Here is a 133,348-nt window from a genome sequence, read left to right on the forward strand (position 1 = left end):
TTTGGAGTAACAAACAGTGATTATATGCTTGTGATTGTGAATTGTGATGTCGTGTTTAGATATCATATCCGCCAAAAAGCACACACCACCAAAGCCGGTTATGAGACTAAAAGAATCCCCAAAATAAATAAATAAATAAAAAGAAAACGGTGGAGAAAATAAAAGCAAGAAATACGAGTCAACTAGCCAACAACTAAATAAATATCAAATACTATATAAAGTCGAATGTTTGATGCATCCAATAATGCGAGTTATATAGACCATATAAATAATGAGTGAACGTCGATAATATATTCTTGTTCAAACCACTTTTTTTTGTACTTTGATTAACACGAACCGACCTAACTATTACAGTATTTTTGTTTTTTTTTTTTGTTTCTAAACTGATTAATAACATAGCTCATCTGTTAGCTAAAATTAAACTGATATTTTATATAAAAACTTAAGAACATACTTATAATACAAGTGGTTGACAAAAAAAAAGAAGCAAGAAAAAAGCAGCAAATAGAACAAGTGAAGCAATAATAATAAAAATAAATCGGCACCACCGTCATGTGTATAATAGGACCTGACCGCACACGTGTGGATTTTGTACTTCTCTCAGTTTTTAGTTTTTTTTTGCTTTAAATAGTTTTTTTTTTTTTTTTTGGTTGGGTTAGAGAAATGAAGTCGAATCTGTAATTTTTAAGTGAAGTCAGGGGCAAATTTTTATAGTACATGGATCTTGCTAAGATCTTCTTGTCTTCTTGAATAATATACTAGTATAGTATTTTTTTAAATTTTTTCTTTCAGCATTTGTTTAATAAATTAAAGATAAAGGCAACTTGTGTGTTACTTACTGTTTTGTTAGAAACTGCACCCAAAGGAAAAAAATAGTTATTGTCGTGTAGCGACGACAATCAACATAATACGGACGAGAGAACCTCTCTGGCGGATTCGGCCCATCTTTCTATTGAAAGATCAGTTTCATTTACATCAGAGAGATAGATATTCGTTTGTAACATTTTTTTTCTTACGACAAATCATTTTTTTAACTACAAAAGATTTTATATTCCTTTTATCTGTAACCCCTGCAAATGAAAGAGGGTCGATGATGCATTGTGTCACGGGAACCCCAAAGGGATATGTACATTTCAATTTACTTATGAAAACTTTGTTTCTTCCTATATATATATATATGTTCCTTCCTTATTCAATAAATCACTTGATTCACAACAAATAATACGTACGTAGACTTTTGCCTCTAATTATATAATACTGCCACTTTTAAATTAAGTTTTGGTGGACCAATGCGGAAGTAGGGAGGAACCTGACATCATATTCAAAGTCTGAACACATATGAGTTTCCTCTCATCACTCTTATTGGCACTTTACTTACTTCACCATTAACAAAATAATTACAAATTTACAATCCATGTTGAATATACGAGTTCCTAATATTACAATCAAATCATCTTAATTGGATCCCTTCATCAACAACAGAAAAAAAAAAAAAAAAAAAACAGAATTGGATCCATAAATTGGGCTTCTAGCTGCTCTAATACTAAAAAAAATCAGGGGTCCTCAACGTTACTTAATTATATCTGTCTTTGCAGATTCATATGGTCTCTCTACTAACCTCATTAATTACCTGCGACTATATTAGAAACGGCCCATATTAAGCCCGTCATTTTGGGGCCGGACTAATAATGGATGATAAAGCCTACTCGTCTAACATAGAGAAAATATATATACTCGTACACCGAATCAATATTGATCTTTCTATAAACTAAACCAAACTAGATTATTCACTATGAAGAAATACGTGTCACATGACCTGATGAAACAAGAGTTCAATTCGCTTCCTAGAAAGTAGTAACATTTATCGATAAAAAAATGAGTTTGAGGATTCAGAATGATGTTTACTTTCCCGTCCGGTTAATAAAATCAAAAATGAATGGGAAATGGCTCTATAGTAAGTAATTACACCGTTTCTAACTATATCTCCAATCCCACTTTATTTTAGAGTCAAAGCTTTATTATAGAGCAACATTTGCTTCAATTCTATTTCTATATTTTACTTTAAAATAGAGAAAATGATGAGATTGCTCTACATTTAAAATAACTCCATTTTTAACTCTATTTTTTTATATTACCTCTATTTTAGAGTCAAATAGAGTAACACGTTGGAGAAAAATCATATTCTATTTTAGAGTTACTCTATAATAGAGTAAAAAATAGAGATACACACTGGAGATGGTCTAACAAACGCATAGAACCACTTGCACATCTTCAAAAGGAGTACGGTCAGGAGTCTCTCCTCTCAGTCAATCCTTTGTGAGTTCGAGGGTTCAGAATGATGTTTACTTTCCGGTCCAGTTAATAAAATTGAAAATGAAGGGAAATGGCTCTATAGCAAATAACACTGTTTCTAACAGACGCATAGACCCACTTGCACATCTTCAAAAACGAGTAAGCTAAGGAGTCTCTTAATCAATCCTTTGTGATTATCTTCCATATCTTTTGTGGCTTGTGTGCCGGTTTTGTAAAGTTGAGTTGAGGCGCTATCAGTCAGCCTTTGTTGTCTCAAACATTGTAATCTTGAATGAATGTGAAGTTGAAAAAAAGAAAAAAAAAACGCAAAAAGCGAGTCATAGTAAATATTGATGTTTTCGAGTTTTGATTAAGATCTCAGTATTATGTAAATTTATGATATTATTCAGCTCTCCAAGTCACTCACAGAGACAAACAAAAAAAGAAGTTATTAACTCTCTCTCTATCTTTCACATATCTGCAGGCGAGAAAGGTTATGACTAGAAGAAAATACAAAAACACAAAAACACAAAAAATAAAAACAGAGAAAAGAAGAAGAGGATGATGCTGTGACAAAATCAAGAAAACATTAAAATAGAAGAGATGGAGAGAGGGTTGCTAGGTCTCCATTTGATCAAGAAGCATCTCCTGGTACCTGCACTCGCTGCTGCAAAACCCTTTCTCACCTCTGCACCCACAAACCATTGCAATTAAGTTTAGTTTTGCAACTCCATGATATGTCAGTCTGACCATATATATAGTGATATAGATAGATTGTGGACGGACCTGTATATATAGATGTCTTGTTTCTGGTCAAGATTCTTCTTGCAGGTGAAGCAATCGCTTAGAAAACTCCCCGTGTTCTTGGTGGTATCCATCGCCATGGGTACTAGTGGTGGTACAGAAACAGAGCAAGGAGTAGCCTCCACGAAAACAGAGTTGTCGAAGATATGAGTGATGGTTGGGTTTGGACCGTGAGATATGACGCGCGTGTAGTCCTCCGTCTGGTCAACCTCGCTCACGGCTAAGACCTTCTTCTTCTGGACACAACAAGGACTTAGTTGTCCCTGTCCATGACCATGACCATGACCAGGGTATCTCATTCCTGTTTTAGTTCCAAAATCAGCTGTTGGGATCTGGACTCTGAGTTTAGAGCCGAAAAGGACCATCTTGTTGGCAGGTTTACTCGAGTGGTCTCTGTTACTGTCTCCGTATTTGACGAGATCGGCGAGGCCAAAGGTGTCAGGTGGGTGAAACCTTTGGGGATTAGGGATCGTGGGCTCGAAATAAGGAGTTGGTTTAGTGTTTTTGGAGGAGAAGAATGATGGGTTAGCTTCGAGGATCGAGGTAGGGCTGACGAGAGAGAAATCAGAGTCAAAAGGAGGACTCATCTTTGAAGCAAAAAACCTAAACTTCGGGGAGCTAAAGAGGGAAGATGAAGAGTGGCAAGTGTTGTTGAGTTTTGAAGAAGAAGAAGAAGAAGAAGGTGGTGGGACTGGGGGTTGATCAGCCATTAGAGACGACGACGATGGTTGTTGTTTCTTCGTCACGGCTGCTCTAGGTTTGTTTCTCAGCATAGTTATAATAAGAGCTGTCAGATCCGGTAAGGGCAAGGATCATAACTCAGTAGCTTCCATGGAGGAGTAAGTAGAGAGAGAGAGAGAAGAAGATGATTAAAAGCAAATGAGGATTTCAGTGCTGCTTTGTAAGTTGTGTAAACTGTAAGAGTTAAAATATCTTTTTAAATGAAAGAAAAAAGAATAGAGAGAATTTTTGGTACATACAATTATTGAAAAATTCTGACTGCTTTCTTCTGCTCATATGGGGACTCTCTCTCTCTCGGAGTGATGAAATGATGATCCTCTCTTACAAAAAAATCAGATTAAAAGTTGCTTTCTCTTATCTCTTTTTTTCTTTTCTTTATTCCAAAGAGAGATAGACAGACAGAGAGAAGAAGAGAGTCTCATCTCGAGAGAAGGGACGTTGTGGATTTATTAACCCTTCAACATTTATTATTATTTACATTTACACAATTTCTAGCCATTCGTTCATTCTTCTATACATTATTTTTTAATATGGTTGAATGAATGTATATCGTACTTTTTACTGTCGTCGTGTTCGTGTAACAAACAATTATTTTTATTTTTTACTTTTTAAATGATTGAAAACATATGCAAAAAGATAAATCATTTTTGTATTTGTGTTGTACACACTACAATACACTTTACTTGGTTACTAGGTACACTTACATTATTCGTGCATTGATGTTTGGGCCTCTGTAAACGCAGGCTTTTAAAAAAAAAAAATCATAATTTCTTCTTTTTTTTTTTATTGTTTATTCTGAATTATATCTTACAATTTGTACCCATTGGCCATTATTATATTTATATATACGGCATTTTGGTCATTATTTCGTTTGTCTTTCTCTAATCATAATTCATTTTTCATTTGGATTAATTGTTTGATTAATCAAAGCATCAGTGACGACGTTTTTTTTATAAATGTTTATTCAACAATTATATTGGTGGAATCCTAATGAGTCTAATAGTAGTAATTATAATATTAAACCGTTGCATGGGATATATATAAAAAACACAATGTAATTAGAGAGAGGCCCACAACTGCACCTGCTTTGCCTAATCCAATAATTAAGATCTACTGAAGCGCCACGTGTGATTTGTCCACTAAACGTTGATTGAAGAAGGGTCTTGATTTGATAATACATGCGTTTACACCATTATTACTTACTTGAAGACAAATTTTATACTACTCCGTATAATAATAGTATATACTTCCACTAATCACACTTATTTGATTATAAAAAAACTCGTCCAGTCCATGTAAGGAAGATGCAACCACTTTTATTGTTGGTTGATCTTGTTTTTCTCGAATCCCATCTAACTATTGCATTTTGTCATTGTTTAAGCTCGTCAACTTTTTATTAATTAGTAATATTTTCTTTTTAATGTACACAATTTTTACAATAACATAACTACTTAATTCGTTTCTTCCTCATTTTTTTTTTTTTTTTGGGGATGATACCAAGATTCAAGTAGGGATAGTAAAAGTCCGTTAATTTGCAAGATTATAAGTATAATCAATCGGAAGTGTAATCTCATTTAACAAAATGCTTCTTAATGCTAAATCAACACAAAACAGTAAAGAAAAACGAAAAAAAAAAAAGAGTTAGAAACTTTTTTTTTTTACTTTCTTTTTGTTCAAAGAAATCGGATAACTATTCATTACGATAAAGGAGTACGTAAGTGATAGGGCGTGGGGCTGGGCTGGGCTACTAGAAAATAGGGTACCCACATGAAAAAGACAGGAGTGTGTGTGTGTGGCTTCTACGGTTTCATTCACGTATCAATAATCGCGTTTTCTCTATTATATACGTTCGTACGTAATTCATATTATTTGGGGTCGCAGTAATCATATTTTGGCCTTTTCTTCTCTACTAGTGTATTTGTAGGCCCCCTCGATGCAACATTTATTTGTATGTTTGTTTGTTTATTATGTATTTTACATAGGGATATAAATTAGTGTTGGTTGTTTTCATTGCTTCAAGGTCTTCTTTACTTGTTGCCTCAATGGGTCTGCCATTTTATTATATTTCTATTTCAAATGGATTTGCTTTTGTTCTCTTCCTATAGATAACGATCTGATTAAATTTCTTACAAAAAAAGAAGAAACAAAATAGCGACTACTCATCGATATAGATATTTATGCCATTGAATTTAGATTAAGTGTCCCTCGATTCCGTATTTGTTTAATTTTGTAACTCTTCAATAACGTTTTTGATGCTGCCCTTACTCACACGACGTACTAACCATAAACATATGTATGTAGCAAAGTTTGACGCCCAATCCAATACATAGACGTGACTCTTTAAAATTTATTTAATTCTAAATCACCTGACGTGGGGGTTAGAATTAATATAGATAGATATATTAGGGTGGGATCAGCACTAATCATACATCTGATTCGATAATGGATAAATTTTCAAATATTTCTTTCAACTTCATGATTTCTTTGAGGACTCACCATCTTTTTTTAATCATGGTTATTCATTAACTACGTGACCAAGTGGAATATGTGTTTATCAAGGATATCAAAGTCATATCACACTAAACACTAAATAAATATAAAAAAATAACTATTAGTCTATAAAAAAATTCTCTCTCTAAAACTCTCTCTCCCTGCTCTCTAAAAACACAAATCTTCGATCTGAGACGGTTGCCTCTCCGGTCTGTCCTTCCAGCACTGGAGAAAGTTCTTTTTTCTTCTTTCTTCTGTTCCCTTTGTCCCTTCCGGCATTGACTTCGCCGCTGTAAAGCCGTCCTTCGTCGTCGGTTGGATTTCTCTAGATGGTGGTTTCCGGTAGGCTTCTCGGCACGTGAAACGGGGTCTCTTCGGGTGGTGGTCGCTGGTGAAAGCTCGGTGAAGAGGCTTAAGGACAGCGTCGAATCTGTGGCTAGATCTGGCGGATCTGGGTTTGGGGACTTTGTGTGTCGATTTGTCTCTATGGTGGGTTCGTTGGCTTGGAGGAGAAGTGAGAGGCTGGGGGTTTATCCTTAGGGTCCCCCGGTGGTGGATTTGATGCTCTTGCTTCAGTTCTCTCTCCTCTCACTCCATCTGAGGCGGTGCTTTGCGGTTGGTTTTAGTCTTTTGTCAGGTAAGGCGGGCGGCGCTTCATATAGGTCTTGGAGTATTCAAGGAGGCAGGAGTGAGCAAAGATCCTTCCCCGGCAGCGGTGGTGAGAGATTCCTCCATCTGATGCGGCTGTGGCGGTGTGGATCCTTTTGGATGGTGAGAAGAACCGAGGTGGATGCTCTTGGTAGAAGACGCCAGAAGCCTCCCGAAGGTGTCTACTCACAGCTCAACATTCAATTGACCGCTACGGATTGCGGCGGAAGTCAGTGGAGGGATTGGTGGGTTCGCTGTTCGTCTTGGAGGTCAGTTTTAGATCCTTTGGATCTTAGTAGGCGGTTGCGGGTTCCGATCTATTAGTCTTTATGGATTGAGCATCCAGGGAGCTTTAGATCGCCGCGTTTTGGTTTTACTCCGGTTTGGTTGGATTGATCTTTGCTCTGAGATAACGAAGGTTCCCAGGTATGGAAACGAAGGTTAGCTCTGAGTGTGTTGTGTTGCTAGGCAAGGGACCATCACCGTAGAGCCTGCTGTCGGCGGTTGGAACAGGCCGGGAGATCTGTTCCGGGTCAGGTGAGTTGGTGATGCTTGAACCAGAGTCAGATTTCGAAAGCTTCTGGTAATGGTTCACCTTACCGTCTCTGCCGCAAAGGAGTGGGTCTTGCTTTCGCCGGGATTACTGTTCCAATCGGTTGCTTCAGGTCACGTTTAATTCAGCAGGAGAAGAATTCGTTTTTGTTAATGGACCGATTTTTCGTTTTCTCATTTTGTAACTGTTCTAACTTTGTATGCTTTCAAGGCCTTGCGCAATTGGGAAGGCCCATTCAAGTAAATAAAATTTGGTTTAAAAAAAAAAAAAAAAAAAAATACCAAGATAACCTTTGCTAATTTCCGGGCTTTGCGTTAAACTTGACTTAACTCCTTACTCTCCGTTAACCTATAATGTTAAAGGCTATATTTTTAAATCGTTGCATTTTAATTTGTATAAGCTATATAGTATAGAATATGTATAGCTATATGATTTTTTTAGCAAATTGTTTTTGCTTGACTGCGATAAAAGAAACTTCAATTAATAACGATTACTTCTTCTTGTTGTTGACTGTTGACACGAAGATGTTAAATTATTTCCGATCATAGTTTAAAAATTGGCTAGCTTGAGCTGATAGCGACTTCATTTCTAATCTTGCAAGAGAAACTATTGATAGGACCATTTCTTATATTATTGCTTCTTTGTCAACATGTCGTAATCCGAATCATTTACACTTACGATAATATACAAAAAAAATTCTACAAACATCAAATTTTCCGTTCTTTCTAAAAATCAATAACAGTTTAAACCCACATTGCTCTTTTTGATTGTTTAAGCTAAGCCCAACACCCAAATAAGGTGAGCAACATGTACATAGACAACCTGATAACACCCCCACATATAGCCCAATCAATGATTCATAACTTTACTATAACAGGCCAATTGCAAAATTTATAAAATCTATACTAGTATTTTTGTAGCAATTTTGTTCAAAAATACTTTTTGGAAAGTTTTTACATTTAATGCATTGACTTTAATATTAGTTACCAAAACTTCAAAATTAATTATAGGTAAGATTTAAAAAAATAAGGAAATCTTTCTACCTCATTCATACATAAGTATATGATTCCCTTTCATTTTTATTTGAATTTATATTTAAATTATTTTGAATTATTCTATACTACATTTAGTTAATAAAAACTGTGATTTTTTCATGCATATGATGTAATACAAAATTTAAAAAACAGACATATATTACTCAGATGAATAAAAAATATGGGTACAATATCCCACATCGTCTAAAAAAATTGGGCGATGATTTAGAGTCATATTATAAAAGAGACCAAAATGATTCTAAATACAAATGAGTAGAAACCTTGATTTATTAGGCATTCAAACTTAAAAACTTTTATTTGGTTTATTCCGGTTCTTTAATTTAAAGATTTTTAAAAGGTTAAATATGAGAAATATTTAAAACTTTTAAAAAGTTAAATATGATAAATATTATACAGTAGATACACAACAAATATTAAAAATTAAGATGATATAGTATGAGTTAAAATATCTCGGGACGGAGTTATATAGCGGGACAGGTTTTATCAATATTTATATAAATTAAAAAATATCATTAATTCGCTGTTACACGGGTAAAACATCATTTCTTTATTTTGTTAACACTGTCAGTATCAGAGAATAGACATATCTAATTAAATTGATTAAATAAATATTATGTAAAAAATAAATTATATGGCGGTATTATATGGTTATTTAACAATTATTATATAATTATAACATATTTAACCAACAAATATAATTTATAATTTAAATATTTTAGTTATAAATAATTTTGCCAATGCAGTGTACCGCAGATCCTAATCTAGTACGATATATTTTTAGAACAAAAGATTTTTTTTGATCATATCATCGTATGTAAGAGTAGGAATGTTTAGAGAGGATATTAACACAAAAATCAGGCTAACTGTATTATGTGTCATGGTAACATGTATTTAATAATATAACAAATGGTATGTTTGGATGATATTTTTTCTCAAAATCTACTTACTAGAGCTATTCGTTTCTTAACAAAAAAAAAAACAATAAAAAACAAAACAACATTTTTAACAAACAGGAAGAAAATCAAAAGACATACAAAACAGAAAGAGGTCATCTTGAAAGAACGATGATCACATCATATCATATTGTCAACTGTGTGCAGCCAAGGATCGTCCCACGACACCTTGTCATCGGCGCCACCTTCCGCCACGCTGGACGATCACTCCCAACCGTCAAAGCGTCTACGTCTGACAAGGGCTTGATGTCCCAGTTGAGCCTATCAGGTCCAATCACTCCTCCTACGATCAGTACCTCGTCACTCAAACTCGTCATGGCCATTCCAATCCTCCGCTTAAACTCTGAGGCAGACGCAATCATCTTCCAAGTGTCACCTTCTTGCTTGAACACCAGCCCGTGGCTCATCACGTAAAGCACGTCCTCAGCAACAGCCATAGGACCTTGCGGCCAGCCATAGTCTTTCACAGCCCATCCGAGTTTAAAGCTCTCAAGAACTTGCACGGTCGATAAGCCTTTGTGCAAAACGTGAACTTTCCCATTAACCACAAGACCCGAGCAGGCAGAGTTATGCGTCCGGTGGAGATCCGGGATCGAAGTCCAGAGGTCATGATCAGGATCATACATCTCAGCTCCAGATATAGATTTCCTGCAAGTGGTGAATCCGCCAGCAACAACAATCTTGCCGTCAAGAACACAACAAGCAAACATAGCACGGGGCACGAGCATTGAAGCGCGAGGAGTCCAGCGTCTCTGTACAAAGTCGTAAGACCAGACCTCATCTGTAGCGAAGGTACCGTCGTGATCACCGGTAAGGGGATCGACAGCGTCGCTGCCTCCGCCCAAGACAAAGAGCATACCGGCAGTGGTGACAGCACCGAAATGGGCAAGGTGGCGGATACTGGAAGGGAGGAGAGGGAGAGTGAGCCAGCGATCGCAGTTGGGGCTGTAGACTTGCCAAATGTTCTCAGGATCGAAGGCACAGACGCAGAGGAGATGCTCAGATGACCGGAGGTCTTTGCGGACGCTGAAGAGCTCATCACTGCGAATAGCAGCACGCCAGGAGCGAGAGACAAGTTCTAAATTGGGATGAAGGTCAAGTGGCACATAGGCAAGACATCTAAGAGCAACAGCGTCAGGGATTCCATCGAGCAGGCCAGACATTTGTGTACAGAATCTGAAAACAGATACATAGAATTCATTGATTTGGTCATCTCATCAGATTCAAGACATTTTGAAATATGAATGCCAACAACATTGATACATCAGAAGACAAAGTAAAAGCTGAAACGGTGATGTGAAGTAAAGCTTTTTTTTTTTTTCTCAAAGGGCGAATCTTTCACCGTCACTGCAACATCATAATCATAATCAATCACACACATTAAATAATTGGATTTCAAAATAAATAAAATTGGATTGAGAAGGAAGAAAACCCTAAAATTTGAGATCAAGATTGGACCAGAGAGCATTGAGAATTGAATCCAATGCAACAGAGAGTGAAAACATAGATGCAATTACGAGAGGGAAAAGATCAAAGAACAAAGACGCACAACGTAGTAACCCACCCAATATACGAAAACCCGATTGGGAGGATATATATTTACCTGAAGAAGAAGAAGCCCAACGAAGACGAGGGATGATGATGATGATGATGATGTCGGAGGAGATAGAGTCAGATAATTAAATATGCCAGAGAGGCGATTCCGAGGAGGAGAATACAAAATCCAATCCCAATTTTACAAAACGGAACGAGGAGGGAGGCTCATATGGAGGAACCAAACAACAACAAGCAAGCCAAGCAAAGGAAGAACAACTTGTTCTTTTCATTGATGAAGCTACGTCGTTTTTGCTTTTCTTTTTTCCTTTTTTTTTAATATAAACCTTTTGTGTTTTAGTAGTATTACTATTAAGATATTTATTTAATATTTTTGTTTTTTTTTTGGGGTTCCTTTCAACATTATTATTATCTTTTTTTGATACACACATTCATTCTTGAGGAGGTTAACACTTCTTTGACTTGAGAAAAGTTACAAAGAGATTGCGAAATACAAAGAAAACGAATGTTCGTTCAATTGGGATATTCCTGAGATCCGGTACATTTTGTCATTTGTATACGCTTTCTCCCAAATCAAAATATACAGTCATAAATCTCAATTACTGTCCATCTTATCAAACATTTCCTTTCTTGTACCATTTTACTTTTTTTTTTTAACCCCTACAGCAATATTGGGTTTTCTTTTATAACCTCCTACATTGACATAAACATTCCACTCAATGCAGTATGTTATTATTGGATGCAAATTTTTTTTTTTTTGATTAAATAATAAACTGTTATATTTTTTCATCTTTTTCATTTCAATTACTAAGTAATATTTGGAAGTCCAATTCTGGTTTAGTGATTAGTCAAACAAACCTATATAAAATAAAGTCAACATATACTACATATATGATCTTTTGAATATTATTAACTCAATCGATTCTTAAAAAATATATTATATTAACTTTATTGATAATAATTAAAAATAGCGCCCGTTATTAATTAGAATCTGAAAATTGACATAAACATTACAATTCATTACCACCACCAAATCTACTAACATAAAACAAAAACAAAAATATAGAAAGAAAAAAGAAAAAGAATAAAACTTGGAAAATGAATGCATATATGTAGATGAATATAATCATCATCAATAAAAATGATTTTTATCAGCTTGATTTGTTATATTGGAGACGTGGCATCATTTTTATCAGCTTGATTCATTCCCTCCTATACATACACAGGCCTGGCTCGCTCCAAGAAAAAGCCCATTAATAGAAAAGGGTAAGAAATCTTGACAAAAAATATACCACGTGGGTAGTCGTACACCTGGGCGCAGAGGATTGTACCCAATTGATTTGATGACGCGTCTATTCTTTGGATTCTGATTGGTTCACATCTACAGTGCCTTTATATACTACACACGGTTGGAGGAATTTTTGGCAGAAATCTCCCAAAAACCCTAATTTTGGTTGTTGCAGTCGAAATCTCTCCTCTCATCACACCCACCAACCAAACCAAGGAAGCTATGACGACAGATCTTATTGTTCCGAGCAAGAGACCGCGAGCCCCGAGCTTCTCCGATAAGCATCCTGATGATACTCACACCGCCGCCCTTTCGGATTGCAGGTTGCCTGATCAGAGAGATCATCATATGGCGGCTGCCGATCATCAGGTTCACCTCAGCAACTTTCTTGACCTATGCCGTTTCTGCAAGAAGACCCTACGTCCCGACCAGGACGTTTTCATGTACGGGTCAGTACTACTTCATTCTTTCCGCGATACACGATCGTGGAAATGCTATAGTCGAGGATCTTCACTTTCTAATTTATTAATATATTCACTCCGATTACAATCTTGATTTGATGCAGCTACTTGGGGGCATTCTGTTCCAAAGAATGCAGAGCGAAACAGATGGCATGCGACATCTTTATGGAATTTCCTCGACGTAAAGTAAACCCTAAGAAGGGAAGAAGAACGTCCAGTGATGAAGCCTTGGACAGGAACACTGCATCATCATCATCATCGTCATCTCGCTTTTATATATGATATGCAGTCATGATGATGCTATGTACGTGTACATGATCAGTTGTTCCATCAGTGTAGATGGAGATGAGTACTGCACCAAGCCCATTATATTGTCTCGATTTTTTTAGGGGGAATTTATTGGCTTACCACTCACTCTCCAAGTTGGCATCGGCATTACTATTACATCTGTGTCGGTCAACTTTCTCTTTTTTTTTTTTTTTTTCTAGGACTACTAGCTACGTGCTACTCTCTTTTCTTTAATTGTTTGAACAAACCAATTGATGGTGTACAAGGGTGTTTTCTTTAGTGTATTTGAGCCGTGACAGCCTCTGATTTTACCTTTTATTAATCATAAAGGCTTGTCTTGGGCGTTTGTTTAATTAGTCTTTTGGCCGTCTCGTGAATTCATTCACAGAGGCTTTTGAATGCTACTTTAATTTTTATGTGTCGCGTGCTTTGTTTATGATAATGTCTGTCTGACTAACTGAACATAAAGAGATTAAAAAACAGAAGAAGAACGCTTATGAATGGGCCGTGTATGTATTGGACCCCATAGATACAAATATGAGGCATCGTTGAGTTGGCCTAGCTATAATCTAAGATTGAGGCCTATCATTCCAACGCTTCTCCCACGAAATTCCTAATTAAGCACTAAGCAAAACTTGTAATTAACCTTTATATCAGAGCCCTAACTTGAAGTCCTTTGCGACCGTATGGGAACATTTGACCCGTCTTTATATACCAAAATTAATTTTCTTTGCGGTTATAAAACATTATACAGTTTTTGCAGTAAACAAATTAAAGCTGGTACCGCGTAATTAACATTTATTTCTTCGCCTCTAAATCTTTGGCTGTTAATGCGTGTTATTCGAATTTTAGAGAAAAATAGCCTTTGCTGGTATTGAATATGGTAACGATATTATTATATACTATGATGAAAGAATATTCTAGAAGCTTACATAAAAAAGGCAAATTGCCAGAATCATGGCGTTATTTCCCGTTATTTGGAGCTATGACGATAGCCAATATAATTTCCCTTTCTTTCTTTTATCAGCTTATTTAAGTTAGTGACCAAAACTCCAAGTATTTAATTAATTGGCTTCCAAAAAAAAATGAAAAAAGTGTTGGACCGTATCATTGTTAGATTCCCTTAACAATATAGGCAAATGACCTCATCTGACGTAATTTAATTACTAGGCACTGACATGAAACTTGGAACAGAAGCAAACGTCGAGGCAATTGAATAGAGAAGAAGGTGACGTCATAATGTTTGCTGTTTTTTGTATCTTACTTGTTATGGTAATCTCTTAATTATAACTGTAATAATGTTTGCTGTTGTATGTATCTTTTGACAAAAAAAGGTTGGATCAATTCTATGACGCATGCACGACTCTGACCTCTTCTCTGCCATTTTACTTCTATTTATCTTTCAAAAGTATAATTAGTTAGTTTGTTGGTCAATTTCAATACCCAAAGGCTGTATAAATATATATAGGGTGCTACGTTCTGTTTATTACTACTATACTGATAGCTCGCTAGTTTCTTAAAGAGGGACATACACGTTGCATCTCACTTGTTCTCAGACCACTCCCCAGTTCAAAGTCTGTTTATACTAGTGATACGGTATCATTTTGTACTGGCTCACAAATATGTAAAAAAGAGACATACACGTCGCATCTTACTTGTTCTCGACTACTCCCCATTCAGTTTACATGCAAGTTCTACATCCACTGACGTCAACGTCTCTTGCAGACGCTGACGTTGAGCTTCATCTCCACGTGGAACGGCACTTCAAAACTTCTCTTCGACTTCGACCAAGGCAATATTATACATATAATATATAAAACCACACTATTTTAAAAAATTATTTTTATATCTTAATTTCTCTAATTGTATATTTTGTTGCTTCACCTAACATAAAAGATTGTTTTTTTCTTTTCATTAAGTTTGCAAACTTTTTTGAAGCCAATCTTACAACTATGCATCTCTTTTGATAGGAACAGAAAACAGGTCTAATTTTTCTAGATAAAAGATCAACTTGAGAAAGTCATGAAACTCATATTTGATAAAGATCAATCTTCATTCAGAATTGTTCTAAATGTTTATCTATCTCTATTTATTAGATTAGAAAAGGGAAACCTGTCAAATCGTGTTTTGTGAAGGTTCATATGATCAACATCGTCCCCGCATTTTCCTACCATGAGATTTACGACTTGATCTTAAATCTTAACTAAAGTACTATACAAATACAATATATGATATAATAACATAGTGTGTGCTGCCAACAACTCAACTTGTAATTACATGAATTATTTTAAGTTTCCATTAATCAGCACTCACCCACCGGTATAAACACATTTCTTTATCGCCAATATAACCTACTGCCTATCAGTGTCACTGCAAGCGTCCACGAGTCAAAATCATATGCTATAAGTTGTGACCAACTTGACGAACAATCAATTTGAAGAGCCTTTACTCTGTGCGTTTTGTTTGTTTTTTCTACTTTGTGATTGATTTACTCGCAAATCCCAATCGGCAGGGATTCACATGGAGGTAGATGTATCATATATGAATCTGATTGTTATGAAAATAAAAAAGTATTGATAACAAAGCTAATATATATAGATAGTGTTGACAAAAAAAAAAAAAGAGCTTTTAAATAACAGAGAGCAATATAAATAATTTTCATTAACAATAACAACAGATCCAGTACTCTGACAAGAAAAACAAGAGATCAAACTAAAACAACATTAATCAAACACTGATTAGGTCGTATAGGAACACAATCAATCATTCGTTTCAATATAGTATAACTAAGTTATTAAAACAATCATTAGAAGCTTCGAGTGATAACATGGAAATATCGTTATCTAAATTGCTATGATGAAACTTACCTACAAGCCTAGAGTCCTATATATAATTATGTTGGGTGTATTAGTTAATGTGTCACAGTCTTTCTAATTACATGTTGTTATCGTAGGTATTGATCAGTGTATTATTAGTTGTAATCTAATGGATTGATGTATAATAAATATTTATATATATGATGGTTAAAAGAAAGTGAAAGTGAAAGAGACTAAGGGGGTGTTATTGGATTGTGGTTTTTAAAGGAGTTTGATGTATTTAAGAATCAGGTGTTATTCAATTGGGTATTTTTAAAAATCCATTAAAATCTAGTGTTATTCAATATCTACTGGATTTTGTGTGATTTTGGATTTCAACGTACTTTGCTTCTAAAATATGAACAAACACAATACCACACTTTTCTTAATCATTTCATTTTCTTCTCCTCTCTTAAGATGGATCTCTAGCCTTTGACATATTATTGTTTGATTTTTTTTCTTAATCCTTTTATATAATCACAGTTATTCATCAGATATGTATTATTTTTGAGAATTTTTTTTTGTGTTCTTTAACTTTTTTTTCTGGGTTCATGATCTATAACTTTTTTTTTTTGGTTTATGATATAATCACACTTTTTTTTTCTGGGTTCAATCTCTCTTTCTTCCTCCTCAAACCCTTTGTATATAATCACACTTATTCATCAGATCTGTGTTTTTTTGTATTCTTTAATTTTTTTTTTCTGGGTTCATGACATCTGGGTTCTTTAATTACACCAAAAATCTGGATTGAAAACAAATATAGTTTAATTCAAGTTTTCTATGACATGTGTAAAAGTCTGGGTGTTATTAATTTAATATAATTTTGGTGTATAACACAGTTTATGGATATATATATATTTTTTTCTAACAATAACTTTTTAAAAAATCCATAACAATCACCAAAAATACATTATCGATGACTTTCAAATCCACCTTATATGCATTATAAAGTCCACACAAATGCATTAGACTTTTAAATCCACTAATGTCCTGGGTTAATTAAAATCTATTAAAATCCTCAATCCAATAACACCCCTAAATAGAGAGATCAAAGTGGAAAAATGAATGATATGGTGCTTTTAGCAGAAAGGGTCGAGTAATGTTACGACATAGCATGTGGTTGTGATCTAGTTAATAGGATCTTCCTCATCATATCCATTTGGCGATTTATATATAGAGCTAGACCCATGAGATACGTGACGTAGTTCTGTATTCCACTATAGAAAAAGAAAATGTTAAATAATAATAAGACAAGAAAGGAAAATAAATAAGGGAAGAAGGAGGATGGGCAGTGAAAGTGAGTGGCATATGCGTTAGTCATAGCCTCTCTCTAATCTCCGCCGTTCCTCCCCGACCAAAATATCTATCCGTCGGATATATATGTCTCTTGTTAAGAAGATAATATACTAGTAGTAAGTAACCCATGGTATATTAATTAGTATTTCCTCTTCGTATTTTCAGTGTCTGAATCTATGAGCCGTACGTCGGTTATCATTTCATAAAGATAATACTATATAAAAGCCCAATGGAGCTCCGGCCAAAAGCATTTCATAGTAGAATAGATAAGATACTACTGAACCAAGGGGGTGTGCGTGTGTGGGGGAAGGAGACAATCTCTGAGTTCAAAGTTTCGTAAAATAAAGTTTTACCCACGTGGTGAGTAATCTTGTAAACTTTTAAAAGGCCCAACAAATCCAAGAGAGAGAGAGAGAGAGAGAGAGTAAAAGAGCTCCCAATCATATAATTGCGTTTACTTCACTCGCTTTTACCAGACGCGTTGTTGTTAGATACAACAAGACCTTTTTTTATTTTTCATTAAAGGGACATTGGAATGCACGGAAATATATACTACATTAGATATGATATATTATTGTTGACAGAAGAATATATATATTCATTTATTTGTCATTTTCTTGCCTAAATAATTTAGGAGAAATTCTTTATGTTTTGTTGGTGTTTTGTTTTAGAGAATCTGATGTTTAAATCATTTTTCTTAAGTTTTTTTTTTTTTTTTTTATATTTTACATAATCATTTTGTAAGTTTAGTATATACAGACAACTCTTGTGACAAGAAAATAACATTAGTTAACTTATCTTTCAAACTTGGGGAAAGAAAAAAAGCCACTTTGTAGAGTCCAACAAGTACAAACGAAAATTAGTACTTCTGAGTTTGACTTCTCTTTTTTTCGAATTCTCACTTTCAAGTTCCAATTTATAGGTGTGTGTATGTATGGGCAGGATGATAAAATCTTATTAGGACATGAAACTGATAATAAACTAATCTGCACTTTCCAATCATCTTAAACCCATTGGTCCTTACAAAGAATCCATTTTACAATTTACATCCCCAAGCATACACATATATAATTCATTCATTATGCACAAGTTTGACGAATCCTACACTAGTGTGTCCGTCTATCTAGAGAAGAAAGAAACTAGTGGTCTGAATAGAAGCTAATAACTGGTCAATTCTCTATAATCCTAAAGATATATATATATGTATTTGATCTGCTGAATATCTATAGACCTTATTACTACTCTTATTCCTTTGCACTCGAATCTTGTCCTGTTCTAACCCGAGAAACAGAGATCTTGACCAAGAAGATCTGCCTTTTTTTTCATGACTCTCTGCATGTCAAAGTCCACCACAAACCTCCGACTACTGAAAAATCCCACAAGACCAGATGATATTATTAGAAACACACAACTTAACATATTCCATAATCATCAAAGATTTATTTACCAACCATTTTTTGTTTTGGTTCAGGCTTTAGAAATATTGAGACCTCCTTCGGGGATTTGTCTTCAACCAGATTTAGGACCGATGATGATGAATCAGTACGGGTTATATCCATACGGCTGAGGAAGAAGTTCCTCAACTTCGATCCTAGAGCTGGTGTAACTGGAGCTTTTCTTTATATGGTTTCTACATACCGACTCAATCTCTACAGAGAACAAACTGTAGACTGGTCTGTGATCCGAGAATCTTGATTCCCCTCGAACATATGACAGCTGATGAAGACCACTCCCGTACCATAGTATGCGATCACACCTTCATTCAGTTTAAGATAAATCAAACTATCATCAGTATTTATATATGCCATCAAGTTTCCATGCTGCTGAGGACTAGAGAGAAACAAGTACTTACCATGCTGGAGTCCGTCTCTTGGCCTTGGGAAGCCGATCATCTCCCGCGTATATATCTGAATTGTTAGAGTATTTGTAAGTTGGTGGAAAATAGATAGTCCCTTCATTCCAGCCTTCAAATACACAACCTTTTCGTTGTTCTATCCGTAGCTGTAACAACAACGAAACTGACACTCTTAGATAAAAATAACAATAATTGGTCGAACTTCTTGGGATTTTTGAAAGGTTGCCTGAAATGTACAACTAACTAACTTACCTGGTCTTTCTCAAGCAAGGCTCTCCAATTTCTCATCTCGACAAGGGCTTTTGCAGACCGGTAAGAAAGAGCTATACGGTAGTTCAGGTCTCCAAGCCAGATTACCCGACTGTAAACACACACACACAAAACAAAGTAAGTTTTTTTTGTTGAGTTGATAGCAAGAATCAAACAAGTGAAGAGGAAGGAGCATTGATGATAACTCACTCGTGTTCTAAAATCGTCTGGGGTTCTTCAGACTTGTCGTCGCCTGCGTTGTTCACTCTAGGGAATCTGGTTTTCCTTAGAATCTCCAAAACATCAGAGTTTCTTCTCAGCTCGTCGCCTTCTTTCTGACCAGATGTCAAGTGGCTGCAGACAAAGCAGAAGCTCGTCTGGTGAACGGACATGCTTATCGAAATCGAGCCCTGCACATTGAAAAAGATCCAAACTTTTTATTTTAGAGAAGCTGAAGGATTCAAACTCAAGGAATCTGGAAAAGTACCTTGTTTCCAAGATAACCCATCAAGCCTCTGCCAACACAAGACACTTTGAGGTTCTTGACACTGTCCCTTAGATCACTCTTGACCCAAACGGTCAAGAAGATCCCAACCATCTGCTTACTGGCGACTAAACAATACTTAGACTTGTCTCTTCCCTTGTCTCTGTCGTCTGCCACAAAGGATCCAGTCCTCGAGACAGGGGAATAGTAGTGATAATGATGAGAAGGAGAATTTGGCTCGTAGTCGTCGTCGTCGTCAGAGGAGCAATACCTGAAGCTCTGGTCGTAGAAATCGTCATCAGGCATGAAACGGTCACAGACGCTGAACCTACGGCAGTCAAGGTGCAGGGATGAAGCAGAAGACGTGTCCATCCTAAGGCTCCTGGTGCGATGGTAGAGGGAGGAGGAGTTAGCAGCACCTTCGAAGTCAGAGTCGAGCTCGGCGACAGGGTGGGGAACAGGGGAAGGAGTAGGGCAGGTACCGAGGGGGAGAGTGTTTAAGGTGCGTCTGATGAGAGAGACCCATTTCTTGGCGGGGGCATTGTCCTCAGTGCCTAACACGTTGCCTGCGTTCAAAGGAACTATCTCTTGGAAGCTGTTTAAAAAAAAAAAAAAAAAAACTAAAATCAGAGAGATTGATGATGGAGTAGAGATATATATATATATATATATATATAGTAGAAGTTGATAAGACATAATTGGTACCCAAGAACGTAAATGTCGGAAGGAGGAGAAGTGTGAAGCCAATCCTCCAGATTTAAATTACTCGGCGGAGATTTTCCGGCGACATTCCATGTAGCAGTAAATACCCTTTTTTTAATATATAAAAATATGTTATAGATTTCCAAAAAAAATAGTAAAAAAAAATAACAAGTAACAAATAAACAAAGAAAGAAAGAAACCTAAGAAGATGATTATCAAGTGGAAGTGGTGGGTTTGGATCGAATTCGGGTTTGTTTCGTCGTCTGGCTCTTCCGCTATGCCTTTTGCTTGGAGGAGTCGTTTCTGCAAAACCAATTTCTTTAATAAACCATTTTTTTTATTTAAAAAAGGGGCATTGGTTTAGTTTGGTTTGTTATGAGTGGGAGGGGGGATAAATTCAGAATAGTGACAGACCAGGTTTGGTGCTTTTGTTGACAGAGCATGCTTCCTCTCTTTCAATGACATTGTTCCTCCTATCTCCACCTTCACCTGCAAAACATAAAAAAGGTATTCCTTTATATATATATAATAAAAAGATGAGTTATAAAGCTGTGTGTGTTCTCTGATTCTCACATTCCTAGACAAGAAAAAGACACACTAGTATTTACTTACTTACTGTTAACAAAAACTTTTTACTAGTATTAATTTTTTAAAAACATAAAGAGTAATAGTAAATATACTATTGTTGTTGTTGTTTACCTCCTCTGTCGAACAAGTCGTCAGCGTGAAAGTCTTCTAATTTGCTCTTGATGTTAAGCCATTTCTTGACTAATGTTTTCGGCCATGAAAGCTGCATAAATTAACAACATATAGTAGTCAATTTTAGAGAGAAGAAGAAGAAGAATTAACACATAGTCAACTGAGAGAGAAAAAAAAAAAAAGAAACCTTGGTTTTCTTGAGGCGACCATCACCCATTGTTCTTCAGCTTCATACAACAGAGAGAGATGGATAGATCTCTTCTGATTCAGAAACTAAAACTGAATATATATATGGGTGACGAATTATATGAGAATACAAAGAGGTCAATGTGAGAGACCACTTTGTTATATAAAAACAGAGGAGATAGATTAGGGAATCTAATCTCTAATCTAAGTGTTGCAAATCCTAGCAAGGGCAGAAACAAGGTAGCCTTGTTTCAGGGAAAGAAAGAGAGAGAGAGAGAGAGAGAGGTTGTTGGTTTGCTGTTTAGTTATCTCTCACTCTCTCTTTGATGCCAAATCCAAGAACAAGAAGAGAAGGGAAGAGGGGAGGCAAGAGAACGACAACAACTTTGGAATCCGGATGGAGAGAGAGATGGGTATTCGGGTACAACCCGGTTTTTCCTCTTCTTCTTCTTGTTTTCTGAAGAAATGTATTTTCTCTCTCTCTCTCTCTCTGTGTTTGTGTGTGTCTTTAATGAACAAAGGAACGGATCATGAAACTGCCATACGATAGACTCTCTCTCTCTCTCTCTCCAGACCTTCTTCTTCTTCTCTCTTTCTTTCTTTCTTTCTTTCTTTCTTCTGCATCTTTTAGTACTATAAAAATTGTGGGTCCGACCCGTTTTTAAAATAAAATAAATAATAAAATCCGATTTGTACCCGTTTTTTTAACCCACCCGCCCGGTCGTCACTTTCTCAATTAGTTTATTTATATGTTTTTACTAAAATAAATTTGCTTGTTTGCAGTCCATAGTTATTGCAGTTTCCCCCCTCAGAACTTTTTTTTTTTGTTTTCATTGATTTTGACGTATATTATTAATTTAATAATTCCCATAAATATATGTTTACTTTTATCTAATTATGGTAATACTAATTTTGGTATATAGTAGTATATATCCTCCTCCAAGCTCTGATTTTTTGGTTATTCACTAGTTTACTGACACTACTACTGCCTCCAATTCCAATTATTTACTACGTTTCCTTTTCTTTTCTAATGTTCAATATTTTACAACTTTTTTTACTAGTCTTTTATTTTTGTAATTCTTCCAGCATTTACTCTTTGTAGATTGTGAAATCATAATCAAGAATATATGTTTTACACGTTTATAGAAATTCACAAATCAAGTATACATCATATATGGTATCAAACAGTAACCATCATATAAAGCCATCCATGATATTAAAAGAAAATGGACACTTTTCATTTATTCCATTCTATATTTGCATATGGGCAAAATACAAATCCCCCGGATTTGGCAATTCGAACAAACGCAACAAACAAAAACGATATCTCTCAATTCTTGGGAATATGTCGCCAAGATCTATTTAGTTTATTAGTTATTTAGTAAAAGCAAATCGATTGGTGAGCTAAGGTTGCATGTTTAAAGGGTGAAGTTTTGAGGTTTCGGGAGACAACAACAACATCAGTACATATATATGTCACTTTATATACATAATAGTATACTATTTTTTTTTTTGGTTCATATACATTTTGTTTTCTTTTTGTGTTATCATTGAAAATAAGGAATTAAACACGTTTACCAAATTTTATTTGCAAGGCACTTTTTAGTAAAATGTGAGATTTTACTTTATAAATTTGAGTTTTGTTGTGTGGAAAAGAGGAGGGGTTTCTTTTGACGACCCAATAATCTAGACTGATGTCTAAGGGACCATCATCTCATTCAAACGTATAATACCCCGCTTAGCTATTGCAAGATTACAACAATAATGTCATGTTACATATATATAGCCTATGAGTGACATACAATACAATTATACGAACGAACATAATAAGATCGGTTAAAAAATTTACCGTGCCTTACAGTTTGTGTAGACTCTCGACTCATCGACAAATATTTGTTTAAACGCAAGACACAAAGTTATACTATTAAAATGCTATACATTAATCTATGAGCTAACTTTTTTTCTAAACATAAAAAGATAGGATCTTGTAGGGTTAACTTAGGGAGACCAACCAATGCTCTCGGCTTTTTTGCTTTATCTAAAATTTCTGTGATTATAAAATCGAGTTTTCACTTTTAAGACCTTGTTTGGTGAATTTTTTTGTAAGGTAAAGTTAAAATGACACATGCTGCATGTGGGAGACCGTGTCTGTTTGTTCAGAGACCAATACTTAGGTTTAGTAATTAGCATAATTTTTTTATCTTCACTTTTTAATTATTCTTTCAAAATGTAGCATATATATATACACACATTTGTACAGTTCAACATCCATTTCTTTTTCTTTTAAAAATTTAAAAATATACTACAAAAAAATTAAGGCTCAATAACTTTATCTGCCTCTACGAAACCCTGTGCCAGTTGTAACAAGTACTTAGTATATAATTACGCTTTCTTTTCTTAAATGCCTATGAGTCCTCTCTGATTAGAGAGAAACGTACTGATTAGTTAAAGAGTTAAAATACTTAATGGTAATACTATTGTTTATTCTGACACGTCAACTACACACAAGTACACCCAACAATAAAGAATTCGAACATTGCAATTAAAAGATACCGGAAATATACGAACTCGTATTTATTAAACTGAGAGAAAATTAACTTTCAAGGTTGTTGCTGTTTTGTTCGTCTCTCTCTCTTTCTCTCTGTTGTGAATTATATTTGTACTAATAAAACAATACAATAGTCTAATACTATTGAATAATACTAGTATTAATAATAAATTTTGTTAATGAAGGCGACTTTGTCTAATATTCGGCACATGTTGGGTATTATAAAAGATTCATGATAACACCTTAGCTAGCTAGAACAATACTATTAAGAATTATTTGGTAAGCCTGTTTTTGGATTATTATAATTTATCTCAAATGAGTAGACGAATTAATAGTTATTTATACTAGTATTAATTATTATCTACGATCTTTTTTGCTGGAAACTTTCTCTCTTTTTTTTTATTTATAAATTCATCATTATGCTAATTTATCTAAAGGTAGAAACAAATTCTCCAAGTACATATTATGTCACACATGCAAAAGAAACAAATGTTGATAGATGCGACGAAGTAACACGTTTTGAGGTTTTTTATCGAAGGGGAAAGTTGGAAGGAAGGATGGGGCGATGTGAAAGTTTTTAACTTTGAATTGAAAGAAAGAAATTTTGAAGTCCTTTGGGTGTGTGGGTAAAACATCACTTTCATGAACATGGAGATTATTAGCTAGGGTTTAGGGGTAAAAAGTTAAAAAAGGATATGATGTTACTGTTTTCATCTCTTTCTGCATTGTTTATCTGGTAGTCTAAATTCAGAAAAGCCGATCACACATCAAAAATAAATGTGTGGTCTTATTCATCAAATCTCATAATTCCCCAGCCGTACGAATACGATACAACTACAAGTCCAACGCTCCCTGAAACCCGAGAGCATTGACATCTCTCTCTCTCACATATGAACAAAATGATGAAACAGTATATAGTGCAGTGTATACATCTCTATCTTTTTAACATTTAAAAGCCTTAAATTGCTACCTCCTCTACTCTATTCGATCAAAGCCATTGAGAAGTCCCGAGAGTTGTGATTTGTGACCACACCAATAAGTCAATAACAACAACAATGGTGTGCGTAAACATAAAAATTCTTATGAAGGATTAAAGTCATCAACTTAGCGAAGATAAAAACTAGCTTTTTTTAAGAGTTTCTGCAAACAAAAGAGATAAATCTCAAAATCGGATACATAAAAAAAACAAAAGTTATTGAAGTTTCTAATGATTTATGAGAATTGGTCCCTTCATCAGGCCAGTAATTCTCATTAGGCTAAGTATTTTTGTTTTCTGCAAGCCAAAATGAGAGATTAGTAAGAGGAGCACGCACCAACAGGCTACAGTATTTTTTTGGTTTTTGTTTTATGTTTTTGCCTATAAGGGAAAACAACCGTTTGGTACAAAATTCCAGAGATTCATAAGTGAAGTTGATCGTGCTAATGAGATCTGCGGTTGACGAGTCTCTTGTGGATGGCTCTGATTGTGGTTGGTGTTGTGCGGCAGCAACCTCCCAGAAGAGACACTCCTGCATCCATCCATTTCTCCACGTATGATACAAAGTCTTCATCCCCAACTCCTGTGTTTTCCTGCAACAGTTTTTAAGCAACTCAGAACAGATCTGTGTGTGTGTGTTTGTTTGTTATCTGCATTTTGCTCGTTTCCTATCAAGACAAATAGAATAGATATATATGACTTACCACCCACTCCTTCTTTTCAGCATCATAGCTCTCTCCGCTGTTTGGGTACACTAGTATGGGCTTGCTTGTCACCTACACGTTTATGCAAACCTTTTAGTGTCTCTACAAATACAAATACAAACCTTTTAATGAGTGTGGATCCAAGGCCGCACCTTTCCAATCTCATTAACTAGGCCCTCGATGAATCTTGGAGGGGTGCAGTTGATTCCAACCGCCACTACTTTGTCACAAGATTCAGCTATGGCGATACACTCCTTGATGGAATCCCCGCTAACCACGTTCACGCCATCCTTTGAGTTGAATGAGAACCACCCAGGAATCTTCACATCTCCCTCCTCTAACAGCTCAGCAAATGCCTTGCAGCATATCACAATAAACAAAACCAAAACTTAAATAAAACACCCAGCAGAAGCTAAACAGCATCAATAATATATAATGGGATATGAAAAAGATCAAACATGTCATGATGCTGAGGAACCATCAGTATCAGTGTGTACCTGAGCCTCTATCTTGTTTGGAATGGTCTCAAATGCTATTAGATCAGCACCAGATTCCGCCAGAACTTGGACTCGTCTGCGGTGAAAGTCCTTGAGTTTTTCAAGCGTGATGGAATCACCATAGATTCCACTGATAACACAACCACCAACAGTTACAAAGGTAGTTTATAAATGGAACCCACAGAGAGCAAAAGTCAAATCTCAAGTATAACCTGTATTCAGAACCATCAGCCAAGTAAGCACCGTAGCTACCTACTGATGCTGCAACTAGTATAGGCCGCTTTATAAGAATGATATCATCGATGGAGGAGCTAGTTCCGCATTTGTCGTAGTAAGTGTTCCGAGCTTGACAAGCTATTTCTACACTCTTTCTAAGCAAAGATTCACTTTCCTCACTAGAAAAGCCCTTTGCTTGAAACCCCTGAATCGTGGCCTGTTACGATCAATCCAACAAAGTCTGTTTTAGTGTCGAGAAAGAAGAACAAAGAAAGATTTTCTTACGATCAATCCACAAAGTTTGTTTTACTGTCCAGGAAGGAGATGGATATAAACAAAGAAAGATGATGATGAGGAGAAAGAAGAACCTGATAAGAAGAGCTGGCGATGATATCAGCACCAGCTTCAAGGTAATCGAGATGCACCTGCTCACCATCAAGAAATACAAAAGCAGCTAAGGAAGCTATATAAACTATTCATATCTAATAAAACTGTAAACCAAAACCCAGACAATGGAGAACTATGAACTACCAAAAGGGTTTAAGGATTCACACAAGTTGACAGCTTTGAAACAACAGTGGGATTCTATATGTGCTTGATATTCACCGTTAATGGAAATGAGAATGCTTTACTTCATTCCTCAATCATCTAAATCTAAGGGATTTGATTATCCATTATTCACACACACAAAGCGAAAAGCACAAAGCTTTTGGTTCGATTTTAGATTTAACCGAGGGGGAAAGAGATTATACGGTGTGAATGAGGTGAGGAGAAGTGACAAGGCATTTGGCGCTCCAGAGAGGATCGTTGAGATCTGCTCCATGTCTCTCGAACTCCGTCGCAAGCCCGCCGTCTATTACCGCATACCCGCCCGTCTCCTTCAGAAACTCTTTCATCGAGCTAAAAGACGCCTTCGTGCTTCCGGTCATCATCTTCCCCTTGAGTTTTCGCCACCTACCACTGTTTGTGTGTGATACGAGAGAAACGGCAAAACTCTTTAGTAAACAAACAAACAAAAGTAAGTGAACAAATCTACACTTACCTACCAAAATATATATAGTTATGTTTGTTTGTTTGTTTCTTTCTTTCTACAACGTATTTGTTTTGTATGTAGTATTAGACCTTTTTCAATGTTAATCTTCTCCAGTGTTAAGTTTTAGTTGTTTCTCTTTATCAAATCGCTTTACCCAATTTACATAGTATGACATTCTAAATCAACGACCTGCAGAGAGGGAGAGATGACAACCCCATAAAACAGAAAAAAAAAAAAAATTCAATCTTTTTCGATTTACACGATGACTCTTGTGTAGTAGTATAGTATATAGTAAATAAATTACATGGAGAGCAGAACAAAAACAAAGAGAGATTCTTGTGACAACCAAAAAAGACCCACACTAGTTCCAACTTCCAAGTCTCAAAAGTTACAAAATCCAAAGAATCACGCAGCTGTCTCAAGAAGAATATTAGACAAAGGAAGGAATCAGGGGCCACGAGGTTTGAAGAAACAGAGGCACCCCTGAAACTGGTCTGGAGCTATCATTCCACCTCCTTTGCTTGTGTCTACGGCTTCCAGCAGTTTCACCACCTCCTCCATCTCCGGACGCCTGTCTGGATTCGGGTCCCAGCATCTCTTCATTATATTTGCCACCGAACTTGGGCAGCATTTCGGAATCTCTGGTCTCAGATTCTAAGAGCAACATACACCCAACCAAACAAAAACAAACAGTGAGTGAGGCGATTATATTTCCTGATCATAGCTTTTTTAACATATACAGTACATCAGCGTAGAGAGAGGAACTACTAACCCTATGAACGACGGCGTGAGAGATCTCAGCAAAACTACAGTCAGCGTAGGGCATGTCGCAGCAGTATATTTCCCAGAGGCATACACCGAAGCTATACACATCGCATTTCCTGTTGTAAGCCCTTCCTTCAAGAACCTATGCACCAGAAACCAGAAGAAGTTAACCTCTTAGTTTTTCCCCATGAGAAAACCACACAATAGGATTTTGGCTCTATATATAGGGCAAACATACAACATACCTCTGGTGCCATGTATCCAAGTGTTCCAGTCTCACCGGTCATGTCTTGAGGGTTCTGAGCTTCGACTCTAGCAACCCCAAAATCAGCAATCTTGAGCGTCTTGTTAGGTTGTAACAGCATGTTCTCTGTCTTCACGTCCCGATGTACAATCGCCTTGGAGTGGAGGTAACTCATCCTGAGACAACAACAACAACAAGGAAGCAAGAGTTTTGCTGATAAAAGGATGCATCTTTCTCGTGTGAATAGTTTCAGAAAGAATGCACAAATGAGGCGTTAAAACATTAAGAAAAAGCAAAAGAGGAGAGATTATACCCTCTAGCGAGATCCAAAGCGAGCTGAATGACATCCTTGATAGGTAGTTTAGACCGATATTTCTTGATGAGGAACTTCTTAAGGGTGCCTCCGGCAACATATTCAACGACAACACAACAGGCCCGCGCAGGATGAGCACCACCGTTACCACGTCCGCCAGAATCACCAGGAGGGGGGATCTTCAGATCAGAGGTTCCCATGGATGCTCCAATAAACTGTGTGTGTGAGAGAGAGAGAGAATTTGTTAAAAAAACCAAACATGTAGTCAAAGGGTTGGTTGTGGCTTTGTAAAGGTAATACCTTTGTGACGTTGGGATGATCGAGCTTCTGCCAGACGGCGACCTCTTGCTCAAAGGAAGCACGCAGAGTATTGGTTTCAGCTGCAGTTGCGTAACCATCTTCACCCCAATCCAACACTTTGACTGCAATCATCAAAGTCAATAAAAATCAGATTGGGAGGGAATCCTAAAGAAAGAATATAAGGAAGGAACAAGACCTGCGACATCTTGGCCGGCGTAGACACCGCGGTAGACAGTGCCATAGGTGCCGTGAGCGAGGACGTGCTTCATATCGAGTTTGGAGAGGTCAATCTCCCATTCCTGCATAGCCGCCGCCGGAGGAGTAGGATGAGGAGGAGGAGGAGTTCTGGTGTTGGTGGTGACGGCGGTGCTAGTAGAGCTTTGACCCATATGCAAATCCCATTTAGTGAAGTCAAGAGTATCCGCCCTGAAGTATCGTTCTTCCCCGGCGCTTCTGCTCCCAACGCCGCCTAATTTGGGATCCACAGATTTATCCGCCTCACCGCCCCCAGAGGCCATTGCTAGGGAGCTTGAAGAAGAAGAAGAAGAAGAAGAAGACCCACCAACCAATAAGAATAATTATACAAAAACAAACTCAAGGAGCGATCCAAAAAGAATCAGAATAAGGGAGGAGGAGGAAATTATATTAAAGCTGTTCGTTCAAATTCAATCAGTGAGTTGAAGACAAAAAAGCTAGGCTCTCTCTAGGGTTTGGGAGAAATTCCAAAAAAACATGTGGTGGAGAGACAGAGAGAGAGAGAAAGGGGACAACAACAACAGCAAGCAACAGGGAAAAAAGAAATCACCGAGAGACAAAAGAAGACAAAGAAAAGAATTAGAAGAAGAAAGAAAGAAGCCAACGCAAGTAAGTTATATTGATTGAAAGAGTTTGGTGCCTTGGTGGTCTCCTCCACAAACTAACTCATTAGGATCCGATCGGTGGAGTGTTTTGGGTGAGCGAGAGAGACCAAATCTTCTCCGTCCGTATACGTCTTTTTGACAGTTTCACCGGCCAAATTCTCCCAATCTTTTTATGCCCTTTTCCACTTTTATTTATTTATTATTAAAAACAATAAACTCTCTGAAAAGGCACAAACGAAACAACGTTACTACTGAGTAGTATAGTTTTGTTCCCGTCTGTCTTTCGCCGTTGAATCGCGTTTTCTTTCCCCGTCTTATTGGCGCAGCAGTGCAACTGGTCTGTTATCAGGATACTTCCTTTCCTTCCTTGTTACCAAATTATTAAGTTACGCTCTATATATTCATTTTCGATATATGTCTCTTTGTAAACATAAACATGACAAGTTACAAAATTTCATATTTCTTGTAAATTTACATTAGAACTTCCGATCATTTTTATACATTGAGAAATGAACAACTCTTTTTTTGGTTCGTGACGCAATCTATCGAAACCAAGAAAGGTCCACTTTCATTCATAACTTGACCGCATCCGCATCACGACTCTCTCCAAGATTACTGGTATTTATTTATATAGATATATGATTTTATTCGTATTAGATTACGTAATTGTTATAGATTATATAGTTTGTCATGTGAATATGTTGGGAATCTTCGTCCGTCGTTACTTGTGAGCACAAATAACCAAAACCCGAGACGCATCCACCAGCATATACCCTTTTCTTCTTTTCTTTTGTTGAATTTCTGAATCACAAAACTTTTTCAACGCAGTCAGACAAATATAGCTAATATAATTGATGGCACCCCAACAACTCAAAACACCAACTCATAATAAAACAACATTACAGTATTTACATTGGGAAATTAATTATCAACTCCTCTCAACAACAGAGACTAGTTTAATAAACCACACACTTGAGAGGATCAGTCGATTATACATGGAGGGTCTAATCTGGTATATATTGAAGGTTGGGATCCTCACCTCAGCAAATACTCAGTGAGATATCCTCTGAGCTCACTACCAAGCGGGTCAGTCTGCTTGCACTTGCATAAGCGGTCTGCATAACCTGCGTCGTGATGACCAGATAAAGGAATATCCTCTTGCAAATAATCCCCACAGTCGATAATGATGTTATGCAGCAAACAACACACCAGTATTATACTAGGCAGTTTCCTTCTGTCTGGCCTCCACATAACCTTGCTCAGAATCCTCCAGCTTCCTTTGAGGTGTGCAAATGCCGTAGCTGCGACTGACCTCACCTTCTCATGCCTGTCGTTGAAGGCCATCATGGGATCAGAGGAGGGATGATCGGAGTCGTCGTGAGGAGTTATAAGCCAAGGAAGCAGCGGGTAACTGATCCCTCCAACAACATATTCTCTGACTTGGGATCCTCCTTCACAAAGAGTTTTGGCATTCCCGTCTAGAATCTGACCGGATTCACAGAGTTTGAAGAAACCAGAGAACTTGAGAAGCTTGGAGACGGTCATGCCCCCTGGCCAGCCGGTAACCATGTTGAGAAATCGCATCTCGTGATCAAAGACACCTTGCAAGAACATGCTGTAGTTCTTCTCGAGGTCACACCAGTCATCCGAGGCTTGCACAGCAGGGAGAGTCATGATGATGTGAGTAGTGTCAATGGCTCCGCAGCAATTGGGGAGACCGTACATATCCTCGAACTTGGACTTGATCTCTTCGATCCTATCGGAATCAGGCCAACGGAGATGATGCTTGGCGCGTTCCTCAAGAGACTCGATGAATCTCCAAGTAACCTGGGAAACAGTGGACTGGCCAACACCAAAGGAAGCACCGACGGAGACCTGAGAATCACCAGAGGCTAAGCGTCTAAGAGCAATGGCGACTTGTTTCTCAACGCTAAGAAGCCTACCCTCGATGTTGATGAGTCCAGAGGGAGGTCTAGAGATGAGATCCTCCCTGACGAGCGAGCAAATGTAGCTAAAGGTGGTCTTGGAAGCCCTGAAGAAGTGCTTGAACGCATCATCTTCATCTATAGGGACTGGCAAAAAAGAATCTATAAGCTAAAATCATCTAATGTCCAAGCTGTTGACAGAGAGAGAATCTATCAAAATCTAACTGAACTAATGAAATCCTCAGAGAAGAGAAGAGAAGATCTGAAAAACCTGAGAGAGAAGAGTTACGGTGCCAGAAAGTATCCCACCAGTCGCAGTCGATAGCCTCCGGATCCACAGGAACTGCTTTCATTTTCTTATTCTTCTTCTTATCCAAAGAAGAAGGCTGCTGCTTCTTCTTCTTCTTCTTTTTCACCGCCGGAGGAGCCATCGGAGAGAAACAAACCCAGGAGGTGGGTGGCGCTGGCTCCAGTGGGTAAAATTGGGAATTAAACGTCGATAGCGCTTGCTTGCTTGCTGGACTTCTCTAAGTGGGCTTTCCAATATCATCGCTTAGGGCCCAGGTCGATTCTTTATTTACTCCCTCTGTATGATTGTATCATAAAATAAAAAGTTGATGTTCTAGGATTTGTTCTTTTATCACAAAGGATGATTTTTTAGTGTATTTAATGCAATTTTATTTTTGAAATCAAATATCTAACTAATGTTTTTACTTTTATAATAAACAATTAAAAATAGATATGCAGTTGAATGACAAAGGTAAAAAAAGTATGAGTAAATGAGTATTAAAAGAAATAGTATAAAACAAAAGTAATTAATAATAATATAACATTTATTATTTTTCTTAATTTTGGTGAAAATCCTAAAAAATTATCTATTATAATACAGAGGGAGTATTATTTTAAAACAACAACAATTAAATAGAAATTACTTTTAACAAATCATTCATTTATTTTGGTAGTGATGTGTTTGCTAATTGAGACTGCTTTTTTCCTTTCCTTTTTGGTAGTTGGAATGACTAATTTGCTTTTTAGCTCTATGATTTTTGTTCAGTTACAAATAATTAATAATCGCATACAAAAGAAAATGGTGGCACCTTACAACTTGAGCTTAGCTACTACTAGACCAAAATCCAAAATCGTTTTACTAGAAAAAAAAAAAAAACTGAAAAAGCAAAGTTTTGTTTTTTTACTTCATTTCTCTCTCTAAATAAAAATAAAAAGATTTCAGCAAATTCAAAGAAAAATTCATAATTTGTTTTTTAAAAAAGGAAGGCGAAACGTAGATGGGAAACTGTTAGTTTGCCGCTCTCCCACGGCCACGAATCGTCTCCTCTCTCTGGTCAGGTTAGGTTCTTTCTCACTTTCTCTCTCTGTCTCTCTCTCTCACACGCAACTTTTGGCCCCTAGAAAATGATTTTTATATATTTCATCTTTCTTTTTGATAAAGGTTCCATTTTACAAAATAGATTGATTCTCTCTGCTCATCGACCACGGTGTCGGTACGATTGAAGAAGCTCCAAAAAGAGGTATATAGTAATATTTTTGGACATTGTTACATCATTACGGCATCGGAGCTGTTTCCTACTCTCTTTTTTTTTTTTTTTTTTGGTTTTCGCCTTTTTTATGATTACTGTTTGCTGATAGCAATCATAAATCTCGCTGAAAGCTACGCTTTATTTGTTTTTCATGTTTATTTTGGTGCAATGACTTTGACACTGATTAGATTGCCTCCCCTCTTCTCTGTAGCTCTGATTGATGCCAACTTTCTTATCTCTCTACTCCGTGACTCTGTGTATTATAGCATAGTTCTCCTCATCTGAATAATAATATAATAGCCTTAAGAGTTTTTCTTTTCTTTTGTTGTACAAATATTTTGTTTGTTTGAAGAAAGACGTCTTGTGTTGTGTTGTGGTGAAATTATTTAGCAAGTATGGAGCGGTATGAAGTCTTGGAGCAGATCGGGAAAGGGTCCTTTGGCTCTGCTCTTCTTGTCAGACACAAACAAGAACGAAACAAGTACCATCTGCCTTTTGCGTCTTAATTTCTTTGGTCATTCTGTTTTGCTCTAATTCTTTGATTCTGTTTTTTGGTTTTACAGATACGTATTGAAAAAGATTCGTCTCGCCCGCCAGTCTGATAGGGCTCGCCGATCAGCTCATCAGGAGGTTTGTGTTTTTCTTCTATTCCACCCTTAATTTTGTTCTTCTTGGATTTTAAGATTATGAGTTTGAGTATGGACCCTTCCCCCACCTTATTCATGTTTCAGATGGAGCTCATTTCTACTGTCCGCAATCCATTTGTTGTAGAGTACAAAGATTCATGGGTTGAAAAGGTCTCTCCTCCTTCTCTCCTTTTGCTCATGAATTCTCTGGCTGCTTCTCTACTTAGTACTTATCATCATCTTTCTTGTTTCCAGGGTTGCTATGTGTGCATCGTTATTGGATATTGTGAAGGCGGAGACATGTACTTATAGTTTTCCCCCATTATATATATAAACCACACTCAAGTAAATGGGCTCTCATTTTTGGATTTGAATTTTGCAGGACAGAAACCATAAAAAGAGCATGTGGTGTTCATTTCCCTGAAGAGGTTTGTCTTTTCATTGCTTAACTCTTCCCCTTCTTACACTCTATGACTGGCATATTATATCTGAAGACAACCCACTAAACCATATCAGAAACTATGCCAATGGCTTGTCCAACTCTTAATGGCACTCGATTATCTGCACTCCAACCATATTCTTCACCGAGATGTCAAGGTAAAAGCTTAGATATGATTATAACTTCCAAAAAATTTGTGCTACTATCCTGTTCCAAACATCTAATAATTCTCAATCATATGTCTTTCCAGTGTTCTAACATATTCTTGACAAAAGAGCAAGACATACGGCTTGGTAAGTTTTTAGATTCACTTGCCTTGGCCTCTTTGTCAGCTATTAATTAACACATCCACATTCCGGTCTCAGGTGACTTTGGACTCGCTAAGATTCTGACTTCTGATGACCTTACATCCTCTGTAAGTTCTGAACAATGACACTAGCAAATCTTGTGCTGTTTTTGAGACACATATATGAAGAGCCACACTAGTACTGTATTTATTATAGGTTGTTGGAACTCCAAGTTACATGTGCCCTGAGCTTCTTACTGACATCCCTTACGGATCAAAGTCAGACATTTGGTCTTTGGGTATTAACAATACATTCTTCATTCATTTTTTTATTTTTTTTTATACTTATTATCCTACACTTCTTCACCTTTTTGACTAACGTTCAACACATCATCCTGGCAAACAGGATGCTGTATGTATGAAATGGCTGCTCATAAACCTCCATTCAAAGCTTCCGTAAGTATCCTTAAAGTTTGTTGATCAATTTTTTTGTAATTAAAAAACATGATGTAAAATGTGAAATCATGATTGTAGGATGTGCAGACATTGATCAACAAAATACACAAGTTGAAAATGGATCCTATTCCTGCCATGTATTCCGGTTCATTGTAAGTCTGAAATCTTATTCTCTGTTTTTATAAACCGGCCGGCTTGCTTTACCAACCTCTTTTCCCTCCCTTATCTGCAGCCGAGGCCTTATGAAAAGCATGTTGAGAAAAAATCCTCAACTCAGGCCTAGTGTATGTTTCCTCCTATAATGCTTATTTGCTTTTTGATGATTGAGTAGTCCTTCTGTAAAGTTCAATTTTGATTGAGTTAAGCATCGTTGTTATCTCGCTGCAGGCTAAGGAGCTGCTTAACCATCCTCATCTTCAGCCTTACATCAGTATGGTTTATCTGAAGCTGGAGAGTCCCAGGCGAAGCACTTTTCCACTCCAATTTCCTGAGAGGGGCGCTACTACAGTGAAGGAAAGAAGGAGTTCGTTTAGCAACGACAGGAGATTGAATCCGAGTGCCTCTGATACAGAAGCAGGTTCAGTGTCTTCTTCAGGAAAAGCATCTCATTCACCAATGTTTAATGGAAGAAAAGTGTCAGAAGTAACTGTTGGAGTCGTCAGAGAAGAGATTGTTTCTCAGAGGCAGGAGGGAGTCAAGAAACAATCAGGTGCAGCCGGAACACCAAGAGTGGCTGCAGGGACCTCAGCTAAAGTATCTGTCATGTCAAAGAGGCTTGAAACGGCGCCACGTACTGTCTCCAAACATGAACTGCAGGTAAGAAGAAAAATAAAAGCTTTCAGGTTCTTGAGATATATACAAACAGGGAGTGACCTCTGTACTTTGTCGTGTAGGTATCAAATCCTGAAGACAGGAGGAGGAGAGTATCTCTTCCGTTGGTCGTGGAAAATCCTAAGACGACTTATGAATCGGATATCACAGCACTTTGTGGCCTAAACTCGCCAGATGTTTCTGTGAACGCTCCAAGATTCGACAAGATAGCTGAATTCCCTGAGGATATCGAGATAGCCTCAGGAGCACTAGGTGGAAGGCGCTCTTTATCTTCTCATCCTCGGCCTGATCATGGTGAGGAAAATGCCAACCGTTCGATCACAAAGGACAAGTGCACTGTACAGAAAAGGTCAGTTTCGGAGATAAAACAGAGAAGGTTTGACACGTCTTCGTATCAGCAGCGTGCGGAGGCTCTAGAGGGACTGCTGGAGTTCAGTGCAAGGCTTTTGCAACAAGAACGGTACGACGAGCTTGGCGTTCTGCTAAAACCCTTCGGAGCCGAGAGGGTGTCTCCGAGGGAGACGGCCATCTGGTTAACTAAGAGCTTCAAAGAAGCTTCCGTGTAGATGAAGCAAGCAAGCTTTCCTACTCACTTGTCCTTTACTTGTCCGTGTGAGCTGTATATATATAAATAAATAAAAACGGCGATGCTTTCGATTGTTACTACCTAAAACGGCATGTTGTTATCCAGCTGTCAAAAGCTTGCTTGTGTTTTGGGCCGTGTTGGGCCACTGCGTGCGTTAGTGGATTTGTTTTGGACATTTTGTGAATTAGAAGGAAAATGCACGGGTCGTTTGGTAAATAGGGGAAAGAAGGAGGACCACACAAACACAAAGACAAAGAAAGTGAAATGGCAGAAACAGAGATTCTGGAACCCTATCAAGTGTCCTTCTTGGACCTTGTCCGTTTGTTATCTCGCTTTCAATCTCCGAGAGACCGTAAACGCTTCCAATGCATCTCGAGAAAAGTGATGTCAGCTCTTGGCCCCACCGGTCCAGGCCTGCTTTGTATCACCGGCGTTCTTGGCTCCGCCCTTCTCCGCCGTCAACTCCTCCCTATGGCTCGGAAGCTGGCTCTTCTCAATCCGGACAAACGGGTTCGCATTCTCAAGGTACGATTCTTGCTTTGCTCTCTCTCTCTCTCTAAAAAATTGGAACTTGACTTAGTGATACTGATGATTCTGTGTGTTCATCCTTACTGGCTAAAGGAGCACCATTTGGGTAGCGACGTATCTCTCAAGAATCCACTACGAGATGTCTCGTCTTTTGCAATGCAGCTCAACTATGAACGCACTTTTAAATCTTCACCGGGAAAGCTGTGGCTCCATGAGGCTGCCGCTACACTGGACTTGCAGAAGAAGGATGATGATGTTGAGTTCACAAATCTTGGTACTGCTTTTAAGAAATTAGGTTTTTGTATGAGGGAATTAGGTTTGTCCATTGCTCGTATATGCGACAGGGAGATTGGTGGAGGCTTCCTTGAGGATAGTTTAATGGATTCTTGCACAGCAAAGGCACGTCTTATACATTACCACTCTGCTGCTGATAAATGTGCTCTCAGAGAAACCGCCGAGAGGAGAAACCAATCTGGTAAACGAGTATCAAGCAAGAGCAGAAACGGGGATGGTTTGAATGGGAGTCACTTCAACCTGTGGCAACAGTGGCACTACGATTATGGCATCTTTACTGTTCTCACGGATCCTATGTTTCTATCCTCGTATTCCTCCTACCAGGAGTGCACTTTGATGGGGAGCCACTCTTATCTGCAGATCTATCATCCCAGCAAGAACAAGTTGTACATGGTCAAGACTCCACAAGACAGTTTTATTGTTCAAATTGGAGAGTCTGCTGATATTTTGTCCAAAGGGAAGCTACGGTCGACCCTTCACTGTGTGTGCAAACCAGAGAAGCTGGACGACGTAAGCCGTGAGACATTTGTGGTCTTCTTACAGCCAAATTGGAGCCAAACTTTCTCAGTCTCAGAATATACAATGGAACATCTAAGGTCATATTCTCTGCAGAGTCAGCTCTCTGATAAGGATGAGGTCCCTAATCCAGATATTGAGAAAATCGTTCCACCGCTATCGTCTCGGGTAAGGGATGGGATGACATTTGCTGAGTTTTCTCGAGAAACAACAAAGCAGTACTACGGAGGGAGTGGTCTGCAATCTAAGAGATAGGTGGCCCGTCCTAGCTAGTGAGGGCATGTGAAAATGGTGAAACCCCCCTCAGGTAAATAGCTTGTCACGTCTTTAGGTAGTCAAATTTCAGGTCAATTTGTTTAGGGTAATGAGTAGATGAAGCCAAGAAGAATGAGCCAAAGAGGGTTAGTTGTGAAAGAGATTAGATAGATTAAAGGTAAGAGTTTTGGGATTCGTCTTGTGTACTTCGATGTTGGAGCCAAAACAGTGAAAGCTGGTTACATCGTTTTCACAGTCAAAAGCAACTCTCTCTTTCAAACATGCTTTCTTTTGCTCTTCTCTAGTCTCTCTCTGTGACTCAGTTTATGTTCCTGTTGTGTCTCCCCCGATGCTGTTCCATTCTTACATCCCTTTGTTTCTTTGTTTGCTTTTTCAAGCGTCGCATTAAGACAAAGTGGTGTTATTAAAGTAAAAGCTGCATCCTCTCTTCACAGATTCCTTTAGGGAATCAATATTTTTCTCTTCCTTTTTTTGACATTTTATGATTTATCGTGTTTTTTCATGAATGGTTTTGTTTTTGTACGTGTAGATCAAATCGATAAAAAGGGGTTTCGCTCGCAAATCTTTTCTTTTGTGAATTCAAAACAAAGTTTCAAACTTTCTCCCTTCAAAGATGCTTGTTTTGACTTGTAGGTGCTTTTTTCATCAAAGTGACCTTGGTTTCAAGACCCTAACTCTAAAACCTTAGAAAAACGGATATGGTGTAGTGTAGGTAATATATATATTTGTAAGGAAATCAAAAGCAAAAGAAGATAGTAGCTGAAAAGTACTTTAAAGTAACAATAAAATGGAAAAGAGGATTCATCATTCATCCATTCAAAGTGCAGATACACATTCAATTTTTAAAAAAAATTTGGTATAAAATACAAAACGTCCAAACAAGAACAATGATTGCAGGCAAAGGAATAATCAGAGAGACAAAATGACATTTTTCTAAGGGATTATAAAAGAGAAAGAATGGAAAATTATATGGGTATCCCTAGAATTAGACAGAGCAAAAGGGAATAAAGGATGTATCTTTATTAAGTGGTCACCCACCTAGCTATAGTTTCTTTCAAAGTGCCTATCAGATATATATATATATATATATATATATACGCGTTTTAAGATTGATGCATTAAGAGAAACAAAAGAAATTTCATAAGTTTAAATGCCTAGAGGAGAACCTTGGATATATAATTTGATAGTATTGGGATGAATGAATAACATAAGGGGTTGCAAATGAGGTGAAGAAGAGAGAGAGAGAGAGAAAAAGAGAAGAGAGAAGGTGACGTAAGGGAAAGCACGCGAAGCAGAAGCAGCAGAATGCAGAAGCATATGTGAATGTACGCAAAGTTCGCAGCTTTGTGTTTCAAAACCAAAGGAAAAGGGAACAGAGTGAGTAAAGGCTGAGGGACCAAATTATAGGAGACTGAGATAAAAAAAAAAAACACGGTCGTTTCATTTCACTTCTTTAGTATTATGTTATGGGATCTTGTCCTGCTCCCCATATTCTCTCTCACCTAAGTTTAAAAGCCAAATCCATTAGTTTAACCAACATTTTGATCTATAATCGAGTACAATCCATAATGTAATATCATCTTTACTCTTTGCACACCTCCACGTAATATCTACATATAATACATAAATGTCTTATATATATAACATATGACTGACTAGTCTGCTATCTTAGTATTGTGATTATTTTGATTAATCTATATATAAAGGCAAATACAAGGATGACTTTTTTTTACAAGACTCGTTGATAGGTCTAAAGTAATTTTATGATATGTGTATTAAACAATTGGCCTCTATTATTATAATTTGAAAAGTGACGTCTTTATTTTTGGTATCCAATTATTTACGCAGCGACTATATATAATGTCAAGACTAGTCAGACAGTCCTACTCTCAACGAAATAAAATCACTTTTTTTTTTTTTTTTCTTTTGAAGAAAAAGAAAAAGAAAAGGTAAAACACCTAAACTAGTTTCTGTTTCCTTGTCAAGAAGAGTCAAGTTAAGAGAGAGAGGGAGGATGGAGAGAGAACTTAGACGACCGAACCCAATCAACAGCTCTCGCCGGCCGGAGATGTTTTCTTCAGGCGCCGGTAGTACTCATCTACCGGAAAGCCCACGAGGCCCAATGGAGTTCTTGTCTAGATCCTGGAGCGTCTCTGCTTTGGAAGTCTCTAGGGCTCTCCACACCGCCAAATCAGCTTCATCAGCCACCAACAGAGCTCCCTCCTCCATCAACACTCCAATACCGGAGGAAACGACAAACCCTGAAAAAGAAGAATGTCCGCCGCCTGAGAACAATACTAGTGTCAGTAGCCAGTTCTCGTTCGCTGCCTCCACCACTTCACAGCTTGTTCTTGAGCGCATTATGTCTCAATCGGTAAGGGTTACAAAGGTTTGGACAACACTCTTGTAGATTAATTTGTACCTATGCTGCGATCTTGATATGAGGAGTGTTTCTGTTTTTTTTTGGTTTTTGAAAATGAAGGAGGTGTCACCGTTAACATCGGGGAGGCTATCACACAGTAGCGGACCACTCAACGGTGGTGGTTCTTTCACGGAGACAGACAGTCCTCCCATCTCCCCCTCCGACGACTTCGACGACGTCGTCAAGGTACTTGTTCCATTATTCTACAGTATAGTGTCTCTAATCCTTAGATTTATCTTTTTACGAGTCCCGCTAATAAAGTATGTTTTACTTTGAACGTAAGTCGAGTCGCATGCTTTAGAGTTTGTTATCATCATTTATCAAAGCAAAGAAAAAAAAAAGAGTCAAAGAGAAAAAGTACAGTCAAGTGAAAGCAGAGTCGCAGAAGAAACCTTTTTTTTTTTTTTATTAGTAGTAATTCTTTTGTACAGACAAAATCAGATTTGACTTTGACTCTCCCAACTTTAATTTTTTTATTACAGTTTGTCTCACTCACTTCTTCACCCACACAAGTTAATATTACTACAGTAGTATATATATTCGTCTATAGATAGATGTTGTTTCCCTCCAATTTAATAATAGGGAATATACAGTACTTATTATATATTGGGGTGGGTGACCTAATCTTTAGTTGGTAGAGCGTCTCCTTAAATTGGGTCGTTGCCTTAATTTAAGCAAATGCTAGGGATTAGCCGTCTGGGTCTTGGGACTATAAGAACGCACTAAAAGCCTGTCGGCGATCGTTCAATTGATAGATATCCAATTTTTTTTTTAATGCTCTGTCTCCACTGCATTTACTTTGATGAATCATAAAAAAGATTTTAAAGACATATTTGGACACAAGAATAGGAATGTGACTGTAACGCCTAGAGCTCCTTCATGTTTCGCTCGTTTTAGGAAAGTTCTCGGGAACTGCTATCAAGCTTTTCTAGTCAAATGTAGTGCGATCAACTTTCGCATATTTTACTAACTCCGTTTATCTAAATCAAAATCCTAATGCAGTATTTTCGCACCCACAACACCATACAGCCTCTCTTCTCTGGCACAGGAGGCAGCCGTGGTGGTACCACTGGAAACGGGAGCAGTACCCCAATGGCTGGAACAGGCCCAAAGACTGTTGGCAGGTGGCTCAAAGACCGTAAGGAAAAGAAGAAAGAAGAGAGTAGAGCTCAGAATGCACAGGTCCATGCAGCTGTTTCAGTTGCAGCGGTTGCATCTGCTGTGGCAGCTGTAGCTGCAGCGACAGCAGCTTCTTCACCTGGTAAAAACGATCAGATGGCCAGAATTGATATGGCCATGGCTTCTGCCGCTGCTCTGGTGGCTGCTCAGTGTGTGGAGGCCGCAGAAATCATGGGCGCAGAAAGGGATCATTTGGCATCCGTTGTGAGCTCTGCAGTGAATGTTAAGTCCCATGACGATATTGTCACTCTTACTGCAGCTGCTGCAACAGGTATTGCATTAAACCGTACGTAGTCAAATTTCCTTCTGTCTAGATTCCATAAGTGAATTCGCCCACTTTCTGCAGCTCTGCGAGGCGCGGCTACACTCAAGGCACGAGCACTAAAAGAAGTGTGGAACATAGCTGCTGTGATACCAGCCGAGAAAGGAACAAGTACAGCATTGTGTGGGCAGGTTGACACAAAGCATAGCGATAGCAGCTTTAGTGGAGAATTACCTATGGCTGGGGAAGACTTCTTCGGAGGCTGCAATCAGGAACTACTAGCTAAAGGCACTGAGCTCCTCAAACGAACTCGTGGAGGTACTTACCCTCGTACAAAAGACTTAGTAAGCTGAGTTAAACAAAAAAGGTCGCTAACCTTGAAGTTTTGTAAGCAGGTGATCTACACTGGAAGATAGTTTCTGTCTACATCAACAAAGCAGGCCAAGTTGTGCTGAAAATGAAAAGTAAACACGTCGGAGGGACCTTCACAAAGAAGAAGAAACGTAAGTTCTTTACCTCACAACTCTCTTACACTATAGCTGGCTTTTGAACTAAAGCTGGGAAGCTATTTTACAACTCATAAACTGTTTGAATTGGACTTGTGTTGCAGATATGGTGCTTGAAGTGAAAAAGGATATACCTGCATGGGCTGGCAGGGATCTCTTCAACGGAGACAAGCATCAGCACTACTTCGGGTTAAAGACTGAAACAAAGAGGATCGTAGAATTTGAGTGCAGAAACCAAAGAGAATACGATATATGGACTCAAGGGGTATCCCGGCTTCTTGCCATTGCTACAGAGAAGAAGCAGAAAAGTTCCATGTCCAAATGGATGGCACCTTAATAACAAACAACATAGAGTCGAACTTCATATGATAAGAGTAGGTTTGAACATCAAGGAGTAGAGAAGACTTTCCCTTTTGTAATATCCTTTTATTCCATTGATTAAAGGAGAGATGACTTTTAAAAAGCTAACAAGTACAATATATTATTGGCTTCCTGTGTCAATGTTACAACGTTCAACCTTTTTTTTTACAAGCCAGACAAAAGAATTAGAACAGATGAAAGTAGAGCGCTTTTAACTATCAGCAGCTCTTAAGAGAGTGAGGAGAGAGAGGAAGAGATTAATGACATCCAAATAAAGAGAGATAGCAGCCCAGATGTACTCGTCATACGAGTGCCTCTTGATCAAGTTGTCGGTATCATAGACAATGTAGCCACAGAAGATGATGGATGCAATACAACCATAGATCATCACTGAGATCTTACCTAGAGGGAACAGAATCTGCAGCCCACAACAAGGCATAAGAATCCACTCCACCAAACAAACAGAGTGCAAAGCAAGCAATTTCAGGAAAAAGCAAAAAGAGATACCTGGATGAAAGAAAAGACCATGAGCACAATGACGGCACCGAACAAGAAAGGTCCGAGGAAGTTGAAGTCATGGCCTCTCTTGGCAGCCCAGAAAGTGTAGAGAGTAAGTGATATCACCACAACAGATGTCAAAATCACAGCCTCGAGAATGACCTTCCCTGTTCGTTCGTTCCACCACAAGTAAATATATCAATCAATCAATCAATCAATCAATCAATTCTAATTTAGGGTTCTATCATCGGTGGATACTCGAGAGTTGAGTGTGGATCATACCGCTAGTAAAGGCGCAGGTCAAGCCAACCGCAAAGGCAAGAGAGACGGTGAAGATCGCGAGTAATAGATAGTTGACAGGGTGCTTCTGGTGATAGTAATACAACGGACACATCACTACAACCCAAAACCGCATATTAGGAACACGAGAGAGAGATGCGTCGATTGATTGAGAAAATTAAACAATAAAAAGAAAGAAAAAAAAAAAAAGTACCAATCAACGGAGTGAAAATAAGAAGGATGTAGAGCGCTAAGCCGGCGTTGGTGGTGGTGAAGAAGACAGAAATCGAATGAACCTTAACGACGGTGGCGGCGACGGCGATCGTGACGAGCAACTGGATGGAGATGATGGAATAGACCTTGCGGATGAAAGACCAACGGAGCTCGGGGCTCTCCAACATCATCGGGTACAGAGGCGTCTGCGCCGACTCCAAATCATACTTGTTGTTCCACATCTTCCCGAATCTATCTCTCTCGTCGTTGTTTCGTGTGTGTGTATGTCAACTCCGGCGATAATTACTAATTTTCAGGCCCGACGATTTCTTCAACATGTAGAACAAAAGAGGCGGCGAGAAGAACCTTCCCGATACGTCCAGCAATGAACAAATTAATAATCTGACGGCTCAGATCTTGACACGTGTTATTAAATTTCTCAGAATATTCTTTACCCGGTGGGTTGGGCCTCTCTGACGAAGAGAGACTACGTCAACGATGATGTTTCTTCAGTTCAAATATGGGCCAGGCCCATCAAATAAAAACCATCAACTTAAATAATGATCCCGCGCGTCCACGTGGTGTTTTTTTCTTCATCGGAAACACCGCCAGAGCTCCACGGTTGAAGAAGATTCCGCGGCAACGTTGTTGTTTATCAGTTATCACAACGACATAGGAAAAATCTATCAAAACCGACGCATCTTCGTATTTATCTCTTAGCCTAGTTTTACAATCCATTCTATAGGATTCAGTTTCCCATTCTCAATAAATTAAATATGGACAACAATTTACAAAAAAGGGAAGTGAAATTTTCAGGTTTTTTCTTTTAATTATTTACAGGGAAAAGACATGCAGGCTACAACAGTACTATAAGTCTATAATGTTCCTCTTCTCTTTCTCCACAACCTTCAATGGCTGCGCCTGGCTTCAAATTTCGAAAGAAACGCACAACCTATACTTTTCCCTTTCTGTCAAAGCCACCACTCTCGATCTTCTAAGGAGGAGACTCATCTCACCTTTAGGTAAATGTAGCAACGAGTTTAGTTATTAGAAGAGAAGACGTCTTACTGTTTTCTACACTTAGTAGCCGGGAGGAGGTTGAAAATAAGGGTGCTGCAGAGCCTCGTCTATGTTTAATCTGTCCTCCTGCGCTTCCACAATATCAAATCCAAATGTGTCAAAACGGCAACCCCAATTTCACAACATTGCTATATGGACAAGCGGCAACGTATAACGCAGAGAAAACGACAGAGAAACTCACAGGGTACCACTGTAACAGACCCCTCACCAACCTTAAAGCCCAAACATTAGGAAACCTGCATTTTCCACCATATGCACATTCAAAAATGTAACAACGATCTTTTTAACACTTCAAATGGACCAATCATCAAACCCACCCAATCTTCAGAGGGTCTCTACTCTTTATCTGTTCTGCCAAAAATTCTTCAGAGCATTTCCATGACGCAAGTGAAATCCCACCCTATACATCACATGATATACTCAATAAAATATTTATGGATCACTAGAAACAAAAAGCTGAATGTGCTGAAAATCTCAGAAACATAATCTCATAAATTGACTTTTTGAGACGTGTCAAATAAACCACAAATATAAGATAGCGATAGTCAGTCAAATGAACAAACTGTCTTTTACCTGCTTTGAGCTGGCGCCACCATGTTTTAAAGAGCTACCTGGGATTAGGATGCACATCTCCATAAAGGATCGAAGCCTGTTACCGAAAAATACAAACAGATTAATAGTTGTCTAAAGAGCCTTGTGGTGTTTAAATCTCAAGCAAAATTATTTACTCCTGCATCAAACTTACTTGTATGCAAGCTCTTTAAAGTTTTCACTCCAACCTCTGATATGTTGATCCAAAAGGGCGCGTGTAACAGAACTAATCTCAAAAACATTTGGTGATCCTAAAATCATCTCTAACATCACAACCCCAACACTCCACATGTCGTACCTGCAAGAAAAAGGGTTGTTACATCTACATTTGGCGGGGCCAGTTGCAGCAACGCTTAAGTAAAAATAGCTGTATCTGCCATACTTTAATGTCAAGCTGGTTGGCCCACGGTGCCAGCTACTGTTTAGAATGGCTTCTGGTGGTGCATAATCATGAGTTTGTTCTGCTCTGAATTCAAGATGATCCAAAGTATTATGATGATCAGGACTCACAAACCGGAGGAGGTAAAATTTCACAAAGATATACAAAGAAAAGGATATACCTTGAAGGACCTGTTGACCCATACAAATGTTTCACCGTATATTCATCAAGTGCACTGCCAAAGTCGATTATGCGCCTAAATAGAAATAATACAACCATCAGTTACCAGGAAAACAAGAAATTGTAGAAGTGGAGGACCCAAAGACTTAAGTGCTGCAGCAAAGTAGAAATACTTGGAGTAAAACTAGTAAAATAAATTGTAACTAAGTACATTTTAGTTTTGAAGTTATGATCTCCATTTGGTACACCCTTTAAGCATCTGCCTGACTTGATGTCTTCAAGGCATACCACCATATTCTCTTGGGAACATTGTAAATTAATTTTCGTGAGAATAATAAACTGTCACAGATTGTATATTATATGAACTATCAAAAACATCAAAACGTTTCTTACCGGGTTTGATATCTCTGTGAGTAATATTGCGATCATGGCATGCCTTTAGACCTAGCAACTGAAAAAGAAGAATAAAGCATAAAGTAATATAGTAAGCACACATTTAATTAGATTCCCACGATGCACCTGTCAAACACAGGGAAGAAAATCAAAACAAACTCAAATTCCTATGCACATACCAATTGCCATATTATTCTCCGCATCTCTTCTTTTCCTGATTCTGTCGTCTTCAACCAGGTCCACCACTTCGACGGACGAAGTATCTGCCCGTGACTTGCCTCTTCAGCCTTTTCACCAGCAGAACCATTCTCTACTTCTTCCACAGTGTAAATCAGCTTTGATAAAGACACACCCTCGTGGTGAAACACAAGCCATATGTCATTATATCGAGATTCAAAATACTCTATGTATCTAGCAATATGTTTCAAACCCTCTTCAGAGAGACCCAGTTCTGATGACGCTGGTTTAGAGCTTGACGTTTGCGATGCAGAAGAACTCCTCTTTTTATTGTATGCATTTAGAAACAGTTCACCAAAATGCTTCTCCCTTAGACCACTTAGATAGACAGTTGGTCCTCTCTCTACCTGTTTAGGGAAAATAGTGGGAAAATGTAGAAATTAAGTTTCAGAAAGAATTTGCATTCCTCATATAGGTCGATAAATGACATGAAAAACAGAGAACAAACTCTCGTAATGAATAACCAATATCAGATCTTAATTACTCAATTTATGCAAGAACCACTCAATTGAAGCAATTTATGTAATAAGCAATGAACACTGGAGAACTTTTTCCACCCCCTAATGACCAAAGTGATGCCCACATCACAGATACACGTCTTCTCACCATCACTCTTAAGAAACCAAAGGCAGAGAAAAGTGAAGAGAATTGCAGGCACATCATTTTCGATGGAAAATTTTGAAAAAAAAAAATCCCAAAAAGAACACATACCATAATCCGTTTCAAAATGAAGGAGTTATCAGGACCAGCAGTATCATAATGAACACCATTTTTTGATGTATTCACATCTTCATTGTTCCAACTAGTACCGTTATTTCCTTGATTGCAATTCCAGTGAAATGCCAACCATACCTCACCAAATGCACCACGCCCAAATTTTTTCTTCAGCACATAGCTAAAAAATCACATGATATCACACAATTTACACAAATTTATCAGCCATTTTATTAGAATTTTATTTCTATTTTGAAACATAACTGTTTCCATAATATGGAGACACTAATATAAGACTATCATGTTTCTTTGTGAGGAAACCATCTAACCAAAAGGCAACAAGAAGACATGACATGCGTACAACGATGGCAAATTGCCCCTCCAAAATTTTGCAATGACTACATAGCCAAGTGCACTGAAGAAAAACCAAGAATTTGGGAGAACAAAGGGTTCGGTTCACAGGACTACTACGATCAAGTAAAAGGATCTCAGTCATCAACGATGATGTGAAAGAGGGAAATAAATTATCAATACCAAGTAAAAAGAAGAAGACACTTGAGTCCGGAAATAAAATAACTGACCAATTCCAAGGAAAAAGAAAAAAGCACCTTGAGTCCGGAAATGGAATCTCATCCGTCCCATTACTAGCACCAAAACCATGTAACGGTACAGATTCAAGTAACCCAAGGAAAGTAGCAAAGCTATCAGGATTGATACACTGATCTCGATTCTCGTTGGTAGCCGTTCCAGAAGGCAAACACCAGCCTTTTTCATCATAAAAAATGTCAGATGCACCAAAAAGGGTGAAAATCAGGGTTATGATTATGACTAAATGATAGTTGACTGGAACCAAAAAAACAATAACATTAAGATTTCTGGTATAAAAGAGGAATCCACTGAGAAATTTTCCATTTACCAGAGAATGGCTCGGCAGATGCAGGTAAAACCTGAGGTAAGTCACCCATGTAACCGTTCAAATGATCCAGTTTCCCTTGAGACGCCCCAATAAGGTTCTCTGACATATAAAAGCGGCAAAAACTTCCATTTTTAACTTCAACCTGGCATAAGAAGCATGGCCCATATCAGATAAGTTGTAACATTTTCCAGGTCAATAATGCAAATTTTTGTAAAGATTGATAGAAAAAAAGTAGAGCTGACCCGCCCACTCATTCTTGCAATCAAAATCAATTGTTATAAGAAGGCACACATTACAAAAGAAGTCGCTAGCTCAATCGGACATTTACACAATAATGAGATAATGCATATCACAATCATTTGTCAGAGAATGCCTTAGGAACAAATTGAATATAGGAATAGTGACAGTGTGTCAATTGGTCCTACCAATAACCTGTTAAACATCGTTGCAAGTGGCTGAGCCTGTTTCGATTGCAATGGACCCAAATTTATACCGTTAGGCACTGTTGAAAGAACAAAAACTTGATTAGCCAAACATGAGATCGTATGAACGATTATCATTGAGGTTCAAACTCTACATTTCATAACCAGGATGCTGATTGTAATCAAAGAAACTCACATGGCAGCGCACAGTTGTTACTGGGTAGTGCTGCAGCAATCTTTTCATTTTTGTCATTCATACTCTGCTCCTTCCTTTGGAGCTGGGTAACTAGATTCGATTTTAGAGGAACAACAACAGCAGCCATATTGTCCATGCTTCCCTTCTCAAAAGCAGTATTAACCAAGCAGTGTGCCAAAGAAATTGAGCAGTATGAAGGCACTCCTGCTCCAGAGCTAGTTTGATTGTTTACTTCCCACAGACGATCACAAACTTCTTGCACCTCCAACTTCTCAAAGATTCCATCAGATGACACTACCAAGTAGCTGTCGTTGGCCAGTAGAGGCTGCCAGTCCATCACCTCGGGTGCCGAAATGACACCGTAGCTGAAATAGATATCAAAACTCTCACTTTATCTCTCAAAGTAAGTATAATAAGAGAAACACGAGTTTCAGCAATCATCATGATCATCGGTACAGAGAGACACTAAGATACAACAAGCAATGCCTACCTTCTATAAGTAAGGTCACCAATTGAACGGGAGACAGTGAGCTGACCATTCACTCGTGGCACACCGGCCCACTCAGTGACGTAACCACCTGCAGCTTCAACACGAATCTTTTCATCCTCTCTATTTGGGTGATGGTCCTTTGTCAATTCTTTGGCAATAAAACGCAGTAGGCCATTGCGATGTTCCAGTTTAAAGTCAGAAAACCTTGATGGCGAGGAGCCTCGATTGCGCCTTCGCTCTCTGTACAACTTCATCAAAGTAGCTGCGATAAACAAACACCATTGCAACAAAATGTTTATAAATGAATACAAATACTGGATTTTTTTAATTAGGCAACTTGGTTTTAGAAATAGATGTTGGCAAACCTCTAGCTTTTTCCGGAGTCTCAAATATTTCAGAACACAGAAGTGCTTTTGAGTCACCGATACTAGCGACCATTAGTTGACCATCTGCGATAAGTGCAACTGTAGCCGTTGAACCTGAAATTAACTTTCGGGTAGATGCTTCCTGGAGGAAAAGAAATCAAAGTGTGGCAGGTTATATCCTCATCATGATACTGAAAAAGGAAACGTTTGAGGGAATGAGTAGAAGAAGATGTGCACTATATACCTTAGTAAATGTGGCATCAATGTCATGGATGGCTCGCAGCAATGCTTCCTTAATGATATCGAAGTGAAGAGAATCGTCAAGATCAAGTGGGAACGAGTCTGGAAACCTGCAAGGAAATGGGGACTTTACAAATGAGGGGAGGACATACCACAGATTACAAAACCACAAATCTCCTCCTCACACACACATGGAAAATGATTAGTTGATATAAGATAGAGAAAAAAGAACTCAACTGCAATTTAAAATCGTGAGTAAGGAGGCCATGCAAAATAAGACCGTGGTCTGGATGAGTAGGTAATCTTCCAATGGACTTGCTAGTCATAGCAGAAAAGGTAGCGTCCAAGAGAAAGTTGATATGCAAAGCAAAGTAATCGAACAAAAGGTTTGAAGCCATCTCACTGGCTTCTGCACCATTATGACCGTCAAAAACTGCTGCAATGCCAACGGAAACATCCTTGGTTCCAGACTTGCCTGCTCAAATTACCATCATCAACAACAACAATAGTTTTAGTTAGAAAAATAGATAATTCGAGAGCAGATCTTCTCGGGGGGGGGGGGGGGGGGGGGGTGGGGTACATACGGGGAAAGGGAATGCGAAGATCAAGGGCACAGAGAAGACGATCTTCTTGGTAATTTCTCCGACCCTGGATAGCTGCCGTATGGCAAAGACCAGTAGTAGGAGTTCTTCGGGGGCCCCAGTTGTGGAGAATCCAACGAGGGCATTTGGGTGACTGAAAAACCGCTGGAGCTCCACCTTGTTTGTAGATCGCCAAACACGTCGGTGATTCACCTCCACATTTAATCGCCAAGAAGAAGAAGACGATGACGAAAGATACAAGGAACCCTAGACTTAGCAGACTTGATTTGATTTTGGGCATCATCATCTGACTGACACACACACACACACCAAATCATCGGATATTAACAAAACCAACAAAAAGTTGCTAAACCAACAAATCTCAAGCTCTACTAATTTAATTGCTATGAGGATTTGAAGCGTAGAAGAAGATCATTGTCCCTTTTTTTTCCTAACTACGAACCGCTTATATAAACAAGAAGAATTCAAGCTATATTTGGAAGTTGTTGTCGTTGTTACCTGAAGAAAAAAACTCTCGGGGAGAGGAAGATATGCCGATTTAAACCCCGGCCCCGGAGGTAGGAGTTCATCTCTGGAAAGAATAACTAGGAGGACGAGTTTGAAATTGACCCCCTGGCACTGTTGGGCTTTATTATTTTTGGGTTTATTAATATGATCCACAGGTTCGTTGAAAGCCCACTCCACTTGCACTTAAATTCACTAGGACTACGTGGCAATAAAGTTGGTCTTCCCGCAAGTTTTGTCAAGAACAAAAAAATCAAAATAAAGAAACGAAGGAGAGAGAGTAGTGTGATGAGGAACTTTTGGAATGTTCTCTTGCGTTGAGTTTGTTTAACTTTAGGTAGTAGTAACTTAGTAACACAATACACAATCAACAATCGTCTATGCCACTATGTATGTTTTTCATATTATAAGTTCTAACGATTACTATAATAATTTATACAGCAAAATCCAAGTTGCATCGACTGGAGCGCGCGGCCACATGGTCACTATGTCCCTAAATCACACTCTACAAGACATCAAACACAACGTGGCAGTTTTCTCTTTCGCCACATTCCTATACTTGGGAGTTCGGGACTTTGGACTCTACTGCTTTTTGGAAAAATCCATATGTACCAATCAGTTTTTGTGTATATCGTGTTTTCTACTTCCCTAGGCTTAATTCGTACTACTACCTATCAACTTGTTTAAGTTATAATCACACGAACGATCCATCGGTGTGCAACTTAATCATAAAAAGAAATATACTACTAAATCATGGGATTCCTTCCTTACTCTCGTCAAAAGTATAAGTTCCGGAACGTTCTAAGGATGATATGTACCCATCCTCTTGTATTGTTTCTAGAAAGATCGAAGTCCACTACTATGTGATTAAAAAGAATTTGGGGTTCACAAGCTCCCTGCATATATATATGTATTTAAGTTACATACGTGGCCATTGTCTCCACCACATCTCCTTCTTCAACTGCCATTAAACTAACCACCACGAAAAGCAGAGTACTCTGTTTTTCAAAAAAAAAGACTGCACTTCCCGCTCTTTTCCTTGGACCTTTTTGTTTTTTTTTTCTTCCTTCTGTCTTCTCTAATTCAGGAACCCAAATGATTTGTTTCCTCTCTTCGATTACAAGTTACAGAAAATCCAATCATAGATCGTTTGAGATCTAGCATTGCTACGAGATGGACCCGTCGTCAAGCTCCAGACCGCGGTCAATGCCGCAAGTGCCTGTGCAGGAACCACCAGGGCCTTCACCGTTTATAACAAAGACGTACGAGATGGTGAATGATCCAAACATAAATCACATTGTGTCTTGGTGCAGGGGAGGCATCAGTTTTGTCGTCTGGGATCCACATTCCTTCTCGGCTACTATCCTCCCTCTATACTTCAAGCACAACAACTTCTCCAGCTTTGTCAGACAGCTCAACACTTATGTAAGTATCTCCGTTCCTCCACTAGACGACATTGCTACGTTTTCTTTTCTTTTCACTTTTACGTTCCCTCCTTCATCTTATATATAGTTTTGGAGGACCTCAATGATGCGTTCGGCCTCCAATTACTGCAGAATGGTAAATAATTTGTCTCTTGTTTAATTTGTGAATTTTGTTGTTTAAACCGACAACTCCGGCCGTATAAAGTTATGCTCAGTACATGGTTGGTTAAATAAGCTAGCTTTGAATGAGAATTATGTTCTGGAAACTTTCTTGAGAATTATGGATATAATAATAAAATAGAAAATTGAAGATAATGATTTTTGACTGTCATGTACAGTAAGAAAGAAGAGGTTACAAACTTACCCAATTAATTGATTATTTATTGACCCGCAGGGATTCAGAAAGATCGAGACAGAGAGATGGGAGTTTATGAATGAAGGATTCTTGATGGGTCAAAGAGACCTTCTCAAAAGCATTAAGCGACGAGCCTCCTCCTCTGCCCCTCCTTCACTCCACCACTCTCAATCCGAGGGTCATGACCCCAGCGTCGAGGCTCCTCAGCTCCGAGAAGATAGTCATGTCCTAATGATGGAGATATCGAGGCTCAGACAGGAGGAGCAGAGAGCGAGAGGCTACATCCAAGCCATGGAGCAGAGGATTAATGGTGCAGAGAGGAAACAGAGGCATATGATGACCTTCTTGAGGCGTGCGGTACAGAACCCTTCGCTTCTGCAACAGCTACTTGAGCAGATGACAGGGGTCGAGGAGGCTGCGATTATTGATCAGGCTAGCTTGGTCAAAACGGAAGCGGTGGAGCACGTATCGGAGCTGGAGGCTCTGGCGCTAGAGATGCAAGGATATGGACGGCAACGGATTGATGACGTGGAGAGGGAGCTCGACGACGGGTTTTGGGAAGAGCTACTGATGAGCAACGACAACTCCGGGGAAGAAGAGGCGAATGTGAAGCAAAGTTAGTTAGGTTTTTTTTGGGTTCATGTCCGGTTCTAATAATTATCAACAAACGAAACATATAGAAAGAATAAGAAGGAAAAAAAAGCACTAGATAGTATTGTGATCGTGGAGATCCAACAAAATGAATGATGCCTATGTTATATATACATAGGGTTACATTACACCACCGTATTTATTAAATATCACAATCCATATAGCACTCGATCACAATATATAGATATATGTATATGAAGAAAAGAGGGTAAATGAAAATCAGGAGCAGCCAGCCTTGCGACAGAGGCAGCGGTGGGGGTCAGAGGCACAAAAGCCACCGATGGCTCCTTCGTACTTGCACAAGTCGTGGCAAAGGCGTTCTCCTGCATCCTTTAACCAACAAGGGAAGTTTGGTAGATGCTTGCACTCCCACTCACATCCTTGAGCTTGCGCTTCTCCTCGCTCCATCAATCCTATATGTATATGGTGTGTGTGACATAAATAGAAACATGTAAAAAACGAGATCGAATCGAGTTGGAAAGTGATGAATTATGTTACGTACGTACCTGTGGAAACCAGTAAGATCAATACGAGGATATTAATGGCTGAGAAGTTGATCATCTTCCTCATTTTTTGTACGTTGACTTTTAATTAGGCTATACAAACACCAAAAAAACAAAAAGAGATGAATGAAAAACGAATCAACGCATGAATGATATATATGTATATCATAATTCTACGTTCGTCTCTCTCACTCTCGCGTCGTCAAAGCAGCAACTTGCGAATAAATGAATTCATCTGTGATGTGTATTTGCCAACCTTTATGATATCGATGTCTTTTTGGTTTCTTGATTCGATCGGCCACGCAAGCGTCCTTCTTATCGTAAATCTCAATTAACAGAAACGGGGCCGAGATTGTATTGCGTATTTTAATGGGCCTGGCCCATATCAGAACCTTTATCTGAGTGAATAAGAAGAGATGATGAATAAAAATTTAAATGGAGGAAAACACCCAGCAGAGTCGTAATGAAGGAGGATTTGAATTTGATTGAACCATGGCGGCTGTATCATCATCTACGGGCGGGCTGCGATTGAAGAAAGCAAAACAAAAGATATGCAGTTTAGATAACAACAATGAGGCTGTTGAGCAAAAATGTCCCCGTCTCTTCATCTAAAATCATCATGTACTCTGCTTCGGCGATTTCGAATCCCACGTTTCTTCCACATGCTAATCTTCCGACATGCCGTCCCCGATTTCGAACAAACCCAGCTCCCCTCAGTTACCCCGTAAAGCCCTTCCAACTCGTCTCTTCTCTGAACCTCTCTTGTTCCGATGGTGGCCTATACGAATCTTTTCGACGGCTGGACGATGACCCTTCCATGGAAGCCTATGCCTCCGTTCTTGAGCTCTGTGGCAAATTCGGAGCTCTCTCTCAAGGCCGGCAGCTGCATTCCCGCATTTTCAAGATTTTCCCCGCTTTTGAGTTAGACTTTTTGGCCGGTAAGCTTGTGTTTATGTACGGCAAGTGTCGCTCTGTTGATGACGCAGAGAAAGTGTTCGACGAAATGCCTCACAGAACTCTCTTTGCATGGAACGCGATGATTGGAGCCTATCTTTCCAATGATGAACCTGCTTCTGCTCTTTCTCTCTACCGCAATATGCGTCTCCAGGGCGTTCCTCTCCATCTTTACTCTTTCCCTCTCTTGCTTAAAGCCTGCGGCTATCTTAGAGATTCCCGGAGTGGCACTGAGCTTCATTCTCTGCTCGTTAAACTTGGATACAGTTCTACTGATTTTATTGTCAATGCGTTGCTTTCCATGTATGCTAAGAATGATGACCTAAGCGCTGCAAGGCGTCTTTTTGATGGATCCCAAGATAAAGGAGACGCTGTTCTGTGGAACTCTATCATGTCTTCGTTTTCCTCGTCTGGCCAATCTTCCGAGACTTTAGAGTTTTTCAGAGAAATGCAGTTAAATGGTCCTTCCCCCAACAGCTACACTTTTGTTTCGGCTCTCACAGCCTGTCAAGATGCATACACAGGCAAAGAGATTCACGCTGCTGTCCTGAAATCAAATCTTTCTTCTGAACTATATGTGTGCAACGCCTTGATTGCAATGTATACCAGGTGTGGTAAAATGCTCGAGGCTGGAAGGATTCTTCGTCACATGGACAACGCTGACGTTGTGACATTGAATTCCCTGATTAAGGGATATGTTCAGAATTTCATGTACAAGGAGGCATTAGGATTCTTTTGTGATTTGATCGCTGCTGGTCACAAGCCCGACGAGGTTTCGATGACCAGTGTCATTGCAGCGTCCGGAAGATTAAGCAATCTGTTGGCAGGAATGGAATTGCATGCTTACGTCATTAAACATGGCTGGGATTCTAATTTGCAGGTTGGAAACACGTTGATAGATATGTACTCAAAATGCAACCGCACATGTTATATGGGCCGAGCGTTTCTTAGGATGCATGAAAAAGATCTCATTTCATGGACTACAGTCATTGCTGGTTATGCCCAGAATGATTGTCATGTAGAAGCCTTACAACTCTTTCGGAATGTTGCTGAGCAAAGGATGGAAATTGATGAACTGATGCTGGGAAGCATCCTTCGAGCTTGTAGTTTGCTGAAATCCGAGCTCATTGTCAAAGAGATTCATTGTCACATCTTGAGAAAAGGTTTACTTGATACTGTGATACAAAATGAGTTGGTAGATGTTTACGGAAAATGCAGGAACATGGGCTATGCTACTCGAACATTTGAATCAATTAAAGGTAAAGATGTTGTCTCTTGGACTAGCATGATTTCGTCTAGTGCTCTAAATGGTAACGAAAACAAGGCTGTTGAGATCTTTCGACGCATGGTTGAAACTGGTTTGTCAGCTGATTCTGTAGCATTGTTGTGTATACTGTCTACTGCAGCAAGTTTATCTGCCCTCAAGAAAGGGAGAGAAATTCATGGCTACTTACTCCGCAAAGGGTTTTTCCTAGAGGAGTCCATTGCAGTTGCAGTTGTTGATATGTATGCATGCTGTGGAGATTTACAGAGTGCAAAGGTTGTATTTGATGCGATAGAAAGGAAAGGTTTACTGCAATTCACAAGTATGATCAATGCATATGGGATGCACGGATGTGGAAAAGCATCTGTTGAGTTGTTCAATAAAATGAGGCATGAAAACATCTCGCCCGATCACATTTCATTTCTGGCTCTTCTTTATGCGTGCAGCCATGCAGGTCTGCTTGACGAGGGTAGAGGGTTTCTCAAGATCATGGAACATGAATATAAGTTGGAACCATGGCCTGAACACTACGTGTGTCTGGTTGACATGCTGGGTCGTGCAAATTGTGTAGTGGAAGCCTTTGAATTCGTTAAAATGATGAAGACAGAACCGACCACAGAAGTGTGGTGTGCACTCCTTGCCGCATGCCGATGTCATTCAGAGAAAACAATTGGAGCGATAGCAGCTCAGAGGCTCCTTGAGCTAGAACCTAAGAATCCGGGAAATCTTGTGCTTATATCTAATGTCTTTGCTGAACAAGGAAGATGGGACGATGTAGAAAAAGTGAGGGCAAAAATGAAAGCAAGCGGATTGGAGAAACACCCTGGATGTAGTTGGATTGAGATAGACGGCAAGGTTCATAAATTTACAGCAAGAGATAAGTCTCACCCAGAGACCAAAGAGATATATGAGAAATTGTCCGAGGTTACTAGGAAGTTGGAGAAGGAAGCAGGTTATTTAGCCGATACAAAGTTTGTTCTGCATAATGTAGATGAAGGGGAGAAGGTTCAGATGCTGCATGGACACAGTGAGAGGCTAGCAATTGCTTATGGTCTGCTCAGAACACCTGACAGAGCCTGTCTTCGGATCACAAAAAATCTACGTGTCTGTAGAGATTGCCATATTTTTTGTAAGCTGGTCTCTGAGTTATTCAGACGAGACATTGTAATGAGAGATGCCAATAGATTTCATCACTTCGAAAGTGGGCTGTGTTCTTGCGGAGATTTTTGGTGACCAAAACTTGACAAAGCATATGTTCATCAATTCAGGCGAAGATTATTATGTAATTTAGCTCCACATAGCTCCATAAGGTTTGCATATGGTTATTTGCCTGTGTCCCACCAAGAACAACAAGAAGTCGTCATTTTAGGAGTGTAATGACCTCTTTTGTTTTGCACCATAGAAGGGAAAGAGAGAGATTGCAAAGTAACAGGGAAGATGGAGACCTGATTAAGAGGAAAAAAGTAAAGGCATATCAGTAATTAAAAGCAGGAAGCAGAGACCTAGACACGAAGCCAGGGATAGAGTCGTCTAACTAGGGCTGTTCAGCAGAGACCTAGTAAGTCTTTTGAGAGTAAATGTCTCCAAGATACTGACCTCTCTTTTCTCGTTATATATTATTTGCTTTAAACCCACACCTACCAAACCCGTGGATGAATATTTCATATATTCCACCTATATTCATCTGCATTTAAACACTCCACAAACCTCAACTGTTTACTGTTTACGTCTTTGTATTTGCATTGCTTAAGAGAATGATGGTTTATTAGCCTTATTTTGTGGCCTTGTGGGAATGCCTAATGTAGGAGGAAACATAGGAGGGTGGTTGATGCAAAACCTAAAGATGAGGTCTTTTAGATACGCGGAGTCAAACTAAGCATGGACCTTGGTGAAGCTTCTTGACGGTCTAGATTTAAAATCAGGTACGACACTGTGTGTACGTGAGAAAGAGGGAGAGAGAGATTTTAGAGAAAGAAAGAGATGTATCACAATAAAGGAGTATATTTAGGGTCACAGGTGGTGGAGATATAGGTATGCAGGGCCGAGGCGCTAATCTCTTCATAGCCCTATTGATTTTGTCTCTCTCTCTCTCTTTCTTCCTCTCTTAGCTGTATGCATTATGATGCTTCTTTTAATTCACTGTTTAAGGCTTCTTTAATATCGTGGTGTCTCTCTCCTTTTTACCCAACCATCTCTTTAAATTTTTAACATCTGTCCCTCAAATCCTCTCTCATCTCTTTCTATAAGTATCTATAACGCCTCAAACCACAAAGTCATCACATATGTTTCAATTTTCCAAGTTTACAACTTCCTCATCGAACGAAGCTTTTTAAAGTTTTTTTTTTTTGTCTAAGTATTTTGAAGACAAGTCCACAAGGGAACAAGTGAAGCTGCCAGCATGATCTATCTTTGGTTAATAGAGGAATGTGGAAACATATTTTGCTTAAACCCAAGCTAGGTCATGCTGTGACAGCCTCACTCCTTCCTGGTTTAGGAACAGTCACTGATAAAACACTCCACATGGCTCTTGAAAGAAAAACAAACTCCCAAACACACATTTCACTATATGAAACCGCTGTAGGGGTTATATCTGTTTTCTCCTGCTTTGTCACCTTCTCCACTTTCTAATCCCATGTTTTTGCGTTATTTATCTACCATAGATTCATCTAGTTTTAGTGTTTTAAAGAGAATTTAGATGCCAAACGTCTTAAGAAAAAGGAAAACTGTACAAAACCAAAATGGTCTCTCTCTCACATATTCACCCAAACATTACCAGACAAACTTGCACGATGTAAGTATGTAACCATCACCTCAAGACAAAACTTCCCTACTTGTTTAGCTTTAAAAGTACAAACGGTGTAATATACCCTTCCACTGTACAGCAGATAGTTCAAGGCTAGTCTTAGTACCCACCAATGGGTAGGCCAAAATTCAAACTCACACTATTGTTTTTCCTTCAGTTTTCCAAAGCCATCCAGATATCTTCTTAAACCAACCTAGTAATCTTGTTTAATGTTTCTATAAAAGTGAACTGGAAAGCCACCTTGTTGCAGCAGTTTGAAAGAACTTAGAAGTCAGTGGCCATAACCTCGTAGATGCACCTCTTGGTGGGCAACCATCAAAGTTTCACCTAATGAATTTAAATCTTGTAAACTGGTAAGCTTCTACTATGGTAGTCTTCTCAAGGTTTCTTGAGAGATGAGCTTCTTGAACTCTTAAATAAGGATCTTGGATTCTTAAAGTAACTGAGGAACGGTGTCTCAGAAACAGGAATGAATTTTGTGAAAAAGCCAATGGGCCATGAAAGAGATGCAATCGCTATGCAAGTTCCCCATTGCCACCCGTTAAGCCTTACTGTGTCCGCAAACTTCTTTAGGAATTCCACCATAATGACTTGAAGCACGATAGTGATCGCTATGATTCCAATGAACAACCTGTTTCTATGAAGTCCTTTGAATACATTTTTCTTCTCCATCTCCCTTGCATTGAATTCGTTGAAAACTTGACAGAGCACGAAAGTGTTGAATATGAGTGTGTTCTTCACTTCCTTGGGCACGTTGAATATAGACATACCTTTAAATTGCAAGATCAAGAGTATGACTATTTGATATAATGACTGAACTAGGAGATTCCTCCACATGACATTTGTTATCAGGGCCTCTGTTCGGCCAACTGGCTTTCGCTTCAGGAGCTCGTTGGTGGGTCGCTCGGTGGCCAGAGCCAGAGCTCCCAGAGTGTCCATGATGAGGTTTACCCACAGCAGTTGAACTGCGGTCAAAGGGACCTCACCGGCTGAAACTGCTGCGATGAAATTGATCACAAGAGCTGCAACGTTCACTGTTAGCTGAAACTGAATGAATTTCTGGATATTGTTGTAGACACACCTCCCCCATTTTAAGACTGTAGCAACGGATGTGAAGTTATCATCTAAAATGACAATGTCTGAACTTTCTTTCGCCACTTCAGTGCCCTGAATCCCCATAGACAGTCCAATATCTGCTTCTTTGAGTGCAGGTGCATCATTGGTGCCATCCCCTGTGACGGCTACCACGTGGCCTTTAAGTCTCAGACATTTGACCATTAGAAGCTTGTCGGAGGGAGATGACCTTGCCATGACCCGGATCTTCTCAACTTTCTGCATTCTCTCTTCGTCTGTATAGTTTCTGAACTGAACACCTTCTACAACGGCCTCTTCCTCATCTTCGTCATTGTGGTCCAGGATTCCACATTCAAACGCTATCGCTTTTGCAGTGAAAACATTATCTCCCGTTATCATCTTGATGGTGACCCCCGCTAGTTTGCAAGTTTCAACAGCTTTTGAGACACCAGGACGACATGGATCCTTCAGACCCACTATTCCCATCAAGTTCAAGCCATCTTCCTCTAATCCCGAGACGTTTGATGATACTTTATGGGCGAATGCTATGCATCTCAGGCTACTGGCCGCCATACCTTGAATTATTGCCTCAATTCTGTTCTTTGCGGTGGAGTCCAATACGTCAACAGACCCCGTGCTCGTGTAGTAGTGAGAACACATAGCTAGGACCATTTCAGCGGCTCCTTTCCAGTGTACATGGACTGTATCGTCAGATTTTCTTCGGACCAAAACTCCGCTTCGTTTTTTTGCCGAGTTGAAAGTCTCTACGCGGAGAACATCGTGTTTCTGCTTCACTGACTCCATATCCATACCCAGATTTAGCACTGTCCAAGACAAAAGAGCCTTCTCTGTTGGACTGCCCGAGAACTCAGGCGTTGATCCTGAGTCTGACACACAGACGCTTCCCGTCGTGTTTAGACCGGTGCCTTGGTAAAGCAGATCGAGAACGTCAGATGAGATCATCTTGGTAGAGTCTTCATGGATTGACTCTTGGCCAAGCCAAAACTTGGTTACCTTCATCTCGTTCAGTGTTAATGTGCCTGTTTTGTCTGTGCATATCACTGTCGCTGAGCCCATTGTCTCACACGCCGAGAGCTTTCTGACCATAGCTTGATCAGACATCATTCTCTTCATGGAGTAAGCCAGCGTCAGAGTCACAGCCAATGGCAAGCCTTCCGGGATAGCCACCACGACAATGGTGACAGCAGCTGCCACAATTCGCACCACGGAATTAACCACAGTATCAACAGGTGTTTTGCTCCCGTTGTATTCTCTTTTACCCTCTTTCTCTGTGTTCCCTGTGAAGTAACGGACTAATAACACTCCCAGGACAAGTGCAGCCACCGTAAGACCAATTTTTCCTATGGTGGAGGTCAGCGTGTCCAGACGGACCTGCAAAGGTGTTCTCTCGCTAGAATCTTGGTTTATGGAGCTCATCGTCTGTCCCCAGGTTGTGCTCATACCCACGGAGACAACCAGCATCTGGGCAAACCCGTCAACTATCTTCGTGCCAGAGAACAAGAAGGGATTATCCTTGAGATCCACTTCGAGATGGTCACTCTCTCCGGTCATACTAGACTCGTCCACCTGAAGTGAATGCCCATCCAAGAACAGACCATCAGCCGGAATCTGATCTCCAATCTTCAAGAAGACAACATCACCAACAACAACGTCAAAGATGGAGATATGTTGCCGCCTGCTGTCTCTAAGGACTTCCACTTTGATATTATTGCTTATCTTGGACAGCTTGTCGAACTGTCTTTCCTGCCTGAAGTTGCTAAGAGCAGAGACAACTATGACCAAGAAGACTGCTACGAAGATGCTTCCGCCTTCGTACCAACCTTCTTTGATGCCGTGTTCTTTGATTCCGAAGCCAAGGGCGAGAGTGGCACAGACCAACAAGATCAAGATGGTTAGGTCTTTGAAAGCTTCATACACAAAGAAGAGAAGTCCTTTAGGCGGTGGCTTATGGTAGGTGTTAGAGCCAAAGAGGTCACGACGTCTACTGATTTCTTGCTCATTCCCATGGATCCCTTTGGTGGCGTTTGTCCTTAGGGAAGTAGCGACACCCGCAACGCCACCCAGCGCTTGGATTCCAGCTAAGTCCTTACCCTTCATGATCTCCACAAGTCGTTCCTGATCGATGTCAGGAACGTAAGAGAGAGGCATAGAGTTGATCTTTGCTCCATCAGTGGACTCGAGGGGTGTGTAGGAGAGAGAGAGGGAGTCATCAGATATTTTTGGATCAATCCTTGCGGGAACCGTCTCCTTAATGAGAGAAAGCATAGCCCTTACAGAGTAGATGGCAGCGTAGGCAAAACGCCAACGCCTCTGGGCCTTGTTGAGGCTGGGGGTGGTAAGGTTGAGCAACAGAGCACTGCAATCATATTTCTGGAGGTCTCTCATATGCTTTTGTGTGTAAAGAAAGAGAGAGTTTTTGGGGGACTAAAAGTGTCTCGTCTATATGTGGTGTGACTTGTAAGACACTTAAGACTCGGAAGAAATGATTTCTCTTCGAAACTCTGAGCTCGAGCTCTAATATTTAAATCTATATTTGGCCGCCTTTGGATTACACTTTTTCTGCTTAAAACTATTATATCTCTTGTATTAGTTTTTAACTTATCGTAGTTTATTTTTTCTAAGGCGGTGTAACCAACTAACCACTCAAAACACGTTGTAAACACGCAGACGCAGGCATGTCGATCAAAGGACATGGGCCGCACATCCTTTTGTACTTGTGTGTTGACTTATCTATTGGCTCTTGCTTGGGTTTCGAACCATTGTGTCCGAAAGAAAGAGTTAATCTGAGATTTGGTAATTTATGTAAAAACAGCCAATATGATGATGTAACAATATAGTGTGGTGTGGACAAGCCGTCATTGTAGAACGATGAGCAATAGCGTGCGTGTACCAACTTGCCGAATGCTTAGTCCGCAAGGACGAATATAAGAAATGGCCATAATAGCGAAAAGAAAGAATGGAAAAAGGATTAGAGCTTTTGAATCTTCTTCACCAACTTGTTTGCTATATCTATTAACTGAATTAATACTACTCAAATATGCACTTGATTGATGAATGAAACAAAACCGAGTTTGTCACTCCTACTTTTCCACAAAACCATTTTTACAGAAAGAGAAAACAAAAGGAAAAAAGAAGAGGTTGTTTGAATATAATAATAGAGAGTAAGTAGCGTGTGAGAATCGTCTAGGACAGAGAAGAAGGCTTATCATCAGTTTCATCCCCGAAACTTCGTAGCAGTTTCCATTTTCGTTGTCAAGAAATGGGAGCCTCATCATCTCTTTCTTTTTCATGTGACGACACACAGCAAGACTTAAAAAAAGCAGCAGCAGTAGTTGACTTTGTAAAAAACTAAAAACACAAAATAAGTTGACCTCCACTAAAACTAGACGTGACCACAGACCACCAAAGAAAGAGCTCTGCAGATTCAACATCAAGACGATATATCAATAAGGATTCTTGGCAAAGCAAACACTAAGAAACTCCTCATAATATCATCAAGTTTGCAGTTAATTGGCAAGGCTAGAGGTTGTAGACGAAACATAACGTATACAGAGGGTAACACACAACACAAGAGGCTTTGGTAGCTCAGTGACATACATTTGAAATTGATCAAGCAGTTATGTGTAGATATAAGAAACAAGATTCATTTAGAGTAGCACCAAGCTTAATCTCAAGAGTCTGTTTGAAGACCTATCATCTAATGAAATCTGAACAAACTAACCAGAAATAAGAAAAAGGGAAACATCATCATCATTCATCAGTATCACAGAATACACCATAACTAATGATCATCAGCCTGCAACTAATTAAGAGTTTGGTTTGACTTATAATGGTTTAGAAGATCCCTGGCTCTGCGGCACTTGGTCTGAGCCAGCGAAGCCAGCCCCATGAGATGACGCCACGTGCTTTCCTCCGGCATTGACGCTAGCCACACCAATCCCTCAACATCACTCGCGACTCGCGCCTCTAAAAACGCTCCAGAACACTTGTCTCTGGCGAAGCCCGCACACTTGTCCATGGCGGCAGCCACACATGCCTTAAATTCCCGCTCTTCGCACTTGTCTCGCTCCCTCATGTCGCCAGAGCCCCGCCACCACGGCGGCTTACAGTTCTTGGAGGCGGAGACGGCGCACCCAATCCTAGCACCTTCCTCGCACTGCTCCTTGATTAGGGTTTCGCAGCGCTTGAAAGCGGCTGACCATGAATCCAGGGATCGGAAAGCTAGAACATGAGAACCACCGGCGGGTACTGGTCCCCGGAGCAGCGGGATCGGACGGTCGAAGAGAACGGTAGTCGCGGCCGCAGAGTAGTCATCTGCATCTTCCATTTCAATTTGGAGGCCCATCGGGCTCGATGATGAGGCCGCTAGCCTATATAAAAATTAACATTAACTGGATTCACCACGTGGCAATATATAAGTTTTTAACTAAGATTATTTATTTATTTATTTATCCTCTCTTTTGTTTCTACTCTCTCCTCTCTCCTCTTCGTTTCTCATTCATAAAATCACCACCGTCTCCGTTTCAGTTTCAGTTTCAGTCTCCGGCTCGCTCGCTCGATCCGCTTAGAGTTGGTAAGTGTCTCCCGACCTCGCTTTATTTCTTCATTAGTATCATATCTGACTCTCGACTTTGGACAAGGAGCACTCCAGTCATCTTTCTCTCTGACTCTACTTCTTTTAGGGTTTATTTAGGGTTTTAGTTTCTTTAATAAGAGCGATATAAGTTTGATGGATCTGTTATTTTGGCTTCGATGTTAACTGCGGTGTATAATTAAATTAATTATCGGGGCTTTTATTCTACAATTTGTAGACCTTTCTACTTCTCACGGATGTTTTCCTTTGTTGTAGCAATGACTAAAAACAAGAATCCTTTAGTTTTCTTGGATGTATCAATTGGTGAGGATCCAGTTCAACGGATTGTTATTGAGGTATTATTACTTCACCACTCTGCTTTTTTTTTGTTTTTGCTTTCCCCTGTCCGTTTCTGTCTCGAGCTTCTTATGTTTTCTCCTGTGTCAATGGCAGCTTTTTGCTGATGTTGTACCCAAGACTGCAGAAAATTTCCGTGCACTGTGCACAGGTACCTTAGACTTGCTCACACCTATCTATCTCTGTCTCGGCAGATTGCAATTGACCCTGCTTTGCTTTGCTTTTTATAAGATTATGGGCTTCACAGTTCATTTGTTCTTTACTTGTTGTTGCAGGCGAGGCCGGCGTTGGAAAGACCACCGCCAAGCCTCTACATTTCAAAGGATCATCTTTCCATCGAGTTATCAAAGGATTTATGGCTCAAGTATGTATGCTTTGCTACTTTCTTTCTTTTTTTTTTGCTGTCCTAAAAAATTTGCTCTACTCTTCATTCACACTTTGGTTCTCTTTCTTGCAGGGAGGTGATTTTTCTAATGGAAACGGTAATTCTTCAAACTTGTTATCCTTTACACATGAAATTATATTATTTTCCACACCACTGTATATATTACATGACATCACAATATTCATTCTCTACGGTAACATATGTTTTTTGGTGATATATATACACTGTGGACGCATAGATTATCTAGTTAGTAGTTAATTAACACAACGGTTTCAGGAATTGACACAAGAAGCTTAGTTTATATGGATGATAAACAATAGCACTGTGGTTATGAAAATATGTACTAGGGCAGATACTCTTTGGAGTGCTATTACTGATGTACTCAGTTTTACCTGTAGTACTAATGCCCAAATTTTGTTGCTTTGCAGGCACTGGTGGGGAAAGCATCTATGGTGGGAAGTTTTCAGGTATAATTTCGTTTTCTCTGTTTCCGGCTTTGTGAAGTTGACTTCTTTTCTCAATTTATCCCTGTTATCCTTACAGATGAGAATTTTAGACTAGACCATGATGGAGCTGGAGTCCTTTCGATGGCAAATTGTGGCCCAAACACCAATGGGTCCCAATTTTTTATACTTTTTAAACGCCAGCCACATCTTGATGGGTATATCTTTGCTCCTACATTTTTTCGTTTTGTGAAATTCAAGTTCATTGTAAATGACATACAAGGTTTAATGCATTGTCAAGGTTACTGATTTTCTTCAATCATATTTTATTTTAGGAAGCATGTTGTATTTGGCAAAGTTGTTGAGGGAATGACAGTAATCAAGAAAATGGAACTTGTAGGGACGAGTGATGGCAAACCTACTAGTTCAGTTGAGATAATAGACTCTGGAGAAACGTCTCAGATAAGAGCACCTGATGTTTCTGAAAGAGAAAAAGGTAATGAAGTTAATCTTTGAATGTGGAGTTTCTAGATTAATGATGGGGATACACTAATGATTTTCAGGAAAATCAAAGAAATCAGACAAGGGCATATCTTCTGCTGATGTATCTGACCGTGAAATTAAGGGGACACACAAAAAAGAATCTAAGGACAAAAAGATAAAGCGAAAAAGAAGATACTCCTCGTCGGATTCATATAGCTCAAGTTCCGACTCAGATTCAGATTCGGAATCAGAAACATATTCATCCTCCTATGAGTCTAGTTCTTCCAGTGATGGGAAGCGTAGGAAGAGGACAACAAAGAGACACAAAGGCCGACGCGGGGAAAGAAAGATTAAAGGAAGAAATGGGAAAAAGATAGCCCGGCAAGATAGAAAACCTCGGCGCAGGTTTGACTATTAGTTCATGGTAATTTAATTTATTCGCTGCCAGTTGGTTTGCTTGACTTTATTAGTGTTTCCTTACAGAAACATGGATAGTTCGAGTGACACCGAGAGTAGCAGCAGTTCCGATGATGAGAGAGTGGGCCATGATAAAACCAGAAAGTCAGTGAAAGCCAAAGGTAAGTGTGCCTGTTACATGCACCCTGGTTCTTTCAACCTATTTGGCAACTACTTTTTGTATCCGAAGTTCATATGATGCATTACCCCTTGCAAGTAGGCGGTTCTGCATATATGCGAATCTTACACTCTTCTTAGAACTGATGGTGGAAAACTTTCGACAACTGTGCTTGTAGGAAAAGCTGCTGACTCTAGTCCTGCAGAGAAGAGCCTTCTGAGAAAGGAACCAGATTCCGTCCTGAAGAACAATGAACCTGTGGGTAATGGAAAGGCCACCAAAGCTGATCAACACGCAGACTTGGATGACTCAGTGAAATCAAGGTTTATATCCCTGGCTTTATGTATTTCAAGCTTTGCTTCTGCAATTTGGGGGTCTGATTTGTGGTTCCTGACAAACTTTGCCATTCTCTATTGCTATATAGGAGTAGGAGCCCAATTCGTAGGAGAAACCAAAATAGCAGGAGCAAAAGTCCTAGTAGGAGCCCTGTGAGAGATCTTGGAAATGGAAGCAGAAGTCCTCGTGAGAAGCCAACAGCGGATACTGTGGGGAAATCTACCAGAAGTCCATCTCCAAGTGGTGTGCCCAAGCGCATCCGAAAGGGGCGTGGATTCACCGAATGCTATTCCTTTGCTCGGAAGTACCATACGCCTTCTCCTGAGCGTTCACCTCCTCGACATTGGCCGGACAGAAGAAGCTATCAGGACAGGAACAGGGATAGGTAACGCAATCTATACATACTCACAACTGACAGCAAAGAAAGACATGTCTGCTGTCAGTACTAAAGCCGTTTTGTTTAATTTTGAAGGTATCCAAGCAACAGGAGTTACTCTGACCGCTCACCGAGGGGACGCTTTAGAAGCCCACCCAGAAGGAGCCCTCCAAGGTTTACTCTCTAATATCTCTGTATACTGGCTTTGGCTTGGGACGATATATAGCTTTTAAACCAGCACCTAGAGCCACTTACATTAAAATTGTTTACCCCCTTTTTTGGTGATATTAATTCTGGTCTAGCTGAATGACTTCAAAGCAATGTTGGATGTCCTCTTAACGCAGTGTTGTCTTGCATAGGTACAACCGAAGGAGAAGGAGCACTTCTCGGAGTCCAGATGGGTACCGCAGACGTTTCAGAGAAGAAAGCAGGAGCCGGAGCCCAAGGCGTCGTAGCCCTAGCCGGAGCCCTAGAAAGAGGCAGCCAATTAGCGAGGACCTTAAATCCCGTCTCGGGCCACAGAGACCCGTCTCTCCTGCAGCATCACTCAGCCCTTCTCCCCCAACCTCTCCATCCGGACAGAGAGGTCTGGTTAGCTATGCCGATTGATGAACACTCTACTATTTGGTTCCTGGTGACTTGCACAAGTTTTTGTTGTAATTTTCATATTTCATAATGCTTGTCGGATATGTTACTACTACTATACTTTGCTGCTTTACAGATTGTGGAAATTTATTAGATTCAGACTGATATTGGTAGAGTTGAGAGTTTGGGAAACGATGTTTGACAAAACAGTATATAAATAGCATAGATATCTCAAGTAAAAGAGATCCAAGAAAGAAGGTTCATGATATTCCGCTTGTTCGTAGATAGGACTCAAATCTTTCTTCACCATAAGATGATGGTTTACAATGATACATTGTTCATGTACTACAACAGATAGGGATCATATGGGTTGGTCTTTGGGAACGATCTGATCCTTGATCCACATGTAGATCGGGACTAAGACAAACCAGGCAGCCGCAAGGGTTCCCAAGAGGAAGCGCCCCAAGAATGAGAAGGGGTTGCTGACAGGCTTTTCAACGTCCTCTTCCTTTGGACCAAGCTGCAAGCAAATTTGAATGAGATATTTTAGCACAATGAAAGAGAGAAGAAAGCCAAAAAGGTGAGAAAAAGAGGTAGGTAGGGGCCGGGGGTAAAACCTGGAGAGGAGAGTCACCAGAGGCAGGTTTGATACCGGTGACAGAACAACCCATGATAAGGCCGTGCCTGCGAACACCACGGTACCACTTGGGGCCAATCCTCTTAAGCTGAACGTCCTTGAAACCAGCTTTGGTGAACCAGTCGATGTACTCTTCCTCCTTGGGGAAGAGCATCCACACATCAGCAAAGAAGCGAGAGAGCCAGAAGGTGGGGTAGACAGGGCCAATAAGACAGGCTTTACCACCGATCTTGAGAACCCGGTAGGCTTCCCTTATGCCTCTCTGAGGGTCCGGCCAGTACTCAATGCTGTGATGATTGATTGATAAATAACAACAACACAACACAAACGGAGATGGATAAGAGAAAGAAGCTAAAATTAATGGAGCAATGATTCGGATAGTGCAAACCTTCCAGCAGAGACGTATCTATCGGCATAATCAGTGGGGAAAGGGAGATCCTCAGCATCTCCCTCAACGATCTTGCATTCTTTCAAGGGCTCCTTCTGCTTTGCCTTTGCCAGCTGATGCGGGGACTGGTCCAGAATGGTGACATTCTTAGCTTTGACAGTCTTGACGATCCCCAGGGTAGTGAAACCAGTGCCGCCGCCAACATCGACCACGCGCATGTTTGGATGGCTGAGATCGGCGGGCTCGAGAGCGTCGTCCCTCATATCCTCGGTCCAATGCCCTGGATTGATGATATGGTCGTAAACGATGGATAAGAACCTATAGAACCAGTAAGCCTCTTTTTTGTGCTGAATGAACCTAGGTTGTGCCGAAGGCCGCGATGAGGAGGAGGAGGAGACGCTGCTGCATCTAGTTGCCACCGAGAGTCTGGGTGCGGCGGTGGTACGGGAGACGGAGAGCAAGGTCGGGCGAGGAATGGATCTGGAACCGGGGAAAGCTAAACCCTTGGGGAAGGTAATGGCCCCGTTGAGCATAGAAGAAGCCATGGATGACAGATCCGTTGAGTGAGTTAGGTGGTGAAGAAGAAGAAGAAGAAGAAGAAGAAGAAGAAGAAGAAGAAGCTTATCCTACTAGTAGTAATACTACTACTATCACCAATTCTCTCCGCCAAGGAAACAAAACAAAATGACTAAGACCCCCTCTTCTTACTGTTACTAAATCTTAATCTTAACTGAGTCGGTCAGCGATGTGATGACTCCAACCACATATGTCTACACTTTTGTTTACTAAAAAAAACGTTGTTAGAAACAGGTAAACGTTGTTTGTTGCGTTAACACACACTCATTTGTTGCGGCCCATGGGCCCATATGAATAATAAAAATGATTGGGCCTTTTGGGATTTTTAATACCACCAATGTAAAAAAAAAAAGGCGACGTCACTTTTGGAGAAAAGAAAAAATGCAAGGGAAAAGTGCAAAAGAAAAAATGTCAAAAAAGCCTGAAGTTATTTTGATTCGAACATTTGATACACAATTGTTTTAGATTTTAATAATAATACATCAAATAATAAAAAAATAATAAAAATGTGTCATTTAAAACCCAAAACAATTAGTGTTATTATTTTTTATATCCAGTATTTTCCAATTTCAATTTTACTTCGATTATCTAATTAATTATTAATTTTTAATATAAAAAACTATTGGTTTTCTTTTAACCATATCAAACCGGCAACAACAACAAATCTCGTCTCCTTCTTCTTCTTCTTCAGTTGTGGCTACGAAAACGGTTCCGTCGATGAGAATAACCAATGTTTATCACGCTGGAGAATCTGATTCTTCATGTCATGGCGGTGTGTATGAAAGTGTCATCTCCTTTCACTCATCCACAATGCCTCTTCATCACCATCGTTAAGAAGATTAAGAAACAAAGCATCATTTATGAAATTAACGATCTTTGCTCCTTTTCCTTCAACAGTCTCCAACGAGTTCAAGCTTTGATTCACAGAAGAAAATCTCAAAAAAATTGCCAAAGAAGTCAAGAATCCTTGTACACTTACAAAAATTCTTGATCTTTTTTTTTTTTTTTTGTTCCAAATGTCATCGCAGCTGTTAACGTTCTTTCTCCTTCTATCTGCTGTGGCGATTCCTGTTGTGACTAGCAACAGACAATGGTTACACTGCGTCGGCCGAACAGTTACAAGCTAATATCGATTATGCTTGTAGCCAGTATAATGTTGACTGTACACCAATCCAGCCCGGTGGAAGTTGCTATGAACCTAATACTTTACTAGACCATGCGTCTTATGCCATGAACGCTTATTATCAAAATAATGGTCGTATCGATAGTGCTTGCAAGTTCAACCGTACGGGCTGTTTTATTTTTGTCGACCCAAGTCACGGTTCATGTGTCTACTACACTTGAATAAGTTTTTTTTTTTTTTTTTTAATATTATACGAAGAGTGCTTAACGTACTCATCGCTTTTATTATCTTCGGATTTGTTGTATTCCCAAACTAAAGATAAATAATATTCTTTATAAATTAATAAAAATGTGTTATTTTTGAAATGGAATAATTTATAAAGAATTGGTGTATTGAATGATTTGAATCTAACTGTTTTGAATTTTAAATAACACATTTTTATTATTATTATTAAATATTCAAATAAAAATAATTTCAGGTTTTTTGGTATTTTTCCCAAAAGTGAAATCATCAGCAGTAGGAATCAGAGGAGTCAATAGAAAGAGAGAGTCTTTCTTTCTTTTCTTCTTCGACGACGACGACGAAAATTCAAACTTGTACGGACTGAATACTTTCTCGGCTTGTGGTGTCAGATCTGCGATGCGAATCGGTGTACAATGATACATTGTTCATGTACTACAACAGATGGGGATCATATGGGTTGGTCTTTCGGAACGATCTTATCCTTGATCCACATGTAGATCGTGACTAGCATAAACCAGGCAGCCGCAAGGGTTCCCAAGAGGAAGCGTCCCAAGAATGAGAAGGGGTTGTTGACAGGCTTTTTAACGTCCTCTTCCTTTGGACCAAGCTGCAATTTAAATGACAATTTTAGCACAATGAAATGAAAGGGAGAAGAAGCCAAAAAGGTGAAACGGAGAAGAAAAAAAAAAAGAGAGAGGTAGGGGCCGGGGAAAAAACCTGGAGAGGAGAGTCACCAGAGGCAGGTTTGATACCGGTGACAGAACAACCTATAATAAGGCCGTGCCTGCGGACACCACGGTACCACTTGGGGCCAATCCTCTTAAGCTGAACGTCCTTGAAACCAGCTTTGGTGAACCAGTCGATGTACTCTTCCTCTTTGGGGAAGAGCATCCACACATCAGAAAAGAAGCGAGAGAGCCAGAAGGTAGGGTAGACAGGGCCAATAAGACAGGCTTTACCACCGATCTTGAGTACCCGGTAGGCTTCCCTTATGCCTCTCTGAGGGTCCGGCCAGTACTCAATGCTGTGATGATTGATTGATAAATAACAACAACACAACACAAACGGAGATGGATCCTCAACGATTTTTGATTTTTTTTTTCTTTTGTTTTGAAGCTAAAATTAATGGAGCAATGATCAGGATAGTGCATACCTTCCAGCAGAAACGTATCTATCGGCATAATCGGTGGGGAAAGGGAGATCCTCAGCATCTCCCTCAATGATCTTGCATTCTTTCAAGGGCTCCTTCTGCTTTGCCTTTGCCAGCTGATGCGGGGACTGGTCCAGGATGGTGACATTCTTAGCTTTGACAGTCTTGACGATCCCCAGAGTAGTGAAACCAGTGCCGCCGCCGACATCGACCACGCGCATGTCGGGATGGCTGAGATCGGCGGGCTCGAGAGCTTCGTCCCTCATATCCTCGTTATAATGCGGTGGATTGAAGATTTGGTCGTAAGCAATGGATAAGAACCTATAGAACCAGTAAGCCTCTTTTTTGTGCTGGATGAACCTCGGTTGCGCCGAAGGCCGCGATGAGGAGGAGGAGGAGACGCTGCTGCATCTAGTTGCCACCGAGAGTCTGGGTGTGGCGGTGGTACGGGAGACGGAGAGTAAGGTCCGGCGAGGAATGGATCTGGAATCGGGGAAAGCTAAACCCTTGGGGAAGGTAATGGCCCCGTTGAGCATCGAAGAAGCCATGGATGACAGATCCGGTGAGTGAGTTAGGTGGTGAAGAAGAAGAGGAAGCGAAGCTTATCCTACTAGTAGTAGTACTACTATCACCAATTCTCTTGTTACCGTTATTATTAAATCTTAATCTTAACTGAGTCGGTCAGTGTGTGATGACTCCAATACACCGACACACTTTTGTTTACTAAAAACGTTATTACAACAGGTAACGTTGTTTGTTGCGTTAACCACACCCACATTTGCTGCGGCTCATGGGCCCATATGTATAAGAATGGTTGGGCCTTTTGGGTTTTTTTAATACCACCAATGTAACCCAAAAAAAAGCACGTGAATTTTTGGAGAGAAGAAAGAAAAAATGCAAAAGAGAAAAGTGAAATCATCAGCAGCAGAATCAGAGGAGTCAATTGAGAGAGAGAGAGAGAGAGAGAGTCTATTCTTTCTTTCTTTCGACGACGACGACAATTCAAACTTGTACGGAGTGAATACTTTTCTCGGCTTGTGTGTGTCAGATCTGCGATGCGAATCGGTGATTCCAGTGCTTAGATAGATATCGATAGATGGAGGAAACGCCGGCTTACGAGCAGGACGCTGTTTCTCTCGGCGGCGGCAAGCACAGGATCCTTGCTGACCTTGCTCGCGTTCAACAGGAACTTGTCTTCTTAGAGGTATTACTTTTACTACATCTCTTTCCTCCTCCTCCTCCTTTCGCGTGTTCTTTGCTTGATTGAGACCATAATTGAGTATTTGACACTTGTGTGTATGTTATGTATCTTCTTTCCTGGAAACTAGGTAGAAATTGTTTTAAATTAGTTCTCGTTTTCCGCTGAATGCAAATTAGTTCTTTGATGGAGAGTGAATTAATTAGATGTGCAGCAGATCTGTTCCAATCTGAGCTTTTCATAGACCTTGCTCGTTTTTTTATATTTTTGGGTACAATTCTGATTTCTTTACTCTATTATGCTCAAAATCAAATCTATGGAAACTTTATGGATCCACTATTTTTTTATCCTGAGGGATGTAGTACAAGTATTACTTATCTCATAAAGGTTATGTGTTCTACTATATACTTCAATCCAGCCCCTGTTAAAGTTTAGACGATGTGCTTGGACGCTTTTACACCTATGCTTGCTTCTACTAACCGTTATTTAACTCTTTCTTTCCATATATATTTTTTTTTAAAAATTTCATGTACTGTGTATATTGTATCCAGAAAGAGTTGGTAGAGGTCGAGAAGACAGATATTGTATCAACCGTCTGTGAAGAGTAAGTAAGGGAAACTCTGTTCTTTCTTAGCTGCTCTAGCTAGGTTTATTATTATCTGGATTTGACTGGAAACTTTTGCTGTTGATTGCTGATCAAACTGATATTGCCTTGATTCACAGGCTTCTCTGTGCCATCGAGAAAGAACCCGACCCTCTGTTGCCACTGTGAGTGCTTCTAAACCTTGCAACTCTAGTTTTCTTTTTGACTCGGAATAACTGGCTAATGCTGTCGGGCTGGCAGAACCATTGGACCTTTGAACTTAGGATGGGACCGGTGGTTTGAAGGACCAAATGGAGGAGATGGCTGCAGATGCTTAATACTTTGATTACAAGACAGTAATGTTACATATAGTTTCTTGCTAAGATATCTTTAAAAAAAAAAAAGAAAAAAAAAGGCGTACAGATTAATGAGCACTGGATTGGCATAGAATGGCTTAGTTGGACGTACGTAACAATATATGTATATGTATGTAAAAGATCTGAATCTGACATGCGAGCAATGGGAGTTTCAGCTTCTCGTTTTCTTTTCCTAAATTTTGTTGAAAGACGATGGAATGTGCATAATGATATTTTGGGGACTAATGAGGAAGTGGGTATACCTTGAAGACCGTTAAGTGTGTCTCCCTTTTGTATATTTTTGTAACTTTTTGTCCACATCCACTCTCCATATTTTTGCTATTTTTGCTATTTTTGCTATTTTTGCTATGGATTGCTCAGACCTCCTAAGGATGACGTCTAATATCGAGGATTGGCCGACCTTTTCATCAGAATTGAAGGATTTTATTCATTTCAGAGATAGATTTGCTAATTTTAGTATTAGATATATTTCCCGAGAGGATAATATCCGTGCTGATAAACTTGCGAAATGTGCAAGAGCACGAGGTTTCTGTTTTTCCCATGTAAGCTCGTCGGTACCGAATTGGCTCTCTCTCGAAGAGAGTTATCTCCGATAACTTAATATATGGGGTTTGATCGTCAAAAAAAAAAAAAAAATCCACTCTCCATATTCAGATTCACACACACACACTAGTCTCGAGGTTCAGAAATGCTGTCGCACCTATTTTTAGATAAGAGATCATTGGAACACAGAGCACATGCCTCCTCCTCTCTTCTCTTTTTATTGTTCACCACCACTTTATTACTGTTCTCCACTTATGTACTTCCAATCTTTACAGATAATCTTACCTCTTGGTGTCTGTAAAAGTAGAACCCCCTTTTGCTCTTTTTTTCTTTCTCTTGGGTACCACATTGTCACAAAAAAAAAAAAAATGAAAAAAACAATTGTGAGGGCTCTTTTTAAAATTATAGAGAATCATAGTAAAATAGTCATTTACGGGTTGTTTATTTGGATATTGCTAAAGAGAGTTTATGCATTCCTAAATATTCCTCAACTTAGTGATGAATAAACAAATACTGCTACTCTGACAACCTTTGAATATCTGTCAACTAATCTTATTGGTCAAAATCAGAGCTGATGACATCATTAGAGAGTTCGTTCACTGGTAAGCCCACAAGATGAAATACATAATGTATGTATGGTAAAAAATGAAAGGAGAAAGTAACAGATAGATAGAAATGGGGTTGGTCGAATAGAAAGAAAAAATATATATGATAGAGCAGCCGGAGGAAGCACGTTACATTGTGCAGGAAATCTGGTAGTCAGAGAGAGAGAGGACTCTGCACAGTACATAAAAATATTTGATTGTAGAGATTCAAAACACTTAAGCTCGTGATGCATTATAGAGAGAGAGAGAGAGAGACTCAGTCACATGCTCTCACAACAATCACATAAAGCCAAACCCTTTTCTCTTCTTCCCGCTCCTCAATTTATTTATCTTTTTGCTTTCTCGCAAGCAATACAATACAATAATAGTACTACTACTAGTATATGATTTTTGGTTGGTTTTATATAATTAAAATGACTAGGATAAGTAAGATAGCCGTTGTCTCTCTCTCTCTCTCTCTTTTGAAGTTGTAAATCTCGAGTAACTTGTTTGATGAAACTCATAATGATGATAAAAAAACATGTCCCTAGACTACTAGATACATGATGTATCTTCACATACACGTTAGACTATCCATTAGAGTACTATGGGAGGAAATGGGACTAAAGAAATAAATAAATAACAGTGTCTTGCGATTGTGAATGGGAACTCAGAGCAGAGGGCCGGGTTAGCGCTCTCAATTGGCTGGCCAGAAAAAGAGTTGAGTAAAGAAGAGCATGGCCTTTGCCCTGGGAAGAGAGAGAGAGAGGTAACGGTCATACTTGTTGTGTCTCATCATCATCTATGAAAGTGCCACGTCAATGTCGGTCAACTGTGTGGGGGTCCACTTATTCTCTCATCTTCCGTTCCGTACCTCTTTACTTATTTTTCCCACCTGGCTTTCTATTTTTTTTAAGAAGGTTACGATCTCTCATGCCTCGAAAGAAATAAGAAGAAACAAAAAAAAAACGAAATCTAATAAATGATGATGTTTGACTAGAAGAACTGGGTGAGTGATGATCTGTGTGTGCAATTTACTAAAAAACCTTTTCTTTCCGGCCATCAACTAAAATAAAATATGGAAATTGAAGGCAGAGAAAGAAATTGTCAGTAAACTAATTAAAAAAGGCAAGGACGTTGATGATGAGAGAAGAGAGTCTGCGAGAGAGAGTGAGAGTGAGATGGGTTTAGTTTAATAGAGAGAGAGAGAGAGTCATTAACATAATACTAAAAGGTTTGTTTATTTATTAGTAGTTTGGGTCGTGCTTTAAAGAGGAACCGAAAAGCGGGAGAGAGTGAAGAAGAAAGAGAGAGAGAGAGAGAGTGTGTTGTCTATTGTTTTTTTCCATTTTTTTTTTGGTTTTGGTAACAAACAACAACAGGAATCGCCGGAACAAGAAGAAGAAGAAGAAGAAGAATGCGAAGAAGATGGACAACAACAACAACAAGAGCATTGGCGTGAACGAGCAAGTTCTCGAGAAACAAATCGGCGGTTGCATGGCCGGCTTCTTCAACATCTTTGATCGGCCTCATCTCCTCTCTCCCAAGCGTCTCTCCTCCTCCTCCTCCTCTTCCTCTCCGCCGGTCAGTAATCTCTTCTTTCTTTCTTTCTTTCTTTTCTCGTAACAATAATAATAATTAATTAAACACTTAAAACTACGAACAAACCAAAGCTTAATAATATTATGTATGTAATCTAATCTATATATATATATTTCTCCAGAGCCCTGAATCTTACTCCGCCTCCGAGAGGAGTTCCCCTCTTCTTAAATCAAGATATATCGGAAAGAATCAGAAGAGTGTCTATTCTACCCCTGACCTGCTCCTCTCTCCGTCCCCTGATTCTCATCATCTTCTCACCAGATCCCCGCCGCTCTCTGCCCCCGATGAACGATCTCCTTCTTCTTCTTCTTCTTCTTCTTCCTCTCGGTCCTCTTCCTCTCCCTGGAGGTTCTCTAAAGAAGCTCCTCGCCTCTCCCTCGATAGCAGAGCCGTCCTCGATGCCAAGGGTTCCCTCAAACCCAGACCGATCCCACCCGACTCCTCCCCCAGCGTGATTGCACGCCTCATGGGATTGGAGCCATTGCCGCCACAACTACCTCTCCAGAGATCTGCTTCCGAGTCCAGGCTCTCCAGAGACTACACATTTTTCGACTTCCATGATGTCGTCAAGGCTCCCGAAGATCCGGCCAGACCAACTCCTCCGCCTCCCTCCTCAGCTGTACGCCGTAAGCCTTTCTTCGATTCCGGTGATTTCTTCCCTCCGGACAGAGTCTCCAAAATCAGCGGATTCCAAGCTCCCCCAAACGATCTCGAAACCTTGAAGCAACTTCTCCAAGCTCTCAGGCTCAAAGGACTCTTGCACTCTTCTAGCTCTAACAAACATCATCACACCCGTATCCACAACCACATTAATGATGTATCAGCTAGGTCCCCCTCTGGCTTCAGATCTAGACCCGTCACACCGAGCCTCAAGAGTCCACCTAAATCTAATAGGACGGCGAGACCAACGCTCAAGGAGCAGCGGAGAGTCTCTCCATTCCCTTGGCAGAGACCCCAACCTCTCCAAACAGAACGCTCCAAGTCTTCTTCCAGGAGGACTATATCCTCTCAAGAGGTAAAGCAGAACCGTCCTCCTAATCCTATCCTTGCTCGCTCGAGTAGTTTAAGCTTTTTACATGCTCTTCTAATTGATCCATCGTGCAGATGTGGAAGGTTGATGATTATAACAGACAAGGCAAAACTTTATTGGAGAGATGCGACAAGCTACTCCACAGCATTGCCGAGATGGGAGCTGCTGAGGCCGCAGAAGACTCACAGCCGAGCCCCGTCTCGGTTCTTGACGCCTCACTTTACCATGAAGACTCTTCCCCATCCCCCGTCATGAAACGCAGCCTTGATTTCGGTGCTGGTACTTACTAACTCTCTCTATATATATATATATTAAGATGTGGCGCTAACTAAGTCTCTAACTAACTGTTACTGAGCCTCTTCTTACCTTATCTTATGACAGAATCGGAAGACGAATCTTGGGGTGGCTCCTTCTCATTCTCATCATCGTTAGACTCTGAATATGTATACATCTCTGATATCCTCCGAGCTTCCCATTGCCTTCCACAGGAGTCCGACATCTTCTCCCTGCTGGAAAAGCAGCAATACCTCAAAGGAAAATGCGCCTCCAGAGCCGCAGCTCAGGAGAGACGGCTCATCTTCGACGCAGTGCAAGAGATTGTTGGGCGGAGAAGCAGGTTGCCACCGTGGATGATGGTGGCAGAGGCTGATAAGATGCAAGTCATCTGGTCCGAGTATCAGAAGATCAGAAAGACAAAGTCGTCGACAGAGGCAGAGGAAGATGACCTCGTGGGATACGTGTGCGGTGTCCTTGGAAGAGATCTATCAGAGGACCGGTGGCGAGATCGTCAGGTGGACATGTCAGAAGCGGTTCTTGACATCGAACGGCTCGTATTCAAAGATCTCATCGGTGAAACCATACGCCATTTGGCTTTTCTTAACAGGTCCGACTCGCTGCGTAGGAGGCTGCTCTTCTGATACAAACTAGGCTTAAATCTCTGACCTCAAATGTCTGAAACAGAACCCCCACCTCCTACCATGTCTGTCCAACGGAAACATGAGAGAGTGATGATGGGTTCTTAATTTATGCTTCTTTTTATTTTTTTTTTATGTTTTTTTTAGTATTATCAATTAATATGTGTGAGAGTTAATGTTGATTTATCCATCATCCGTGCATATATACTTGGGACTATAAGAACAACTCATATACACTGAATGTTAAGCGCCACGATCAGCTGTTTTTTTGTAATTCTGATTCAAAATTGCTGCTACTCAGTACTCACTTAAATGTGTGGGCTACTTTTGTGTACGTTACTCTCGTATGTGTTAGTAGCAAGTAGTAGTCAGAGAGTCAGACATGGATAAATATTATGACCAGATGGGCCTATCTCTGCTTGTCTCTGTGCTTCTGATACCTTCAGCTTGAGAATGGAGAGAAGCAGAGCCTGAATATCCACGTTTAGGTAAGAGATATAGAATAGAATATGAAGTTGTAGAAAATAAAGAAGTTTGAGCTGAGTTTAGTACGATTTGAGGTCGATGCAGAGGAGGGTTCATCTTTAGAGTCATGTATTCGATCGTTGCTGCGTTGTATGAATGCCCACCAACTGTATAAGCAGCCTGATAGAACCTCCAAATCAGAGACTTACATTAACCTCTGTCTGAATCAAACCAGTAAGTGTTCAGTAGTTTTATGTTTGGAGGAGATCAAACCTTTTGCATCAAGGAGAAGAGCTTTACGTCGGTTTCTGGTACGCCGTAAGCTAAGTATGCCTGAATCAGACAACCAGGAAAATGTAAGTTTTGTATCTGCAAATTGAAGTTTAGCGAAAATTCCGAAGACATTATTACATGCATGATCAAGGCATTGTATATGTTGATCCAGAAGGCGAGCTTCTCGTTGTGGCTTAGTTCTGTTGGATTTACTCTGGCAAGTCTTTCGACGAGGTTCCTGTAATAAAAATAGCACATAAGATAAGAGTATGTCAAATTCCAAGGACCCTAACTGAATCTCTGAAGATGCTTAAAATGTGTTAATACCTGAATCTCCATAACTCATCTGAAGCATATCCGAGCCTCTTCTCCTCAACAGACATTGAAGCCACTTCAGTTGCAGATCTGTAACTCCCTATGTCAGCCCAGCTCAGCTTTCCTTGGACTCTATAAGGATCAAATGCATTGCTCTCTGTTGCTAAAACATCTGAGTTCTTCTGAATATCGATCCGTGGACTCTGTGCCCACTTGGAGATCCGTGAGTATTCTGAAGGAGACCACCACGATGTTGATGACGATGATGTAGGATTCTCACGAGAAGAAAAACTGGTAGTCTCTTGTGAGGATTTGGATCCTGCAGATGTCTCTCCTAGAGACACAAATATGTTCCTCATGCATCTAATCATCTCCTTGGATAGTTCATTAGCATTATCAACTCTCTGCAAGGACTTTGCCAGTTTGCTTCTAGGTTGTCCTTTGTGATCCTTACGGCGTAAAGTTTCGTTCTTTTCGGAAAGTCTAACCAAATCTATAGGCTATAGCATTCTGGGCAACAATATTGTAATCAGAGCCAATCTCATGAGGCAAAATATTTAACATACAGAAGAATTCGATTAACATACGGGTGGAGATAGAGAATGCGTGAGGTTATACTCGGCGAGTTTTCTCTCATTTCGCTCTTGAATCAGCAAGAAATGCAAAGACATGATCTCTTGTTCGAGCTTAGAGACCGTCGCTTCCATAGCTGCGATATTGGAGAGAAGTTCTTGAACCTGCGGGTTTTATAGGAACATTCACAAGGTTCAAGCTTTTATCTCTGAACGTCGCAAGCTTAGAACTTAGGACAAGTTGGAGAAACATACGCTACGTGGAAGAGAAGATGCGTGAGACAGCTCAATTTTATGGCTTTGATCAGAAGCCTTCAACAATAGAGCGCGTAGTGCAGTTTCCTTCTGTAATTGATCTCTTAACCGCTGCACCTGTTTCAGACCGTAACAGAGTCTGAGCTGTAACAAATTTTTACAGATTTCTGGATATGATTAAAAGAGAGGTGAGTGAAGCTACTCACATCGTGCTCGAGTTCGAATCTGTAAAGGTTAAACTTGCTCTTCTTGGGGGAATCAAGACCGTTGATCACTTTAGTAATCTTTGGCTATATTTTCAGGGAAAACGGAGTCATAAGAAGTAAAGTTTTTGAAGAAGTAAAGAGGAAATGAGTAGAAAACTAAGGTGAATTGACAGCTTTGACAGCTTGAGGAGCAAGTTAATGGAAACTCTTTCATTGGTTTCAAGGAAACTGAACCTGTGAGAGTTTAACGTCTTTGGTCTGAGAGAATCTGGACAAAGAACTTGCTCTGCATAACACATCAATGATGGAATTAGGAAGAAACAGAGAGTAGGAAGAAGAAGAAGCACTATTCAGACAAGAAAAGAAACTGGAAAAAAAGGAATGAAACTTTACTGTTTAGATGCAAGCAGAGAGTCTTCAAACATTGTATGTGTGAGAACTGAAACTAAAATTCTCCTTCCGAAGTGATTACAACAGTTGCCTCCCAAGTCTCCCGAGCTGAGGTGGAGGTGCTGGACCTTGGGGTTGCCAATGAGGACCTCCGAAATAAATTGAAGAAGGCGGGCGATCTTTACTATGAGGCAGCGGAGAATGAAAAGGCGGCTAAGGATAAATTGCACGAGGTCGTACTCTGCAACGAGCTTCTGGAAGCCAGCAACAGCTGCGAGATCGAGAGAGTGCGGAGGGAGAGAGACAAGCAATGAGGCGAACTCTCCGTCCGTTGATCGAGGAAGTGAAGGTCCACTTTGAGGAAAGAGAGAAGCTTGCTCCAGCCAAGATCCGAGCTGCCGAGATTAGGGCTAATCGGATGCTGATTGAAGAAATCTCCAGGGGGGAGATCCAGGACAGCGAGGCCGAGCTCGGGCTTTTGCGAGCTGACGAAGAGAAAGCTGACGAAGAGGTCTCAAAGAGCTGACCCTTCTGCATTTTCTAACCTTTTGGAAGATACGCCCGAGCTATTATGCGACGAGCACCCTTTGAGTATTGCCATTGATGAGTCCAGGCTCTCCAGAGACTACACATTTTTCGACTTCCATGATGTCGTCAAGGCTCCCGAAGATCCGGCCAGACCAACTCCTCCGCCTCCCTCCTCAGCTGTACGCCGTAAGCCTTTCTTCGATTCCGGTGATTTCTTCCCTCCGGACAGAGTCTCCAAAATCAGCGGATTCCAAGCTCCCCCAAACGATCTCGAAACCTTGAAGCAACTTCTCCAAGCTCTCAGGCTCAAAGGACTCTTGCACTCTTCTAGCTCTAACAAACATCATCACACCCGTATCCACAACCACATTAATGATGTATCAGCTAGGTCCCCCTCTGGCTTCAGATCTAGACCCGTCACACCGAGCCTCAAGAGTCCACCTAAATCTAATAGGACGGCGAGACCAACGCTCAAGGAGCAGCGGAGAGTCTCTCCATTCCCTTGGCAGAGACCCCAACCTCTCCAAACAGAACGCTCCAAGTCTTCTTCCAGGAGGACTATATCCTCTCAAGAGGTAAAGCAGAACCGTCCTCCTAATCCTATCCTTGCTCGCTCGAGTAGTTTAAGCTTTTTACATGCTCTTCTAATTGATCCATCGTGCAGATGTGGAAGGTTGATGATTATAACAGACAAGGCAAAACTTTATTGGAGAGATGCGACAAGCTACTCCACAGCATTGCCGAGATGGGAGCTGCTGAGGCCGCAGAAGACTCACAGCCGAGCCCCGTCTCGGTTCTTGACGCCTCACTTTACCATGAAGACTCTTCCCCATCCCCCGTCATGAAACGCAGCCTTGATTTCGGTGCTGGTACTTACTAACTCTCTCTATATATATATATATTAAGATGTGGCGCTAACTAAGTCTCTAACTAACTGTTACTGAGCCTCTTCTTACCTTATCTTATGACAGAATCGGAAGACGAATCTTGGGGTGGCTCCTTCTCATTCTCATCATCGTTAGACTCTGAATATGTATACATCTCTGATATCCTCCGAGCTTCCCATTGCCTTCCACAGGAGTCCGACATCTTCTCCCTGCTGGAAAAGCAGCAATACCTCAAAGGAAAATGCGCCTCCAGAGCCGCAGCTCAGGAGAGACGGCTCATCTTCGACGCAGTGCAAGAGATTGTTGGGCGGGTAACGAGGAGTTGACTTGTTAAGCCATATTTTCCATTTCGCACAGAATCCTTCGAACTGTGAAGAGATGAACTGCGGGCCATTGTCAGTGACGATTTCGTGTGGAACGCCGTACCGGTAGATTATGCTTTTTAGTACGAACTGTTCTACCTCTTCACTTGTCACCTTAGCATAAGCTGCTGTCTCCACCCACTTAGAAAAGTAATCAGTAAGAGCAAGTACGTACTGAACTCCTCCTAGTCCCCGATGCAAAGGGCCAATGATATCCATAGACCACCTCATGAACGGGTAAGGTGCAGACACGGAAGACAGGAGTTCGGTAGGCTGGTAGATTGACAGAGCATGCTTTTGACACTTCTCACAAGTTCGGGAATACTTCTCGCAGTCGGCAACCATAGTAGGCCAAAAATATCCTTGTCTTTTGATTTTGAAGGCCAGAGTTTGCCCTCCCGAGTGATTTCCATTGGGACCTTCGTGAACAGCTCGCATCAAGGCCGCGGGCTCCTCACCAGCGACACACGTTAGATAGGGACCTGCTGTACTCCGGCGCAAGAGTGCTCCGTTATAGACGCCATACCGCGTACTGACAATTTTAAGTTTTCTAGCTGCCCATTTGTCAGCCGGGAGTTCACCTTGTTCTAAGTACGCCCAGATCGGACTCCGCCAGTCTCTTGCCCCCCCCCCCCCCCCCCAATTATTAGTGTTCGTGTTGCCTGGTAGTTTGTTAGGTAAGATGATTTGATCCGGGCTCGGAGGCCTGGGTATCACTGGATTGGGGACTTCCGAACTAGTTTCCTGCTCATCAGAAACAGGTGTGACTGCCGTGGTTGGATGAGTCTCTGCGAGTAGGAGTAGTCGCGCGAGCTGTTTCCTCGGTGACTAACTTCTTTTTCATTGCCCTAGTAACGACGCTCGAACTTTCCAATTGTATGCTTGGGTACTCGATAACTTCTACCGGGATTACTCCTGTCATTGTTGGGTCCGAAGTCGAGGCTAGTGACGCCAGAGTGTCTGCAGCTGAGTTTTCACTTCGCGAGATCTTAGTGATTTCAAACTCGTTGAATTTTGTTGCTAACTCTTTAGCTGCGGCCAAGTAGGCTTCCATGCGCTCGTCCTTGGTCTCGTATTCTCCAAGTAGGCTTCGAACGCCAATTCTTACAACGAGTCTAAGTCCGGCTAAGAAAGACTCGTACTCGGCTTCATTATTGGATGCATTGAAGGCCAGACGGATTAATTGCTCAATTACTTCTCCAGTGGGAGAAACGAGATGAACTCTGACTCCAGCGCCCGTTTTAGACGATGCACCATCCACATGTAGGGTCCACGGGACATCCACATTGCTTTCAGCCGAACTAGCAAGTGGAAGTTCTATCAAGAAATCTGTGAGGACTTGTGCTTTTGCGCAAGTTCGAGTTCAGAACTCAATGTCATACTCACTAAGCTCAACTGACCATTTTACCAATCTACCGGACTGGCTCGGGCTGTGAAGCACTGTATGAAGTGGCTGCATTTTTAGGACAACAATCGAATGCGACTGAAAGTACGGTCGTAACTTCCTCGCCGAAATTACTGCGGCTAAAGCCAATTTTTCCATCATTGGGTACCTAGATTTGGCTCCTGTGAAAGACTTACTGATGTAGAAAATTGGTTTCTGCTCCCCCCGTTTTTGCGAACTAAAACTCCGCTAATTGCGCTTACAGATACGGCTATGTAGAGGAAAAGCGGTTCACCGAGCTCAAGCTTTGCTAGAACTGGTGGCTAGGACAAGTAGGTTTTTAGCTGGGAGAACGCTGCTTCGCACTTCTCGTCCCATGCGAATTACCTCCCTCCTTTATTTAATAACTGGTAGATTGGGAGGCATTTATGAGTTGAACGAGAAATAAAACGGTTGAGTGCAGCTATCCGTCCGTTTAAGCGTTAAACTTCTCGCAAAGTCTTTGGGGAACTCATGGACAAGAAAGCGTTGATCTGTCTTGGGTTCGCTTCAATTCCTCTTTCTGTTACGATATAACCCAGGAATTCCCTTGATGGAACAGTGAACGTACACTTCGTGGGATTGAGCTTCATCCTGAACTGGTTCAGGATCTCGAAACACTCTTTCAGATATGCGAGGTGCGAGCTAGACTCCATAGACTTTACCAACATGTCGTCGATATAGACTTCCATGGTTTTCCCGAGCTATTTCTCAAACATCCGATTTACCAACCGATGGTCAGTTGCTCTGGCATTCTTGAGGGCGAATGGCATCACTTTGTAACAATAGGTTTCGCGGTCTGTGATAAATGCGGTCTTCTCTTGATCGTTGGGGTTCATGAGGATCTGATTGTATCCGGAAAAAACATCCATGAAGGACATCAGTTCGTGCCTGGAAGTGGATTCGACTAACCTATCGATGTGAGGAAGTGGAAAACTATCCTTAGGGCAGGCCTTATTCAGGTCAGTGAAGTCAACGCAGACTCGTGATTTCCCATTTTTCTTTTTGACAACCACGCTATTGGCGAGCCACTCCGGATATTTCACCTCGCGTATCTGCCCAGCCCGCAGTAGTCGTTCTACTTCTTTGTTGACAATTTCGGCCCGCTCAGGGCCGAGCTTCTGTCGCTTTTGCTTTACAGGTCTAAATGTTGGATCTACGCTAAGCTCGTGCGAAATGATTTCGGGTTTTATCCCTTGCATTTCGTCAACTGACCAGGCGAAGGTAATGATGTTTTCCTTGAGAAAAGAAATCAAACTAGCCCGGAGCTCGCTTTTCAAACCTGCCCCAATCTTGATTTCTTGATCCGGGAATTTTGGATTGATGAATTTAGCTTCTGTGAGGTCACCTCGCAACTGCTTACGAACTTGATTTTTGGTGACCTCCAGCTGTGGTTGCTATTGGATCAGGAGCTTTGTGGCTTGCAAGGTAGCAGCTTCTGGCGACTCTTTGGCTCCCCAGGATTTCCCGAACTCCCTGAGGAGTTGGGAACTTGACGCACTGATGGTACGTCGACGGGACCGCCTTCATCTGAAACAGCCAAGGTGTCCCTACTATCGCGTTGTAGGCCGCAAGTTGGTCGAAGACTGTGAACTCCACCATTTTTACTATGCCTTGAGTGGAAACGGGTAAAGTTAACGTTCATAGTGACATCGAAGTTTCGCTGGTGAACGAGACCAGTGGGGATGGAGGTCCTGCGATGTGCTCCCTCCCGATGCCCATCCTAGTGAGTGTTTCCTGAAAAATTAAATCGACCGAACTCCTAGTGTCCACTAGGATTATGCACACCTCTTGGTTTGCTACATCAAGTGATATAACGAGTGCATCATCGTGAGGAGTATCTAGATCCTCCGTTTCCTTCTCCAAAAAGGTGATCTCAGGTAGATCGCTCGGAGTGAACTTCGCCCGTTTGGGTGCTGAACCAGAGAGCTTGTGTTGATGGTCTTTGATTGTTGTTATCGAGTTGCAAAATAAACGCGAGCCTCCCATGATTACGTCTATTCGTTTTTTAGGCCTTGCGTCCCGTCAGTTTGTTTTAGCTTTTTTAGTGGGGGGACATCCTCATCGAGTTCGGATACCGTCTTTGGGTCTAATTCGTCGATCGAAACATTTGGCATTTCGCCAGACACAAACTTTTCAGCTAGAAGATTCATCAACTTCTTGCTCCTAAGACAGGAGGTCAACCCGATCAGCATACGCTCGGTGAGAGGCAGACAGATCAGCGACCGAACTTGAGACTGCCTTTAGTTGGGTAGAGACCTGACCTTCCAAGCCATCGAAACGCTCATATAGAGCAGCGGAGGCAGCTTGCTGGCGCTTGGACTTCTCTGTCAGATCCTGCAAAAGCTTTTGGATTGTTTCCAGTGTTACATGGTTAGCGGATGCGTAAGCCATAACAGAAACTGTTCGACGAGAATTTGTGAAAAAGCGTCGGAACTATATGGAGTGTAGGTGATGACCCCCCTCCTTCTAGCGCTAAATGTGAGAACTAAAACTACAATTCTCCTTCCGAAGTGATTACGGACGGAGGAGTTCACCACCGTTTGAGTTCTGAACTAAACTGAGAGTGTTTGAGTGCAAAAAGTGTATTATTGCTTGAGAGTAAAAGTTTTTTCGATCCCCATTACAATGGTCTTCCCTACGTATTTATATCAATTTGTTTCATACAATCAATGTCTAATTAATCATCTACGCAAATCTCGGTTCCTAATTAATTCGATTAATTGCAAGAATCTTTGACCAGATCTGAGCTGCGAGCTGATTCGAGGGATGCCGTTCCGAGTTCCAGACTTTTCGTTGGGCTTAGCGGGCCGGTCAATGCTATGCCCTAGGCCCATTTAGCATGAATGTCTTAGACCTTTTGCCCGTTATCCGAGATGAACAATCGTGGGTACAACAGTATAATCGATGAATTTGGCTTCAAACTTGGTCTGGATCTCTCCAAAGTAAGTCGAGCCAAAATAAATATTCTGTAAGTCCCATTAATATTATTGTAGTTGACAATCCTCGCTATAAGGACTTGCCCTATAAAACTGCTTGGAAATAAATGGAAAATAAGAATAACAAAACAAAACAAAAAAACTATTTTTATTATGTCAGTGTATGCAAATAAATGCAGTGTGTTAAAAGAGATCGAAATGCGAAAGTAACGTATGCATTTTCTTTTGTACAGGAAATAAATGCTGAAGGAAGGAAAAAATAGTGCATGGCCCAAACCCACGCGCTCTCGGCCTGCTCAATTTCTAAAATATGCGAAAAAGGCCCAATTTCGAGGGTTATAGTCCACGGGTTTTTGTCTCACGCGCTCAACGCGCGTTAGGTGCGTGTGTGTTTTCTTCTTGTAATAAACAAACGAACGTACCTTATTAGAAATAGAGTTTTTTAAGAGTTCTACCACATTTATAATTCTTTCTATCCGATTGTACCACATTCCAAAACTCTTTTCAAAAATACCACAACTGTATGATAGAATGACCAATTTAACCCTGTTTTTTGTTTCCTTTGCAAAATAATAGAAAAACGTTTTCTTGTTTTTTATTTAATAAAACTGCTATGTCATGTCTTTTCACTGTCTCCCACAGTACTCCAATTTTAAATTAAAACAGTTCTATGTTATATGTGACAAATGATGGGTGTCTTTGTCTTTCATTACGTGAGAGTGAACTAAAGAGTATATTAATTGGCTTGTGTTTATGAATAATTAAATCTAAACAGATCTGATAATAGACAAAATTGAAATTATGTTATGAATGGTCTATTAAAGACAAGTCATTTACATTGGTCCATCAGATACATGTCTATTTATGCAAATAGTCCATCGATGGTCCATCACTAACAAATGACAAATGGTCCATCGCTACCAAGATTAATGATTAATTGGAAGAAGAAACAAATAATCATAACACATCTGGTCCATAAGCATATACTCGGTTGGAGAGTCTTCAATTTGTTCTTTCTCTAATCTCTGACTTGTGGCTTCCTCGGGACTTCAAAGCTATGATAATAGACAAAATAGAATAGACAAAATTGAAGAGCACTCATTTATATTGGTCCTTCTGATAGCAAGATGTCCATATCTAACAAAATGATATGTCACTAACAGATAGTCCATCGCAACAAAATGTTTTATAGCTTATAATGGTCTATCGGTTAGCAACTGGTCCATCAGCCTAAGAGTCCATCAGATAAAGATGTCTACTTCTAATTGTTGTCCATCACTACCAAATGGTCCATCGATCACAAGATTCATGACTAACTTGAAGATGAAACATATAATCAGAACTCATTTGGTCTATAAACACATACCTGGTTGGAGAGACTTCAATCTTGTCTTTCTCTACTCTCTGACTTGTGGCTACCTCATGGGTTTTGGATCTCTGATAATAGACAGAATGTAGTAGACAAAATAAAGCATACGTCATTAACATGTCTACTTCTAATAGATGGTCCACTGCTAACAGATGGTCCATCGCAACCAAATTGTCCATCGACTACCTAATGGTCCATCAATAACATAAACCCTAGATCTTAGAAAAGTTAAAAAAAAAACATACACAAGCTCGGGTAGAGGGTCTCCGAAACTAGACCACTGTGTTGGTCGCCTACGGAGGGGTAAGGTGGATCAGATAGAGTACATGGTGGACAACTGGACTTGATTAAGAATTTCGCTATTAGATCGGTTGTCCATTATATGCCGCCGTCGGGAGTGGAACAGAAAGAGGGTCGATTGTGAAAGTGAGAGTTATTGAGAATAAAGTGATGTTAGCAAGAGAGAGAGATAGAAATTGCAGAAGATGAAAAATCGATAGTTACAAAGGAAGAGATAGATGGTTTCTCTCTTTTTGAGATAAAGCGGAGAAAAAAATCAATGGGAAGGAAAAGATTTTTTAATTGGTCTGACAACTTTAACTCCCAAATATCTTAAAGAAAAAAAAGATAGTTTTTTTATTAATATCAATTCCTTTTGGTTATTCACGTGTTGTTTCCAGCCCATCATATACAGGGCAATTTAGTCAATTTATCTACCTCATGTGGTAGATTAGAAAAAGTGTTTTCATTTATGGTAGATTTGGAAAGTTTCTAAGTAGATGTGGTAGAATTGACAAAATTCCCTTAGAAATATATCTGCATTAACTTAGTAATGGAATTAAATTTACTTCTTTAATCCAGGAAAAAAAATAGTCAATTACTTCCGATTCTAATTTTATGATCGGGAAATGTTCAAAAGTGATATATATTAGATTTTAACCAGCGGTACACCACAGATCTATAGATTTTGTTATTATTTATAACTAGGTTTTGAACCCACGCGTGAATAGATATATTATGATGAAAATTATATATGATTGATTACGGTAATAAAATATTATTTTATAAAAAAAATTAAATTAGTATTATTATTTTCATTGTTAAAATTTATGGTAATTTTCATTGTTACTTTTACTGTCTGGTTCTTCGTTATAATTTTTTCTTCTTCTTACTCGTCAACTTTTTCACAATCTTCTACTGAAAAACATTTTTTTAGACTAGACTACCACACAACTTATTAATCCATCAAACTCAAATTATTTCTTTTCTCATAAAATTTGTAAAATTGATGAAGAGCAGCATAATTAACACATGGATCTAATTATTGATAATTTTATCTATATACTTATTTTGTTTTAGATTCACACGTTTATAATCTTCTCCAACCAAAATCCTTACTTGGTTTATAATATTTTAAAAACATAATAAAATATACTAATAATAATTTATTTAATATGAATTATATGATATATAGAAATATAAGTACACTATAAGAACATATTAATTATAAATAAATAATATCAATTATGTTATATCATCAAATAATATCAACTGTATCGTATTCTCAAATAACCGTTAACGTATATAACCGTAACCGCTTGAACCGAAACCGTATTTAAACGTAACCGTTTAACCGTTTATTAAACAGTTATAGTTAAAGTTAAACAAAATTTCTAACCATAACCGATGGTTAATAAACCATAACCGTAACTATGGTCATGCCTATGTATAGCTAATAAAACATGTGTGTTTATTGTCCATCTTTCTTCTTTAAACTCCAAAACTTGACTCAAACATCAAATCAAGGTCTTGCGATATCAATCCTTCTTCCTTAGACCCAAAAATAAAAAATTAATGAAAGAATATCAATTCATCTATAAAATCATACACAAAAATATGTTTTGTAGGCTTGTAGCTCATAAGAAATAAAAAGCACAAACGTAGATAAATAAGATAATTTATGTTTTACATCAATATTTATATTATTTTAAATTTTTAAAAGGTTTCGAAATATAAAATTTGAACTTTTTAAAAAGTTTCAATATTTATAATATTTTAAACTTTGAAAATTTAAAAATTATAATATTTTAAAACTTTTTAAAAGCTTAGAACTTTTAAAAGTTTCAATATTTATAATATTTAAAATTTTAAGAAATTTAAAAATTATAATATTTTTTTGAAACTTTTTAAAGTTTTAATTTAATCAAATAAAAAACCGGATCAAACCCAATAATTTTTAAACTTGGAGGCTTGATAAATCAAGCTTTCCTGCTCATTCGTTGTTGGAAACATATTAATCTTATTTATATTGGTTATGAACCATTGTCTAAAACTTTTCTAGCCGATGTGGGATATTGTGCATAGGTCTTTTATTTCCATAAATTTAAAATTTTCCTTTTTTCTAAAAAGTTCTGGAAATTTTAATAAATATTAATGAATGACATGTCAAATCATAATAGGTTGTTTTAAAATAATTCTTAATATAGAAAATTCTGGAAATTTTAACTTTTTCTAAAAAGTTCTGGAAATTTTAAAAAATATTAATGAATGACATGTCAAATTCTGATAGGTTGTTTTAAAATAATTCTTAATATAGAAAATTCTGGAAATTTTAAAAAATATTAATGACTGACATGTCTTATTACAATTGGAAGTATTAAATCCTAGGTGGACAGCCTTAGAAGCTATACAATTGGAAGTTTTAAATCCTAGGTGGACAGCCTTAGAAGCTTATAGCTTTTACTTTTTATTAGTAGAACTAGGTTTTGAATCCACGCTATGCGTGAGTTTATTAGATATATTTTGATGAAAATTATATATGATTGATGACGGTAATAAAATATTATCTTAAAAAAATAAATAAATTAGTATTACCATTTTCATTGTCAAAATTTGTGGTAATTTTCATTGTTACTTTTACCATCTGGTTCTTCGTTATACTTTTTTTCTTTTTCTTCCTCGTCGACTTCTTCACATTTTTTCACTGAAAAACTTTTTTTTTAGATTAGCACACAACTTGTTAACCCATCAAACTCCAAGCACAAAATTATTTTTTTCTCATAAAATTTGTGAAATTCATGAAGAGCAGCATAGTCAACACATGCATCCAATTATTGATAATTTTATCCATATAATTATTTGGTTTTAGATCCACACGTTTAGAATCTTCTCCAACTAAAATCCTTACTTAGTTTATAATATTTTAAAAACATAATAAAATATACTACTAATAATTTATTTAATATGAATCATATGATATATAGAAATATGAGTACATTGTAAGAACATAATAATTATAAATAAATAATATCAATTATGTTATATCATCAAATAATATCAACTGTATCATATTCTCAAATAACTGTAACCGTATATAACCGTAACCACTTGAACCAGAACCGTATTTAAACGTAACCGTTTAACCGTTTATTAAACTGTTATAGTTAAGATTAAATAAAATTTCTAACCATAATTGATGGTTAATAAACCATAACCGGGACAACCATAACCCTGGTCATGCCTATGTATAGCTAATAAAACATGTGTGTTTGTCGTCCATTTTTCTTCTTTGAACTCCAAAACTTGACTCAAACATCTAATCAAGGTCTTGCGATGTCAATCCTTCTTCCTTAGACCCAAAAAATAAAAAAATTAATGAAAGAATATCAACTCATCTGTAAAATCATGCACAAAATATGTTTTATAGCTCATAAAAAATAAAAAAGCACAAACATAGATAAATAAAATAATTTATGTTTTACATCAATATTTATAGTATTTAAAGTTTCGAAATATAAAATTTGAACCTTTTAAAAAGTTTCAATATTTATAATATTTTAAACTTTTAAAATTTAAAAATTATAATATTTAAAAACTTTTTAAAATCTATGAATTTTTAAAAGTTTTAATATTTATAATATTTAAACTTTTAAAAAATTTTAAAATTACAATATTTTTTTGAAACTTTTTAAAGGTTTAATTAGATAAAAAAAAACCGGATCAAACCGAATAATTTTTAAACTTGGACGCTTGATAAATCAAGCTTTCCTGCTCATTCGTTGTTAGAAGCATATTAATTTTATTTATATTGGTTCTGAACTATTGTCTAAAACTTTTCTAGCCGATGTGGGATATTGTGCATAGTTCTTTTATTTACACAAATTTAAAATTTTCCTTTTTCCAAAAAATTCTGGAAATTTTAAAAAATGTTAATGAATGACATGCCAAATCCTGATAGGTTGTTTTAAAATAATTCTTAATATATAAAATTCTGGAAATTTTAAAAAATGTTAATGCGTGACATGTCAAATCCGGATAGGTTATTTAAAATCCTATGTGGACAGCCTTAGAAGCTTATAGCTTCTACTTTTTATTAGTATAGATTTTATAGTTGTGGCAGCTAGTCAACTACTTTGGTTCTAAGCCATCTCTGGCGCTGAGTCAACAATTCGAAGTGTTTTTCTTGCGTATTCTTGATAAACCAGCGTTTATATATATATGTAGGAGGATCTGTTTGGGAAGTAATAAGCCCCTTTGACATCTCTTCATCTGTAAAGAATTCTCGATGTGAAAACACAGAGACAAAGGATTGATCTTTGAATAAGAAAAAGAGTGGATCTGCGGGGTTCCAAATGAATTGGCTCATTCTAAAAAAGCCTTGTTCTTTGGAAGACCTATCTCGTCTCTGGTACTGCATATGGTTCCGCTCTGCAAGAACTCTGAATCATTCTCTTGAAGCTCATACTTTTCATCATAAATGATCCGCTTGCCCCGAAATGACCCGGCCAAATAGGGAAATCCCAATTCATTAGGCTTTTCGATACAATCAAATAGAAAGCCCCAAGGGCGCCATATTCTAGGAGCCCAAACTATGTGATTGAATAAATCCTCCTCTATCTGTTGCGGGTCGAAGACTCCTTCCCCTTCTTCAAACTCCGATTCATATTTTTCATAGATTTCCCCTCCCCATTCATTAGATAGAGAAGATCGCCAAGATTTCGCGATCCGCTACTGAACTTATTCCATTTCAATATTATGCCTTGAAGAGGACTCGAACCTCCACGCTCTTTAGCACAAGATTTTGAGTCTCGCGTGTCTACCATTTCACCACCAAGGCATCTTCAAAGTGAATCATATTCCATAAATATGATATCTATCTAGTAAGGTATTGAATATATGACAAAAGTGGAGTGGTGAAGTATTTCTATTGATCGGTCATGTCATATAGGCCCGAGTCGAACATCTAATTGCTTAGATTTGAATTATCCGGAGAATACCTTATATATATATATTAATATTATATCAAAAAGATGGACAATCAAACCTATTTCTCGATTCAATAGAAGTCCAACCAAAGAGGTGAATAGGGTCCCAAATAACGAGAGATATGTAAAAGGTAAGTCAGATTTCGCCTATTCATAATCCTAAATGGAATGTAACGACGTAGGGATCCCTATGTAAACATAGTATCTATTTAGATACGCTCGAATGACCCCTTCTCATAATGAGAATGTATATAACCTTATCCCGGTCTGGTCCGGTATGGAATGAACTTATAATCATAGAATCGACTCGATCATTAGATTATACTCCCTTCGTTTCAAAATATAGGATGTTTTGGAGAAGTTTTTTGTTTCATAATATAGGATGTTTTCAAATTTCAATGCAACTTTTAGATTAGTTTAGTATTTTCTATTATGCAGTATTGTTTCTGATTGGTTGAACTTGTTAAAAGTAAAGACTTCTTAATCTGCGTGTTTTGCTTAAAACATCCTATATTTTGAAACGGAGAGAGTAGATTATAAGTTCATAACCTTAGTCCATTCCCACTTTGGGCGGAACCGATCTACTAATTCTTTGATTCCAGTTAGTATTAGTAAGAGGGATCTTGAACTAAGAAATAGATTCTAGAAGCTAAAAAGGGTATCCTGAGCAATCGCAATAATCGGGTTCATTGATATTTCTGGTATAGTAGATGCTATCACACATACAATCATACTCAACTCGATGGAATTGTTTGATCTTAAAGGGGATATTCTATAATTTCGCATGTGAGGGGTTATTTCTTGGTTTCGTACAGTCATTAATAACTTGATTATTTTTAGATAATAGTAGATAGAAAGAACGCTCGTAAGGAGTCCTGAAACCAATAAATATAGGCCTGCCTGCCATCCACACCAGAATAAATGGAGTTTTCCAAAAAAACCTGCTAGTGGAGGAAGACCTCATAGGGATAAGAGACATAGAGCTAAACAAATTGATAATGATGTGTGTATGATTTGTTTGTTTTCACGTTATGGAAGTTGGAATATAAAAGTAGATTGCTTTTTTTTCAAAAGAAACCAGAAGATATAATTGATGATCTTGAAGGCTTAAAAGCCAAATAAAATAAATGAGCAACAATAAATGTTTTTACCAATTAAAGTTAAAAAATAAAAATATAAAAAAGAATGGTAGCAAAGTTGAGGAATCTCCATAAAAGCACCTTCCCACTACATGTAGTCATGTACTATAGTCCATAACACAGATAAAGTTTACAGTTTAATAGTAATAAATCATATATATAAAAGTAAGGTTTCACTCTCTTCTTATTGGTCCACTTGGTAATGAAATTTTAACAAAAAAAAATATTTATATTAAAACACAAATTTAAAAACAATTAATTTTCACATTTAAATCACATAATATAAAACTGAAATCATATAAATTTCTCCTATAAATTATGCATTAACTTTATTTCTCTACTAAGTTGTATTAATCAGTTGTATTCAAACAAAACAATAAATTAGAATTGTAACTCTCATTTTCTAAAAGTAATTTTTCATCATTTTTCTTCCTATAAATACTCATTATCTTATTCTCTTAGTCTATCACTCTTTCATTCTCTCATCTTCTTCCACTACTCTCAAATCTCTTTTTTTTTTTGTATTTTTTTTGTTATTGTTGTTGTATGGGTTATAAAAAATCAAATCAAATATCATTGTAAAAGCTTAGTTTTGGAGTTTATATGATATGTATATCTTATATATATTTTTAAATCTAAAAAAAGGTTTATCTTCATTTTCTATTTTATATTAACATCTTGTAAGTCATTATTTTCATACTTTCTTACAATATTCACCACACAATAAGATCATGAAGTTGAAATGATCCATATCTAATTATCCATTATGTCTTTGGTTATCTCACATATTCATGTATCATTTTTAATAATTTATAAAGATCAATATAATATTTAAAGATCAATATAATTATCCATTTATAAAGTCTATTTTGTTTTGTAAATTATATCAACTCTATTTATAAAGACTATTTTGTTTTGTGATCCAATTGATAAATCTGCAAAGATCAATATAATATATATTTTTTTATGATTTGAGGTTTTTGAAAACAAAAAGAACATAATTAAACAATTGGTTTTTGTGTGTTTAATCAAAATAAAAAATGATCCAAAAAAGAAATCATATTCAACTGGAACTTAAATATAAAAATAAAATATAATTTTAAAAATACAATTTAACTAAATTCTCTAAAGATGAAACCAATAGTATGAAATCTAGCACTATAAATTAAACTGATGAGTGAAAAAAAAAAAAACCAAAAAAATATAAGTTATCCTTGGGTTTTAAAAATTATTGAGATTGAAGAATTTATATAATTTTATAAAAAAACTAATTTATTTTGTCACTTCAAAAGTAATATTTTTTATTTTGAAATATTATGTGTAAGTGTTGAGTTTATATCAACAAACAACCAAATCATGTGAATTTTGATTCGGCCACTTGATATTCCTTTTATTTTAGGTTATAAAAAATTAAAATATTTTTTTTATAATTAAAGGCATGTAACTCCATTTAACTCAATGTAACTTCTATCCAAAATTGTACATTAATTCATTCCCCCTACTAACTTATTTATCTTTCAAGAGAAAATATTTTTGGTTAAATTTTAATATTTTTTAATTATTTTGGTTGGCTAAACTTGTATTCATATTTTGGTTGGCTAAATTAATATATTTCTCATGTAATATTATTGTTTATAATATATTTTCTCATTTCAAAGTTTAAAGCAATATATCATATATAAAAAAGTAAGGTTTTGGTCTCTCTTTACTGGTTAATTTTCATTTAATATTTTCTGATTTTTTTATTTACTTTCTAATTGTTTTAAACAATATTTAAGAGCCAATAAACACAATACATGTAACTCACACATTAAGATAAAATTATAACTAAAAATAAAATAAATTATACATTAATCATATTCTACCATTTAATTTTACTCAAACACAATAAATTACTATTGTAACTCCATAATTCTAAATATAACTTTCATCATTTCTTATCATATAAATAAGCATTCTCTCATATTGGCATTCTTTTACTCTTATTTTCACATTCTCTCATTCTCTTCTACAATACCTCAAATCATTTTTTTTTTTTTTTGATTTCTTATTTTTGTTGTATGGGTTGTAAAAAACAAATAAAATATCATTGTAAATTTTTAATGCTAAATTTTAATTTTAGAGACTACATGATATATATTTTACATTGTTCTTATTTTAAAAGGTTCATATACATTATCTAATTTGAATCTATATACTTATTTAAGCAACCTTTTAAACAAATAATCTTACTCCATGTAAAATATTACACAAAATGCCACTGTATTTTAATACAAAATATAATAATAGAATCTTAATATTAATTTGTTGTAACCTGAAAATGATTATCCAAAACAATAGTAATTATTAATTTATTAGATTACAAGAAATCATAAATAAAAGAATTTTGAAATTATTTAAAAATAATAGTAAAATTATTTTGAAATTATGTAATAAAATAATTAAACAGATTCTATTTATTGTTTCAGAAATCTTAGGAAACAATAACAAACTATTTAGAAAATTATAAAACTTAAATTTATTTATAAAACTAAGATTAAATATTTACATATCTAAATCATTTAATAATAACAAATATATATTAAAATTAGGATACAACATTGTTTATATATTTAAAATCTATCTATATACTTATTTAAGCTATGTTGTTAAAAATTTAACCAGTTCTGATGTGACATATTACGAAAATGCTATTATATTTTAATTATTCTAATAACTAACAAAAGAAAAGTTTAGATTTGTTTACAAAATAATAAAACTCTATTTAATTGTTTAGATTTATTGTTTAGATTTATTGTTTCATAAATCTTAGGAAATAATAACAAACTATGTAATTGGCTAAAACTTAATTGTTTATACACAATATTCACTATATAAACAATACTAAGTGTATAATATTGATAATATACATAATCTAATTGTAATTTTCACCTATAAAATTAATATACAACATATTATACCAATAACTTCAATTTGTAAATTTGGTATATTAAGATCTCTAAACACGACCACATCAATTTGTAATACCAAATCACGGGTCAATACATGTTTTGTTGGATTTTTTTGGCTTTACCAAATGTATAATTAACGAATTTGATATTGCACCAAACCAAAATAGTAGTACCAACTACGGGTCGAAATTAGAGTATGACCTTAAGTAAATTAAATATATGATTTTATAAAATGTATAGAATTAATAAATTTTCTACTATTATTTTGTAACAAACAAATCCAAATTTACATAAATATTTTCTCACGCTGGTAACATTATTATACAAAATATTAACGTGTATTTATGAGTCGGGTAATAAAACGGGTAATGAGACGGGTAACGAGACGCTCAAAAATTAAATTAATATCCAATATTCAATCATTATTCATGGATAATATAATTATTATACCCTTCACTCGACCCTAAAGCTGCGGGTACCTTTTTCGGGACGGATACAAACTGAAAAACGGGTCCAATACGGATATCGGTAGTAGTTTCCATGCCTACCTATTAGTAGTTTAATATGAATCAAAATTCACCATATAGTACTATATTATATAACATGTAAATGAATGATACAACATAAACATAATATTAACAAATAACAAAATAAAAAAAATTTCTCGCGCTACCAGCACGGTTATTATCTAGTTATTACCTTATAAGTAATCATTCTCTCTTCCTCTCCCACCAATATCAAATGTTGTTATATCTCATATGTGTTCTAAGAGTTTGATTCTATATTTTAATTTAGAAAGTATTATATATATATTTTACATTGTTCTATTGTTTAAAGATTCATCTCCATTATCTAATTTGGATTACCATCTTATAGTAATCATTCTCTCCTCCTCTCCCACCAATATCAAATGTTGTTATATCTCATATGTGTTGTAACTTATAAGAGTTTGATTCTATATTTTAATTTAGAAAGTATTATATATATTTAACATTGTTTTCAATTTTTTATTTATTTATATAAAAATAAAATATTTCTATTATTTTTTTGCCTTTCTAATCTATTCATATTTATTTTTTAAATTTGCATAGTTAAATTTAAATTCACATATGTTGGTTTTAACAAAAAAATCAACTTTATTTGAGAATTAGATGTTCCTATTCATTTTTAAACGATCAATGTGTAACATAATATATATGTTGGTTTTAACAAAAAAATCAACTTTATTTGAGAATTAGAAGTTCCTATTCATTTTTAAACGATCAATGTGTAACATAATATATATAAGCATTTTGTCTTGCAATCACAAGTTCCATTGCTTAATTCTATGGTTAAACTATAATATATGTTTTCCTATTTGTAGGAACAACAACATACTTATTTAATATATTTAAAAGAGCAGATGATTAATCGAAATAAACATTTCTCCAAATTTTATAATTCAATCAGTGTGAGTGTACTTATTACTTTGAAAAACCTTTACATTGAAGTTCATAAAATCATATAAGAACACTAAAATACTATGTCACTTCAAATTTGGAAAGAAACACTTGGTATTCCTTTTTTAAAAAGTCAAGACACATATAAAAATTTATTAATATTTAACTCAATTTAAAGGCATAAAAGGTCATTTAACTCAAAAATAACTTCTATCCAATAATTCCATACATTCCTCCCACAAAAATATATATATATATGTTCAAGATTATATTTAAATATTACATAAATTTTTAGTTAGCATAGTCATATATATATATACAATATATATACATAAGAATTTATATTACTTATTAACACCATAATTCGACCTATTATTTGCTTAACTCAAAATTGGTTTCAAAGCTAACAAAAGAAAAATATAAACGATCTTATTGATATTAGACCAAAACATGGGCATACAAACATAATCACTTACACGGAAGATAATTATTTTTAAAAAATAACTTATTATTGCAACATCAACGTATGAAGGGTTTACATAAGCAGTTAATTAGAAAATCTAAAATACAATAAATGTATTGGGAACAATGTCAGTCAATGATAAGATTGGATCCTCAAAAGCAAGAAACAACATCCTCATAATTCATAAAAAATAAACGCCACAATTGTACACATCTAAACAAAATGGTATAAACATATAGTGTATAAGTACAAGTGACTGCAAAGCCCGTATATACTTAATTAAAACGAAATAATACAAAAAAGAAAACGAAAAAGACCAAAACAAAACAAGAAAGTGCCAACTACACCACAACCCACGCGTTGCGTGGAGAAACACTTAGTATCTACAATATGAAAGTGTATGATTTGGAAACTCTTTATTCCAAAGTAAGTCGAGCCAAAATAAATATTCTGTAAGTCCCAATAGTATTATTGTAGTTGACAATCCTCTCTATAAGGACTTGCCCTATAAAACTGCTTGGAAATAAATGGAAAATAAGAATAACAAAACAAAACAAAAAAACTATTTTTATTATGTCAGTGTATGCAAATAAATGCAGTGTGTTAAAAGAGATCGAAATGTGAAAGTAACGTATGCATTTTCTTTTGTACAGGAAATAAATGCTGAAGGAAGGAAAAAATAGTGCATGGCCCAAACCCACGCGCTCTCGGCCTGCTCAATTTCTAAAATATGCAAAAAAGGCCCAATTTCGAGGGTTATAGTCCACGGGTTTTTGTCTCACGCGCTCAACGCGCGTTAGGTGCGTGTGTGTTTTCTTCTTGTAATAAACAAACGAACGTACCTTATTAGAAATAGAGTTTTTTAAGAGTTCTACCACATTTATAATTCTTTCTATCCGATTGTACCACATTCCAAAACTCTTTTCAAAAATACCACAACTGTATGATAGAATGACCAATTTAACCCTGTTTTTTGTTTCCTTTGCAAAATAATAGAAAAACGTTTTCTTGTTTTTTATTTAATAAAACTGCTATGTCATGTCTTTTCACTGTCTCCCACAGTACTCCAATTTTAAATTAAAACAGTTCTATGTTCTATGTGACAAATGATGGGCGTCTTTGTCTTTCATTACGTGAGAGTGAACTAAAGAGTATATTAATTGGCTTGTGTTTATGAATAATTAAATCTAAACAGATCTGATAATAGACAAAATTGAAATTATGTTATGAATGGTCTATTAAAGACAAGTCATTTACATTGGTCCATCAGATACATGTCTATTTATGCAAATAGTCCATCGATGGTCCATCACTAACAAATGACAAATGGTCCATCGCTACCAAGATTAATGATTAATTGGAAGAAGAAACAAATAATCATAACACATCTGGTCCATAAGCATATACTCGGTTGGAGAGTCTTCAATTTGTTCTTTCTCTAATCTCTGACTTGTGGCTTCCTCGGGACTTCAAAGCTATGATAATAGACAAAATAGAATAGACAAAATTGAAGAGCACTCATTTATATTGGTCCTTCTGATAGCAAGATGTCCATATCTAACAAAATGATATGTCACTAACAGATAGTCCATCGCAACAAAATGTTTTATAGCTTATAATGGTCTATCGGTTAGCAACTGGTCCATCAGCCTAAGAGTCCATCAGATAAAGATGTCTACTTCTAATTGTTGTCCATCACTACCAAATGGTCCATCGATCACAAGATTCATGACTAACTTGAAGATGAAACATATAATCAGAACTCATTTGGTCTATAAACACATACCTGGTTGGAGAGACTTCAATCTTGTCTTTCTCTACTCTCTGACTTGTGGCTACCTCATGGGTTTTGGATCTCTGATAATAGACAGAATGTAGTAGACAAAATAAAGCATACGTCATTAACATGTCTACTTCTAATAGATGGTCCACTGCTAACAGATGGTCCATCGCAACCAAATTGTCCATCGACTACCTAATGGTCCATCAATAACATAAACCCTAGATCTTAGAAAAGTTAAAAAAAAAAACATACACAAGCTCGGGTAGAGGGTCTCCGAAACTAGACCACTGTGTTGGTCGCCTACGGAGGGGTAAGGTGGATCAGATAGAGTACATGGTGGACAACTGGACTTGATTAAGAATTTCGCTATTAGATCGGTTGCCCATTATATGCCGCCGTCGGGAGTGGAACAGAAAGAGGGTCGATTGTGAAAGTGAGAGTTATTGAGAATAAAGTGATGTTAGCAAGAGAGAGAGATAGAAATTGCAGAAGATGAAAAATCGATAGTTACAAAGGAAGAGATAGATGGTTTCTCTCTTTTTGAGATAAAGCGGAGAAAAAAATCAATGGGAAGGAAAAGATTTTTTAATTGGTCTGACAACTTTAACTCCCAAATATCTTAAAGAAAAAAAAGATAGTTTTTTTATTAATATCAATTCCTTTTGGTTATTCACGTGTTGTTTCCAGCCCATCATATACAGGGCAATTTAGTCAATTTATCTACCTCATGTGGTAGATTAGAAAAAGTGTTTTCATTTATGGTAGATTTGGAAAGTTTCTAAGTAGATGTGGTAGAATTGACAAAATTCCCTTAGAAATATATCTGCATTAACTTAGTAATGGAATTAAATTTACTTCTTTAATCCAGGAAAAAAAATAGTCAATTACTTCCGATTCTAATTTTATGATCGGGAAATGTTCAAAAGTGATATATATTAGATTTTAACCAGCGGTACACCACAGATCTATAGATTTTGTTATTATTTATAACTAGGTTTTGAACCCACGCGTGAATAGATATATTATGATGAAAATTATATATGATTGATTACGGTAATAAAATATTATTTTATAAAAAAAATTAAATTAGTATTATTATTTTCATTGTTAAAATTTATGGTAATTTTCATTGTTACTTTTACTGTCTGGTTCTTCGTTATAATTTTTTCTTCTTCTTACTCGTCAACTTTTTCACAATCTTCTACTGAAAAACCTTTTTTTTAGACTACCACACAACTTATTAATCCATCAAACTCAAATTATTTCTTTTCTCATAAAATTTGTAAAATTGATGAAGAGCAGCATAATTAACACATGGATCTAATTATTGATAATTTTATCTATATACTTATTTTGTTTTAGATTCACACGTTTATAATCTTCTCCAACCAAAATCCTTACTTGGTTTATAATATTTTAAAAACATAATAAAATATACTAATAATAATTTATTTAATATGAATCATATGATATATAGAAATATAAGTACACTATAAGAACATATTAATTATAAATAAATAATATCAATTATGTTATATCATCAAATAATATCAACTGTATCATATTCTCAAATATTTTTAAAAGTTTCAATATTAAAATATTTAAACTTTTAGGAATTTTAAAAATTATAATATTTTTTTGAAACTTTTTAAAGTTTTAATTTGATCAAATAAAAAACCGGATCAAACCGAATAATTTTAAAACTTGGACGCTTGATAAATCAAGCTTTCCTGCTCATTCGTTGTTGGAAGCATATTAATCTTATTTATATTAGTTTTGAACCATTGTCTAAAACTTTTCTAGCCGATGTGGGATATTGTGCATAGTTCTTTTATTTCCATAAATTTAAAATTTTCCTTTTTCTAAAAAGTTCTGGAAATTTTTAAAAATGTTAATGAATGACATGTCAAATCCTGATAGGTTGTTTTAAAATAATTCTTAATATAGAAAATTCTGGAAATTTTAATTTTTTCTAAAAAGTTCTAGAAATTTTAAAAAATGTTAATTAATGACATGTCAAATCCTGATAGCTTATTTTAAAATAATTCTTAATCTTGAAAATTTTGGAAATTTTTAAAAATGTTAATGAGTGACCTGTCTTATTACAATTGGAGGTTTAAAATCCTAGGTGGACAGCCTTAGAAGCTTATAGCTTCTACTTTTTATTAGTATAATTTTATAGTTGTGGCAGCTAGTCAGCTACTTTGGTTCTAAGCCATCTCTGGCGCTGAATCAACAATTCGAAGTGCTTTTCTTGCGTATTCTTGATAAACCAGCGTTTATATATAGATGTAGGAGGATCCGTTTGGCAAGTAAGAAGCCCCTTTGACATCTCTTTATCTGCAAAGAATTCTCGATATGAAAATACAGAGACAAAGGGTTGATCTTTGAATAGGAAAAAGAGTAAATCCGCGAGATCTTATTCTAAAAAAGCCTTGTTCTTTGGAAGACCTATCTCGTCTCTAGTACTGTATGGTTCTGCTCTGCAAGAACTCCGAATCATTCTCTTGAAGTTCATACTTTTCATCATAAATGATCCGCTTGCCCCGAAATGACACGGCCAAATGTCCGTGCATATATACTTGCCACTACAAGAACAACTCATATAGACTGAATGCTGAGCGCCACGATCTGCTGTTTTCTTTTTGTAATTCTGATTCAAAATTGCTGCTATTCAGTACTCACTTATATGTGTGGGCTACTTTTGTGTACGTTACTCTCGTATGTGTTAGTAGCAAGTAGTATTCCCTTACATTTTGAGGTTCGGACTAGACTTTGCAAGTGTTGTGGCCTGTGGGCTTCAAATGGACCGTTTATTCCAAATCATATTTCTATCCCAAAATTTCATTATTGAGACCCAACAAGGCTTTTCGGAGTTGACGTTTGTGAGTAGAGAGACAAAAACTTGTGATTTCTTTTCTCAATATATAATGCAAAGGCAGTATAGTAGCAAGACACGGATCCAACTACTAGTCTCTTTTCTTTGTGAGAAACAGAATCATATAATAATATCTTCTAAACGATAGGAATCGAGGCGAGGTAGACACAAACACACTTTATACGTTAATGGGAACAAAGCCACGTGAAGGTGGGAAGGACGCACCAATTAGAGTTTATGCTGACAAGTCAGCACAGGGGTCACAGTCGTGGACCAGTCCACTTCCAACACCACCACAGCCGTCCCTTCGACCCTTTGGCTGACAAATGGTTCCAAGGCATATTTTATATATCTTGGGACCAAGATGGCTTGGGACAAGCTATGCCCCACGACTCTCCCGCTAGTGCTCTCTGGTCGCTTCTCCTCTCCTTCTAGAGACCAACCATTACCACCAACTCTGTTTTCAGTTCACACCTCATTCTGCTTTCTGCAATGCCCACCACCGCACCAATGAGTTGAGAAGTACCCAACTTCTTTCTTCACTGTTCAAAACTGGACTGGTCAAACTCTGGAACTCATCATCATCTCTTTCTGACCCTACTACTGCTACACCCGAGATTTCTAATATGGGTGCACAATCTTCACTGGGCCACCTTTTGTCACCGAGTCTCAGTCTCTCTCTCTCTCTTTTCTTCTCTCTTTTTTTTAATCCTCCATAACATTATACCTTTCTTGCTGACACCGTAGCGCCATTGATCCATGATCCTAATCTTGAGGAAACTGATAGTAACTCTCTGATTGCCGAAGAGATAGTAGTAGCCTTTAATAAAAATAAAGGGACAATTAACCTCCCCTCGAACAAAAATGGTCATGGACCACCCTAGATGATTCTGTCTGAAGAAGCAGTGAGTCCCTTTCTGTTATCCACCTGCCGGATGTTTAGCAAAAGTAAAAAACTAAGACATAATTTTAAAGCTAATGATCATAATAATAATGTCTGATCAAAAGAATTTAAGAAAAGAAGGGATGATTCATTTAGTTTTGTCAGCTAGCTAGCTGCAGAAATGGGAGGGCCTTTAAATCAGTAACAGGAAGACTTACTCATTGGTTGCTTTGCTTTGCTTTGAGCTGTCATTTAGCTTTTGGGGTTACAGAGGATTGTGTTGTTGGGTCCCAACAATACTGAAATTGCCTCCTAATTTCCCACATAGAGCACAAGGATTTTTTCCCTTACACGTCCTCAGTTGAGTGATCACCACTCTTTTTCTCACAGTCAGATGAATCAGGCACCAATCCTTTTGCGCTTCATCCGAGTCAAAAGCCTGAAAAATAAAAAAGTGTGGCATACAATCACTCACAGATATATATATATACACATCTCTCTCTGCCTAAAAAGCAAAGTACCTATACCTACGACGACTGGGAAAGGGATACATATTACTATGAGATAAGAGGATAAATAAGGGAATCCTTCAAATGGTAAGTTTCAAACTAAAAGTGTGTTATGGTATGATCTTGTCTGCCTTTTCTTCGAAAAAGCCAAGATTGTGGGTGTAACTGTTATCAAAAGATTTAAAAAAAAAAAAAAAAAAAAGATTCGTGAGATCTTTCTTTCTTTCTTGTGACTTTTTCCCTCAACTAGGCTCCTTCTTTTATGGCTTCTCTATGCCAACAAAGAAAGAAAAAGGCCTCTCACCTCAAAAAGTGAAATTTCAAAGGCTATTTATAACCCTTCGTAGACAGGCAGTCCCCAACAACCAACAAACAAAAAAAATATCGGTTGCCTCGGCCATTCAAAGTCACACTAGCGTTTTAAAATAAGATCAAACCCTTTTTTTTTTTTTTTACATCTTTGGTTCATTACTCTTGTCTCTCAGAAAATCAAGAGGCCATCCATATGAGCTATCTACATGCATGCCTCCTTAGGAAAAGAACCATGCTTATAGTAAGAAGCTTCACCATCTTGCTTCTCAGCTGCATAGCCTTTAAGTTAGCTTGCTGCTTCTCTAGCAACATTTCTTCTTTGAAGGCCCTTCCCCTAGTAGGCAACTTGGATTTTGAACATGTCCATGAGGCCTCCAAAGATTTTGGAAATCGATACCAGTTGATTCCTCTGGCGGTCTTACATCCAAAATCGGTAAGCGACATCGCCTCAGCGATACGACACATCTGGATGATGGGCCCTCATTCACAGCTGACAGTGGCAGCGAGAGGTCGTGGACACTCACTCCAAGGCCAAGCACAAACAAGAAATGGGATTGTTATACGCATGGAATCTCTCCATCCCCAGAAGCTGCAGGTCCACACTGTGGAGGATGTTCCGGCTCCATATGTAGATGTGTCTGGTGGTGAGCTGTGGATAAACATTTTGCATGAGACCCTCAAGTACGGCCTTGCACCAAAGTCGTGGACGGATTACCTACATTTAACTGTAGGTGGCACTCTTTCCAATGCTGGAATCAGCGGCCAGGCATTCCGACATGGACCACAAATCAGCAATGTTCATCAACTGGAGGTTGTCACAGGTTAGTTCTTACTTTAAAAGATTAAAGTAGCAGCAAGCATATCGTGATTTTTGTTTCGAAACAAAAGAAAAAAAAAGCATCAGAGGGGAGAGATATTGCCGTAAATGTATGTATGTATGTATACTCACTAATGTGATGCGGCCTATTGACTGCAGGAAAAGGCGAGATCCTAAACTGTTCAGAGAGGCAGAACAGCGACTTATTTCATGGTGTTCTTGGTGGGTTAGGTCAGTTTGGCATCATAACACGGGCAAGAATAGCACTGGAAGCAGCACCAACCATGGTAAACACTAGCAAACAAAAAACTTTAAGTTGTTTGTTTATAAACAAAGAAACAAAAAAAAAAAAAAAAAGGTGGGGTGTGATAACTGATACAGCTGCTGTACTAATTGAATGAACAGGTAAAATGGGTAAGAGTGTTGTACCAGGATTTCTCTGCCTTTATCAAGGACCAAGAGCGTCTAATTTCTGCAGATAACAAATTGGACTACGTTGAAGGGTTTGTGATAGTAAACCGGACGGGACTCCTGAACAACTGGAGGTTATCTTTCACCGCAGAGGACCCTTTACAAGCCAGCCAATTCAAATCTGATGGAAGGACTCTGTATTGTTTGGAGGTAGCCAAGTACTACTTCGAGCTCGATAACAAAGATGTCATCAGCCAGGTGAGAAGACGTACAAGCAATTGTAGAAATCTTGGATAGATGATAATGAAACTGAACATTTATTTTGTCTTTTGAAACATTCAAAATCCAGGGAGTCAAAGAAACATTGAGTGAACTAAGCTACATCTCGTCGACACTGTTTACATCGGAGGTAACATACGAAGCATTCTTGGACAGGGTACATGTGTCAGAGGTGAAACTTCGATCGAAAGGGCAATGGGAGGTTCCACATCCATGGCTGAACCTCCTGGTACCAAGAAGCACAGTGAAAGAATTTGCAAAAGGAGTATTCGGAAACATCCTAACCGATACAAGCAACGGGCCAGTCATAGTGTACCCGGTGAACAAAGCAAAGTAAGAAAGATAATAAGAATATATTCAATCTCAAAGACTAATTGTTGGATCAGTAAATACTAGCTAGCTAGTTAGTTAGTTAGTTAAAGTTGTTAACAAAAGAAAAAGAAAAAGAAAAAGCAATGTTTACGTTGGGTGTGTTTTTGTGCAGGTGGGACAATCGAACATCAGCAGTAACACCGGAGGAAGAGATATTCTACCTAGTTGCGATACTAACATCGGCAGTTCCAGGAAAGGACGATGGAGTTGAACAAATCTTGAAGCGGAACCAAAGAATACTAGAATTCAGTGAAGCAGCAGGTATAGGGTTGAAGCAGTATCTGCCACATTACACAACAAGAGAGGAGTGGAGATCCCATTTCGGTGCCAAGTGGGATGATTTTGTCAGGAGAAAATCTAGATATGATCCATTGGCAATACTTGCGCCTGGCCACAGAATCTTTCCAAAGGCACCAGTCTTCTCTTTTTACTCCTCATCATGACCCAGGACCAGGAGGAACTGCTTCCCCCCCCCCCCCCCCCCCCCATTATACTTATATTTATAGCCACCCTTTCTAGTAAATATATATATCTATATATATAAGTCAAGAAGAAGATTGTTTGTACAGGCTGATGATGATTCCGATGATATATATATCCCCAATTGCTACTACGATTGAGACTGACTCTTCTTGACACATTTCATCGTCGGTGTAGACGAAAAACACACTCCCTTCCCTTTGTGTTGGGTTCTATTGATTTGGGCTTAGCTATACTCTTTTAACTTTCAGGCCCAATATTTTCCCAAATCGATTTTTCGATTAAAACGGAATTACTTACTGTGGTCCATTACAAAACGACAGACATGAACTACGAAAGATTCCGACCAAAGCCGTGGTTAACCTACTTTTGTCCTACGGTACGCACACTATATACACTTACTAAAAGTCAAAATAAATTACACGTATTGATTTTGTTGTATGGGCAAGCACATACAATACATGATGGCCTTTACTTTATTACACTCTATAGCTTCTGTGAGACCATGTTGACAAGTAAACCTACCTTATGATAGAAAAGTAACCATTTACTTGTAATTGGCAGTTTCAACCAACAGTGGATGTATATGACAACTAAGGACACACTTGAGATATTGATATGAATGTTTGTCCAAAAAAGATATATATTGATCGTTATAAACAAACCATATATCAGGGTGGTTACGGTTTTAAACGTTATTAAGCGTTTTGAATGAGTAATTCAACGTTATAAAATAGGTGCGTTTGTCTGAGTTTTACGACTGGCTGATCAGCAGATGCAATAACGGTTAAAACATAATAAATGTAATATATAATTATATAAATATTTTAAAACCCAAAATTTTTTATTAAATTTGATTTATAATTAAAATCATAAATATTTTAATAATTATTTAAAAAACAAATAAATTTTATAATAAAATATTTATTACTTTATGTATAGGGGTTTCACCAAAAATTATAATGTGGAAAATGGAAAAATATATGCTTTAGATCATATATATTCTTTATTAGATCTCACACATTCAATAAGTTCAAGGGAACTATTTTTAGTTTTCTTTTATATTCTTTTTTTTTCTTTTGTCAACGTTTTCTTTTATATTCTTTATATTTCTATAAAGTTTGTATCTTTGGTGGGTCAATTTACTTTTCCATGAAGTTACATCCTTTAAAATATAAACAGAAAAAGTCTAGAGATCGTTTTTTCCTCTTACTTCTTCTTCTATTTTTACCATTAGTTTCCTTTTTCTTTGTTTTATTTAAACGTTGATTAATTTACTTTTCCTATTGTATAATATCAAAGAATATAATCCCTTAACATTATTTGATTTCCAAATTTCATAATATAAAAGATCAAGACCAACGAGACCACCCTATCTTTCCCACTTTCTCTGTAACACCACCAAAACCTTCGATCTCCAACATGACTATAAAAGAATGTTCCCTCACCAGCAGCCGTAAAATCTTGCCAATCATAAAATTCCTCTTTGTAACCCTTCTCCTAATTTTCTTTGGAATCCTTACCGCAATTTTCCTAGTTTGGGTAATCCTTCAACCGTCGAAGCCATGCTTCATCCTCCAAGACGCCACCGTCTTCAACTTCAACGTCTCCAGAAATCCAGTGAACCTCCTCAACTCAACCTTCAATATCACTCTCTCCTCTCAAAACCCTAACGACAAGATCGGTATCTACTACGACCGTCTCAACGTCTACGCATCTTACATGAGCCAACAGATCACTTTGCGGACTTCGATCCCTCCGACTTATCAGGGACACAAAGAAGTCAACGTTTGGTCTTCTATCGTCGCTGGAAACTTCATCCCGGTTGCTCCGGACATCGCTCTGCATCTCGATCAAGACCAGACAACTGGTGCGATCATGTTGATGCTTCATCTCGACGGCCAAATCCGTTGGAAATTCGGAACTCTCATCACCGGAAAATATCACCTCCGCGCCATGTGTCCGGCGTATATTAAAGTTTGGAAGAGTGCGGCCGGAGTTATCGTCGGAAAGAACGCCGTTGAATACAGGCTCATCAGGACGTGCATGTATGAAGAAGAGTAGAAGACCACTTAACGGTGACGGTGATATCAGGTCACGGATTTTTCCATTATTAAGTACGTAATATATTTTCATAATTTTCGTAGCAGTTAAGTTTTTATAACTATTTTCATTTATATACGTCGCGGAGAAATAATAGCAAGAATTACATTAATCAATCGGCCGGTTGCCTTATTGTTATGACGAGCAGTAAGGATTATATATAAAAAACAATATATAGTAAATGAGAAAAATATGACTTTTAATTAGTAGTATTCTTTTTTCACATAACGATAATACATACATATATGCATCTTCTCTTGTTTCATTGACTACGATTTTGTGCTGATCCACTTAATGTGACGACAAATGAATTTTTATAAAGTGAAAATATCTAATAGCTAGGTATGATAACCAATTAACCATTCTGTTGTGCTCGACTGCTCGTGGACGTTGTGTTACGGACTTACGGTGTCATTGTCTAATGTGCAGAATAAAAGATCCATTGTCATAGTTTTCTAATTCCTCATTAAAGTTTAGATAAACGTTGGCTTTTTGCGGTTCTTAAGTACAGTCAAATGAAAACCTTGATCAAATCATTATTCCTAATATATTGGTTAGTTTGTCTCCTAAATAGTCTTGGATCTTGAAAAAAGCAGAATCATGTTGCTTATTATACAAGAATTAGGGTATTTTTTCCTACATTCTATATAATTCATCTTTATTTTTGGTTAATAATAAACACAACTAGATTTTAACCCGCGGTACACCGCGGGACAATTTTTTAACTAAAATTTTTAATTTTTATTTATTTTTTATTTATTAAAGAATACCGCGAGACAATTTTTTAACTAAAATTTTTAATTTTTATTTATTTTTTATTTATTATATTCTTTGTTATATTGTATAATTGTATTTTGAAAGTTACTTCTAGGATTTCACCCGTATACTACAGAAAATGATTTATTTTTTACAGTCGTAATTAAATCAACTTTATTTACTATTTTTAGATTCAACCCGTTAATACATATACAGTAAAATATTAGATTAGTTACAGGGAAAAAAATCCTAAATTATCATATAAATTACATGATTAACATGCTCACATATTACTCTATTAAATCATTACAAAGTGCATAGAGCATTTAATAATTACTTTGGAATCAATTAAACAATTATCATTCAACAAAAACTATGAACAACTTCGCCAAACTCATCTCTTTATTCTCTCCTCCAACATATTTTCCTCATCTGTGGCCTCAACATAGGCCCCTTTAATTTACTCCCAATTGTTTGAAAAGATATACAAATGGATCAAAGCAAAATTCTGGGGTGTACCAAAAACCGAAAAGCTTGATAAGTGCAAAAAGATAGTATATATACAATAATAAATATAAAAGAGAAAGGTACTCTAGCTTGGTAAGTGCAAAAGGATAGTATATATTAGGATTCTCATGTATGTCATATGGTAGTATGAATCTGAACTCACCAGAAATAAATATAGAATATAAAAAAATAAAATTAAACATTTAACAAATTTTGGAAATAAAACTATAAAATTGAATCACCTATATGTTATTATTAAAAACAGATACAAATATATTTGTCAACCCCATGAATATTCCTAACAATGCTATCGAACTAAACATGCATTAAAAATTGTGAAGTCTTAGAAATGTAATATACGAAAATAATGCATCAATTAAACAAACATCAAAACCAGAAAAATAAGAACAGGAATATCATAATAACTCCTGCTATAACAGCTAAACTTTGAAGAACATGAACCTATCTCTTGTGTGTACTGGATGCTTGTAGTGTAGGGTGAATGTCATATATATATAGTGTTTGAGCTGATGGTAGGGTTTCATCATTGTGAATGTTCTAAAGTCTTGATTAGCAAGTTTGGAATATACTTTTCTCGATTTGGTTTGTTTTGATTTATGGAAGGTTGTTAAGGTATATTAATCTAATATGCTCGATTAATGGTAATTGTGTTTACACCATTATTGCCACAATCATTTAGGGGTTTAATTTCGTAAGGTGAATGAGTATTTTAGAAATCTGGTATAAATCTTAATAATGCATATTAATCAGCAATCTAATAAGATATTAGCAAATATGTAATCGTTTATTAAATTCAAATTAAATATTTCCTAAAATACAATCGACTATAATTGATTGCTATATTATAGGGATGTAAATAAGTAGAGTTTAACTAAAATAGAAGATTTGTGTGACTAAGAGGATCTGAATACACAATTTATGCCATAAATTTTTTTTGGTGAAACCTGGCCAAAAATATTTGGCAATATTAGGGAGGATCCGATTAATTGAATCGGTTATAATTTTAAGTAAAAACCCGACCCGAAATAGACAAAAAGTGATAGCACAATTTGTACTTCAAAAATGTTAAGATAGATGTATATATAGATTTAGGAGTTTATATAGTCTCTAAAGATCTATTAAAATATGTTTGGAGATTTTTATGGGATTAACAATTTAATGCGTAGAGTTGTTTTTAGAAAAATCGAAATGTATAGATGTTGTCAAGATTTTTATGGAAATAAACATAACAAAATTAGGTCGATTTAAATAGTTCCATTAATTGAGTTTTTATGAAATGTTATTTTAGGAAAATCTGTAGGGGTTAATGTTGCAAAAAAAAACAAATTAAATAAGATAAACTTCAAGGGCAAAAACCAAAATATACTTCAAAAATGTTAATATAGATTTATCTTTGCTATTTTATAGTCATCTGATAATAATAAAACTCGTTCCACTATTTTTACCACAAAAAAAAAATGGAAAAAGAAGGTTACCTCGATCATTTTGCAAGAGATTTTTTTAGGCGTAATTCTCCAGTCGGAATCCACTTTCTCCAGGAGAAGAAACTTGCGAGAGATGATTGAAACAACCCGATCCCTTTTTTTTTTCTTTTTAATAATTAAATACAAGATATAATTAAGTATCCCATACTACTTAATTAAACAAACCAACCCACACACGGTAACCAACCAATAATAAACCAACATCCAATTACATGCACAGCGGAAACATATCAATAATACAAAACCAATACAATAACACTTCTATCCATTCTATCCAGCAACCTAACATATCTCTATCCAAGGTTCCATCCTAAACAATATAACAAAGACCAACAAAACACAAACGAGACCCTAGTTCATCCTCCTCCTCATCGCCATGATTCCACGTCACATACCTGCACACCACAAACAACAATTGAGATGCGTAAGTATTATCATAAATACTTAGTGAGGCCGTCCTCCCATCTACTGGGTTATACACACAAGCATATGAGACCCTCAAGTTTAAGCAAAACAAACAACACAACAATACATCAAACCAGGGAATCAAGTCTAGACTGAGACCAGTGTCGACCGATGCCTCACGGTGTCGATCGATGCTACAAACAATGGTGTCGACCGATGCTAAACAGTGTCGACCGATGCCACTCCAAATGGTGTCGACCGATGCTTCCTAGTGTCGATCGATGCCTCCTCTGCAGACACGATCTGCGCGAAACCGAACATCGAACTCTCCTTCCCAATCATCTCGAATCCGTCTCAAACTCACCCAATTACCTCAGAAATCACTGGGAATCACAAAAACAACGAACCCAAGCAACAAAACAACACAAACAGCAAAGAAAACACACAAACAAGAGAGATCTCATGCTTAGATCAACCATGGTCAAGCACTCACCTCAAGAACAGGAAGATTGGATTGAGAAACGTGGAAAACAACACCTCCAGAAGCTCCCCCTTCGTTTCCAGCAACAGCTAACCCTCCTACAGCCTCAGATCTCTCCAAAAACCCCAAGAACAAACCCAGAAAGTCACAGAAACGTTTTCTCTCTTTTCTCTCTTTCTCTTTCTCTCAAAAGCGGCGACTACCAACAAAATAACACGACCTAGGGTCGTTTTCCCCTTTTACACACGATTTAGGGATTTTAATTGAACCAAACCGAACCAATCGACAATTAAATCAAACCCGACCAAACCGGAAAAACATGGTGTCGATCGATGCCACCAAGGGTGTCGATCGACACCCACACCAAATTTACAAAAATTGGTTCGCGGATGTTATAATTCTCCCCCACCAATAAGGATTCGTCCTCGAATCCCGCAAAACCGTCCAACTGTCAAAGACCTCCGTGCCACCGTCAACACGGCCCGCACGTCCCCGACCGGACTAAATACCGTCAGCCAAGGTTTCCCGTGCACTATCGCAACAGCCCGCACACCTCCGACTGAACCACGAGTTCTCCCTCTAGTCAATATACTCACATCAAAGACACTATTTGCTCACAACTCAGTGCTTCCCCCGTCCGTGGTCGCAACCAACGAATCATGCCGGCTCGCTATCAGGCCAACCGCCTTAAGCTACGGCATCCAGGAAGTCACTCACACACACACTCCCCCCGCTCTCAGGTCGCAACCTTCGAGTCATACCGGCTCACTGCCAGGCCACAACCTACAGCTACGGTATCCGGGGAGTCTCACACGCCCACTCCCCCCGCTCTCGGGTCGCAACCCTCGAGACATACCGGCTCACTGCCGAGCCACGGCTCACAGCTACGGTATCCAGGGAGTCTCACACGCCCACTCCCCCCGCTCTCGGGTCGCAACCCTCGAGACATACCGGCTCACTGCCGAGCCACGGCTCACAGCTACGGTATCCAGGGAGTCTCAAAATCCCGCTCTAAGGTCGTCACCCTAAAGCGCGCTCACGGATCGTCATCCGAAGCAAACATACCACTCCCACTCTCTGGCCACAAAGTCCATTGAGCTATCGGTATCACATGAGTTGGGCTCACACTATCCTGAGCAAATAAGTCTGATGTCAACGAGTATCTCCCGACTAGATCTACCTCAACACTTTCCATTTCTGGAAACTTTTATTTTTAGAAACTTTCCATTTATAGCAATCTTCTATTTATGGAAACTTTCCATTTATAGACTCCCGTGCTATTTCCTTTCCAGTGATTTTTCACAAATCCCAAAACCAAAGAACTCCAACTTTTATTAGAACCTCAAATGCAATAATCGTTTACAACTCCAAATGAAAATACATAATGAAAGAAAGAATACATAAGCTAAAACTAAGCGCCGGAATGGACACCCGGTCCTCCCTTCGGCTGCGCTGCAACCTCCATCATCTGCCTCCTCTTAGGACAGATAGGCCTGATATGCCCTTCCTCCCCGCAATGATAACACACTCGACGGTACTCCTGCGAATCACCTCCCCTGGCCCCGCTTGCCGACACGTGATCCATGCTCCCGCTCCCATAACCTCTCTGGCCACCTTGGTTCGCCACTGTCGTCTCTTCCCGCTTCCTTTTACGCCTTTGCTCCAACTGCCTATCCTTGTTTGGAATGCTCTGCTCCAATGTCTCTCTGAACGAACCGCTGGACTGACCACCACTAACTGTGACCTCAAGTCATCCTCTATCCCAGCTGCAACCTCAACCAGCTCCGCCCTCGTGGCATAGCTCCTCACTCTGCACCGTGTCCTCAAATCATCTCGCAAAGCCAGCAAGAACCTCCGCACCTGAGCCGACTCTGGCTCCCAAGCCCGGCCTGCATACCCCACAGGCCGATTGAACTCTGCATCCAGTTCCCGCACTGTACGGTCCCCCTGAGTCAAACCCAAGAACCGTGCCTCCATACGATCAAGAGCCTCCTGAGGAAAATACTTGGAGTTAAACTCCCCCACAAAATCTCCCCAAGACATACCCCACTGCACCCTCCGTGCTGTCACCGACCTCCACCACACACGAGCATCTCCTGACAAGTAAAACACTGCCAGATCCACCCTGTACCGGTCGGGACACCTAAGCGAAAGGAAAATATCCTCCATCCGCTCTCTCCACTCATCCGCTACACTCGGATCGGTACTTCCTGAGAAATACCCGGCTCCCACATGCCGCAGCTGCTCCATCATCCGCACATACTGTGCATCCACTACCTCGGCCCCCGGCTGCACACCTGCCTGCAAACCCGCCACAGGCTGCACCACTGGACCCTGCCCACCACCCACTGGCGGCACTACTGGACCCTGCCCACCAACCACTGGCGGCACTACTGGATCCTGCCCACCAACCACTGGCGGCACAACTGCTGGAAGTCGCTGCAAAACCTGAGCTAGCAAGTCCATCAAGACATCCTCCCTGCCTAGAGCACCTCCCGCTGCAACCCCCACACCCGGGGCAACACCGTGACCGACACCGGGCCCATCCGCCCTGCCGTCACCCAAACCAGCCTGGTCTCCAGACACACTAGGATGAACCTGTGACTCCGCTACCTCCTCACTGGCCATGCTCTGGGCTACACTCACACTGGCCTCAGGAACCTGACCTCGTCCCCGACCACGACCACGACCACGCCCACGACCACGACCGCGACCCACAGCACCCTCTCTAGCCATCTGCACTACTCAGAACAGAAGACTAAGCACACAATTCAAAAACCGCACATAGAGTACACATCTTACCGTGGAATCTCATTGAAGGCTCGAAGAGGATGATACTAGGACTCCATACCGCAAACAAATTGACTAACTACTCATAATCAATTCCATCACACAACATCATGCATCAAGCAAAAAGGAAAATAATTCACCCAATTAAATTCCTAACCGCTCTAACCATCCATTTAACCATCCTAGAACCGTAAAGGCTCTGATACCAAAATGAAACAACCCGACCCCTTTTTTTTTCTTTTTAATAATTAAATACAAGATATAATTAAGTATCTCATACTACTTAATTAAACAAACCAACCCACACACGGTAACCAACCAATAATAAACCAACATCCAATTACATGCACAGCGGAAACATATCAATAATACAAAACCAATACAATAACACTTCTATCCATTCTATCCAGCAACCTAACATATCTCTATCCAAGGTTCCATCCTAAACAATATAACAAAGACCAACAACACACAAACGAGACCCTAGTTCATCCTCCTCCTCATCGCCATGATTCCACGTCACATACCTGCACACCACAAACAACAATTGAGATGCGTAAGTATTATCATAAATACTTAGTGAGGCCGTCCTCCCATCTACTGGGTTATACACACAAGCATATGAGACCCTCAAGTTTAAGCAAAACAAACAACACACAACAATACATCAAACCAGGGAATCAAGTCTCGACTGAGACCAGTGTCGACCGATGCCTCACGGTGTCGATCGATGCTACAAACAATGGTGTCGACCGATGCTAAACAGTGTCGACCGATGCCACTCCAAATGGTGTCGACCGATGCTTCCTAGTGTCGATCGATGCCTCCTCTGCAGACACGATCTACGCGAAACCGAACATCGAACTCTCCTTCCCAATCATCTCGAATCCGTCTCAAACTCACCCAATTACCTCAGAAATCACTGGGAATCACAAAAACAACGAACCCAAGCAACAAAACAACACAAACAGCAAAGAAAACACACAAACAAGAGAGATCTCATGCTTAGATCAACCATGGTCAAGCACTCACCTCAAGAACAGGAAGATTGGATTGAGAAACGTGGAAAATAACACCTCCAGAAGCTCCCCCTTCGTTTCCAGCAACAGCTAACCCTCCTACAGCCTCAGATCTCTCCAAAAACCCCAAGAACAAACCCAGAAAGTCACAGAAACGTTTTCTCTCTTTTCTCTCTTTCTCTTTCTCTCAAAAGCGGCGACTACCAACAAAATAACACGACCTAGGGTCGTTTTCCCCTTTTACACACGATTTAGGGATTTTAATTGAACCAAACCGAACCAATCGACAATTAAATCAAACCCGACCAAACCGGAAAAACATGGTGTCGATCGATGCCACCAAGGGTGTCGATCGACACCCACACCAAATTTACAAAAATTGGTTCGCGGATGTTACAATGATTCACCCTCACAAGTGCTATTTTTTTTTGGTTTTGCGGAGGAGGTTCAATAAGAACATTCAATAAAGCGAAAGAGCGAGGTCCAATTAAAATTTGATGTGTTTGGGGAACGATCAAATCTTAGACCCATTGATAAACAAAAATAATCAAATCTTATATCGACCAAAAACAAAAATAATCAAATCTTAGTCCCATTGTAATCTACTGACTCAAACCTACCTTTCTTCTTCTCTTGAATAAATTACTAAAGACTGGTTGGTTACACTTACACACTCTTCTTGTCCTAGTTATATAATATATGATTTTATAAAATTAAAGGTCACCTGTGCTGTGGTCCATCCATTCCATAACACATTCACGGACTCATTTACTAATCTTTCTAAATGGTACAACAACCTTCCCCATCTTCTTCTCTCTTCTATCTTACATCCACGTCTCAGTAAATTGCTCATTACTTTTATGGGTTAATCTTCTCTTCCTGCAATGACATGGCAAAGGAGACATTTTTAACATGTACAATCTTTTCCACATTCATCAGTATGACCAATTTACCCCTATCTCTCTCTCTCTCTCTCTCTCTCTCTCTCTCTCTCTCTCTCTCTCTCTCTCATCAGACTACAACCTACCTCTCTCTGGTTAGTTATTTTGAATAGGTTTAGATCCCAACGCGACAGGCTGGTCCGCTGCTGCCTGGTAACATCCCCATCATTGATAAGCTCGGAATTTGGCAGTTATAGGATTTGCGAGAGTCTGTCAATGTAGTAGACTCATCGTGATCAAAAGATGGCGACGATGAGCCTGAACCGTTAGTGTCTGCAGCTGCTCCAGATTTGTCAAACTCCAGAAAATGGTGTGTGGGTGATGCAAATGGGCTGTCTGGCAGTCTATCATCCTCCAAGCTGTACAACGTACGTACGGGAAACAAAAATACTCATATCTTCTTCAAAGCTCACAAAACAGACTATCAGACTGGCAACTCCTAGAACATATACCTCTCTGGAAGTTTGATTCTATCCTCATCATTCTCTTTGGTAGACACTCTCTGGTTGCTTGAAACTGCCAGCAGAGAGAGATCAGGTTAGTACACATTTCAGACAAGCATAAATTGCCCGATCAGAGCAAAACCGAACCTAATGGTGGAGAAACAAGCAGTGTTTGGTCGAAACTGAGTTGAATTTGCTTCTTGACGTCTAGAAGCTGCAGATTCATCAGCCTTCTGCTCTGAAGCTCAAGAGCTCTTTCTTCCAACCTACTCTTCCACAACAGATCTTGGGCGTTGTCATGAAAAGCGCTACCCCCTACACACAATCCAATCAATACCAACCCAAACTCTTAGGGCAGGGGAATATGAAAGACAAAGAGCTGTTTACCAAGCTGGAGACCCATAATGTCCATAGAATCAAGGCCGGTCGGAGATGGCTTAGTCCTGCACAAGAGAAAAAAATATGCGTCGTAAAGACAAAAGAGGAAACAGAGCATCAGAAAAAGTATGTGTGTACCTGTATTTGTCAGGGACTTTTCCTTTCTCCTTGTAAGGCTTAACAAGAACCCTGGAATCACACACAAAGTGAGGGTTCCCTTTGGCGAGAATGCTCTTCACCGTCTCTGGATACATAAAGGTAACGAACCCAAACATCCTCTTCTGCTGGTACGGAATCCTCACGTCCTGAACTGGCCCGAAGGTACTGCACCAACGTAACATTGTTTTTTTCTTTTCTTTTAAATAGACAAAAAAAACTAACCAGAAGAATTGGGTTCCATTTCCAAAGGTTTTACCTGAAATAGTTGGAAACATCCTCTTCCCTGAAGACACTGTCAGCCGGGAAAGTCAGATAGATCTGTCTGGATGCTGCCATGGCCGAGAGGTCGATCCGCTCTGACCTCCATCTTCCCAACTTCTTCAAGTCATCTCCCATCATCAAATCAGTGGCTCGGCTACACAATTTCATTCAGGTTTCCCATCAAGATGATAGAAAAAAAAAGATGAGTGAATAATTTTTTTTAAAAAAAAGGAAAAAAAAAAAACACCAACCTTTGTGATTCACTCTGCTGCAAGTTCACACCTTTGGGGGAGAATGGAAAACGAGGGCCGCCGGTGAGCTGATGGGAAATTCTCGGCGGAACAGACTTGGAGCACTGTCCCCATCCGAACCCTAGATCGTGGGAAACGCAACCGCCGCTTCTCCGATCAAAGAAAGAAAGCCGCTCATGCTCATTGAGACCGAGCTCTTTCTTGGCCTTGGCTATGACAGAATGAAGGAGATTCTGAGGCCCGAAAGCTAACCTTATCATCTCCTTCTCTCCGTGATCCTGAAGGAGGAGAAGACCCATGATCTTGGAAGCATTAGCAGGGTCTAAGCTCTGGATTCTAGAGAGCACGATCCTAGTTGCTTCGTACACATCCATGGAAACACACACACACCCACTCTGAGAGACCACCTCTCTCTCTCTCTCTCTCTCTCTCTCTCTCTCTCTCTCTTATCTTTGGGTTGGCAAGGATAAAGAAAGAAACACTGATTTTTGTTGTCTTTGTGTTTGTGTACAAAAGGATGTTTGGTTTCTCGTCTTGTACTTTAGCAAAAGCTAAAAGAGCTTTCTTTCTCAACTACCTTACCATCATCCCTCCAGTACTACTCCACTCCATACCTAAGCTTCTTCCTCCTCTCTAATTTCCTGCCTGCAAAATCAAAGTTGCCTCCTCCCTCGTTGTTGTGTTGGGGAAACTAAAAAGTAGTTGAAGTGTGGAGTGACTGTGTCTTCTCGGCTCCAACTCCCAAGTGAGTGGTCAAACTTTGTAGTTTTGAAATCAATCACTCCGATCCCTCTCTCTCTCTTCCATATATAAAGAGTGTGAATGGTTGCAGCGGTTGGAGCGAACAAATCCGTCTGCAGACTGGACCGTTTTTTATTTACCATTTAGCAAATATAGTCCGCAGTGGTGCAGTTCAAATAAAGCAGATATAAGATCGCTGCGGACCAACTGTGGACCGCTTTTACATACAAATAGAGTTGGTCCGCAGCGGTCTATAGACCGCCCCAAAAATAGAATGGTCCAGACCGTAGACGAATTTGGCCGTCCTAACCGCAGTTACCATTCAAACCCAAAATCTCTTTTTTATTATTATTCTATCTTTTTTTCTACTTAATAAAATTTAGTATAGCTTGTTGTTTTTTTTCTCAGCATTCAACAGAATTTGTGTTTCTGATTTTGACACTTTTATATATTAACACTTGCAAACACAGTTTTCTGCAGACGTATTATTTGATCTGACCTGTATGTCGTGTTTCATAATATATATAGTAGATTAAGATCTGTGCTAGAGGCTAGAGCATGAGTTGAAATTCATTTTATTTATATTGTATTTTTTATATAAAATATAATTTATGTTATTGTTTTTAAAAGTTTTTTTTGGATAAAACATTATGCAATAAATTCATATGCTAAATATGAAAGCTTGAAAAGAAACACATTTTTTGTAAGTTTTATATTATTAATGATTCTAAATAAGTATTACACATTTTTTGTAAGTTAAATTTTATTTCGTAATCTATTTTGTAACCCACTATTTAACTTCTAACCAATCAATCTATCAATTTCGTAATTTATCTTTGGTTAATGTTGTGGTCTATCGATAAAATCTGTGGAAAATAAATTTGTAATATTGTGTCTAAAAATCTTTGGAAACAATGTGATATAAGACTAAAATCTTTCAAAAATACAGTTTGGAATATCCATGATTTTATTTGTTACAATTAGTATATCAATTATCAATTTGGAATATCTCTAATATTTAGGTGTAACCATTAATATTAATATATAGATTAATCTATAACCTATCTATAACATATGTGTAACCATTTATTAAAAATATAAAGTCTACAAAAACTATGTTGTGTACTTATGTTATTAAAAAAGGAATATATATATATATATATATATTCCTAGGCATGCATTTTAATAATTTTTTTTGTAACTATACATTAAATTAAAAAGAACTCTAAAGTTTATAAAAGAAATTTCTGAATCTAAAGTTTTTGGACTGAGCAAAGGCAGCCCTCAAGTTTGACGCACGCAAAATCCTAGTCAAGGAGAAGGATGGATAGGAAGTTCTGAGCAGACTGAAATCTTCTAGTTGATTGGAAAACACCGGCCATTCTTTAGGACATCTCCAACTTCACTCTATTTTAGAATTAAATCTCTATTATAGAGCAACATTTGCTCCAACCCTATTCTATATTTTACTCTAAAATAGAGAAAATGATAGGATTGCTTTATATATAGAGCAACTCTATTCTCACCTCTATTTTTTTACACTAACTCTATTTTAGAGTTGAAAATAGAGTAATACATTGGAGGAAAACAATGCTCTATTTTTGAGTTACTCTATTTTAGAGGAAAAAATAGAGATATACATTGGAGATGGTCTTAAGTGTCTGCACCAATGTGACTAATTCTGCACAATTTGTCTCGAAACATTGACAATCAGCTCCTCGAGTAAGAATATACTCCATAACCCATATTAAAACTTGAAGCTCAAAGGAAAAGGGAGAAGAACAACGTCGAACGCTCCTTGCTCCTAGGAGCACCGTCTTATCTCTTCTAGCATGCATTTTAATTTATACTCTTAATGCTTAATTATCTTTTATTATTTTGTGCTACAAAAATGCTTCTCCTTTTGGAAAGATAAACGCATATGCGTTCAATAGTCAGTATGATGCAGTGGAGTAGTATACTACTATACTTTAGTATTATAAAGTTGGAAATGATGAATGAATGTTAGAAAGAGAGAGAGAAAGAGAGAGCAATCATTATAATGACGTCGATATGTAACAACTCACCCTCAGCACGTATAATAATACAGTAGTAGTGTGAATTATGAAATGCATGCCATTATATCCAAATTATTATTCTTTCTTCAAATCAAAACTAAAAGAAAAGCGTATTAAGACTATGTAAAATGGTTCTAAAAAATTACAACACCCACTTTTTCCTTTTTAACACTCCACATCATCTTTTCTCTCTTCCACATTATAATTCAACACCTACATTATTTTTATCTTCTACAACAGTTTTGTTTAACAAAATTACAACACCTTACTCCACTAATTTTATTTCATATTTTTAACCTTATTATGTTTATTTTTGGTGAACACATATTATTAATCATAGTTAATATCAAATGAAATTAAAATAAGCAAAAAATAAATAAATTTATAAAATAAATTGAGATTTTGTTTTTATTTTAGAAAATATATAAATTATTAGGATCCATTACAAAAAGGGTAAAAAAATAAACAAGAGTTTATGAAGGCTGATTTGAATTTTATTGTTTCTTTGTTATATGTACTTCTTCTTTTCTTCTTTGTTTTCTTATATTATTTTGAAAATTCAAAACAATGTAAAATATATAGTAAACAAAAAATATAATCAAACTCTTAATTGGGTTTTCAACCTATGCAAGAACATTATAAAAAAGGCTAAGAAAATATTTAGGATTTGGGATATAATGGAGGAGGATGTGAGAATAGTTATTTATAGGATAAATAATAATGGAAGTTACATTTCTAAAATAATTAAATTAGAAGAGTTACAATTATAATTAATAGTATGTTTAAATGAAAATGAATGGAGGAGAAAAAGTCAATTCACAATTTATGTAATTTGAGTTACAATTTAGTAGGAATGAATTTAATCTAAGCATTAATGTATATGATTAAATGTAATTTTTAATTAAAAATAAATATTAAAATTTAAAAATTAAATGTCAAATGGACCAATAAAGAGAGAATGAAACTTACTTTTATGTATATGATTTTGATTTAAAATACATATGTATTCTAATCATATATATAAAAGTAAGGTTTCACTCTCTTCTTATTGGTCCACTTGGCAATGCAATTTTAAAAAAATATATTTATATTAAAACACAAATTAAAAACAATTAATTTTCACATTTAACTCACATAATATAAAACTGAAATCATATAAATTCTCCCTATAAATTATGCATTAACTTTATTTCTCCACTAAGCTGTATTAATCAATTGTATTAAAACAAAACAATAAATTAGAATTGTAACTCTCATTTTTCTAAATGTAATTTTTCATCATTTCTCTTCCTATAAATACTCATTATCTTATTTTCTTAGTCTATCACTCTTTCATTCTCTCATCTTCTTCCACTACTCTCAAATCTCTTTTTTGTGTTTTTTTGTTTTGTATTCTTATTGTTGCTGTGTATGGGTTATAAAAATTCAAATCAAATATTATTGTAAAAGCTTAGTTTTAGAGTTTATATGATATGTATATCTTATATATCTATTTTAATCTTTTAAAATGTTTATCTCCATTTTCTATTTTATATTAACATCTTATAAGTCATTATTTTCATACTTCCTTACAATATTCATCACACCATAAGATCATAAAGTTGAAATGATCCATATGTAATTATCTATTATGTCTCTGGTTATCTCACATATTCATGTATCATTTTTAATAATTTATAAAGATCAATATAATATTTAAATATCAATATGATTATCCATTTATAAAAACTATTTTGTTTTGTGATCCAATTGATAAATTTGCAGAGATCAATATAATATATTTATATATATATATATATATATATATATATATTTATGATTTGAGGTTTTTGAAAACAAAAAGAACATAATTAAACAATTGGTTTTTTGTGTCTTTAATCAAAATAAAAAATGATCAAAAAACAAAACATATTCAACTGGAACTTAAATATAAAAATAAAATATAATTTTAAAAATATCATTTCACTAAAATCTCTAAAGATGAAACCATTAGTATGAAATCTAGCACTATAAATTAAATTGATGAGTGAAAACCAAAAAAATATAAGTTATCCTTGGGATTTTAAAATTTATTGAGATTGAAGAATTCATATAATTTTATAAGAAAACTAATTTAGTTTGTCACTTAAAAAGTAATATTTTTTATTTTGAAATATTATGTGTAAGTGTTGAGTTTATATCAACAAACAACCAAATCATGTGAATTTTGATTCAGCCACTTGGTATTCCTTTTATTTTAGGTTATAAAAAATTAAAATATTTATTTATAATTAAAGACATGTAATTTCATTTAACTCAAATGTAACTCCTATCCAATAATTGTACATTAATTCATTCCTCTTACTAACTTATTTATCTTTCAAGAGAAAATATTTTTGGTTAAATTTTAATATTTTTTATTTATTTTGGTTGGCTAAACTTATATTCATATTTTGGTTGGCTAAATTAATATATTTCTCATGTAAAATTATTGTTTATAATATATTTCTCATTTTAAAGTTTAAAACAGTATATCATATATATAAAAGTAAGGTTTTGGTCTCTCCTTATTGGTTGATTTTCATTTAATGTTTTCTAATTTTTATTTATTTTTTATTTGCTTTCTAATTGCTTTAAACAATAATTAAGACCCAATAAACACAATACATTTAACTCATACATTAAAATAAAATTATAACTGAAAATAAAATAAATTATGCATTAATCATATTCTACCACTCAGTTTTATTCAAACACAATAAACTACTATTGTAACTCCATAGTTCTAAATGTAACTTCCATCATTTCTTATCATATAAATAAGCGTTCTCTCAATCTATCATTCTCTCATATTGACATTCTTTTACTATCTCATTTTCACATTCTCTCATTCTCTTCTACAATATCTCAAATCATTTTTCGTTTTTTTGTTATTTTTGATTTCTTAAATTTTGTTGTATGGGTTGTAAAAAACAAATGAAATATCATTGTAAATTGTTAATGCTAAATTTAAATTTTAGAGACTACATGATATATATTTTACATTGTTCTTATTTTAAAAGATTTATCTCCTTTATCTAATTTGGATTATTATCTTATAAGTAATCATTCTCTCCTCCTCTCCCACCAATATCAAATGTTGTTATATCTCATATGTGGTGTAAGAGTTTGATTCTATATTTTAATTTAGAAAGTATTATATATATATATATATATATTACATTGTTCTATTTTTTAAAGATTCATCTCCATTATCTAATTTGTATTACCATCTTATAGTAAACATTCTCCCCTCCTCTCCTACCAATATCAAATGTTGTTATATCTCATATGTGTTGTAACTTGTAAGAGTTTGATTCTATATTTTAATGTAGAAAGTATTATATATTTATTTAACATTGTTTTCAATTTTTATTTTATTTATATAAAAAATATTTCTTTTATATTTCTTGTCTTTCTAATCTATTCATATTTATTTTTAAAATTTGCAGAGTTAAATTTAAATTCACATATGTTGGTTTTAACAAAACAATCAACTTTATTTGAGAATTAGATGTTTCTATTCATTTTTAAACGATCAATGTGTAACATTTAAGCATTTTGTCTTGCAATCACAAGTTCTATTTCCATTGATTAACTCCATGGTTAAACTATAATATATGTTGTCCTATTTGTAGGAATAACAACATACTTATTTAATTTATTTAAAAGAGCAGATGATTAATCGAAATAAATATTTCTTCAAATTTTATAATTCAATCAGTGAGTGTACTTATTACTTTGAAAAACTTTTACATTGAAGTTCATAAAATCATATAAGAAAACTAAGATACTATGTCACTTCAAATTTGGAAGGAAACACTTGGTATTCCTTTAAAAAAAAGTCAAGACACATATAAAAATTTATTAATATTTAACTCACTTTAAAGACATTAAAAGTCATTTAACTAAAAAATAACTTCTATCCAATAATTTCATACATTCCTCCCACAAATAAAAAAATATATATATATATGTTCAAGATTATATTTAAATATTACATAATTTTTTAGTTAGCTAAATTTATAGTCACATATATACAATATATATACATAAGAATTTATATTACTTATTAACACCATAATTCGACCCATTATTTGCTTAACTCAAAATTGGTTTCAAAGCCAACTAAAGAAAAACAAAAACGATCTTATTGATATTAGACCAAAACATGGGCATACAAACATAATCACTTACACGGAAGATATTTTTTTTAAAAAACTTATTATTGCAACATCAACGTATGAAGGGTTTACATAAGCAGTTAATTAGAAAATCTATAATACAATAAATGTATTGGAAACAATATCAGTCAATGATAAGATTGGATCCTCAAAAGCAAGAAACAACATCTTCATAATTCATAAAAAATAAACGCCACAATTATACACATCTAAACGAAATGGTATAAACATATAGTGTGTAATTAATAAAAGTGACAGCAAAGCCCGCATATGTCTAATAAAAACAAAATAATACAAAAGAGAAAACGAAAAAGACCAAAAAAAACAAGAAAGTGCCAACTACATCTCAACCCACGTATTGCACGGGGAAGCACCTAGTATGTATAATAAAATTTTACATATGTATTCAAATTGATGAATATATTATGGCGAAGAATTAACATCAAAGCCATTGAAGGCTTATCTACGCTATTGGGCATTTTAAAAACATTTATGGGCCTCTAATTATTTGAAAACTAGGCTCCTTCAAGCCCAATGGGCAGTATAAAGTAAACCCAAAAGTGACGCGCGTGGTTATCGAGCTGCGAAATAAAATTTTCTTACCCACTTTCACAGTGAGCGCGTCGACGCCACCTCCCCGAAATCTGTGGACTAACCTTCGAAAATCGCTGTTTTTGCTAAAATATATAAACTGGGCGCGTGAAGTAACTTTTTTATTTTGAGGGGGTATCCGTTTACTTTTCTCGGCGTTTACTCTCGGTGAATCTCCTCGACAGCTCAACGTGACAGTTTAATCACTCGGTGGCTACTTCCCCATCCCCATCCCCATGGCTCAGCAACATACAACACAAGCAAGAAACAAATCAAGGATTAGGTCTACAATAGTCAGTAACTTCCAGCCCAAGTTATAAAACAAATCTAGGTTTCCTTACCTATAATGGCCACGACGATGGGCTACGGCTGCTCCAGTGTCAGCGGGTGACATCTCCGGTGACACACGGTGGGCGTCTGACCAACGGTGGTGATTGACGTTGGTTAACGGCTGATGTTGACGGCAACAAAAAGAGATCAAAGTGGTGCGCTCCAACATCAATAATGGTGGACTCGACGACGGCTCTATCACGGGGATTCAACTACAACACCATGACGGATCAACAACAACAATAGTGGCTCAGCTCTCTCTCTCTCTCTCTCTCTCTGCCACTCCCAATGACGGCTGCTTTTAGGCTTAGGTTTTGAATGTTCTCTTTGACGGCACAAGGAGAAGGAGATACATATCATATGCTCACAACACACGACATCCTTTTGTCGTATAATAATTTCTTCAACTTGGGCCTCAAGGCTAAACTTAATAACAAAACAAACCGGTACAAAGAGGAAAATTTAACCTAGCAATATAACTTAAATTAAGGTGAATATACAAGAGGTTAAAAATTAAATTAATCTTTAGGATTTTTATTGCATTTCATATGATTTTATTAGAAATATAATTAATTGATACTTTAAAAATAGTTTTGGAATTTAATTATTAAATTTTTTAGGTAAATTTTGAATATCATAGTAATTTTTTATTTTATCATTAACAATATTTTATAAATAAGTGGTATGTTTTGATATTGTATGATTCGAATAAATAAAGTGTATTATTGATATTTAGGAAATTTGTTTGTTATATATGTATTTTTAGGGAAAATTTAAAAATTTATCTTTTCAATACTATTTTCAGAAATACCATTGAAAAAAAAATTATTAAAAATATATTCTCAGAAAATTTTCATAGTTTTATGATTATTACACAAACTAAAATAAATTAACCTATTAATACAACAACCTGCACATATGTGCGGGATATTAACTAGTAGATAATTAATTGTAAAGATTGTTTGAGTATGTAGGTATAAGTATTTCTTTAATTTATAAATTTTATATTAAGCATTAATGAGTTTCCTAATTTACTCTCAGCCTTTGTAATATCTTACAAATTAAAACTTTTCTTTAAAATGTAATTCAAAAGTAATAATATAGATAAACTAGTTTCACAACTTTCAATTCATAACTAGGTAATTAGTCCACGCAATGCGTGGTTGTATGCATAATAGTTTGATTATATTTCTTAATTTTTCTTAAACTAAAATATTATTTTACTAATGTATAATCTCAAAAAAATTATACTAATGTATGAATCTCAAAAAATTTCATAGCAATTTCTCAAAATAACACTCGTGTCAATATTTTTTTGGTATGGTTATTTATTATACAAAATTTAAAATATATAAACTTTTCTATAAATAAAAAATTAACCAATACTACAGAAAAATTATTACAAATTGATTAGCTATATTAATATAAATAATAATATAGAAATTTAAATATTTTCCTAATATGAGAGAATCTATGTTTATGATCATATTTTATAGAGGTTAAACATTGATTTAAAGATTTTTTCTTAATGACATTGTAAACATAAGACTGTAGTATAGTAAAACTGAATCAAATAAAATTATCAAAAAATTTAGTAACTACGTATAAAATTATTGTATATAGAATATTCCTCATTTCAAAGTTTAAAGCAATTAAAATAATTAAAAAATATGAAAATTTTATGAAAAATAATTTTTTTTGAAAGATAAATATATTAGTTGGAGGAAGAATGTAAAATTATTGGGTATGAGTTACATTTGAGTTAAATGGAGTTAAATGCCTTTAAAAGTGGGTTAATTATAAATCAAAATTTAAACTTACAGTTTTTGATTGTTTTGTTGATATAAATTCAACACTCACACATAATATTCCAAATTGAAAATATTACTTTTGAAGTGACAAACTAAATTAGTTTTTAAAAAAAATATATGAACTTCAATCTAAAGATTTTTATATAAGTAATCAATCTAAAGTTTTGCTTTAAATAGTATTATCTAATTTGGATTATCATCTTATAAGTAATCATTCTCTCCTCCTCTCCCACCAATATCAAATTTTGTTATATCTCATATGTGTTGTAAGAGTTTTGATTCTATATTTTAATTTAGAAAGTATAATAATTTTTAAAATTAAATTAATCTTTGAGATTTTTTTTATTGCATTTCATATGATTTTATAAGGTTTCATTCTCTCGGCCTTACAGGTCCATTTAGCATTTAATTTCTAAAAAATTATATTTTTTAAAATAAAATAAAAATGTAATAATGTACATTAATATATACTTTAAATCCATACTTTACTTCTAAACTATAATTGAAATTACATAAATTATGAATTGACTTTTTCCATTCATTTTCACTTAAACACACTATAAATTATATTTGTAACTTCTCTAATTAAATTATTTTAGAAATGTAACTTCTAACCTTGAAATCCTATAAATAACTATTCTCACATCATCATCCACCATATCACAAATTCTAAATATTTTCTTTGTTTTGTTTATGTTCTTGTGAATTCAAAATTCATGGTAAGAGTGTGATTATACGTTTTTCTGGATTTATCTTATATTTTGTTCAATTTTTTTAATGTATTTCTTCCTTCCTTCTTTCTCTCCTTATTATTTTTGATTTTCACTTACATATGTATAATAAAATTTTGGTGGCTGTAAAAAACAATTATCAATGCAGATTCAACAACACTAATTTCAATCAAAGCCCAATGAGGGAATCAAACTAAAGAAATCATCTTCATATATGTATATATATTTTGTTAAAAAAAGTATGCGGTTTTTTAACAAAATTAACTATTATAATAGAATTATTAAATCAAATTTTTTAACTCTCTCTTACCTCCAATTTTTTCTTGAGAATTTGTATACTCATTATTATATTTAGTTCTTATAATCCAAAATATAATTATATAATGATCATTATAATGTTTCTTTAATTCAAAATTTTGTAATTTAATGATATATAAAAAACAATTTGATATTTCATTTCCAAAATTTTTACTACAAAGAGGAAATCATTAGAATTTAACTTAGCAATATAGCTTAAATTAAGGTGAATATAAAAGAGATTAAAAATAAATTAATATTTAGGATTTTTAATTGCATTTCATATGATTTTATAGAAAATATATTTAACTGATACTTCAAAAATAATTTTGCAATTTAATTATTAAATGTTTTAGGTAACTATTGAATATCATAGTAAAATTTTATTTTTATCATTAACAATATTTTTTTACATAACTGGTATATTTTTTTATATTATTTTTATATTATACACATGTAAATAAAGTGTATTATTGACATTTAGGAAATTTGTTTATTATACGTGTAATTTTAAGGAGAATTTCAAAAATACATCTTTTTTAATACTACTTTCAGAAATACCATTTTAAAAACTTTATTTTCTTCTCGGAAAGTTCTCATAGTTTATATTTTTTACATAAATTAAGATAAATTAACATAATTAATACAACAATTCGCGCATGCATGAGAATTCTTTTTTGTGTCCAAATTAAATGAAACAAGTCTATATTTATAGAGGATGCAAAATGATAAATAAGTCAATATCTGAGATTTAACCATCCAATAGAAACAAAACATGTTTCTTTTATCTAAATATTATTTTATAATTTTAAAAAGTAAACCATTTACAATGTGCAACGTGGCGAGCCAACCCACTACTTTTAAGTTTCAACTGTGTTGTTTCCACCTCATCTCTTTTCTTTTTTACAATACCTCCTTACATTGCTTACTGCTGAAATTTTTATTCAACAGCTTAAAAATACACCATTATAAGTAGTCTAAGAGAGATATGAGTAGGATGATTGCATTTGCACGTTCTCTTCGCTTTCAATTTCAAGCTCTGACACCGGGCTATCTTACACACAAATCCACGCGTAGCCATTGGGTGTGATCCTCACGCGCCAGTGACAACACATACATTATACTATCATCCATGCAGATGCAATCATGTAGTGCAGCTATTATTATCAATTTATCATCGTTGTTTACCTCATTTGGTTTTCAGAAAGAAACCACCATCTTTATGGGTTTTAATAATTACCGTTTTTAAGATTGGACAAGTTCATCAGATTCAGCGGT

At 37.4% G+C, this 133,348-nt stretch overlaps 26 protein-coding genes, 3 long non-coding RNA genes and 2 pseudogenes across 45 annotated transcripts; 13 read left to right on the forward strand and 18 right to left on the reverse strand.

Annotated features, from left to right (window-relative positions):
• Positions 1-2,676: 2,676 nt before the first annotated feature.
• Positions 2,677-4,319, reverse strand: LOC104788659 (protein MARD1-like). Its single transcript, XM_087452562.1, has 2 exons — positions 3,079-4,319; positions 2,677-2,980 (listed from the first exon to the last, which is right to left on the reverse strand). The coding sequence occupies exons 1-2, from the start codon at positions 3,867-3,869 to the stop codon at positions 2,911-2,913; spliced, it is 861 nt and encodes a 286-aa protein (XP_087308688.1). The 5' UTR covers positions 3,870-4,319; the 3' UTR covers positions 2,677-2,910.
• Positions 4,320-9,419: 5,100 nt separating this feature from the next.
• LOC104788660 (F-box/kelch-repeat protein SKIP30) lies at positions 9,420-11,423 on the reverse strand. Its single transcript, XM_010514431.3, has 2 exons — positions 11,140-11,423; positions 9,420-10,712 (listed from the first exon to the last, which is right to left on the reverse strand). Exon 2 carries the CDS (start codon positions 10,697-10,699, stop codon positions 9,662-9,664), a length of 1,038 nt encoding a protein of 345 aa, XP_010512733.1. The 5' UTR covers positions 10,700-10,712; positions 11,140-11,423; the 3' UTR covers positions 9,420-9,661.
• A 1,121-nt stretch (positions 11,424-12,544) lies between these two features.
• Positions 12,545-13,485, forward strand: LOC104789859 (FCS-Like Zinc finger 16-like). The gene is made up of 2 exons (XM_010515498.2): positions 12,545-12,827; positions 12,944-13,485. Exons 1-2 carry the CDS (start codon positions 12,601-12,603, stop codon positions 13,119-13,121), a joined length of 405 nt encoding a protein of 134 aa, XP_010513800.1. The 5' UTR covers positions 12,545-12,600; the 3' UTR covers positions 13,122-13,485.
• A 4,764-nt stretch (positions 13,486-18,249) lies between these two features.
• LOC104788661 (type I inositol polyphosphate 5-phosphatase 4-like) lies at positions 18,250-22,069 on the reverse strand. Its single transcript, XM_010514432.3, has 11 exons — positions 21,455-22,069; positions 21,268-21,358; positions 20,983-21,057; positions 20,769-20,871; positions 20,572-20,676; positions 19,870-20,461; positions 19,593-19,792; positions 19,386-19,494; positions 19,131-19,279; positions 18,730-19,034; positions 18,250-18,644 (listed from the first exon to the last, which is right to left on the reverse strand). Exons 1-10 carry the CDS (start codon positions 21,482-21,484, stop codon positions 18,818-18,820), a joined length of 1,671 nt encoding a protein of 556 aa, XP_010512734.2. The 5' UTR covers positions 21,485-22,069; the 3' UTR covers positions 18,250-18,644; positions 18,730-18,817.
• Positions 22,070-25,264: 3,195 nt separating this feature from the next.
• LOC104788663 (homocysteine S-methyltransferase 2) lies at positions 25,265-27,464 on the reverse strand. Its single transcript, XM_010514433.3, has 7 exons — positions 27,147-27,464; positions 26,763-26,819; positions 26,391-26,611; positions 26,179-26,308; positions 25,834-26,037; positions 25,682-25,753; positions 25,265-25,570 (listed from the first exon to the last, which is right to left on the reverse strand). Exons 1-7 carry the CDS (start codon positions 27,324-27,326, stop codon positions 25,421-25,423), a joined length of 1,014 nt encoding a protein of 337 aa, XP_010512735.1. The 5' UTR covers positions 27,327-27,464; the 3' UTR covers positions 25,265-25,420.
• A 182-nt stretch (positions 27,465-27,646) lies between these two features.
• Positions 27,647-30,561, reverse strand: LOC104788664 (serine/threonine-protein kinase 52). Its single transcript, XM_010514434.3, has 6 exons — positions 29,246-30,561; positions 29,050-29,171; positions 28,750-28,964; positions 28,438-28,612; positions 28,200-28,334; positions 27,647-28,081 (listed from the first exon to the last, which is right to left on the reverse strand). The coding sequence occupies exons 1-6, from the start codon at positions 29,565-29,567 to the stop codon at positions 27,875-27,877; spliced, it is 1,176 nt and encodes a 391-aa protein (XP_010512736.1). The 5' UTR covers positions 29,568-30,561; the 3' UTR covers positions 27,647-27,874.
• Positions 30,562-30,776: 215 nt separating this feature from the next.
• Positions 30,777-32,525, reverse strand: LOC104788665 (protein ANTAGONIST OF LIKE HETEROCHROMATIN PROTEIN 1). The gene is made up of 2 exons (XM_010514435.3): positions 32,106-32,525; positions 30,777-31,981 (listed from the first exon to the last, which is right to left on the reverse strand). The coding sequence occupies exons 1-2, from the start codon at positions 32,263-32,265 to the stop codon at positions 30,945-30,947; spliced, it is 1,197 nt and encodes a 398-aa protein (XP_010512737.2). The 5' UTR covers positions 32,266-32,525; the 3' UTR covers positions 30,777-30,944.
• Positions 32,526-32,896: 371 nt separating this feature from the next.
• Positions 32,897-36,812, forward strand: LOC147945067 (serine/threonine-protein kinase Nek4). 4 transcript variants are annotated; one of them, XM_087451622.1, is made up of 16 exons: positions 32,897-33,181; positions 33,285-33,363; positions 33,763-33,853; positions 33,936-34,002; positions 34,104-34,169; positions 34,254-34,300; positions 34,381-34,426; positions 34,515-34,595; positions 34,688-34,730; positions 34,803-34,852; positions 34,941-35,022; positions 35,130-35,179; positions 35,258-35,331; positions 35,412-35,463; positions 35,567-35,995; positions 36,073-36,812. In XM_087451622.1, exons 3-16 carry the CDS (start codon positions 33,768-33,770, stop codon positions 36,574-36,576), a joined length of 1,677 nt encoding a protein of 558 aa, XP_087307748.1. In that variant the 5' UTR covers positions 32,897-33,181; positions 33,285-33,363; positions 33,763-33,767; the 3' UTR covers positions 36,577-36,812. The 4 variants fall into 4 exon arrangements, with proteins under 4 accessions (XP_087307748.1, XP_087307751.1, XP_087307749.1 ...); XM_087451625.1 differs by having other exon boundaries at positions 35,267-35,331; XM_087451623.1 differs by having other exon boundaries at positions 32,923-33,181; positions 33,725-33,853.
• LOC147945068 (uncharacterized) lies at positions 36,228-38,772 on the forward strand. Its single transcript, XM_087451627.1, has 2 exons — positions 36,228-37,121; positions 37,218-38,772. Exons 1-2 carry the CDS (start codon positions 36,861-36,863, stop codon positions 38,187-38,189), a joined length of 1,233 nt encoding a protein of 410 aa, XP_087307753.1. The 5' UTR covers positions 36,228-36,860; the 3' UTR covers positions 38,190-38,772.
• Positions 38,773-40,093: 1,321 nt separating this feature from the next.
• LOC104788670 (VAN3-binding protein-like) lies at positions 40,094-43,080 on the forward strand. The gene is made up of 6 exons (XM_019246223.2): positions 40,094-40,584; positions 40,693-40,818; positions 41,635-42,082; positions 42,158-42,391; positions 42,469-42,576; positions 42,684-43,080. The coding sequence occupies exons 1-6, from the start codon at positions 40,225-40,227 to the stop codon at positions 42,914-42,916; spliced, it is 1,509 nt and encodes a 502-aa protein (XP_019101768.2). The 5' UTR covers positions 40,094-40,224; the 3' UTR covers positions 42,917-43,080.
• On the reverse strand, positions 43,034-44,333 carry LOC109124671 (protein LIFEGUARD 2). Its single transcript, XM_010514442.3, has 4 exons — positions 43,931-44,333; positions 43,720-43,833; positions 43,447-43,604; positions 43,034-43,357 (listed from the first exon to the last, which is right to left on the reverse strand). The coding sequence occupies exons 1-4, from the start codon at positions 44,169-44,171 to the stop codon at positions 43,151-43,153; spliced, it is 720 nt and encodes a 239-aa protein (XP_010512744.1). The 5' UTR covers positions 44,172-44,333; the 3' UTR covers positions 43,034-43,150.
• Positions 44,334-44,613: 280 nt separating this feature from the next.
• On the reverse strand, positions 44,614-51,557 carry LOC104788671 (putative inactive protein kinase At3g63330). Of its 10 annotated transcripts, none has more exons than XR_015558073.1 (21): positions 51,233-51,365; positions 50,717-51,024; positions 50,370-50,607; positions 50,137-50,242; positions 49,893-50,034; positions 49,528-49,789; positions 49,038-49,402; positions 48,852-48,921; positions 48,420-48,561; positions 48,112-48,268; positions 47,501-47,684; positions 46,732-47,136; positions 46,553-46,610; positions 46,371-46,458; positions 46,161-46,235; positions 45,983-46,061; positions 45,755-45,898; positions 45,583-45,658; positions 45,327-45,409; positions 45,191-45,245; positions 44,614-45,075 (listed from the first exon to the last, which is right to left on the reverse strand). XR_015558073.1 is itself a non-coding variant. In XM_087451628.1 (21 exons), the coding sequence occupies exons 2-21, from the start codon at positions 51,018-51,020 to the stop codon at positions 45,010-45,012; spliced, it is 3,111 nt and encodes a 1,036-aa protein (XP_087307754.1). In that variant the 5' UTR covers positions 51,233-51,557; the 3' UTR covers positions 44,614-45,009. The 10 variants fall into 10 exon arrangements, 6 of the variants coding, with proteins under 6 accessions (XP_087307754.1, XP_010512746.1, XP_087307758.1 ...); XR_002038497.2 differs by having other exon boundaries at positions 48,845-48,921; XR_015558072.1 differs by having other exon boundaries at positions 48,845-48,921; positions 50,717-51,020; positions 51,233-51,348.
• A 763-nt stretch (positions 51,558-52,320) lies between these two features.
• LOC104788675 (heat stress transcription factor A-7b-like) lies at positions 52,321-54,299 on the forward strand. The gene is made up of 2 exons (XM_010514451.3): positions 52,321-52,663; positions 53,057-54,299. Exons 1-2 carry the CDS (start codon positions 52,412-52,414, stop codon positions 53,636-53,638), a joined length of 834 nt encoding a protein of 277 aa, XP_010512753.2. The 5' UTR covers positions 52,321-52,411; the 3' UTR covers positions 53,639-54,299.
• Positions 53,704-54,447, reverse strand: LOC104788674 (defensin-like protein 11). Its single transcript, XM_087452567.1, has 3 exons — positions 54,364-54,447; positions 54,175-54,264; positions 53,704-54,081 (listed from the first exon to the last, which is right to left on the reverse strand). The coding sequence occupies exons 2-3, from the start codon at positions 54,236-54,238 to the stop codon at positions 53,888-53,890; spliced, it is 258 nt and encodes an 85-aa protein (XP_087308693.1). The 5' UTR covers positions 54,239-54,264; positions 54,364-54,447; the 3' UTR covers positions 53,704-53,887.
• Positions 54,448-54,598: 151 nt separating this feature from the next.
• Positions 54,599-58,547, forward strand: LOC104788672 (pentatricopeptide repeat-containing protein At3g63370, chloroplastic). Of its 2 annotated transcripts, XM_087452565.1 has the most exons (3): positions 54,599-57,699; positions 57,792-57,947; positions 58,195-58,547. In XM_087452565.1, exon 1 carries the CDS (start codon positions 54,743-54,745, stop codon positions 57,620-57,622), a length of 2,880 nt encoding a protein of 959 aa, XP_087308691.1. In that variant the 5' UTR covers positions 54,599-54,742; the 3' UTR covers positions 57,623-57,699; positions 57,792-57,947; positions 58,195-58,547. The 2 variants fall into 2 exon arrangements, with proteins under 2 accessions (XP_087308691.1, XP_087308690.1); XM_087452564.1 differs by having other exon boundaries at positions 54,599-57,947.
• Positions 58,548-59,079: 532 nt separating this feature from the next.
• On the reverse strand, positions 59,080-62,886 carry LOC104788676 (calcium-transporting ATPase 12, plasma membrane-type). Its single transcript, XM_087452563.1, has one exon. The coding sequence runs from the start codon at positions 62,670-62,672 to the stop codon at positions 59,571-59,573; it is 3,102 nt and encodes a 1,033-aa protein (XP_087308689.1). The 5' UTR covers positions 62,673-62,886; the 3' UTR covers positions 59,080-59,570.
• Positions 62,887-63,665: 779 nt separating this feature from the next.
• Positions 63,666-68,591, forward strand: LOC104788677 (peptidyl-prolyl cis-trans isomerase CYP63). Its single transcript, XM_010514454.3, has 14 exons — positions 63,666-64,860; positions 65,137-65,216; positions 65,314-65,368; positions 65,493-65,581; positions 65,675-65,699; positions 66,031-66,069; positions 66,146-66,263; positions 66,381-66,541; positions 66,609-66,933; positions 67,012-67,106; positions 67,281-67,425; positions 67,527-67,823; positions 67,911-67,988; positions 68,174-68,591. Exons 1-14 carry the CDS (start codon positions 64,641-64,643, stop codon positions 68,421-68,423), a joined length of 1,977 nt encoding a protein of 658 aa, XP_010512756.2. The 5' UTR covers positions 63,666-64,640; the 3' UTR covers positions 68,424-68,591.
• On the reverse strand, positions 63,912-64,632 carry LOC104788678 (uncharacterized). The gene has a single exon (XM_010514455.3). It carries the CDS (start codon positions 64,630-64,632, stop codon positions 64,090-64,092), a length of 543 nt encoding a protein of 180 aa, XP_010512757.2. The 3' UTR covers positions 63,912-64,089.
• A 5-nt stretch (positions 68,592-68,596) lies between the features above and the next one.
• Positions 68,597-70,232, reverse strand: LOC104788679 (2-methyl-6-phytyl-1,4-hydroquinone methyltransferase, chloroplastic-like). Its single transcript, XM_010514456.3, has 3 exons — positions 69,425-70,232; positions 69,017-69,323; positions 68,597-68,919 (listed from the first exon to the last, which is right to left on the reverse strand). Exons 1-3 carry the CDS (start codon positions 69,967-69,969, stop codon positions 68,761-68,763), a joined length of 1,011 nt encoding a protein of 336 aa, XP_010512758.1. The 5' UTR covers positions 69,970-70,232; the 3' UTR covers positions 68,597-68,760.
• A 784-nt stretch (positions 70,233-71,016) lies between these two features.
• LOC147945069 (major pollen allergen Ole e 10 pseudogene) lies at positions 71,017-71,344 on the forward strand (annotated as a pseudogene).
• A 200-nt stretch (positions 71,345-71,544) lies between these two features.
• LOC104788680 (2-methyl-6-phytyl-1,4-hydroquinone methyltransferase, chloroplastic-like) lies at positions 71,545-73,253 on the reverse strand. Its single transcript, XM_010514457.3, has 3 exons — positions 72,520-73,253; positions 72,084-72,390; positions 71,545-71,973 (listed from the first exon to the last, which is right to left on the reverse strand). Exons 1-3 carry the CDS (start codon positions 73,062-73,064, stop codon positions 71,815-71,817), a joined length of 1,011 nt encoding a protein of 336 aa, XP_010512759.1. The 5' UTR covers positions 73,065-73,253; the 3' UTR covers positions 71,545-71,814.
• A 127-nt stretch (positions 73,254-73,380) lies between these two features.
• On the forward strand, positions 73,381-74,926 carry LOC104788681 (guanine nucleotide-binding protein subunit gamma 1). Its single transcript, XM_010514458.3, has 4 exons — positions 73,381-73,720; positions 74,266-74,318; positions 74,438-74,482; positions 74,559-74,926. Exons 1-4 carry the CDS (start codon positions 73,613-73,615, stop codon positions 74,641-74,643), a joined length of 291 nt encoding a protein of 96 aa, XP_010512760.1. The 5' UTR covers positions 73,381-73,612; the 3' UTR covers positions 74,644-74,926.
• Positions 74,927-76,745: 1,819 nt separating this feature from the next.
• On the forward strand, positions 76,746-79,643 carry LOC104788682 (uncharacterized). Of its 2 annotated transcripts, none has more exons than XM_010514459.3 (4): positions 76,746-77,385; positions 77,525-78,418; positions 78,508-78,712; positions 78,815-79,643. In XM_010514459.3, the coding sequence occupies exons 1-4, from the start codon at positions 77,230-77,232 to the stop codon at positions 79,348-79,350; spliced, it is 1,791 nt and encodes a 596-aa protein (XP_010512761.2). In that variant the 5' UTR covers positions 76,746-77,229; the 3' UTR covers positions 79,351-79,643. The 2 variants fall into 2 exon arrangements, with proteins under 2 accessions (XP_010512761.2, XP_010512762.2); XM_010514460.3 differs by having other exon boundaries at positions 76,779-77,385; positions 78,508-78,706.
• On the reverse strand, positions 79,591-81,863 carry LOC104789860 (uncharacterized). 2 transcript variants are annotated; one of them, XM_019245449.2, is made up of 10 exons: positions 81,827-81,861; positions 81,668-81,719; positions 81,434-81,517; positions 81,228-81,344; positions 80,988-81,137; positions 80,413-80,900; positions 80,224-80,323; positions 80,086-80,145; positions 79,900-79,992; positions 79,591-79,817 (listed from the first exon to the last, which is right to left on the reverse strand). In XM_019245449.2, exons 1-10 carry the CDS (start codon positions 81,856-81,858, stop codon positions 79,716-79,718), a joined length of 1,278 nt encoding a protein of 425 aa, XP_019100994.1. In that variant the 5' UTR covers positions 81,859-81,861; the 3' UTR covers positions 79,591-79,715. The 2 variants fall into 2 exon arrangements, with proteins under 2 accessions (XP_019100994.1, XP_087308694.1); XM_087452568.1 differs by having other exon boundaries at positions 79,641-79,817; positions 80,413-80,910; positions 81,827-81,863.
• Positions 81,864-82,133: 270 nt separating this feature from the next.
• On the forward strand, positions 82,134-83,670 carry LOC147945070 (uncharacterized). Its single transcript, XM_087512793.1, has 5 exons — positions 82,134-82,334; positions 82,390-82,926; positions 83,016-83,220; positions 83,323-83,549; positions 83,596-83,670. Exons 1-5 carry the CDS (start codon positions 82,134-82,136, stop codon positions 83,668-83,670), a joined length of 1,245 nt encoding a protein of 414 aa, XP_087368919.1.
• Positions 83,671-88,746: 5,076 nt separating this feature from the next.
• LOC104788684 (uncharacterized) lies at positions 88,747-89,871 on the reverse strand. Its single transcript, XR_768535.3, has 3 exons — positions 89,577-89,871; positions 89,329-89,399; positions 88,747-89,017 (listed from the first exon to the last, which is right to left on the reverse strand). It is a non-coding gene; the product is annotated as an uncharacterized LOC104788684 (long non-coding RNA).
• Positions 89,872-101,788: 11,917 nt separating this feature from the next.
• On the reverse strand, positions 101,789-102,961 carry LOC104788685 (uncharacterized). Its single transcript, XR_768536.3, has 3 exons — positions 102,623-102,961; positions 102,374-102,444; positions 101,789-102,062 (listed from the first exon to the last, which is right to left on the reverse strand). It is a non-coding gene; the product is annotated as an uncharacterized LOC104788685 (long non-coding RNA).
• A 2,298-nt stretch (positions 102,962-105,259) lies between these two features.
• LOC147945071 (uncharacterized) lies at positions 105,260-106,842 on the reverse strand. The gene is made up of 2 exons (XR_015558075.1): positions 106,350-106,842; positions 105,260-106,176 (listed from the first exon to the last, which is right to left on the reverse strand). It is a non-coding gene; the product is annotated as an uncharacterized LOC147945071 (long non-coding RNA).
• LOC104789862 (cytokinin dehydrogenase 6) lies at positions 106,668-109,444 on the forward strand. 2 transcript variants are annotated; one of them, XM_087451633.1, is made up of 5 exons: positions 106,668-107,773; positions 107,929-108,056; positions 108,175-108,438; positions 108,530-108,792; positions 108,944-109,444. In XM_087451633.1, the coding sequence occupies exons 1-5, from the start codon at positions 107,146-107,148 to the stop codon at positions 109,272-109,274; spliced, it is 1,614 nt and encodes a 537-aa protein (XP_087307759.1). In that variant the 5' UTR covers positions 106,668-107,145; the 3' UTR covers positions 109,275-109,444. The 2 variants fall into 2 exon arrangements, with proteins under 2 accessions (XP_087307759.1, XP_087307760.1); XM_087451634.1 differs by lacking the exon at positions 108,944-109,444 and having other exon boundaries at positions 106,849-107,773; positions 108,530-108,796.
• A 1,168-nt stretch (positions 109,445-110,612) lies between these two features.
• LOC104788686 (NDR1/HIN1-like protein 1 pseudogene) lies at positions 110,613-111,425 on the forward strand (annotated as a pseudogene).
• A 7,986-nt stretch (positions 111,426-119,411) lies between these two features.
• On the reverse strand, positions 119,412-122,102 carry LOC104788687 (zinc finger CCCH domain-containing protein 46-like). Its single transcript, XM_010514463.3, has 8 exons — positions 121,311-122,102; positions 121,055-121,213; positions 120,778-120,963; positions 120,649-120,704; positions 120,409-120,576; positions 120,271-120,334; positions 119,905-120,177; positions 119,412-119,756 (listed from the first exon to the last, which is right to left on the reverse strand). The coding sequence occupies exons 1-7, from the start codon at positions 121,682-121,684 to the stop codon at positions 119,934-119,936; spliced, it is 1,251 nt and encodes a 416-aa protein (XP_010512765.2). The 5' UTR covers positions 121,685-122,102; the 3' UTR covers positions 119,412-119,756; positions 119,905-119,933.
• Positions 122,103-133,348: the final 11,246 nt, after the last annotated feature.

This window comes from Camelina sativa, chromosome 5, assembly GCF_030686135.1.
Source record: "Camelina sativa cultivar CO46 ecotype springtype chromosome 5, ASM3068613v1".
NCBI classification, from domain to species: domain Eukaryota; kingdom Viridiplantae; phylum Streptophyta; class Magnoliopsida; order Brassicales; family Brassicaceae; genus Camelina; species Camelina sativa.

Bases quoted from the DNA above. Each gene is read 5' to 3' on its own strand.
- LOC104788659 (XM_087452562.1), bottom strand. From the start codon at position 3,869: ATGCTGAGAAACAAACCTAGAGCAGCCGTGACGAAGAAACAACAACCA. The intron at 2,981-3,078 runs GTCCGTCCACAA...TTGTGGGTGCAG, and splicing joins CAAGACATCTATATATACAG to AGGTGAGAAAGGGTTTTGCA.
- LOC104788660 (XM_010514431.3), bottom strand. From the start codon at position 10,699: ATGTCTGGCCTGCTCGATGGAATCCCTGACGCTGTTGCTCTTAGATGT.
- LOC104789859 (XM_010515498.2), top strand. From the start codon at position 12,601: ATGACGACAGATCTTATTGTTCCGAGCAAGAGACCGCGAGCCCCGAGC. The intron at 12,828-12,943 runs GTCAGTACTACT...GATTTGATGCAG, and splicing joins CAGGACGTTTTCATGTACGG to CTACTTGGGGGCATTCTGTT.
- LOC104788661 (XM_010514432.3), bottom strand. From the start codon at position 21,484: ATGGGTGATGGTCGCCTCAAGAAAACCAAG. The intron at 20,872-20,982 runs GTCTGTCACTAT...TTGGTTTTGCAG, and splicing joins CAACAAAAGCACCAAACCTG to AAACGACTCCTCCAAGCAAA. The intron at 19,793-19,869 runs GTACTTTTCCAG...TTCAATGTGCAG, and splicing joins TGGGTTATCTTGGAAACAAG to GGCTCGATTTCGATAAGCAT.
- LOC104788663 (XM_010514433.3), bottom strand. From the start codon at position 27,326: ATGATGACCGGAAGCACGAAGGCGTCTTTTAGCTCGATGAAAGAGTTT. The intron at 26,820-27,146 runs GTATAATCTCTT...GATGGTGAGCAG, and splicing joins CTCCTCACCTCATTCACACC to GTGCATCTCGATTACCTTGA. The intron at 26,612-26,762 runs GTTCTTCTTTCT...TGATCGTAACAG, and splicing joins TCGCCAGCTCTTCTTATCAG to GCCACGATTCAGGGGTTTCA.
- LOC104788664 (XM_010514434.3), bottom strand. From the start codon at position 29,567: ATGGCCTCTGGGGGCGGTGAGGCGGATAAATCTGTGGATCCCAAATTA. The intron at 29,172-29,245 runs GTCTTGTTCCTT...TGATGATTGCAG, and splicing joins CGCCGGCCAAGATGTCGCAG to TCAAAGTGTTGGATTGGGGT. The intron at 28,082-28,199 runs GTTAGTAGTTCC...TGTTGCTCTTAG, and splicing joins CTCACGCCGTCGTTCATAGG to AATCTGAGACCAGAGATTCC.
- LOC104788665 (XM_010514435.3), bottom strand. From the start codon at position 32,265: ATGGCTCCTCCGGCGGTGAAAAAGAAGAAGAAGAAGAAGCAGCAGCCT. The intron at 31,982-32,105 runs GTTTTTCAGATC...CTTTTTTGCCAG, and splicing joins CCGTAACTCTTCTCTCTCAG to TCCCTATAGATGAAGATGAT.
- LOC147945067 (XM_087451622.1), top strand. From the start codon at position 33,768: ATGGAGCGGTATGAAGTCTTGGAGCAGATCGGGAAAGGGTCCTTTGGC. The intron at 34,170-34,253 runs GTCTCTCCTCCT...TCTTGTTTCCAG, and splicing joins AAGATTCATGGGTTGAAAAG to GGTTGCTATGTGTGCATCGT. The intron at 34,731-34,802 runs GTAAGTTTTTAG...TTCCGGTCTCAG, and splicing joins AGAGCAAGACATACGGCTTG to GTGACTTTGGACTCGCTAAG.
- LOC147945068 (XM_087451627.1), top strand. From the start codon at position 36,861: ATGGCAGAAACAGAGATTCTGGAACCCTATCAAGTGTCCTTCTTGGAC. The intron at 37,122-37,217 runs GTACGATTCTTG...TACTGGCTAAAG, and splicing joins AACGGGTTCGCATTCTCAAG to GAGCACCATTTGGGTAGCGA.
- LOC104788670 (XM_019246223.2), top strand. From the start codon at position 40,225: ATGGAGAGAGAACTTAGACGACCGAACCCAATCAACAGCTCTCGCCGG. The intron at 40,585-40,692 runs GTAAGGGTTACA...TTGAAAATGAAG, and splicing joins AGCGCATTATGTCTCAATCG to GAGGTGTCACCGTTAACATC. The intron at 42,577-42,683 runs GTAAGTTCTTTA...CTTGTGTTGCAG, and splicing joins CTTCACAAAGAAGAAGAAAC to ATATGGTGCTTGAAGTGAAA.
- LOC109124671 (XM_010514442.3), bottom strand. From the start codon at position 44,171: ATGTGGAACAACAAGTATGATTTGGAGTCGGCGCAGACGCCTCTGTAC. The intron at 43,605-43,719 runs GTATGATCCACA...ACGAACGAACAG, and splicing joins GACCTGCGCCTTTACTAGCG to GGAAGGTCATTCTCGAGGCT. The intron at 43,358-43,446 runs GTATCTCTTTTT...TGTGGGCTGCAG, and splicing joins TGGTCTTTTCTTTCATCCAG to ATTCTGTTCCCTCTAGGTAA.
- LOC104788671 (XM_010514444.3), bottom strand. From the start codon at position 51,303: ATGAACTCCTACCTCCGGGGCCGGGGTTTAAATCGGCATATCTTCCTC. The intron at 46,611-46,731 runs GTATGTGCATAG...CTTCTTTTTCAG, and splicing joins GGAGAATAATATGGCAATTG to TTGCTAGGTCTAAAGGCATG. The intron at 45,659-45,754 runs GTAAGTTTGATG...TTTCGGTAACAG, and splicing joins TTTAAAGAGCTTGCATACAA to GCTTCGATCCTTTATGGAGA.
- LOC104788675 (XM_010514451.3), top strand. From the start codon at position 52,412: ATGGACCCGTCGTCAAGCTCCAGACCGCGGTCAATGCCGCAAGTGCCT. The intron at 52,664-53,056 runs GTAAGTATCTCC...ATTGACCCGCAG, and splicing joins TCAGACAGCTCAACACTTAT to GGATTCAGAAAGATCGAGAC.
- LOC104788674 (XM_087452567.1), bottom strand. From the start codon at position 54,238: ATGAGGAAGATGATCAACTTCTCAGCCATTAATATCCTCGTATTGATC. The intron at 54,082-54,174 runs GTACGTACGTAA...ATATACATATAG, and splicing joins GATCTTACTGGTTTCCACAG to GATTGATGGAGCGAGGAGAA.
- LOC104788672 (XM_087452564.1), top strand. From the start codon at position 54,743: ATGAGGCTGTTGAGCAAAAATGTCCCCGTCTCTTCATCTAAAATCATC.
- LOC104788676 (XM_087452563.1), bottom strand. From the start codon at position 62,672: ATGAGAGACCTCCAGAAATATGATTGCAGTGCTCTGTTGCTCAACCTT.
- LOC104788678 (XM_010514455.3), bottom strand. From the start codon at position 64,632: ATGGGCCTCCAAATTGAAATGGAAGATGCAGATGACTACTCTGCGGCC.
- LOC104788677 (XM_010514454.3), top strand. From the start codon at position 64,641: ATGATGAGGCCGCTAGCCTATATAAAAATTAACATTAACTGGATTCAC. The intron at 65,700-66,030 runs GTAATTCTTCAA...GTTGCTTTGCAG, and splicing joins TGATTTTTCTAATGGAAACG to GCACTGGTGGGGAAAGCATC. The intron at 67,107-67,280 runs GTAAGTGTGCCT...CTGTGCTTGTAG, and splicing joins AAAGTCAGTGAAAGCCAAAG to GAAAAGCTGCTGACTCTAGT.
- LOC104788679 (XM_010514456.3), bottom strand. From the start codon at position 69,969: ATGGCTTCTTCTATGCTCAACGGGGCCATTACCTTCCCCAAGGGTTTA. The intron at 69,324-69,424 runs GTTTGCACTATC...CAATCATCACAG, and splicing joins AGATACGTCTCTGCTGGAAG to CATTGAGTACTGGCCGGACC. The intron at 68,920-69,016 runs GTTTTACCCCCG...ATTTGCTTGCAG, and splicing joins CTGGTGACTCTCCTCTCCAG to CTTGGTCCAAAGGAAGAGGA.
- LOC104788680 (XM_010514457.3), bottom strand. From the start codon at position 73,064: ATGGCTTCTTCGATGCTCAACGGGGCCATTACCTTCCCCAAGGGTTTA. The intron at 72,391-72,519 runs GTATGCACTATC...CAATCATCACAG, and splicing joins AGATACGTTTCTGCTGGAAG to CATTGAGTACTGGCCGGACC. The intron at 71,974-72,083 runs GTTTTTTCCCCG...TTTAAATTGCAG, and splicing joins CTGGTGACTCTCCTCTCCAG to CTTGGTCCAAAGGAAGAGGA.
- LOC104788681 (XM_010514458.3), top strand. From the start codon at position 73,613: ATGGAGGAAACGCCGGCTTACGAGCAGGACGCTGTTTCTCTCGGCGGC. The intron at 74,319-74,437 runs GTAAGTAAGGGA...CTTGATTCACAG, and splicing joins GTATCAACCGTCTGTGAAGA to GCTTCTCTGTGCCATCGAGA. The intron at 74,483-74,558 runs GTGAGTGCTTCT...TCGGGCTGGCAG, and splicing joins CCCGACCCTCTGTTGCCACT to AACCATTGGACCTTTGAACT.
- LOC104788682 (XM_010514459.3), top strand. From the start codon at position 77,230: ATGGACAACAACAACAACAAGAGCATTGGCGTGAACGAGCAAGTTCTC. The intron at 77,386-77,524 runs GTCAGTAATCTC...ATATTTCTCCAG, and splicing joins CCTCCTCTTCCTCTCCGCCG to AGCCCTGAATCTTACTCCGC. The intron at 78,713-78,814 runs GTACTTACTAAC...ATCTTATGACAG, and splicing joins CAGCCTTGATTTCGGTGCTG to AATCGGAAGACGAATCTTGG.
- LOC104789860 (XM_019245449.2), bottom strand. From the start codon at position 81,858: ATGTTTGAAGACTCTCTGCTTGCATCTAAACA. The intron at 79,993-80,085 runs GTTTGATCTCCT...AGGTTCTATCAG, and splicing joins TCTTCTCCTTGATGCAAAAG to GCTGCTTATACAGTTGGTGG. The intron at 79,818-79,899 runs GTACTAAACTCA...GTGGATATTCAG, and splicing joins CTCTGCATCGACCTCAAATC to GCTCTGCTTCTCTCCATTCT.
- LOC147945070 (XM_087512793.1), top strand. From the start codon at position 82,134: ATGAGGCGAACTCTCCGTCCGTTGATCGAGGAAGTGAAGGTCCACTTT. The intron at 83,221-83,322 runs GTACTTACTAAC...ATCTTATGACAG, and splicing joins CAGCCTTGATTTCGGTGCTG to AATCGGAAGACGAATCTTGG. The intron at 83,550-83,595 runs GTAACGAGGAGT...CATTTCGCACAG, and splicing joins TGCAAGAGATTGTTGGGCGG to AATCCTTCGAACTGTGAAGA.
- LOC104789862 (XM_087451633.1), top strand. From the start codon at position 107,146: ATGAGCTATCTACATGCATGCCTCCTTAGGAAAAGAACCATGCTTATA. The intron at 107,774-107,928 runs GTTAGTTCTTAC...TATTGACTGCAG, and splicing joins TCAACTGGAGGTTGTCACAG to GAAAAGGCGAGATCCTAAAC. The intron at 108,057-108,174 runs GTAAACACTAGC...TTGAATGAACAG, and splicing joins TGGAAGCAGCACCAACCATG to GTAAAATGGGTAAGAGTGTT.
- LOC104788687 (XM_010514463.3), bottom strand. From the start codon at position 121,684: ATGGATGTGTACGAAGCAACTAGGATCGTGCTCTCTAGAATCCAGAGC. The intron at 120,705-120,777 runs GTACACACATAC...TCTCTTGTGCAG, and splicing joins AAAGTCCCTGACAAATACAG to GACTAAGCCATCTCCGACCG. The intron at 120,335-120,408 runs GTTCGGTTTTGC...CTCTGCTGGCAG, and splicing joins GCTTGTTTCTCCACCATTAG to TTTCAAGCAACCAGAGAGTG.